The sequence below is a fragment of the Odontesthes bonariensis genome, chromosome 2 (assembly GCF_027942865.1).
Source record: "Odontesthes bonariensis isolate fOdoBon6 chromosome 2, fOdoBon6.hap1, whole genome shotgun sequence".
Taxonomy (NCBI): Eukaryota; Metazoa; Chordata; class Actinopteri; order Atheriniformes; family Atherinopsidae; genus Odontesthes; species Odontesthes bonariensis.
Window position 1 is genome coordinate 9,957,258 of NC_134507.1, and position 120,645 is coordinate 10,077,902.

Consider the following 120,645-nt stretch of genomic DNA (forward strand, 5'->3'; position numbering starts at 1 on the left):
CTTCTGTTTCTCCTCGTTACATCAGATTTTATTTCAACAACAAATACAGCTTTGGCACTCACACTTTATTTTCAAGGTTTTTTCGGGGCTCACAAAAGCTTCTTCTGTCCGACGAAGGTGAGTAAATAAAGAGAAAAAGGTTAAGGACCCATCTGTTGCATAAAGGGATTATATGCCTTTTCTGTTGGATTTTGAAAAAATATCTCTGTCCAGGAGCTTCGGGCACTTTATTTCTTGGATTTTCTAAGATTTCCATGCATTTAACAGAGAGTGAAGGCCGCGTACAAAATAATTGGAAATGGTCAGAATTGCTCTGGCAGCTCAGACCGAGAAAAAAGCAAAAAAAAAACAACAACCAAAGCTTAGGAGAAGATAATAGGAAGTTATTTTTCTTTTAAAGAATCATTCAACTGTACCCTGTGAATTCCCACCAATATATCACCATGCAGAGTGAGTGTGCCTCGATCAATCTTGTTTGAGAATAACAACACACTGGACGGCAAAGACGAAGAGCAGAAGAACAACACGCCACTTATGTTGCTGAGACTTTGTGGGAAAACTGTCATCATACACACTTGTGAAGACTGTTTACATGCCCATGCATGGGAAGATTTGTTCAGCTGACCCAATAGCTACTATGCATAGGGCCAAGTCCTGGTCGATTTGCCGAATGGATGCGGAAACCATTCACCCACCTTTAGTGCTGCTGTCAGCATGACAAAAGGCCGAGGCTCAAAACACTCAAGTCAACCCAAAGCCATAAAGCTTTTTAGGGCTATTTACTATGCAGTATGGTGATTCCTGAGATAACATACTGGGTCGTTGGAATGGATTTGTGCTGATTACCTGGGCCTTTGTACCTGTGTGATTGTGTCGGATATTGTGTCTGGCTGTTGTGACTCTTGTTTGCCACAGAGATGCTAATCATCCAGCATGTGCCGGAAGCATGATTAAATGTCACACGGCTCCCCCTGCTTTGGCCCTCTCACTGTGAATAAACCTGAGGAAACATGGCCCTGAAGAGCTCTGCAGAGCAACAGCTCCACCCACTGGTTAGACCACCAATGACTATGTGCTCAGTATAATTGTTCTAAATCGACCCAAACTGAGCTATCACACAGATGAGCCACGATGATGCTTCATCCTGTTCATTCTCATGGGGTACACAGATGACCATGAAAAAAGTTTGACCTTCTTGTTTGGTCATGACTTTCTTGTATCACACAGCAACACCGGTTGAAACAGAATTGTGTGACATAAATTACAAAATAACAAATATAAAATCACAAATCCAAACTTCCCTCATGTAGCATGTGCAGCTGTGAAATAAAGTGATAAATTCTGTGGAAAACTGCATTCAACGTAAACCAAATTTAGTATTTTGTTTATTTTCATCATGTGAAATTACAGGAATTTCCCCCTGCACCATATAATAGTGAACATACTGTATGGGCCTCTACTTATAAAATATGTTTACTGCTTTCAACAAGTTTAGAAATGATTTAGTAATTTAATAATAATAATAATAATTCCAACCAAACAAACTTCACATGATTTTGAGCTGACAGGTATTTTTGATCCTCTAAAATATAATCTTTCACACTTCTCGCTTTAGTTAACTGGAGCTTGGCATCAAGGTTACAGCGTGTGAGATTAAAGATATGCAGAATCAAGGTTAAAACTGCCAGTTGCTTTATTTTTGTACGGTATATTTTATGACACGTAGAAAAAATAAATAAATTACAGTTCATTGCAAATACAGTTCATTGATGAAAAGTATTAAAATGTGTGAGCAAATATATCAATTCTCCTGCAATAGTATTAAGCAAAGGCAGACGGAGGTTACAGAACAAACAAATAAAAGCAGAAATGCCAGCGTCTATAGCAGTCTTTATAAAAGGTGTAAACTTCATCTCTCGCTATAAAAACATTGTATAAAAACTTTCCTATACCTGATCAGGTTTTTACATGGTTAGTGTCTAAAAGAAACCATGAAAATGCATGATCTAGAAAAAAATAAAATGAAATAGTTATTTTAGGTTTTCAGCAGGATATTCAACATTGTGACATAAAATTATTTTTGCCATATGACTGATATTCAGACACTCTGGCTCCCATAACATTTGATTTCTTGGGTGATGAGTCTGTGAGTGTACTCGTCCAACTTCGTCTTGACCTCACTTGCTTCGGGTCGGTCTTCTGGCTTTGCACTCAGCATTGATCTTATGATGGAGTACTAGAGAATGAAAACAACAAACAACAGCAAATAAATTCATTACACTGCAATATTTAGGAACTCAACCAAACAGAAATGTTTCTGGAGCTGGACTAAATACTTTAAATCCTCAGGGTTCAATATCCACAAAAGGGGGGAGTCGTGTTGAGGGTAAACCAGTGACATACTGGATCAATGCTGGGAAAACGTTATGTACCTCTTCCATGAATCTGTGTGAAAATCCTTGGGGAAGCTTCTGTTGTCTGACGCTGCTCCAAAGCTGAGATTTGTGCAGTGATAAAATTAATGAATAATTAGATAAATTAATAAATGAGAGAACATTGAACTGGGGTTGGTACACCTGACATAATATTCAGCAATTGTGCTACATTGAACTTATCATTTTATTACTGAGAACACAATACTTCACACGTTGTGGGTAAACTCACCTTGCCTCTTTCAAAATAAGTGGAGAGTTTCCAGACAAGCTCGAAGTAGATCAGCCCCAAAGGAAAGATATCAACCTTTCTGTTGTACAACTTCTCACTTTTCTGATATGAGCGAAACAGAATTAACATGCAACATGAGTCAGCTGTATGTCATAACACTAAATAACACAACATTTAACTGTGACACTGTCCTCCTGAGTCACGCTCTGAAACTATTCAAGTCGTTCAAAATTCAGACAAAACCCCAAAACTTGTGGTGATACGCAGGAATAAACCAGAAATAATTCTGATAAATGATATCATTTATATCAAGAGCGCTTTATAACACAGATATAATAGTGTAATGATAAAAGTACAGCCTTTTGTAGAGCAACAAAGCTTTTTTTTTTTTAAATAAAATTTTGCCACAGAGAAAATATTATGGTCAGTGAGCTGGTTTACCATCAGGGTCAGCACCATCACTGCATTAGCAGTCTGCTCTACGAGTCAGTTCATTCTTTTTTTTGGACAGTCAAAGGGAAGATTGACGAGTCCACACTCAGAAAATCACGCCATCACAAGAGACAGCTGTGGAGACACGGCAAAACTCATTTAAGGCCATAGGGTTTGTGACCTGTGCTCACCTGCTCTGGGGCCATGTAATTTTCAGTTCCCTTGGACAAAGTTCTCTCCATCCGATCATCAACATCAGCAGGAGTCTCGACTGTGACCAGGCCAAAGTCTCCAATCTTCACATTCCCATCCTGTCCGAACATGATGTTGCTGGGCTAACCAGATGAAACACCAAATGTGGCTTAATGAATTATGCAGTAATAGATAATGAGCTTATTTGGAGTTATATTAGCCTGGTATATTCAGACAAATGAGCAGGAACTTAATTTTGGTTTATGAAGGCCATCGTCAACAGACATGAACCAATAATCAATACATTTCTACCAGATATGCTGAAAATGACCAGATCCTATTCAGAAACTATTCTTGATAATGACAAGACATTTGACAAGTAAATAACTGCATGACCTCATGCACATACAGTGTGTCATAGCGAAGCCAAGTGTTTATACAAGGGAAAATGTCATAAAATCGTACATAAAATGATGTTCTCTGTGTAGTTACAAGGGATAAAGTGTGTTGCAGTTGCATTTTCAGACAAAACACAATGAATGCAGATAATTTGTTGCCTTTGGGACTTCAGTCTGCCCCTTTATTGCTCTGGATCTGCAATCATCTTCTCTTAACAAAGGGAGCTCCTCAAAATAATGAACAATTGTGCTCCTTGGTTGCGCATGCACCTCTGCGATGACATTGTACAGAAACAGAAACCCACACACACACACACACACATACAGAATGTGGTGTTACTGGATAACTGATTGATCCGTTTGATGGACAAATAATGACTAACCAACTCTCCAACAGCATTCTGACTGTAAACTTCTACCATCATTATAACACAGGACTTTTCAGAATCAGCAACAATATTAAACTATGGAGTCTTCATCCCATGTAGATCATGTTTCTTGGGCCACAGCGTAACCTTACTAATGCCTGCACACAGGTCGTGACTCTGACTCACCTTCAGGTCTCTGTGGATGAACTTCTTGGAGTGAATGTGCTCAACAGCACTGACCATTTGCTGCATGAAAGTCAGGCTTTTTCTTCGTCTCTTGGTGTCTCCAACAGTTTTCTTGTCATTCATCTTGTCTATCCACTCACGGAGAGTGTCGGTGTCGCATAAGGCCATCTGAATATGAAGGTATGTCGTAGATGAATCAATGGAGGACCTGGAAGGCAAATTGGTAAAATTTTGTTTAAAAAAAAAAAAAAAAAAGAAGAAAAGAAATGAGAAAAAAGACAAAGACACTTAAAACTTTAATGTGTCCACTGCTACTACTTACTTTAGGTACAATAGGATTAATTGGAGACATATTCACAGGAATGGAAAACTTGTGATATCAATAAACTGAGTAAAATCACTCGATTCTTTGCTTGAAAAATATTTTTTTTTCCGTTTCAATGCTTTACCCTTTATTTTCCCTGCATGTCTGCAAACAGGTGGTTAGACACGAGTGGTCGCTCTGTCATTTTTCACAAGAATACAGCCACAGATAATTCCTCAGAAACCCAATTTTCACATTGCCAACAAATGCATCAGGTCTGACGCTGGTCTGTGGTCAGGTCAGAGCTTTCCACATGACTTAGTCCATCTTCAACACTTCTCTCAGACTAAGCCCCTCCAACCCAACTGTAAGTATAAGTGATCGGTGCCATCAGCAACTTCACAGATTCACAGTGATTACATTGCGCAGCATAGACAGATCCACAGCTCTCCACACGATCGTGATCTAATCTCTGTTTGTGACTCTGTGATGTGTTGTGCTTCCTATGATCAGCTGGGCAGTTCATTGCTTAATCATCCAGCTTTACAGGCTTGTGAACAGTCAAAGGGAGGGTTGACGAGTTTGGCCAACTATCTTTAGCTCTAAATGGTATCAAGCACATGTTAGTCTAATTTCCACGATACAATGTCACTGCATGACAGTGTTTCCACACTGATGTAGTCTTGCTCCGTTTCTCCTGGAATTGCGGATAGCTTCTACTTAGACTTGGTGCAAGTATAATCCTTCTGGAAGGTCGTCCTTCAGTTTTGCTTTGCAAGCTCGATTAAAATGGGGTTGCATGTCCTGGGATGCTCATACAAAAAGTACCTACCACCCTGGAATTTGAAAATCGGAAAACAAAACTGCCACTAGTAAGAGCGTCGATTTAGAGAGATTTGATTCTGTTGCGCTTAGCAAGAGAATTGAAGGGAAAGGAGTTGCTGAGTGAGCCGTCTGTGAGGAGCTACAGCACATGAAAGTGCAAAAGACGGGGTCAGGGGACACGGCAGGATGAAACTTACAGCAGAGAGAGTTCAATCGTGGGGGCAAAGTTATATTTCAAAACCAGGTGTGCAAAACAGAACAACTTATCAGGAGCTACTTGTATCAGAGAGAAACATTAACGAAAAGAGAGAGGTTTGCCCGCACGTCAGGGGTTAAGTCGGACCAAAAAATCTTCTCGCGTGCAACCCCGTTGCAGATTGGCCATGTAGCATGACACACAAGGACTTTAAAACTCTCGATCACAAAGAAAAGATGTTGTGAAGTATGAACAATACAAAGATCCGCCAAGAGTCAAAAACAATGTAATCTGAACACATGGGGGTCTCTTTGGTCCCTTTTCCCCCTTCAGCCAACGAGAATGGGCCAAGTTTGTATAACATGTTCACAAACAAGCAGTGACTCCTTCATCACCGACCTTAAATAAATAGATTGGACTTACGGCGAAGTGCTGCAGCTATTGTCTGAACTCTCCGACTGGGGTCCCGATTCTCCAATCCAACAAGAAAAGAATCGAACAATGTGGTAGTGGTCCAGGTTTGACAATGCTTCCACCTCTCGCAGAGCTTCTCTGAGCAAAAGGAAAAATACTTCAAATATTTAAACAATTCATTTTGCTTTACACCTGGAATTATTAGTCTATGATTGGCATGTTTACACGATGGAGTTTTACTGAAAAATGTGACTTACTTTTTATATGGAACGATCTTTATTGCATAATACATGTCCAGCAGTTTATGCCTTGCCTTAAAAACTCGTCCATAGGCTCCTTTCCCAAGATAATCCAAGTCGTCAAATTCTGACTTGTAGCTGTTGCAAGAAATGTGAAGAAATTCACAACAACATACACAAACTAAACACCACGGGAAATAGCAGAGGTGTAATGAAACGCTGAACCACAAAAGAAAAACAAAAAAGGATTACGAAATAAGAAATCCTGCAATTCAGCGGAACACAGTTCTCCATTTTTCGGTATGACCTCTCCAACACTTAGTGCTTCACTACACAAATATATCAAATAGCTTTACACACTTTATCGATGAAAATGAGCATCAGTTGATAATGGACATGATCATGAGCTGCAGCCCAAGAGCAACGGGTCCCATCTACGCATTTTTGTTTCATCAAGTAGTGACCTGTCACCCTAAAACCAGGGTTCAAACAGATGCCAATGATTAAGGCTACTACAGGATAACATTTCATGTTTTGAAATCTCCACACCAGAGGGTTTGTGATTGGACTGATGGCATCTCACTGGGATTAATTCCTTCAGAAGACGCTGTATCCTAAATGAAAAAAAGAGGTAAGACTTAGATTTATAAATAGAAAACAAACATAGTGGGAAAGATAAATGAGTTAAATAGCAGGGACAAACAATGGAGAAAAAGCTGCCGAGCAATTTTAAATATTTCAGAAACATGTACATGTACAACATATCAATAGCCTTACTTACCTTCAGGTTTTTCACTCTGAAGTCATGACACTTTACTCTTTTTTTTAAAATTGTATTGTACCTCTTCAAAGAATGAGGTTCGACTAAGTCTCGAGTCAGCTCAGGCTTAAAGGTGAATGCCTTGCAGGGCCTTGACTCAGTGGAGCAGCCACAGTCAGTGATTAAAGCGGAATAACAAACCTGAACATTGGGACGGTTTGATGAACCGATCTTTGCCACAGTCTTTGATTTAGCACGACAGAAACTCCTGAGACAACGCAAAGACAAACATTAGGAAAACATTTTGACCAAACTCGAACCCGACGGTCAGTCAGTGTCTTACTGTGTGTTTTGTGGTAGGGACAGTCTCGCTAAGCCATCCTCAGACACAGCTGACTCAGATGACACCTGAAACAGAGATTTGTTAACTTCTGCATCATGTAACCTTCACTTTATTACTGTTATTTTGATAATAATAAGGAATGATAATAAGTAGCCTACAGTTCTGCAGAGAAAACAATTAACCAGCCTCTTAAAGGTTCAAAAGTATCGAGTAGGCCAACATGAAAACCTTATTTTACCAACTTACCTCTCTGATTTTTTGGTTATATTTCAGCTTCCTCCTTACTTTCTTCTTGTTTTTCCCAGGGGTAGTCATGTCCTCCTCGTCAAAAATCACAAAGCTGGGGCATCTAAAATCACATCAGTTTTATTCGATACATTTAAACAGGTGAACACACGGATTACAGATTATCAAGCAGTGCGTGGACTTACGGAGCAGATGACACCACAGAGCTCTGCTGATCAAACGTAGCTGTGGTTCGACTGTTCTGACACAGAGGCGCGGCAGGATTTTTTGCAGCATTTTCTCTCTGACAGAAAAAAAAAGAAAGTAAAAGATTGTTTTTGCATTTTACACCATTGTTCCGGTTTATTCAGCCAGATGATGCATCCACGAAACCTGCTGCTGGATCCATGAAACATGACACTTTGTATGCCACAGTCACATCTGCACATATCCATTTTAAGAGTCTTACTTTTGTTTCCTGATTTTCTTTGTCATTTATGCTTCTCAGGGCTTCTTTGGCAGCATTTTGCTTGGCTTTCTTTGCACTGGAGCCCACACCGTTGGGAAAGCCTCGACCACCGAGCACAGCCCTCATGATGAATCTAAGGAAGAATGACAAAACCTTGACATTAAAGATGTAGAGTGGTAACAAATGATGAACTTGTGTTTTGTTTGCTTTTTACTTAAAGCCAGCAAGTGCCAGACAGACAGATATACTTTATTAATCCAGAGGGAAATTCAAAGTATTCAGCAGCTACATAGATGCCCGTTAAATAGCAAATTACAGTTAAATAACAGTTACAACGTATTTTATTACATCGGGCAATTCGATGCAAAAACTTGATCCCATTATCTGGCATGGCCTACTGCGCGTGTGATCCGATCCTGGTATTGTTTATTATGCTGCGGTGTAATAAATTTTTTTTTTTTTTTTTTTTTTAAAGCCCGTATAAGGGCGCCCTTATAAGGGCGCCCTTATACACCCTTGTAAAAAAAAGCCCGTATTCGTGCCCGTATACTGCGCGTGTGATCCGATCCTGGTATTGTGTATTATGCTGCGGTGTACTAAAATGTTTTTTTTTTAAAGCCCGTATAATGCACCACGTTTTGTTTCTAAAGAAAAGAAAGTAATGCCAAATTCCACGGTGTAGCAAACTATCATTCGGCACTTTCTACTTACCTGTTCTCCTCAGGGTCTTTGGAGATTTCCTCAAATTTCAGCACCGCACCGGTTTCATGTGCGTGCTGTTTGAGTCTGTGAAGATACTTATTTCGGACCATCTCGATTCGCTAAAAAAACAACTAGAGCCTGCACAAGTGGTCATTGGACTGCATTCTTTCTGCAGTTTTCGAGTCTTCCTGACCCCTCAAAGTGCTTTACACGGCAAACCTCTTTCTTCCATCAGGGACTTGCACAGTGAGAAATTTTTTTTTGAATTTCGCTTACATTTCTTTTCTTTGCTCCAACTTTCTCTTTCGGCTATATTCCACACTGCCACCTGCTGGAGGGCGGAGTTAATTGCTACAGCATAAAATCAACTAAACCTAAAAACCTGCACAGATCATGTATTGAACAGTGAGTTCTGCGCTTCGTATCCGCCTGAAAAGCATGGAACTTGTGTTTTCCATCGAGACGCAGGTTTTTGTTTTTTTTTTTGGGGGGGGGGGCTGAATGAAATTTCTTTGATAATCTTCCAATTTAACGCAATTCTTCAGGACCACTTCTCTTTAATTCCATTAAATTCCTATTCTGAGACCTGAATAACATCTTGCATTCTAATAGGGAGTGAATAAAAGAACAAACTTTATACAAGTAGAGTGGCCAGTCATCTGACTCATTATCTAAAATCCAGAGGGTTTAGGCACACACTGAGCCATCAGTGAACATCCACCAACCACAAGTTCAGTTATTTAAAACAATTTTTATTTTGCTTTACATCACTTTCGAAAAAGTTTTTCCACATCTTTTCATGTTTGCAGCACAAATGGAAAACAATTCTTGGTCCTTTTCCCACAGTTACATATGTATCAGATTTATACTGCACTTAAATGAAGAACATTTGAATAACAGTCTCATGGCTGTAGCCTTCCTCCGGCCAGTGAACGGCCAGTCTATGTCCACGTTTATATTCCATTAATCAGAGTTGCATCTTCTTCAGATCATGGATCCAATTATAGATGTTCTCATTTTAAGGCAAATAAACTTTTTACATTGTAATACATATTCAACACCAATTTTATTTGGCATTGAGCTATGCTGCTGCTCTGCTGTCTACTGTAAACCAAAAGTGTAATTGCTGCTTATTCCTTAAATCATTTCCACAATAGTACGCAGTTGTCTTTCCACAAAGTAAAAACTGTAAATTAATGACCCCTTTACCTTGGACAACCATCATTTCATTTTTTTCAGTAAAGGCTGTCATATCATTCCGATAAGTTGCTGCACGTCGGTGAATAAGGCGCGCAGGAGGCATCTGCGGTTTAACGCTCATAAGCACTTAGAATGTCCAAACACTAATTCTTTAACGTACAACCCCACACACTTGCAACACACTCAACATCCCTATAATATCACAGGCCCAGCAGAAGATATCATACAGAGGCAAACAAATAGATCAATTGCTCCAATGGCATTAAAACATTTGCAGAGGATAAAATACCAACTTTTAAAATGCTCTGAAACATGATACAGAAAAAAAAGTAATAATGGAAGCTATTTAATGTAAAAGTTTCTTTTTAAAATCATAACAGTTTGATTTCAAGGTTAAATTTCATGATGTCATGTGCTTGCAGTATTTATGATTTGCAAGTGCAGAATTCCTTCGACAAACGACAGGAACATATTATGTCATTAAGTCACTGAAGCCCTCTCTCGACAGTCAGACAGTTTGGTTTTCAAGGTCCATTCTTTTCTTTGCACACTTTTCCAGCTCGGACTCCAGTACACCTGCCTCAGGTCTGTGTTCTGGCTTCTCAGAGAGCAAAGACTTAACTATCCGGCTCTGAAAAATGAAAATAGAGATCAACTAAATCAAACAAAGTTAAACTCCACATTGCTGAAGGTCCACCTCGAGTTTTTCCTGACACATGCTGTTTGTTTATACATCAGCTGATATAGTAAGAATATAACAAATTACCTCTTGGAGAAAAGTCTTTGAAAACTCTCCAGGAAACTTTGTGCTTCTTGCATCTCTCCAAATCTGGCATCCATGAAGTAATGAAAAGATCAAAGAGCGTTTTAGTTTATGGTCCATTAAACACAGCAAAGAAATAATCTTTATATATATATATATATATATATATAAAAAATGTTTTTAGTCACGTGTGAAAATGAATTTTTTTGTAATTTTGTCCTTTGTAATGACTTAACACAGTTGTGGTAAGTAACCGTTAAAATCTTGATAGTAATAATACACACTGTTGCCTTCTGTCTATGGAACACTCACCTCTGCTCTTTCATGGCCAGTTGAGATTTTCCAGAGGAGTTCGAAGAAGATCAACCCCAAAGCAAACATGTCCACTTTGTGGTCGTATTTCTGACTCATCTGTAATACAAATATGAGCTCAATAAATGGAATCATGTGTGTTTGTTTACTTTTGAAGTTAGAATCATAAAAGTGAGTAATATTAGACCATTAAGGAGAACTAATGGCACAAAAAGAGAGTAGGATGTTGGAGCGTTTCAGGTGAACTCAGTAAAGCTGCATGCTTGGCATAGGCAGCACGAGTAAGTCGACTGCACAAATGCGGTTGTAAAAATGAAAATGCAAAAATACATGCTCATGTCAGTATTTAGTATAACGCTAGTTCCTCTCACTTGTTCAGGAGCCATATAAGATTTGGTTCCTTTCTTGTTTGTTCTCTTCATCAGGTTTCCATCATCATCCTCAGTTGCTGCAGTGACCAGACCAAAGTCTCCAATCTTCACCTCTCCATCCTTCCCAAACATGATGTTGGCAGGCTGACAGTTGAGAAGCAAATGCAGCAGTTCAAACCAATTCAAGTTACTTGATTGATGTACTTTGTGTAAATGACTTTAAACAGATAAACTGTATTTAAGCCGTATTGGGTGGCTCGGTAGCTACTGTGAGAGATGTATATTAAATGATATACAGGACTGATAAGTCTGATGACTTTGCTGACTGTGAAGTTGATAATATTTTGTGTAAATCTGAATTTAACTCAGGTGGGTTTAACTTGTTTATCAAACCTCAATTAAGTACTCTGCCAGAAGCCAGGCTTAAAAAGTAACACAATAACAGAAGGTAGAGGAGCAAAAACCTACATTTTTAGCACTACAGTGGATATTAACCTGAAGACTCACCTTAAGATCCCTGTGAATTAGCTTGTGGGAGTGAATGCACTTGACTCCACTGACTATTTGTTGAGCGATGGGAAGACTTTCGGCTCTTCTCTGGGAGCCTTGCACATCTTCCTTGTTCTTTTCTTTAATCCAGTTTTCAAGTGTTTCAGGCCTACATAATTCCATCTTGATATACAGGTACTGTGGACATGAGTTACCTGTGGACCTACAAAAGAGGAAAAAATGGCTACACGGTGGTTCATCTGTAAGCAGAATACAGTAACATTTCATGAGGAGACTTACTCAGAGGTACTCTGGCTGAAGCTGTCATCTTGGTATTCTGAGTCCTCCATCCAACAATTATAATATCTAACAATGTTCCGGTGTTGGAGTTCTGATAATGCTCTTGCCTCTCGAACAGCTTTTCTGATCAAAGAATCATAGTAAAATCATTCAGTCAATAAGACATTAAAGCTATAATTCTTGTAAGACATCTATAACTGAAATACAACAGTGTGCTCTGGACAGCTCTGCATGCTTGACTTACTTCCTACCCTCCACAATCTTCACAGCATACTCCAACCCCGTCAGTGTTTCTGTTGCTTGGTAAACTCGACCATAGCCTCCTTTGCCAAGACCTCTGATCGTTTCAAATCCTGCTGTAAATCTGCAGACATTCATAAACTGCTTAGGTATGAAGGTAAAAGTAATGCCTAGGACATGCTTTCAGTGTTCTTAATTGCTTTAACATACATTGACTGGTTTGATGCCCCACTCGAATTTTCCATGCCTGTGTTTTGGACGTCATTCTGAGAGAATAAATGAATAAAGTACATAAGCTTTAAATTATAAAAAGTCTAAAGTCAGAAAGAATAACTGTAGTCTTAAAGCCTTGCTGACTATAAAGATAAAACATATATATAAATACTACTGCAAAAGTCTTTTAAAGCAGCACTTCTCCATCAAAGCAAAATAATTTCTAGCAATTTCTCTGGTTCCATTTCAATGAATTCCAACAGAAATGATAAATGTCCTCGTTTCGAGGTGAGAAGAGCACCTTGAGAACTCCTAAAAATTGCACGGGGCTTAAAAAATTACCACAAGATGAAATCTTTCTCAGATGTCTGCGCAATAAATGTCAGTTTATGTCAGCCTCAAACAGATTAGTGGCTGTTGTTCTGCTTGAAAGAAACACAGTGTAATGGTGATCCTTTAACATGTGTCTGCAGAGATGGTGACATTACTAAAGCAGAATGATTCCAGTTAGATCTACAAGATGTTTCATCAGGACCAACAAGGATGCTTTGGTGACTGGGGCAGTTACAGAGAGACTTGTAGTCTTCAAATATTACTCAAGATAACAGACAATTTTTCACTGTTTACCAAAAGCAATTGTTCATTTAACTCTAAGGGAACCAACCTGGGCGTTGGAAGGGTTTGATGAATCAGCAAATACTACTGAGTCACTAGTACCGTTCTGACAGTTTTGTGATGATGACTCACTCAAGTCCCTAAAAAAAAAAAAAAAGAGGACAGATAAGTATGTACAGTTTCCTCAAGACAAAACCAATAATATTGACATAAAGTTGGACCCACCCAGTTCCAACCCTGGTTTTTATGTACACTCATTCACTGTTGGGATGTTGTGTAAAATGGAGATAAAAACAGAACGTAAAGATTTTACATTTTCATTCACCAATATTTCACTAACAATAAAACAGAAAACATATCAAATGTCAAAATCAAGACATTTCACTATTTCATGAAAAATAGCTCATCTCTAATTTGGACAGAAGGAGCAAGCTGGAGTACCCAGAGAGAACCCACACATACACGGGGAGGTCACGCCAACTCCACCATGCAGCCCCATGAAATTCAGTATGAATGAATTAAAATAAGAAAAAGTCTCACTTTCAACATTCAATGTCTTTTCTGTTCTAGTTTGAATAAATGATTTGGTCCATGAGATTTGCAGATCATTGCATTCTGTTTTGATTCACATTTTACACAAAGCCACAACTTTATTGGTGCCAGGGTTGTAGTGTTGTCTCTTATATCTACTATCCTGTTTGTGACCATGAGTCCCTTACTGTGTTGACATGGATGTGGATGGTGCTCCATCTTCAGACACAGTTGACTTGACAGACATCTAAAATGCACACAAAAGATATTTGAAAACAGGTAACACATTCAAATCTCACATTAATTTCACCTCAGAGAAAGCAGAGTTCTACACCTGCTATCATCACTGAATACATGTCTACAACCATGTCCTGCTCTATCCATCTATATTTGATGGTAAAAAGGATCAGAACACATCACATACCTCACTGTCCCAGTCTGACTGATCTTGAAGAGCAGACCAGGCCCGTTTAGCGGCATCTTGTTTGGCTTCTGTTTTGTTCTTCCCCACACCAACAGGATAGTCCTTGTTGTTTATTTTCAAACTGTAGTGAAATCTGCATTCAAAGTGAGATGGAAATGGTTTAGATCTTAACAACATCAATGCCGATGAATGAAAATCAACAGTAAGTAAAATGACTATTTATAAAATTAATAGAAACTATAATAAGTTTTGTACTCACTGGGGTTCATGAGGAGGACCACGTTTGTCCTCTTCAATATATGAATGAATGAGAATTTTCTTCTGACAATAGCTATCGATAAGTCCAATGTAATTTGTCTCCTTATAATCATTGTCCACAGAGTTCACACTAAGGCTGCTAGTCTTGACACTGTTGTAAAGAGGCAACATTTTAAACTGGTGCAGATGCCAAAAATTAAGCAATTTATTTCCATTACGATTCACTCACCAGATATCAGCAACATTTTCATCTAATTTCTCATTTTGTGGACCTGATGCATCCGCAGTCTTGTAAAAAAGACAATTTTGAAATGGTTAACAAAGGGGTTAAGTGGCCTGCTGAGGATGTTTAAATCTGGTGTGTTGTGCGTCACCTCTTACCTCGGTACTATTACTGCCACAAATGATATCATGTACCATATATAATCATATCATATATATGTACATAAGCTTTAAATCATAAAAAGTCTAAAGTCAGAAAGAATAACTGTGGTCTTAAACCCTATAATGATAAAAATATATATAATCACTACTTACATCTGCGGTTTCACCGGCAACTATCTCATGATACACTAGCTTGGCAGCTTCCTCCTTAGCTTCCTTCTTTGTTTTACCTGAGGCAGCTGGATATTCCTTGTCATCAACCACAAATCTACACAATCTATTAATAAAAACAAAAAAGAAACTGAATTAACTTTTTAATTGGTGAATGCATGACTACAAATGAAACTGCGTACAGGGAGGAGACTTACTGCGCTGCGCTGCTTGGTCCCTTCCTGGTTGTCTCCACAGTCCTTATGGACACGCTGTTCTTCTGGCCATGTTCGTTGAGCCAACACGTGTAGTTTTTACTTTTTAGCTGAACTCGGGCAGGAGAAACTTCTGTTCCCTTTTCTGTCTGTCAAGAATGAAAACGCACATGCATTTCAGTCAATACAAAAAATCAAGTGAACGGCAAGTGGATAAAACTGTGGCATAATCTTACAGAGTCAGCTGGTTCCTCCAACAAGCTTTCCAGGGCATTTTTGGCAGCATTCTGTTTGGCTTCTTTCTTGTTATTTCCCACACCATCAGGATAGGCCTTCCCATTCAGGACAGCTCTTACTGTAAACCTGCAAAGTCATTACAAGACATCTTTACTTTACTATGCAGTCACTGTTAGACCATGATGTACTGTGTTACTATCAAACTATATTATTGACTGACGAAATTAAAGAAAATTGACTGAAGCGATTGGAAAAATCTCAAACAAAGTAAATTTTATAATTTGCTCAACTCACGTCTTAATGTGGTCAGGGCCAACAGAAGCAACGTCCTCATATTTCACCACTAGCCGTTCCTTGTGTGCATACTCGTTCAGCTGAACTACGAAGTTGACCGATTCCATCATATATCATTCAAAAGTCCATCTCAAATTAACAGAGAATTGGATAACAAAATGTAGACAACACAATGTCACTGCTTCTCCTCAACACTGCCTCCATGACAGTCATAAGTTTCGTTTTCTCCCGACGTAACCCGACGTGACACAGGCGTGACGACGCCCTCAATGTTGTCTGAAATATCCAATTCTCTTTTGTTCAATAAAGTTATTAAATATCAACAAATGTCTGACATATCAGAACAGGCTCAGCAAACTTGAAACAAAATGTGGTGCTAGGGCAGTTGTGAGGAAAATGTTTGTAAAGAAATGTTCTTTTGGCAAACTGCTATCATGCGTTTGCTCTGTCGTTATTTATGCTACTCTAATAATATATATCATATCGGTATTTAGATGTTACTTACTTTAAACTTTGGTAGCTTCAGTAAAGTATTTGCCTACCGGACAAACGCTACGCGTGTAAGAATTGAATAACTACAAGCCCCAGCAGGTTTGCGTGCCACCCTCGTTACTGAGACTCATGGGAACTGTAGTCGGTGCGGTGGAACCCGAAACATTTCAGGGACGCATCATTCACAATGTATGTGGTGCGTTATGGGCGCAATAGAACGTTTTAAACAAGCAAAAAGACAGCATACAGAGCTAAAATGGCATTAATTTAGCTTTCACTGATAAAGACACACCTATGGTAAGATAGGCGATACCAGAGATGGGGACTCGAGTCATTGTTTTGATGTGACTTGACAACAAATAAAAGACTTGAGACTCGACTCGGACTTGAAAGTTAAAGACTCGGGACTTGACTTGAGACAAGATGACTTGAATTATTTGAATGTTATTCAGTTCATGTTTTCAGTTTGAATATGAAATTAATAAATTAATTTAAAAAACAATATCGATTACCCGGTAGGAGCGCAGGCTGAGAATGGCGTCATGATTGGATCGCTACCCTGTCAATCAGTCATGCCCTCTCTACATACCTTAAGTGTTTATTGGAGAGACCCGCCCTCTCATATCAGATATGCATCAACATGTCAGCGGGAGGGATACCGAGAGTCATCGTCTTCGGCTTTCATAATTTCAACATTGACAGCAAAAGACGGAAGTGTACAGTGCGGCTACTTTTTCCGGCTCCATGCCGAAAATGTCCAGCACCGCAGTACGCTGTACACTCCTCGCCTCATCCCAGATGTGTAATGTGTTCACAGCCCAAGTCTCGAGAACCTGCTTTCTCAAAAAAAAATCCAGGAGTTCATTAGACACCTTGAATTTCTCCCAAGAGCTGCTGTCCCGTGCTGAGCAGCTCCAGAGTTTACCGGCCAGCTCCCAGAACGCCTCGAAGTCCGCCGCGTCCATGTTTGGTCAGATTAAAACACTTAGCTTGGTTCGGCATGAAGACGTTGCGTGAATGTGCAAGGATCTGACCCCGTGCATGGGGAAATCTGGAAACTAAATACTGTGGAGGGTGATTGGTGAGTGCAGCTGATGGGTAAAACACAGGTGAGGGAAGTGAAGCTGATGGCAGGGCAGGAGAAAGACTGAGGTGGCATAGCATGGCAAAAACTAAAAACAAGACCCGAGCCAAAAACTTAACAAAACTAAGACATGAAAAACTAAAACATGGTAAAACTAAGAACTTAAACAGAAACTAAAAACGTGGCAAAAACCCACAGACATGAATCTTTTCTAAGAACAATAAGCTACTAATCTGGTTTTTGTTGTGTGTTTAGAGCTCTGGTGTCTCAAGATGAGACAGATCAAACATACAGATGTTTCTGATGCTCTATACTGTAGTATGTTTTTTCTTTCAAATGATTTTTATGTTTGCCTTTTTTCTTGTTGGGCAAATAAAATACTAAACTAGTGGCAGAAGTGAGGCAGAAGTGACCCTGTTTAGATTGAAAGCCATCAATAAATAATTTTATGAAGTAATTTCTGTTTTGTTTGATTCCATTATGTATTTTACTGATGACCAGTAATTACAATGCAAATCCAAATTATTGTCATATTTTTTAAACAGGTTGGACACATTGGACAATGATGTTTACTGAAAGTTACTTATATCTTGTCTTTTCACTTTATTAAGATCAGATTCTGCGGGTAAAATTGCAATAATAAGGTGACTTGACTTTGACTTGACTTGACCTATTACAGAACCTGACTTGCCCAAGAAAAAATGACTTGGGACTTACTTGAGACTTGCACATGTGTGACTTGGTCCCATCTCTGGCAGATACAGTGGCTCATCATTACCGCACATATCCAGGAGTCTTGTTAGTCTATCACCATCACATCTGATTGTGTAGCAACGCCACAATGCAAGACGTGTGGAAAATGCAAGTAAACTGTCTCAGGAAGCCCAGAACTGGCAAAACCTGACATCCACCGTCGTATAAACACAGTATCCAGCAGATCTCCCAACTTGCAGCCTACATAATATGACGACGCTTAAGTTGGCATCCGATTGGCGAATTTAAGGGATAGGCATAAAGGGCCATTGCACTGCATTTTTTGCATTTTGATCGCCCTAAACTAGATCCTGTATGGAAACTACATTAGTTATACTGCTGAAATCTGGATGGAATTATTCTAAAGAGGTTGTAGATTTGTTAAAACCTTGTTTGGGAATCGTGAAACCTTTGTATGATTTGTGAAAATGCTGAACAGGGCCATTTTACTGCTTTTTTGTATTCTGATCACCCTAAACTAGGTCCTGTATGTAAACTACATTACTTAGACTACTCAAATCTGGATGTAATTATTCTAAAGAGGGTACAGATTCATTAAAACCTTGTTTGGGATTTGTGAAACCTTTTTCTGCTTTGTGAAAATGCAGAACAGGGCCATTATACTGCTTTTACTGAAACTTCCTTATTTATGTTTTTTGGGGGGCTGAATTAAATTTCTTTTGATAATCTTCCAATTTAATCGGATTCTTCAGGACTACTCCCCAATTCATTCCATTAAATTACTATTCTGAGACCTGAATAACATCTCATATGTTCTGCCCTTCAGGCATTTAAGGTAAACATTTATGCATTTATATTGGTATCCTTCCGTTTTAAGTACACTCTTATTTTGACATTTGCTTACTTCGCTAAAACGGAAGTAGGAAACCAAGTAACAAATTGATAGCGGTCATTAGGCCAGAGAAAATGCGTCTTACCTGTTGACTCCCCAGCAGAAGCATCGCTTGAATGTATTTTATCTTTGTTCTAATTTAACTTTTAAGCTTATTGATTTCATGCTGTTTGAGTAATGTTTGTGAATATGTGAAATGTTTGTTTCCTAGTTTCCCTCTCTCGTCTCTCATCACTCATCATATGTACAGATTCAGTACAATGTGAGGAAAATAAAACTGCATACAAAGAACTCAGGATTTCTTCATGTTCATGAATAGAGAGAGTTTAGCTCACTGTTTAGTTGGAGTTGGAACACCTCAGCGAGAACAGTACATCATATATCTATTGCATTCTAAGAGGGAGTGAATGAGGGAACAAACTTCATACAAGTAGAGTGGCCATCTGACTCATTATCTAAAATCCAGAGGGTTTAGGCACACACTGAGCCATCAGTGAATATCCACCAACCACAAGTTCAGTTATTTAAAACAATTTTTATTTTGCTTTACATCACTTTCGAAAAAGTTTTTCCACATCTTTTCATGTTAGCAGCACAAATGGAAAACAATTCTTGGTCCTTTTCCCACAGTTACATATGTATCAGATTTATACTGCACTGAAGAACATTTGAATAACAGTCTCATGGCTGTAGCCTTCCTCCGGCCAGTGAAGGGCCAGTCTATGTCCATGTTTATATTCCATTAATCGGAGTTGCATCTTCTTCAGGTCATGGATCCAAGTATAGATGTTCTCAATTTAAGGCAAATAAACTTTTTACATTGTAATACATATTCAACACCAATTTTATTTGACATTAAGCTATGCTGCTGCTCTGCTGTCTACTGTAAACCAAAAGTGTAATTGCTGCTTGGTTCCCTAAATCATTTCCACAATAGTACGCAGTTGTCTTTCCACAAAGTAAAAACTGTAAATTAATGACCCCTTTACCTTGGACAACCATCATTTCATTTTTTTCAGTAAAGGTTGTCATATCATTCCGATAAGTTGCTGCACGTCGGTGAATAAGGCGCGCAGCAGGCATCTGCGGTTTAACGCTCATAAGCACTTAGAATGTCCAAACACTAATTCTTTAACGTACAACCCCACACACATGCAACACACTCAACATCCCTATAATATCACAGGCCCAGCAGAAGATATCATACAAAGGCAAACAAATAGATCAATTGCTCCTACGGCATTAAAACATTTGCAGAGGATAAAATACCAACTTTTAAAATGCTCTGAAACATGATACAGAAAAAAAAAGTAATAATGGAAGCTAATTAACGTAAAAGTTTCTTTTTAAAATCATGATAAAGTTTGATTTCATGGTTAACTTTCATGATGTCATGTGCTTGCAGTATTTATGATTTGCAGGTGCAGCGTGTTAATTCCTTCAACAAACGACAGGAACATATCATGTCATTAAGTCACTGAAGCCCTCTCTCGACAGTCAGACAGTTTGGTTTTCAAGGTCCATTCTTTTCTTTGCACACTTTTCCAGCTCGGACTCCAGTGCACCTGCCTCAGGTCTGTGTTCTGGCTTCTCAGAGAGCAAAGACTTAACTATCCGGCTCTGAAAAATGAAAATAGAGATCAACTAAATCAAACAAAGTTAAACTCCACATTGCTGAAGGTCCACCTCGAGTTTTTCCTGACACATGCTGTTTGTTTATACATCAGCTGATATAGTAAGAATATAACAAATTACCTCTTGGAGAAAAGTCTGTGAAAACTCTTCAGGAAACTTCTTGCTTCTTGCATCTCTCCAAATCTGGCATCCATGAAGTAATGAACAGATCAAAGAGCGTTTTAGTTTATAATTCAGGGGTTGGTGCCTATCCCAGCTGTCATTGGATGAGAGGCAGGCTACATTATGGACAGGTCCATGGACCAGACGTGATGGACCATGATATTAGCATGGACCATGCACACTCACTCCGAGGGTCAATTTAGAGTCACCAATTAACCTGACATGGAGTACCCAGAGAGCAAAACATGGGGATTTAAACCTGGAACCCTCTTGCTGTGAGGCGACGGTCCTAACCACCACACCACCGTGCAGCCCATGATGGATCTCAGTTGACAAAATCAAAACTTGATTGGAGCTTGGGATTTTTCACATTTTCACATTTTTTTTTCTAACCTCCTATTTTGAATGTTATTGAATTGACAGGGAAATTAGGCTAAATAATCAATAAGTGTGATGAAGTAGTGTGATAGTAATACATTTTTATCAAGTTTTCCATTGATATTGTAATTACTAATAATACACACTGTTGCCTTCTGTCTATGGAACACTCACCGCTGCTCTTTCATGGCCAGTTGAGATTTTCCAGAGGAGTTCGAAGAAGATCAACCCCAAAGCAAACATGTCCACTTTGTGGTCGTATTTCTGACTCATCTGTAATACAAATATGAGCTCAATAAATGGAATCATGTGTGTTTGTTTACTTTTGAAGTTAGAATCATAAAAGTGAGTAATATTAGACCATTAAGGAGAACTAATGGCACAAAAAGAGAGTAGGATGTTGGAGCGTTTCAGGTGAACTCACTAAAGCTGCATGCTTGGCATAGGCAGCACGAGTAAGTCGACTGCACAAATGAAGTTGTAAAAATGCAAAAATACACGCTCATATCAGTATTTAGTATAACGCTAGTTCCTCTCACTTGTTCAGGAGCCATATAAGATATGGTTCCTTTGTTGTTTGTTCTCTTCATCAGGTTTCCATCATCATCCTCAGTTGCTGCAGTGACCAGACCAAAGTCTCCAATCTTCACCTCTCCATCCTTCCCAAACATGATGTTGGCAGGCTGACAGATGAGAAGCAAATGCAGCAGTTCAAACCAATTCAAGTTACTTGATTGATGTACTTTGTGTAAATGACTTTAAACAGATAAACTGTATTTAAGCCGTACTGGGTGGCTCGGTAGCTACTGTGAGAGATGTATATTAAATGATATACAGGACTGATAAGTCTGCTGACTGTGAAGTTGATAATATTTTGTGTAAATCTGAATTTAACTCAGGTGGGTTTAACTTGTTTATCAAACCTCAATTAAGTACTCTGCCAGAAGCCAGGCTTAAAAAGTAACACAATAACAGAAGGTAGAGGAGCAAAAACCTACATTTTTAGCACTACAGTGGATATTAACCTGAAGACTCACCTTAAGATCCCTGTGGATTAGCTTGTGGGAGTGAATGCACTTGACTCCACTGACTATTTGTTGAGCGATGGGAAGACTTTCGGCTCTTCTCTGGGAGCCTTGCACATCATTCTCGTTCCTTCTTTTAATCCAGTTTTTAAGTGTTTTAGGGCTACATAATTCCATCTTAATATACAGGTACTGTGGACATGAGTTACCTGTGGACCTACAAAAGAGGAAAAAATGGTGACACGGTTGTTCATCTGTAAGCAGAATACAGTAACATTTCATGAGGAGACTTACTCAGAGGTACTCTGGCTGAAGCTGTCATCTTGGTATTCTGAGTCCTCCATCCAACAATTATAATATCTAACAATGTTCGGGTGTTGGAGTTCTGATAATGCTCTTGCCTCTCGAACAGCTTTTCTGATCAAAGAATCATAGTAAAATCATTCAGTCAATAAGACATTAAAGCTATAATTCTTGTAAGACATCTATAACTGAAATACAACAGTGTGCTCTGGACAGCTCTGCATACTTGACTTACTTCCTACCCTCCACAATCTTCACAGCATACTCCAACCCCGTCAGTGTTTCTGTTGCTTGGTAAACTCGACCATAGCCTCCTTTGCCAAGACCTCTGATCGTGTCAAATTCTGCTGTAAATCTGCAGACATTCATAAACTGTTTAGGTATGAAGGTAAAAGTAATGCCTAGGACATGCTTTCAGTGTTCTTAATTGCTTTAACATACCTTGACTGGTTTGATGCCCCACTCGAATTTTCCATGCCTGTGTTTTGGACGTCATTCTGAGAGAATAAATGAATAAAGTACATAAGCTTTAAATTATAAAAAGTCTAAAGTCAGAAAGAATAACTGTAGTCTTAAAGCCTTGCTGACAAAAAAGATAAAAAATATATATAAATACTACTGCGAAAGTCTTTTAAAGCAGCACTTCTCCATCAAAGCAAAATAATTTCTAGCAATTTCTCTGGTTCCATTTCAAAGAATTCCAAAAAAAATTGCACGGGGCTTAAAAAATTATCACAAGATGAAATCTTTCTCAGATGTCTGCGCAATAAATGTCAGTTTATGTCAGCCTCAAACAGATTAGTGGCTGTTGTTCTGCTTGAAAGAAACACAGTGTAATGGTGATCCTTTAACATGTGTCTGCAGAGATGGTGACATTACTAAAGCAGAATGATTCCAGTTAGATCTACAAGATGTTTCATCAGGACCAACAAGGATGCTTTGGTGATTGGGGCAGTTACAGAGAGACTTGTAGTCTTCAAATATTACTCAAGATAACAGACAATTTTTGTCCGTTTACCAAAAGCAATTGTTCATTTAACTCTAAGGGAACCAACCTGGGCGTTGGAAGGGTTTGATGAATCAGCAAATACTACGGAGTCACTAGTACCGTTCTGACAGTTTTGTGATGATGACTCACTCAAGTCCCTAAAAAAAAAAAAAAAGGAGGACAGACAAGTATGTACAGTTTCCTCAAGACAAAACTAATAATATTGACATAAAGTTGGACCCACCCAGTTCTAACCCTGGTTTTTATGTACACTCATTCACTGTTGGGATGTTGTGTAAAATGGAGATTAAAAACAGTAAAGATTTTACATTTTCATTCACCAATATTTCACTAACAATAACAGAAAACATATCAAATGTCAAAATCAAGACATTTCACTATTTCATGAAAAATAGCTCATCTCTAATTTGGACAGAAGGAGGAAGCTGGAGTACCCAGAGAGAACCCACACATACACGGGGAGGTCACGCCAACTCCACCATGCAGCCCCATGAAATTCAGTATGAATGAATTAAAATAAGAAAAAGTCTCACTTTCAAACATTCAATGTCTTTTCTGTTCTAGTTTGAATAAATGATTTGGTCCACGAGATTTGCAGATCATTGCATTCTGTTTTGATTCACATTTTACACAAAGCCACAACTTTATTGGTGCCAGGGTTGTAGTGTTGTCTCTTATATCTACTATCCTGTTTGTGACCATGAGTCCCTTACTGTGTTGACATGGATGTGGATGGTGCTCCATCTTCAGACACAGTTGACTTGACAGACATCTAAAATGCACACAAAAGATATTTGAAAACAGGTAACACATTCAAATCTCACATTGATTTCACCTCAGAGAAAGCAGAGTTCTACACCTGCTATCATCACTGAATACATGTCTACAACCATGTCCTGCTCTATCGTCTATATTTGATGGTAAAAAGGATCAGAACACATCACATACCTTACTGTCCCAGTCTGACTGATCATGAAGAGCAGACCAGGCCCGTTTAGCGGCATCTTGTTTGGCTTCTGTTTTGTTCTTCCCCACACCAACAGGATACTCCTTGTTGTTTATTTTCAAACTGTAGTGAAATCTGCATTCAAAGTGAGATGGAAATGGTTTAGATCTTAACAACATCAATACTGATGAACGAAAATCAACAGTAAGTAAAATGACTATTTATAAAATTAATAGAAACTATCATAAGTTTTGTACTCACTCTGGGTTATGAGGAGGACCACGTTTGTCCTTTTCAGTATAAGAATGTCCGAGATTTTTCTTCTGACAATAGTGATTGATAAATCCAATGTAATTTGTCCCCTTATAATCATTGTCCACAGAGTTCACACTAAGGCTGCTAGTCTTGACACTGCTGTAAAGAGGCAACATTTTAAACTGGTGCAGATGCCAAAAATTAAGCAATTTATTTCCATTACGATTCACTCACCAGATATCAGCAACATTTTCATCAAATTTCTCATTTTGTGGACCTGATGCATCCGCAGTCTTGTAAAAAAGACAATTTTGAAATGGTTAACAAAGGGAGTTAAGTGGCCTGCTGAGGATGTTTTAAGTCTGGTGTGTTGTGCGTCACCTCTTACCTCGGTACTATTACTGCCACAAATGATATCATATACCAGCTTGGCTGCTGCCTCCTTAGCGTCCCTCTTTGTTTTCCCAGAGACCTCTTGGTACTCCTTGTCACCCACCACAAACTTACACCAACTAGTTTAATTTAAAAAAAAAAAATGCATTTCATGAATTCACAGCTGTGAGTTCACAGCTATAAATGAAACTGGATCCATGGTGAAGACTTACTAAGTTGCATTGTAGAGTCCAGGTGTAGTTCTCTCCACAGGCTTTATTTCCAACCATTTCCTCTGACCGAATTGATTGAGCCAACAAATGTAGTTGATATCTGTCTGATAAACTGCTGCAGAAGCTTCAGTTGTACTTTCGGCCTGCAACATCATTTAGGATTAGTCCCACCATAGAAATGTATGCAAAAAGCTGGACTTTTTTTCTCTCATAACTTGTAGTTAAAGAAAGAAGAACAATAATATTACCGTGCTCTGATCTTCACCTGTTGACAGACATTTCCAGGCATTTTCTGCTGCATTTTGCTTGGCATCCTTCTTGCTCTTGCCCACACCTATGGGGTAGGCTTTGCCATCTAGGACGACTCTCTGGGAGAATCTGTGGAGGATGGATTTGTCAGAGATTCGTCTTGACATGTTTTACACTACAGACTTTCAGTCTGTGAGAGGAAATATCTGAACTTGTAGCTCATTCTGAGACAGCTCCTGTCAAAATACAGTGAAGTGTTCCCTATAACAATGATCTCATCACAATTCCCCGCAGATCTTTAAATTTTGTATTTAAAGCAGGTTATTCTGGTTATTTAAACTGTTGCATCCTCAGGGTTCATCAGCAGAACTGTGCCTAGAATACAAGTTATGACAAATGACTATTATGGACAAACGCGTTTTTTGATGATTTCTCAACCATCGTAGTTTCCTGGTGTTTGAGGAGTCTAAAGATTTACCAGGCCTCCACCCATGAAATGCATTGATTAGCTGAAAGCCACTTTTCTAAGGCTGTCCTACGGTACAGACCATACATGCCGAGTGTACGTGTTCCCATGTCCATGCACAGGAAATATGCTACTTACTTTTTATTATGATCAGGACCATCACAGCCAAGCTGCACAAATTTCACCAACAGGCCAGATCTTTGTGCATAGTCATATATTTTGGCGACGTAGTACCCACTCGCCATGGTAATGACGCAGCGATTAAAGGTGTGATAAAGAAGTACAAAAATCAAAACCCTGCTCTGTTTATGCCGTGCGTCTTATTTCCACTCCGGTATCTGCGCTTGTCCGGGATCTGTTTCGATTCAGCTGTCTTTTAACTGTCTTTAAGTTTCGATTCTTCTGTATCGTTCACGTATGGGCTGAACTCCCAATTGAAACTGAAACTGGGCACCAAAAAAGGCACAAGTTCCGGTACAGTCATCAATAACTGTGCTGCAGTTTAGTGTTCATACTCATGTATGTGCAGATATCAGTTAATATGCTGCGATGTGCACAGAAACTCTTAGGCACGGTGGGGGCTACTTCTTCTTAAAGGAGCATCTCTTCTATTTGTTAGACAGAGGTGTATTTAACGCTTTCATGTTACACTGGAGACTCTGAGATTATAAAGAAAATAGTCGGAATTACAGTGTATCAAATATCTAACACGTATTCTTTAAGGAAATACTCGGGTCCACTTCCTGAGAGAACATTTTAATATTTCTCAAGAGCTTTTAACCAAGTCCACCTCTTCTGGCTCATCTATCCGTGTTTGGAGGTGTCCGGAATATTATCACCAGGAATAATTTAAATCTTCAACATGGGTATTGCAAATACACCCAAAGTAAATTTTTTTTGTTTTTTTACTCCAGGTTCTTGGCATGTCTTGTGGCACATGAGTCATTTCCAAAGATATTCAAATTACATTCCTGAATCTAGTTTAACAAGGTTTCTTAGACTGCTCGACAAACTTACCTTCAGCAGGCAATAACCTTCTTTAAATACCTGTTGTTTTATACATCATTCTAAGAGTAAAGTGTTGCACTCCTTCCTAAGAGTTGAAGCATCAATCAGGTGGATCTTGAAAGAAATACTCCTGAACACAGGTGTCGTGCGAGTCAGGGACAAAACAATCCAGTAGCTACTGTATTTGGTTAAAAAAAAGATACTTTTTTTTTTTTTTTTTTTTTTACAAAATTCTGAAACATTCCCTTCTTGAGAGATGATAAAGGTCCCCGACTTACTCATGTGGTTGTAGAGACAAAGCAGACAAACGGAGGAGCAATTCAAAGCTAACGGAACTTAAACACAACATTTGTGGACGACAAAAAGAGCACACAGACACAGAAGATGAATTACCATTACCAGTAGTTTCCCAATGTTTTACTCTCCAATTCAACCCCCCTTATTAAAAAAAAAAAGTTTGAAACAGTAAAGTATCCAGTTAATGATCTTATATATGTTGGCTGTTATAACCCAGAACATGATTAAAAGTGAATCGTGTCATTCATTTAACATTTACTGATGACAAAGTAGATTAAGTTATGCGTTTTCTTCCACTGAGTACAGTAACTTACACAGAATAATATCATCGTGATAGTTTGTCGAATCACTTCATTGAAAAAAAAAATAAAAAATGTACAAGACACAGAGTTATCCGTTAAAGTCTTCCAAGGTTCACAGAGAGTGATGTTGATCCATTAAACCATGCATGTCAGGACTTCTCAGTATTTCTCTGCAGTAGTCAGACAGTCTTCATGTCACACTGCATCGTTTTAAGGATCTCCAGTGAATGTTCTAAGTCCGTCTTTAGTTTACTTGCTTCTGGTCGCTCTTGTGGTTTTTCACTCAGCATTGACTGTATCACTTCGCTCTGAAACACACACACACACACACACACACACACACACACACACACACACACACAGTTCAGTGTGGTTACTGATCCTTTGAGGCTTCAGAGATGAACAGTTGTAATTAGTACAAAATGAAAACTGAATGGAATATTTTTTTGACAGAGCTGATGTACCTCTTGTAGATGGTGTTGAGAAAATCCTTGAGGAAACTTCTGTTTTCTGACATCTGCCCAAATCTGGAATGTGTGCAATAAGTTAAAAGCTGTCCAATGGTACTTTTAGATCACAACATGAATGGACGACAAAATGCTTGGTGCAGATGTCGGGATAGATACATTGACATCTGCGTAAGCCTCTGCATTTACATCTCAAGAAAATCTTAAAACAAATCACTGATAAATAATCTATATCGAGATACAATTTCTGTCAGGGAAGTAAATGTCACAGCAAAACTGCAGTTTCTATGATTTCTTCTCATAAGTCTACACCGCAGCATAATTTAGAATTAGGTCTTCGATAATCTCACCTCAGCCTTATCGTCGAAAGTAGGAATGTTCCAAAGGAGTTCAAAACATATCAGCCCCAAAGCGAATATGTCCACTTTATGGCTGTAAAGGGTTTTTTCTCTCTGTCATAAAATAAAACACAGGCATGTAAATTCAGCAGAAACTGAAGAGATTAAAAACTCCACCGAATGCACTGAAATGTGACATTTAACTGGAAATAAAGTCCAGTTGATCTCACCTGCTCAGGAGCCATGTAAGATGGGGTTCCTTTGTACTTGTTTCTCTCCTTCTGGTTCTCAGAATCGTTCTCAATTTCTTCAGTAACAAGACCAAAGTCTCCAATCTTTGCAGCTCCACTCTGGCCAAACATGATGTTGGCAGGCTAAGAAAGAAAGAAGGAGACACGCAGCTTCATGATACATGTAACAAAGCAACTGATGATTTTAACCAACAAGGGCCAGATTTACTAAGCAGGTAAAATCACTGCGTGACAGCAGTTCAGAAACAGAGCCAATTGGAGTGGAAGAGCTACTACCACTGCTCTACACATACAGTGTAGTTACCAATGTGGAGATTAGATTTCAAACAAATGCAGTGACCAGTGGTGCAAACTATCAGATAATCCCAAACAAACGGATCCTGTTGATCGTAAGGTGTGGGTAATACACCAAAGATGATGACAGTGCTCAAGCTACCTGTCACGCTGTTAGAAAAAAAACCATCTGAGTTGCACTGGACTCTGATAAAAAAGAAGATTCATTAGATATCGAGCCTGTGTGACTAATTTTACCACAACTCTTTATTCAAATTCCTTATTTCTTTTTAGAACTTAAAAATGAACCCAACCCTATTTTTTTTTTTAGAAAATATGTAATTTAATTATTTGTTTTTATCTTTCACCTGTTGCGATTGAATTGTATCAATTCATTGTTTCAAAGTAAATGGGACTGCTAAGATAGTGACTTTTTTTCCCCTTATATAATAATAATATTAAATAAAAATGTTAGGGCCATGGGCAGCAAATGAAAGTGAGTGATCTTCACTATGCGTTTTAAATAAAGTGCTACATTAATATATTTATCATTAAGTCATTAAAGTCTAAACGTTTTAACAACAATAAGAAAAAAAAAAAAGAAAAAAACACTTGATTCACAGCAGCCATCACTGTGTGGGAAAAAGTTAAAGACATGCTTTTTTTATAAAAAATGGGAAATAATAGCATACCAGCATTAAATGCATGCCGTAAATCTTCCTAAAGCACATTGTGTGATTCGCTGAAATACTCTCCTCCTTGAAAGTTCCTCTCTGAATGGTAACTTTAACAAATACATTATTCAAGACCAGGAGCAAAAATCACTGTTCTCGACAGAGTTGGCGTCAGGCAGGTCAGAGCCCGTCTCTCACCTTCAGGTCTCTGTGGATCAGCCTCTTGGAGTGAATGTACTCAACACCACCGACTATTTGCAAGGCAATGGCTAAACTTTCCTTCCTTCTCTTGGAGTCTCGCAGAGATTTCTTTGGATTCAGAACATTTTTCTCATCGATCCATACTCTCAGTGTTTTGATGTCACATAACTCCATCTGAATGTAGAGGTACTTTGCTGATGAATCACTGGAGAACCTGAATAGCATTGTTGTGAGGGAAAACAAACAAAATGGTGAATAATCATGGTCTCTAGTAAACACGAAGACTACACAATGGGAAGGACTTACTGTGAGGCACTGCTACTGTCAGTTGAACTGTCCCACTGGTATCCTGAGTCTTCCATCCAACATGAGTGGTATCGAACAATGTTACAGTGATTGAGGTCTGACAACACCTTCACCTCTTGTAGAGCATTTCTAATCCGTAGGAAATCAAGATAACGGCTCAGTTAATAAAAAGTTCAAACTATTTTGCATTGAATCTAGAATGCTCAAATACATAAAAAAAAACAAAAAAAACCCTGCAATGCTTAAACAAAAAATAAACTGAATGTAATACTTGACATCGTCTTTGCAGCGTACAATCTTCACGGCGTAATATTTTTCCTCCAGTTTGTGCCTTGCCTTGAAAACATAACCAAAGGATCCTTTATCCAGGCGTTCTATGGAATCATAGTCTAATGTAAACCTGGCGAAATAAAAACAAATGTTACTCGGCCAAAAAGCTGAAAAATATGAACATTTCTCTCTAATTATTCAGTTCCTTGCAAAAAGTATTCACCCCCTTTTGTTTTTTCCTATTTTGTTGTATTAAAACACAGAGTTTATTCAACAAATAGTCCAAAGTGGAATGATACAAAAAAAATGAGTTCAAACCTAAAAACTGTTTTCACCACCTTTGCTATGAAAAATCCCACCAATAAGATCCGAACCAAGCAGAAGTCCCATAACCTGCTGTTTAAGGTCCACTCATGAGCAATCCAAGCGCCACAACATCTGTAATATGATGTCAGCATTAGCACACCTGTTCTGAGTAGTCGTACAAAGATCTGCAAAGAATGTGGAGATGGAACCATCTCTATACAGAGCTACTTAGCGACTCTCTGTGAAATGACTCCATGATGGTGAACCATCACGGAGGAATGACCAGAGAAGAGTTAGAGAACAGGCTTGGAGTTCACCAAACAGCATGCGGCACACTCCTAAAATAAAAATGCAAACTTTTTGCCCATCGTGCAACACGCTGTTGCAGTGTGAACCCAAAGCTTCCATTATGCACGAATACCACTCCTCCAGTGAAGCATGGTGCTGGCAGCATCATGCTGTGAGGAAGCTTCTCATCAGCAGGGACTCGAAAACTGAATGAAAGACATATGGCACTAAAAAAACAACACATTCTAATTACCAACTCATCACTCTTTGGGGTTGTGGGCTGCACTAAAAGCAGGGAAATTCTTTAGATACAGATTGACAGATATTAGACTGGGACAGATGTTAAGCAGGACAGCAAAGCCTAAGCTAAGTAGCCACTTAAGCTACAATGGAGTTGAAAAGGTAACATTTTGATGTCTTAGAATGGCCAAGTCAAAGCTCAAAACTCAACCCAATTAACCCATTGGCGCCTAAAGCACCTGCAAAAAAGGCTGCTCAATGCCTAAGCCAGTTTTTAGAAAAGGTCCCCAATGCCTGAGGGTTTTTTGAACTAAAAACAATTCATTGAAAACACCTAAGAAAAATTTAAAAAAATTTTCGCTGGCTGGATTGTATTACTTTTTTTTTTATCAATGTTGGACATTTGGTTCATGTAGTTTTGCTTTATGATTCAGGATAATACCCAATGCTGCTATTTATTATACTAATATTACTATACTGTTACTATACTATAACTAAATCATAATCATAATATCAGCAATAATAATGAATGATAAAAAACCCTGCAATATATCTTGCATTGTGCAGTTATACTGTATACTTCAGTGACACGACTTCTAAAACATCATAGTTGTCATACTGCAGTAATTCGCACCGGGCTCTCTTTTTTTGACATAAGGGCAACGCCACTCAAATAAGAATGAGAAGTCGTCAGAATGCAGCGCAAGAATAAATAATTACATCATGTCGAAACGATCTCGTGCCATCACTCGGGCTACATTTGTCTGATACAGCCACTTGCTCTGCCTCCAGTAATCCCGGCGAGTTGGTAGTTTGATTATTCCAAAAGTTAGGCAGAGACCGATGAAAGACTTCATCTCCTGCTTTGACACGGGGCTCCACATCGAGTTGGATGGTGTGTGGCCGCGCCAACTCCACATCACTTCCATCGCTGTCACAGTATGTCTCGTTAACCGCAGCCATTGTAGCCGAGCTGTCAAATTAGCTACAAACGCACTATTGCAGAACAGGCTAATCGAAAACACTCACCTCATGTGTATTTGAACCAATTATTGTGCATTACATGCTGCATGCGTCTTGAAAATAATGATAAATGAACAATGTTGCGCTCCGCAACAACCGGCGCAAGGGGCAATGTTGCGCTAAGCAACATCCGGCGTCAATGGGTTAAAAATAAGTGGCATGATTTGAAGATTGAAATACAGCAGAGTGAGCAGAAAAATCTTGAGAATCTATTATGAACTCGATGTGCCAAGTCAATAAAGAGGCCCCACAGAAGCTTTGCAGCTACAACTACAACAACTGGGGGTTCTACAAATAAAAGGGTAGTCTCCATCGAGCAGTACAAAACACAAAACACATATAAAATCCCATCAGTGATGCAGTAAAACAGGAAAAACAACAGGGGGAGAGACCATTTGCAAGGCACTGTATATATATATATATATATATATATATATATATATATATATATATATAAATAAATAAACAAATTACAGAACATGTATTCCAATATCTAACATCTTAAATTTCCATACCTTGACATCATTGGCTGGGTTGGTGTCTTCTCAGTTTGAGTATTTCCTTTACTCTTGACTTTGAAATTTATTAAATCCTTAATAAAAAAAAAAAAAGTCATGATAAAGATGTTAACATATTCAAACGAGAGTCAAAGAAAAACACTGGCATGATTAATATCTCATTACTTTACCTCTTTACTTCTATCAAGGGCATTTTGGAAATTTGCAGCAATTCTAATAAGAAACAATATATATTCAGCATTTCTGTAACATCTCATGAAATTATCTACATCGTTATCTTTAAGGAAGAGGACTCACCTTATCTTGGGCTTTACGTTAGCACTTTGAGCCTTTGTAATGGGAGGTAGAGAAACAACAGTTCTATCACGCATACAGCCATTTAAACCCATCAAATATGGAAAATGACACCAAACATACCGGATGCTTGGGATGCTTTGATGAAGGAGTGAAAACAGCCGGCGTACTAGTGCTTGTTGTGCTGCTTGATTTGACATGACCAGAGTCCCTTGAAAAACAAAATGAGACACATTGCTGGCAGCGTAATCAACATTAACTCAAACACGTGTTCTACTGCTCTGTCCGCGCCTTACTGTGTACTTGTTGATGTGGACTGCTTGGCTTGGGCACCATCGTCACACACCTGGAATCACAAAGGGTGTCGGGATGCTGTTACAACTGAAAGCTGGTTGCAACGTTAGCAAAAATAACGAGCAATTCAAGTGATATGAATTCAATAAACCTATTTTTACGTCTCATGTTACGAAACCACAGATGTTTGCAACAACTTTTCCTGGGCAAATCTTTTCCCTTATAACCAGTTTAGCTTCCTAGCAGAGGTCTAGGGCTCAGTTTGAAGGAGAACTTGGAAAATAGAAATGTACATTGGAGCTTTGTTTGGAGGGGGAAACAATTCAAATGTATGATAGAAATATGTCAATATAAAAATCTTGCTGCATACCTAATGTTTTGGGTTCAATGATGCCCTCTCACAGATATCACTCGATCAACAACCGACTCATCATGCATATACATGCGTAGAAATACCTGAAACTTTTGAATACCTTGCTGTCCCAGTCTGGCCGCTCTTTAAGTGCAGACCAAGCCAACTGAGCCGCATTCTGTTTGGCTTCCTTGATGCTCTTACCCTCACCCACGGGGTATTCCTTGTTGTTGATCACTAATTTGTAGAAAAATCTGCATTCGTCAGGCAGGGAGGAACGAATTATAGATCAGTGTGTTGCAAAAACTGAGTTTTCACATAGTGGGTATTCAGGTTATAGAAGTTCAGTAAGACTCACGTAGGGGTATGTGAAAGGCCACATCTCCTATCTTCAACAAATGAACATAATTGCCTTTTTCTCTGACAGTATTGATTGACAATTCCAACAAAATTTGTTTCTGCAGACCTGCTGTCCTCAATCTTTATGCTCAAGCTCTTTGTCTGATCACTGCAATGAAAAAGTCCAAATATATACTGATTAAGACCTTTTATTGCCAAAAGCGAAAAGCAAATGACAGTTTAGACAATGTTTCACAGCCACGGAGAATTGAAATCAAACAAAGTGTTGCCACTGTTTGGGCTTACCAGATGTCTAACAGAATTTCATCCAGTTCCTCCTTCTGTAGACTTGATGTGCCACTGTCTCCCCCATCTTCAGTCTTGAAATCAAACATGTTTTATTTTTTTAACAAGCATTTCCTTTTCCTCCAAGAATCTCTGAATTTCTAGACTTCAGTAAATTGGTGCGAATCACTACTTACATTTGTTTCACCGCCAAATATCTCATGATACACTAGCTTGGCAGCTTCCTCCTTAGCTTCCTTCTTTGTTTTACCTGAGGCAGCTGGATATTCCTTGTCACCAACCACAAATCTACACCATCTATTAATAAAAACAAAAAAGAAACTGAATTAACTTTTTAATTGGTGAATGCATGACTACAAATGAAACTGCGTACAGGGAGGAGACTTACTGCGCTACGCTGCTTGGTCCCAGCCTGGTTGTCTCCACAGTCCTTATGGACACCCTGTTCTTCTGGCCATGTTCATTGAGCCAACACGTGTAGTTGATACTTTTTAGCTGAACTCGGGCAGGAGAAACTTCTGTTCCCTTTTCTGTCTGTCAAGAATGAAAACGCACATGCATTTCAGTCAATACAAAAAATCAAGTGCACGCAAGTGGATAAAACTGTGGCATAATCTTACAGAGTCAGCTGGTTCCTCCAACAAGCTTTCCAGGGCATTTTTGGCAGCATTCTGTTTGGCTTCTTTCTTGTTCTTTCCCACACCATCAGGATAGGCCTTCCCATTCAGGACAGCTCTTACTGTAAACCTGCAAAGTCATTACAAGACATATTTACTTTACTATGCAGTCACTGTTAGACCATGAAGTACTCACTAGAACCAGGAAATACGACCATATTAGTCCAGTGCTCAGGTCTCTGCGCTGGCTTCCTGTCGCTCAGAGAATAGACTTTAAAACAGCTCTGCTTGTGTACAAGTCTCTTCATGGTCAAGCGCCAAAGTACATCTCTGACATGTTAGAGCCATATGAACCAACTGGGACTCTGAGAACCTCAGGGAGGGGTCTCCTGCTGGTGCCCAGAGTCAGGACTAAACAAGGTGAGGCTGCGTTTCAGTTTTGTGCTCCTAACATCTGGAACAGTCTTCCAGAAGATGTGAGACAGGCCTCAGCTCTGACAATGTTTAAATCCAGGCTGAAAACAGTTCTATTTAGCTGTGCATATGACACCTGAAAGTATTTTATCTGCACTCTTCACTTTTAAATTAATTAATTAATGATTATTTTTAATGTTCTTTTTTAAAATTTTTATCATTATTGTTATTATTATTATTATTATTTTATTTCTTTTAAATGATTTTATTGCCTTCTTGTGTAGCTGTGAAGCACTTTGAATTGCCCTGTGTTTGAATTGTGCTCTACAAATAAAATTGCCTTGCCTACTGTGTTACTATCATAGATTGTTGACTGACGAAATTAGCGATTGGAAAACTGTCAATCAAACATAGCACCCCCATGGAATGACATTACTACAGTGAAAACTTCAGTCTTGCAGTCTTTTGGTATATCTACAGCGGATAAGGAGACAAATGAGACGCGCTCGATTAAAACCTGCGTCTATTTTCATTCAATACGACATGCACCGCTTGATATTACATTCTGATGCAACACAAACTACACTGTGAAAGCAGCAGGCAACCTGACAGCGGCGCCGAGACCGAAACTGCAGGCAAACACGTAGTTTGGCACACAGTCGTGAGTTGGAATGAGGCAGCGTCAGAGGTCCAGGCTAAAAAGCACAAGCCCATCTAATAGAGGCTTCGTCCTATCGTGGGTCTTCAAATTAGATACATTTACCATTTGTTCAACTCACGTCTTAATGTGGTCAGGGCCAACAGAAGCAACGTCCTCATATTTCACCACTAGCCGTTCCTTGTGTGCATACTCGTTCAGCTGAGCTACGAAGTTGACCGATTCCATCATATACCATTCAAAAGTCCATCTCAAATTAACAGAGAATTGGATAACAAAATGTAGACAACACAATATAACTGCTTCTCCCCAACACTGCCTCCATGACAGTCATAAGTTTCGTTTTCTCCCGACGTAACCCGACGTGACACAGGCGTGACGACGCCCTCAATGTTGTCTGAAATATCCAATTCTCTTTTGTTCAATAAAGTGATTAAATATCAACAAATGTCTTAAGTATCAGAACAGGCTCAGCAAACTTGAAACAAAATGTGGTGCTGGGGCAGTTGTGAGGAAAATGTTTGTAAAGAAATGTTCTTTTGGCAAGCTGCTATCATGCGTTTGCTCTGTCGTTATTTATGCCACACTAATAATATATATCATATTTGTATTTAGATGTTACTTACTTTAAACTTTGGTAGTTTCAGTAAAGTATTTGCCTACCGGACAAACGCTACGCGTATAAGAATTGAATAACTACAAGCCCCAGCAGGTTTGCGTGACGCCCTCGTTACTGAGACTCATGGGAAATGTAGTCGGTGCGGTGGAACCCGAAACATTTCAAGGACGCATCATTCACAATGTATGTGGTGCGTTATGGGCGCAATAGAACGTTTTAAACAAGCAAAAAGACAGCATACAGAGCTAAAATGGCATTAATTTAGCTTTCACTGATAAAGACACACCTATGGTAAGATAGCAGATACAGTGGCTCATCATTACCGCACATATCCAGGAGTCTATAGTCTCTCACCATCACATCTGATTGTGTAGCAACGCCACAATGCAAGAAGTGTGGAAAATGCAAGTAAACTGTCTCAGGAAGCCCAGAACTGGCAAAACTTGACGTCCACCGTCGTATAAAAGCAGTATCCAGCAGATCTCCCAACTTACAGAAGCCTATATAATATGGAGAATAGAGCTGATTAAGTAGCGCCTGCAGCGCCTCAGATCCACGATCTGGACCATCAAATGTTCTATACCCGTTTAATCCAGCTCAGGATCGCGGGGACCTGGAGCCTGTCCCAGCTGTCATTGGGCAAGAGGCGTGGTACACAGAGACAAACGAGACAAACAACCATGCAGGCTCACACTCACTCCTAGAGACAATTTAGTCACCAATTAACCTGACATGCATGTTTTTGGTGCGAGGAAGCCGAAGTACCAAGAGAGAGTCCACACATACACGGGGAGAACACGCAAATTCCACACAGAAAGGCTCCAGCTGGGATTCAAACTGGGAACCCTCTCTCTGTGAGGCGACAGTGCTAACCACCCCACCACCGTGCATTTGGACATGACTCTAAAAATTGCTACACAAAAGAAAAAACAAGAATTGTTTAACTGTCCTAAAAAATCCCGACTAAGCACTTAAAGGAAAAAGAACAAGAGAAAGTAAACACCAAAAACATTAACATTAACTTACCGAAAAAAAAACAAAATAATGAAGACAAAAAGCACGACTTCTTAAAACATTTAATGAAAACATGGGTATGTACTGTAACTGCTTTAGAAACATAAGCATTTTAAAACATAAATAATGAAATTCTTACCAATTTCCTGAAATCTCTACATTGCTAAACCAAAAAAGGGCTACCACCAAAAACACAGTGACATTACTTAGCAATGGACAGCAGGTTGAAACAGGATGTAAATTGAACCTTACTCCAGTTGTAATCACTTTATTGTCTGGTCTCCCTACTATATTCTGCGGAGCCTGATTCACCCTGCAAAATGATCTCTCTTGTGCTGTCCTATGCAGATAATGTTTCCAGACAAAAACATTTGCCATTAGCCTCTTCATCCGATACGACTCCTCATTGTTTTCTGTCAAGATCAGTCGTGGTCTGCTGCTGTGTCCCCCGGACAGTTGGAGCACAAATCCTCTTCATCTACAAAAAATTAATATATGCATGAGCAAAGAACAATAAAACAACTATGAAACTATATGCATGTTGTCATCGCTCTTACCATTATAGGCAGTCCCGCACCATATGCAGTAAAAATGGATTCCTCTCAAATAAGATGTTAAAATTTGCAGTTTATCAAAGGACTGTAAGAGAGAAGTACATATCAAATACACTTATTTACTGTATTAGATTATTCACCTTGTAAGTCTACAAGATCCCTCTATTGTAGCATATTCCTGTATGAACTGTGTCCAACAGTATATTTCGACATTGGCTACCAGTCCTCACACCAAAATGACTACATAAAACTTAAGTCAATTAAGACTTCTTATTATATTGTGAATTACACAGCCTAAAACAAATACTAACTGTAAGTTCTACAATATCCTCTTCTTCTTCTTCTTCTTCATCATCTTCGTCATGAAGATCATCGTCCTCATCATCAGGTTTAGCTTTAGGCCAGTACCAGGCTTCTCTGGGGATGGTTATGCCCTGAAACAAGAAGACACCTCAGCTGTAGGAGGCACACACACGTAGACCTCTATTGACTGCTTCTTTACAGATGTGGGGTTTAAGGTTTAAAATGTATTCAGAATTTGTGTCTGCTTTAACAAGTGGTGATATTCCTGACATAGCATTGTGATGGTGACAGATGAGTTCATGCTATCTTCTAACCTTCTGACTGTCAAGCTGCTCACAAGACCGCTGACTCCTGCTTAGGTCTCCTTCAATCTTTCGCTCCTCTCTCTCTGTTCTTACTCTTGACCTGAAATGAAAAAGATCATACACATGGACATCTGTTTTATGGTGAGGGCATATCCTACACAGAGGTTCTGTGTATCTCAATGGCAGCAAAAAAAATTCACCTAAAATCCTCCAGGTACTTGGTCTCATTCTGTTGTTTGGCCCGTACTTTCTGCCGATAATGCTCAAGTTCCTCCTCAGCTTTTCTTTTCTTCAACCCCTCCAGTCCAATGCCCCCTCTGTCTAATGAATTACATACAGAAAAAAAACACATAAACATTGTCATCCATTGTTTGCACTCAACGCGTCATTGTCAAAAGATTATTTATAGCCTACCTGTTTTGATATTCAGTGGGATTGGATCAACCCTCCCTGCTCCTGAAGGTACCAGAGATTAGATTTACTATTCACTTCAGTGCAAAACGGATTAAAAATAAAATTCAGAGAGGAAACTTACCCCCCTTCCCGAGGCCTTGACCAGCTTTATAACCCATTTTCTGAAGAAGTGCAAAGCCCTTGTTCTCGTTGCTAATGGAGCTCTGCAATGCTGCTTCTCGGCTCTCCTTCTCCTGCTCCTTGTAGGTCTTCTGACGGTTCTTGATGTTCGTTTCCCTTTGCCGAGCTTCCTTTTTAAGAGCTTCCTTTTCCCTCCTCACCATGTTGACACCTGGTTTCACGTCTTGACTAGCAGACGCAAAAATATTACGATTAAAAAAAAAGTATAGTTATTCTCAAACAAACAAACAGAAATTTATATTTTTACAGCCAACTTTTTAATGAACATCGCCAAATTAGCTCCGTCTTGGCTACCAAAGCCGCTTGGTTTTGGATACAAATAAAGCCACAGCATGCTTACATTTTAGTAAGAAATGCATCAGACATATAGTCCTCCTCCTCGTCAGACATTATGGACAAAGAAAAGGGGGGGAATGTAGTAATAAAGAGGTAAACAGTTTAACCAATTTTCCGTTGTGAATTCTTATTTGCTTCTCCGATGTTTGGTTCGTTCGTGGACAAATTCCGACTCGGCACAATGACCAGTATTAGTCTAAAGTTCCGTTGTGTTTGATACACACTTCTGGTGGCAATATTTACGAAAAACTGCTTGGAAATAACTGTGACAATAGATACACATAATGAGACTAAAGAATTATTTTTTTGCGCGAAAATCTATTAGTTGTGTTAATTATTCAAATGGTTTCACATCGGAAATCTTTCATTGCGACACTGCCGATACTCGTCGTCGTTCATCTTGGGTCATCGAAACACAGGTAATATGAGTAAATTGGTCCGGTTAAATCCTTATATCAGCAAGATATTTTCTGTTGGGGTGTTTATTTAACAGCTGAAAGTTGTGCAATAGTACAATAAATAGCTAAAACCAAGTCTGTATGAGAGTGTAGCCAGAGTTTAGCTTGTTCCTCGTAGGAACTAGCTAAACAGCTGGAGGCTGGCGGCCGCTGTCAAGACGAAACAAGAAAGTGTTAACGCTACTCAGCTTTGACATTTTAGCTTGTTGAACTTAATACGACACATAAGCACGCATATGTCTACATTTCAAGTACGGTAAATGACCACAGGGTCATAATGCCTAAGCTGCTCTTATAAGCAATCTAGGTGATGGCCGGTTTGATTTGATGGAAGGGCGATTGTAGGATAAGAGGCAAATAATGACAAAGTACAACCTTTACTTTAACATTGCAGACACGAGGGTGTACAGCAGTGTGATCAGAGAACCTCGCCATGGAGCTGGCTCACAGTCTGCTGCTCAACGAAGATGCTTTGGCTCAGATCACTGAAGCAAAGAGGCCTGTCTTCATCTTTGAATGGCTGCGCTTTCTGGATAAAGTGCTTGTAGCAGCAAATAAGGTGACTCATATTCAAACTTCAGTATTGCTTTGTAGAGTAGTTGCCTTTCGATGGAAATTATGACTTAATGTTTGTGCTTGAATGGCAGGTGGATGTGAAGGAGAAACAGAAGAAGCTGGTGGAACAGCTGACAGGACTGATCAGCAGCGCCCCTGGACCGCCAACCAGAAAACTTTTAGCCAAAAACCTTGCTACTCTCTACAGCATTGGTGACACCTTCACCGTTTTCCAGACTTTGGATAAATGCAATGACATCATTAAAAGCAAGGACGACACAGCTGCGTACTTACCAACAAAACTGTAAGTTCCCGTTTAATCACAGCTGTGTATTTTTTCAGGATAATTACACGGTAATGCTACACATATTATATTCTGTTTGAGCTTTGTACACTTTTACAAGTTGTAAACCGTTCAGCATTGCCTTTAAAATTTAAGGCACATGCAGTAGGTCCACCTTCAAGGGTATTAGCAGTTAAGCCAAACATTAATCTGCGGAATGACATTTTAATGTTTAAAAGGGAGGATTAACTTTACATGAGCAGATATTATGCTGTGTTTCTTGGCTGCATAAATGTCTTGGTTGCTGTTCAGCAGGGTGTAATCCTAAATCCATTCCTGCAGGTTTCTGTGCAGAATCAGATAGGATGTGGGGAACATAGAGATGTCATAGACCCCCATGTGGCCCACTGAGCCACTGCAATACTACTGCCGTGTTTTAGAACACATTATGTGGTGTTATGAGCTGTGAAAGTAAACTTTGGATGATGCCTGTGTCACCAGTTATCAGACGAATGCCACCTTGAATTATTCCAAGAGCACACTGATGAATGTCAGAAATAACATAGTCATGGACGTTCAGTATAGTGATATAACCCATTGTGTAGTTTTTTTATTTGAATCCTTTTGAATTTTCATGATGATTGCGCAGCATAAATTCATGTTAATTTTCACACTTTTTTTTCCAGTGCTGCTGTGGCATGTGTTGGAGCCTTTTACGAGAAGATGGGCAGGATGCTGGGAAGCTCCTTTCCAGACACCATTAATAATCTCCTGAAGGCTTTGAAGAGTGCGGAGGTATGACTTTTAAGAGAGTGAAATTGGAATATTGTATGATACAATTTCAGTGCGCTGAATCTAATAGTATTCTGGACTTAAGCAACATGGATAGTCAAAAAGGCTAATTTTGTGACATCTATTTTAAAACAATATTCCCAACACAATGTAGTCCCAAGGCAGAGGAGAGATCCTTCTCAGCCTGCAGAAGGTGCTGAGTGGATTGGGTGGAGCTGCAGCTTCATGTCACAGAGATATCTACAAGAACGCCCGCTCTCTACTCACAGACAGGTCCATGGCCGTACGCTGTGCAGTAGCTAAGGTTGGTCTCAGAATAACACTTAGATGAGGGCATAAACTGTTTAACAAATGTATGATGAGCAGGTTTAGTAAATTTATTAATGTCTGTTGTTATGCAGTTTCTCCTCCTGTCATAGAAATAAAGTGGCCTGATGATTTCTTGTGATCCCAGCTTAGACAGCAAGTTGATTTTTTCCGTTTCCATGTTGGAGCAAAATCCCTTATTTGTTTTTGCTGTCATGAAAGATTATTTCCTCTTTAGAAAACGTGACAACAGGTTCACATTATAAGCTTCAAGCTGTGTTTACTGTGTGCTGCAACGGAGCGTGATGAAGTATTTAATAAAAGCACTACATTTTTTTGTTGGTTCTGCCCAATTAGTGCCTGCTGGAGCTGCAGAATGAGGCCGTTTTCATGTGGACCACAGAACTGGAGAACGTCGCCACTTTGTGTTTCAAAGCCTTGGAAGGGTCTAACTATGGTGTTCGAGTAGCAGTGGCCAAACTGCTCGGGACGGTCATGGCCACCGCCCTGATGCCCAAACAAGCAGCTGGTAAGGGAATTAGCTGGCTTAATGTGCAGTTCATGGTTGGCTGTTTTCAAGTTAAACAGACCGGCTGATTTCAAACCTTTTCTCCTCACAGTGATGCGTCAGAATGTGAAGCGGGCTACCCTTGAGGAGGTGCTGGAGCTGATGGCCACAGGCTTCCTACGGGGTGGATCTGGCTTCCTAAAGAGTGGGGGCGAGATGTTGAAGGGTGGAGGCTCTGTCAGCAGGGAGGTGCGAGTGGGAGTCACACAGGTGAGACATCGTCTCTGATGGTTGAAAAAAAAGCAAAAAAAAAAGCAAAAAACACCCAAAAAACAGATGTTTTCTGATTGCTCAAACTCATGCACAATCCTGCTCCTTTCTCCTCAGGCGTATGTTGTGTTTGTGACAACTCTTGGTGGTCAGTGGCTGGAGCGCAACTTCGCTACATTCTTGTCCCACGTTTTGGACCTAGTGTCTCACCCACGGGCCACACAGACACATGTTGAGGCCGTGTACTCGCGCCGCTGTGTCTCCTTCATGCTGCGCGCCACCCTGGGTGGCTTACTTGGGGAAAAAGCGCAAATTGCTGCCGGGAAAGAAATCTGCCAAGCCATCAGCAAGCAAATGAGGGCTGTGGGTAAGGAGGATGGGGGGGAAATATCACGGTTCAGAGCATTACAGAGTAAGTACTCATCCATCATCATCATATTTAATTTACTCTTCATTCTGTTTCTAAAATTCTTGCATGCTTTGTGCTTGTATTGTGTGCAGAGTTGGGCTTTTTTTGTCTTTTCTTGAGTGTGGTAATGGCTTGCTCTGCTTTGGCTTTTTCTCTTTGCTTCTTTTGGATCACTCTTATTTTTCTTTTCATCAGTTTTTTAAGCAAAAGCAGCATCGTTCTGTCAGTAAAATCATCCATCGACAACTCAGCTTATGAATGACTCATTCTTGCATTGTTGCATAGCCGCCTTGGATTTGAACTCACACTCTGTTATTGCCTTCCTATCCCTGAGGAGCGGATAACATTTTCTGACTTTTGACATCTGGCTTACATCAGCAAAAAAAACCAAAAAAAACAGCATGTGCCTCTAAATCCACAGACACATTACAAGAGGAAGTCATTTTCACCACAGCACCACAAGATTGTATTTGCGAGTTTACATTTCTCTTTTTTTTCTTTGTTGTTGGCTTCACATCATCACATCGTAAAGTCACATTTGTCTCATTCGAAAAGGGATGATTCTTACTCTGATTTGCTTTGCAACCTTTTATCTCATGTATACTATGTCAAAAACATGATTGTATTCTTCTCGATGTTGGGCTCAAATTCGAAAGACATGTTGAATGTTTGTGTCACACAAACCGTGATCTGGGGCCCTTCATTGTACACGCTGTACTTTCTGCTGTGGCTTTTCAAACCAGCTGGATCTCTGAGACTTCTTGAAATGAAATTTTGACAAATATTTGTTGCCAGACTAACTGGAAAAATGATATCTGGAGTCCCGGTGGAGGTTGTACCTCCCGCTGTAAATTTCTTTTTATTCTATAGGCTATTTAGTTTCCAGTTTATGAAACTGAAGGACTGCCACAGTTCAAGAAGCAGCTTTACATCTATTCTTTAAGTAATCTGATTGACTTTTTCTTCCACGTGTTCTCTCTTGACTATTTTCTTCGTAGAGCTCAGAGGATTTCAGTTCTTGATTAATGAGAATCAAACATGCTCATCTGTATTTCTTTGATTTCTCTTTTGTGAAATCTATCTCCCCCTGCATTAAACTCGTTTCCAATGAAAAAAAAACCCTCTGAGCTCTTAAGTTTTGGTACACACAGTAAGCCTGAGAGGTTTTTGGACACTGACGCTAGATTTATCAGAAGCCCAAATGTGATCGGATAATTGCCTCACAAGCCTTTTCGTAGAAAGTTTAAAGGTTTGAAGTTTAAATCCACAGCATTCGTTCAAACGAGCTCGTAGTGAAAGAGAAGCAGGCCACCGTTGGACTGCAAAAAACAAAACAAAAAAAACCCAACTAATTCTTCATAGAGATGGCAGGAGACAAATGAACACAGTGCTGAGCTTAGCAACACAAAGAGCCTGCACGTCCACTGAAGGCAACAGTGGTTGCTATTTGGAGGATCCCTTCTTTGGTTTGGGAAAAAAAAAAAAAAAAAAGAAAGATTAATCCTTTACATGTTCATCCAACCAAATGAGGAACACTGGGATGAAAGTACGCTTGCACCACCTTTCAACAACAGAAGGCAGAAAAACATCTTACAAAGCCAGAGCAGTTGTGGAACAAGATTATATGAGCTCATGAAACTAAGATCAGCTTGAACTGGAATGATGGGAAGTGGAAAGTGTGTGTATCCCCCATACACAATTCTGTGGGATAAACTTGGTTCAGTAAACATCAAGCAAAACCTCACAAATGAGGAAACCTGTTATTTGGTGAGTTTTTGGTGACCCACACTGTAAGGAATCTAGGAGAGACATTCACCAGAGGGCTTGTATCTTTAAGAGCAAGGGTTTATGGGATATGCCGGTTCCGTATTCTATTCAGTTTACATGTTGCCTAGTAACCGTGCAAGTTACAGTTGTTGGATTATTATTGTTTTGTGGAGAGTAAATGGACTGGACTCACCTCCGTCTCTTGTCTCATCATTATTATTTACGTCTCCACAAGAGTCCTTTTCATTGCCTGAAAATGATTCTGCGAAAAACCAAAAAAGAAAAAAAGACTGATGAAAAAGAACGTTATACTTTTAGCGAGATACATTTTTCTAAAGAGGTTTCTTCTCATGAAATCGCTTTAATTCTTAAACCCTCTAATTAGGATGTTAAGCCCATATTCATTCAATAATTCCAACTTCAATGTTCCTCCATATAACTAGACTAAAAGGAACTCTGCCAGTGTCCAAATACTTCTGAGCCTAGTTGTGTGACAGTGTGTTGTATTTTAAAGTAAGAGACTCTGCCGTTGCAGATTGTTACAGATTAATGTGTGACAGCACTGCATGGCCTCTTTTGGTCAGTTATCGTATTGATTACAGAATGCAATAATCCCAGATGACCATTGTTCTGAAGTTTAAAAAAAAAATGTCATCCATCAGTGCTGCACACATCCTGAATCAGTTACTCGGTACTTCATGTTACTGTGTCTTTAATGCATTTTCATCATAATGTTTAGTTGTGATCTCAAATTAAGACTTGAATTGTTTATACCAACAAGTCTCTGCTCCTTTTTCTCTTTATGCCATGTTTTTCCAGAGGCCGTTGTAAATGACATCAGTGGTGAGAACAAGGCCGGGGCAGCTGATGTTTCTGCCAGTCAGCACGTTATGGTGTGCGCCCTGAAAGAGCTGGGCAGTTTGGTTCAGAGCTTGAGTGCCACAGCTTCACCACTCATCCAGGAGCCTTCTATTGGTGAGACGCACTAAATATGAAACTGGACTTTGGTCATTTAACATTGGCTGAAGTCAAAACGGCCTTCAAAAAGAACAATGTAACATCGTACACCCACTTCTGTTTGATGTTGGCTGGAATTATTGAATTGAATGAAAAAATGGCACCAAATGCTCCATAATTTCAGGACTTCTTGAAACCGTGACCTCAGTGCTGCTGCACCCAAGCATGGCAGCGCGTTTGGCTGCCGCGTGGTGCCTGCGCTGTGTTGCTGTGGCTCTGCCCTATCAACTGTCTCCGCTGCTGGACCGCTGTGCAGAGAGAATCAACAACCTGAAGAGCTCACCTGAGGCTGTGAGCGGCTACAGCTTTGCAATGGCAGCTCTGCTCGGAGGTGTACACCAGTGTCCACTGGGTATCCCTCACTCTAAGGGCAAGGTACATAGCCTCAGAAAGAGCTGTATTTTTGTGTTTTAGGTCAGTCTACATATGTCAGTCTTCGCTGACTTCCAGTACAGCATCATTAAATAGATTATTTAAAGAATGAATGGTCTGTGTTCCCTGTAGTTGGTGGTCAGTATAGCTGAAGATCTCCTGCGTACAGCTGCTCAGAATAGTCGGCTGTCCCTGCAGCGCACGCAGGCTGGGTGGCTGCTGCTGGGGGCCCTCATGACTTTAGGTGAGTCTCCCCAATGGGACAATTGTGGAATTTGCCAACAATTCCATCTCACAGCAGCATTGTTAGCACTTATTGTGTTTCTGTGTTCCCAGGTTCCTCACTCGTGCGCTACCACCTCCCCAAAATGCTGCTGCTGTGGAGGAACGTGTTCCCTCGCTCCCAAAAGGAGCTGGAGGCAGAAAAGGCCAGAGGAGACTCCTTCACCTGGCAGGTCACCCTGGAGGGCCGAGCTGGAGCTCTGTGCGGTAAAGAACCCTGTGCTTTGTGAATCTGCACATGATCCAAGGTGTCAGGATGCACAGTTCTGACAAATACTGTTCCTTCTTTTCTGTAGCCATGCGAAGCTTTGTGGCTCACTGTCCTGAGCTTCTGACAGAAGACGTAATCCGCAGACTGATGACTCCCATCGAATGTGCCATGACCATGATGTCTCAGTGAGTGCGATGCTTTCAATTTTAATTATCTTTTGTTGATTTAAGACAGAATGGGATTTCATCTCTGTGTGATGATTATTTCTTGCTTTTCTGGGGGTTTTTTTGTTACTACATCTGCTGATTGTGATATGTTGTCCTTTTCTCAGTGTCCCTGCCATTATTAAGGTCCATGGTGCCCACCTGAAAGCAAGTGCAGCAATGGTGAGGCTCAGGTTGTACGACATCCTGGCTCTCTTGCCTCCCAAGACTTACGAAGGTAACAAATGGATTAGTTTTCACAAAGGTTAAACATAATTTATTTAATATAAGATGTTTTAAATTCCGTAATCTTTCTCTTTAGGCAGTTTCAACGCCCTCCTGAGGGAGCTGGTGGCAGAGTTTACTTTGACTGACAACTCTGCCAACACCACCACCTCTCTGCTGCGCTCTCTGTGTCACTATGATGACAGTGTGCTCATGGGCTCCTGGCTGCAAGAAACTGACCACAAGTCCATTGAGGATCAAGTGAGTTAGATTAAACTGTTAGATTAAACTGTTATATGAAATGTCGATGTTTTGTGTTGGATTGTTTCTGTACAAAAGATATTCTGACAGAGGTCCTCACTGTCTTCTTGCCAAAGTTTAACCACTATTTCCATTTACTTTCTTGGGCAATTCACAATATTCCATCTGCATTATTGGTGTTAATGTCATTGTAACATTGTTCCTAAATAGCTGCAGCCTAACAGCGCGTCTGGCAGCGGAGCTCTGGAACACGATCCCTCTTCCATCTACCTGCGCGTCCCTGTTGGCGAGGCCATTCCAGGGCCTCTCCCTTTGGGTGTGTCAGTTATCGATGCTTCAGTGGCGCTGTTTGGTGTGGTTTTCCCTCATGTCTCATTTAAGCACAGGTGAGCAGTTTCAGCAGTTTTGCCGCAAAAGAGGTTCTTAAAGCTGCCGTCGGCAACTTTTTTTTAGTCATATTAGCTTGAACTGTCATGGGATTCTGAAAGGAGAATATTAAATAGGCTGTTTAGGAAAAATCCCGAATTCTGTAGCTCCCTCTGAAGCCTGTAATCGTGCTTGCAAAAATCGAGCGCTCCCGGCTGTTTTTAACCAATCACGTTAGGTTTATTATTTATCTATTATCTGAGCAGAACACGTCTTCCATGCTGAGCGTGAGTCTGCCCCCAGCTTGTGTGCGCGCACACTGGTGTGAACTCACGTCCACAGAGGGGGAGGGACCTGAAAGTTGTATCAGTTCGAATTTTCCGACTTTAGACTCGGAATTTTGAAAACCTGCCGACGGCAGCTTTAACACTTTTCGTGGAAATGATTGTTCTCTGTTGTCTGTGTTATATTCACTGTGGCACTTTGTGTATGATTCAGGCTGCAGATGCTCGACCACTTTGCAGAGTGCATAAAGCAGGCTAAAGGTGTTCGACAGCAGGCAGTCCAGCTGAACATCTTTACTGCAGTGCTTAGCGCCCTCAAGGTAGCATAACAGATGACATAGCCTCTTGGGACAAGAATCATTATGAGTGTACACACAGTGAGAAACAATTTTTTTTTTCCTTCTTGAAGGGTTTGGCTGAGAATAAAAGCACTCTGGGCCCGGAGGAGGTGCGTAAGTCGGCCCTGGCCCTGGTGATGGGGGCTTTGGACAATCCCAATCCTATCCTGCGCTGCGCTGCTGGAGAGGCCCTGGGCAGGATGGCTCAGGTTGTCGGAGAGGCTACCTTCATTGCCAGAATGGCACAGACCAGCTTTGACAAGTAATTGAATTATATATGTGTTTGTGTTTTTCTATTTTTGTCTTGCTTTTTGTTTTAATTTGTCAAAAACATCAGAATATCGACACAGAATTAGTCAATTTAGATCTTTTATTTGAAGTCAGAGATGTGTTCAGGAAAATAAAACATTTTGTTCTTGACTTTAATCATCTGATCTGTCCTTTTTCTTTTAAAGACTGAAGTCAGCCCGTGATGTAGTCTCAAGAACCGGCCATTCATTGGCTCTTGGCTGTCTGCATCGATATGTAGGAGGAATCGGCTCTGGCCAGCACTTAAAGACCAGTGTCAGCATCCTTTTGGCTCTTGCCCAGGACGGGTCCTCTCATGAGGTCCAGGTACAGTAAATGACCCAGCAGAAATGGATTTTTAGTTTTTTCCTATGGATTTATTTTGCTTTCAAAACCAATTGTTTTTCATCTCTTTTTTTTTATTTTTTATGTTTTTTATACCAGACATGGGCTCTCCACTCTTTGGCTCTGATTGTGGATTCTAGTGGTCCCATGTACAGAGGCTACGTGGAGCCCACGCTGTCCCTGGTTCTCACCCTGCTCCTCACCGTGCCACCTTCTCATACAGAGGTTCACCAGTGTCTGGGGCGCTGCCTTGGAGCCCTCATCACCACTGTGGGACCAGAATTACAAGGTAACTGTGGCAAAAGCCTTCTCACGACAAATCTTCTTGTGTAACTCCGACTCTCTTATCTAAATTACATTTCTTTTAAGGCATATAATATAGCATTTCTTAGCCAGCAGGTGGCAGTGAGAAAGATTATAACCCTCTACAAGGTCAATAGTGTAATTCAAGTTTTCAAGTGCTTTGACTTTTCCGAAACACTTTTCCTTGAACCGGAGGTAAAACATGAGAACAAGAAAAGAGTTCTTCAAGACTTTGAAAAGACAGTTGCGCTGCAGAGAGAATTTGAAAACATTAGAACTGGTCAGAGATCTGGTTCTGCTGGTTCTGCTGTGGTAAAACTACAACTGCTCCAAAGATAGACTTTAAAAAGAGCAGTAGACACCATGCTTCGTGTCTTCTTACCGTGTTGCTTTTAAGAGACATGATAGAAATTTGAACAACCGTGTGAAAATATTGTGCAGTTTCCCAGGTTGGCATCTTAATAAAATATTAAATAAAGACAAGAAAAAGGCACCTAAGTAAATAATGTTATTGTCATAAAAATGTTTTTTCACATTCTCACATTTATTTAGAATTCCTGTTATTTTAACTCATCGTAACTGGAGGACCTTTAAGAAGAAAAATATAGATGGTGGTTGTAAAGGAGGCGCTGACGTGCCTCTCTAGGCTTTAGAGAATTCATCTAGTTCTTATCATGGCTGCTGCTTAAATCATTCCAAGTCATTTCATTCAATTAACCAGACTGTTCCACCAGAGCTCAGATGTTGACTGTTGGCATAAATGTGTTTATTGGTCAGTTATTTCAAACTGCAGCTTCTGCCATCTGCATGTGACCAAAATTCAAAATTCCAACATGTGAAACTGCCATTTGTGAGCTTGCAAGCTGCTCGACATGCAAAAAATAGCTTGTTTTGATGAATGTTTGGATTGTTGAAGGTTTGGTTCTCAATAACAGGTTGTAAAGCTCTACAAAGAATACATTAACAACGTTTGTTGTCTAACATAATCTGTCACTGCAAGCTGGGTTTGGTACTTTCCTAGATGATTGTATGGGTTTCTGTCACAAAAAAAAAGGCTGAAAAATCGTCTGAGTGATATCAGATTTGCAGATCACTGACACATTTGGGAGACATATATTACATCATCTTGCTGCTAAAATAGGCTGTTTATGTCCATCTTTCTAATCAGTGTGATTGGGTTTGCTAGGAAATGGAGCCACTATTTCCACCATCCGCTCCTCCTGCCTGGTTGGTTGTGCCATCATGCAGGACCACTCTGACTCCCTTGTGCAGGCAGCTGCCATCTCGTGTTTGCAGCAGCTGCATATGTTCGCTCCCCGACATGTCAACCTGTCCAGCCTGGTGCCCTGTCTCTGTGTAAGACATGAGTTTCAAACTCCTAGTTTGGTAGTCGTAGTTTGTGTTAATCTAAGTCATGATTTCTCACTGTACTGTGGGATTCCTGCAGGTGCACCTGTGCAGCTCTCACCTGCTGCTGCGTCGGGCTGCTGTGGCCTGTCTGAGACAGCTCGCCCAGAGAGAAGCTGCAGAGGTCTGCGAGTATGCCATGAGCCTAGCAAAGAGAGCAGGAGACGGCAAAAACAACACTAAAATCAGTGAGAACAAATAAACCTCATAAACCTGTTCACGGCAACAGATCATAAACAGATTTATGAGAACAAATCATAAAGCATCCTCTTTGTTTAATTCACCTCAGTGAGACACTGTTCCTCTTGCTGTGTTGATTTGGCGTATGGTTCAGATCTGAACATCACAGAGACCGGTCTGGAAGGCGTTCTGTTTGGTATGCTGGATCGGGAGACAGACAGGAAGCTGTGTTCTGACATCCATGACACGCTGGGCCACATGCTGTCATCCCTTGCTGTGGAGAAGCTTTCTCACTGGCTGAAACTCTGCAAGGATGTCCTTGCAGCAACTACAGGCAAGTCTACAAAACAACAAAACAATAAAAAGGTTCTCCTTTAGAGCTTTGTGTCATGAATGTGTCCATCTCCTCTTTCAGATGTAGGGGGCACCGTTGTATTAAAGGTGGAAAAAGATGAGGAAGACTCTGAGAAAAAAGACGAGATAGATGATGACACCATGTTCACGGGCCTGGGAGATGATGACAAGTCCAAGCCGTCGGTGGCGCCGCGCTGGGTGACGCGCGTGTTTGCCGCAGACTGCTTGTGCCGCATCATCCTCTTATGCGAGAATGCAGACAAAGCGCACTTCGATCTGGCAGCTGCACGCTCTGCAAAGGCCAAAAACCCTAAAGGTACCATTCACCATGCTGCCAAGTTGGACTAACTCGGAATCTGCTCAAAGATGTGTGATTGATTTATAACCTCCTGATCTTTGGTCCGTCTAGTTAAATTTTAGTTTATCTTCCGACTTAGTTCACGCTGTAAATCATCTTGCAGCCCCTAGACAGTTCTAGAGTCATCTGGAAAAAAAAGCTGATGCATGAGCTTTTTTGTGTAAAGATGGAACAAAGCAAGAGATGAGTAAGCAGAAGTTTAGTTTTTTTCCCACTGTGACTGATAGAGGAGCCTGTATTTATATAAGCCTCTCTGAAATAACTAAGTATACTACGGGCTACATAGTCTTAGGATAGTGTGATTTTGCAGCTCTTAAAACGGCAAAGTCAAATTTATTGACTGGGATTGATTGGATGATTCATGTGCATGTTGATGTATCCAACTAATCCCTTGAAATATAAATTTTCAGATAAAGCTCAGTCACTTCAGTCACACTAAAATTCTGAAAACTGGATTGTTGTATGTAGTCCTCAACAAGAGATGTTGAAAGCGTAGACATTTTGGAAGAGGCAAAAGCTTTGACACTTTTCATTATCATCGCTGCTCACTTTGGTCATATTCCCTATAAAGTTTAGAGACATTTCTCACACATATGTCCTTGTTTTTCATCCCATCACTGTCCACTCAGGAGATCTGTTGGTGCTCCATTTGTCTGACCTCATCCGTATGGCCTTCATGGCAGCCACAGACCACAGTAACCAGCTCAGGATGGCTGGTCTGCAGGCTCTGGAAGACATTATTAAAAAGTTTGCATCCGTACCAGAGCCTGAGTTCCCAGGACATGTTATACTGGAACAATACCAGGCCAATGTGAGTTAACTACTCATTAAATTGCATCATGCTGCAAAAGTCCCAAATCAGTAAATTGCCAAAAAAAAAACAGACTGAAACATAGAACTTTGTGAAAATTGTGTGCACTTAGGTCGGAGCTGCCCTGAGACCTGCATTTTCACCTGATACACCATCTGACATAACAGCGAAAGCATGCCAGGTAAGACACTCTGCCAACAGCCCTCACACACAGTACATTTATTTAGTTTTATTACCTTACATGTCTCTATAACACCGTGAAAGAAGACCCAGGGGATATGATGACCCACTGCAAAGTGAGTCAGTATCCCCTTGAAGTCAACGGCATCTAATATTCTGGCTTAATGATTCAGTTGACTGATCTTTGAGGAATGAAGGTCAAATAAACAGGCCTTAAAGCGCTTTTATGGGGGAAAAAAAGCTGCTCTTTCTTTGACCATTGTGCCTGTGACTTGGAGACAGTTAATTCAGAACGAAATGGAAAACAAATTACATATTACTTAACATGAGCCTGTGGAACTGGCCTAGAGAGAAAATGAACTGATAATTTGAATAAGCAAACAGCTGTGTCTCACTTAGCCAATTCGAATCGTGGCGCATTTCTAACGCTATAAAACAGACTGCGCTTAATCCCATGACACTCAAATAGCAGTTCCCACCAAAGGAATGTGATCTCGTAAATGAGTGCTCCCACTTTTACAGCCCTTGCAAGTCAGGCTTATGTATTATAAGTATATGTATTATATGTGTAACTGGTGTTTGACACCCCCGCCCCTTTAAATGGCAAGGTTGTCAAGCTTGACTACTCTGATATGTTATATTTCTTTAGTTGTGAGTGACGTGAAAAAAATTATGCCGTGCCTTAGTTTGATCATTTATTACTTTGAACCCTGCGTGTCCACAGGTGTGTAGTACGTGGATTGGTAGCGGCGTAGTCAGTGACCTGAATGACCTGCGGCGAGTCCACAACCTGCTCGTGTCATCGCTGGACAAGGTGCAGGCTGGGAAGAGCTCGTCCAGTCAGCTGTACAGTGAGAGTGCCACCACCATGGAGAAGCTGGCTGTGCTGAAGGCTTGGGCTGAGGTGAGAATGAAGATAATCCGAGCAATGCCGCTTCTGTCTTAAAGCTAATTGTGCACATGAAAAAACCTGATCGTGCACACTGGCTTTTTTGCTCAGGTGTATGTGGTGGCAATGAAGATCAAGAAGGAGGCGGAGTCAAAGCCTGCCAAACCAGTTAGCAATGGAGATGATGATGATGATGATGATGAGGAGGACCTGGGAGCTGATGTGCTTCCTCCTGACAGTCTCATCACCTTGGTGCAGCCAGAGCTGCCATCGCTCAGCCGCCTCTGGCTGGCCATGCTGCGAGACTATGCGCTACTCACTCTGCCTGCCGAGTTTTCCAGTCAGCTGCCACCTGATGGTACACGACAGATTCTCTTTTCTCAGCTGAAAAGTACAATGTAGAAATGTTTCATTGTATATGAGACTTTCTACTTTTCCCTGTTTTATTTGAGGTTGGGATTCTGTATCTTCCAATGTATGGTCATAATGTAATGCTTCTAAAATAATTTTACACTGTAACTTATTGTGTTATAGTTTTGTTTAAGAAATTCAACAAAAAAAAAAGAGTGCAGCTAAATAAGCATTCAGATTACATACTTGAGCTGACTGGGGGTGTAATAAATGATCTATTTACAAAACATTATTTCATAAAAAGCCAATTTTAATTGAGTGAAGATGTTTGCTCTAAACACTTTCTCACTGATGTGCATCTGTGTTCAGGTGGAGCGTTCTATACCCCAGAGACGATAGATACAGCAAGGCTCCACTACCGCAGCTCTTGGGCTCCTGTCCTGCATGCAGTGGCCCTCTGGCTGCACAGCACCGGGTTTGGTGCAGGTGAAGATCAAGAGGAGGTCTCTTCAGCTTCATCCAAGCCTGCTAGCCTTACGCAGGGAGGCTCCTCTACAACACAGACCTTTGAAGAGTTGGTCAAAGACAGGATGCATCTAATGTTGGGTAAAGACACTTGCAGTCCTCATCTGTGTTGTGAAGCAAAGACAAATGGGTCTGATGAAAAGAAAGAGAAAAAGGATCACCTTTTATCTGTTTTTTTCTCACTCTGTCTCTCAGGTGTCAGTATAGAGTTTCTTTGCTTCCCCCGACCAGAGGAACCCATCGAACATGTGCTGTCTTGCCTGCAGGCCCTATACACTCTACTAGAATCTCCTTGTGCTAAGACGCACATTGCAGAAGATCAGGTAACGGTGGAAGTTTTTTTGTATCACAGTAGTAAATGTGAATAGGTCAAAATGACTATTAAAGTACATGTTGATATGATATTTACATCAAAAGAATTTGAAATGAAATACACACAAAGACATGAAATAATATGCTATATTTATCATCTGCATAGTTAGATCCATCATTTGTATTTGTTTCGTAGATTTTAGAAACAGTTTTCTGAACAAATTAGATGGGCTGTTAAAATTGAAACTGAATCTTAACATTTAACAGAAATGGACTGTTATTCTGTGAAAATGGATCTATTTTCTATTCTAAGAAACCTCCTGTGTGTGGACCTGTAGGCACTGAAGCAGAACAGATGACCACTACACTGTAGAAGAAAAACTGATTCTATTTCTAAATATCAATGTCTGAATTCCTCGTGTTTCACGGTGGCGTTCCTGTCGCTGTTTATTTCCCTGTCATAGCTGCTGGCAGTGGAGCTCCTGAATGTGCTCCACAGGCTGCTGTTGACCCGGGATCCCCCTGCAGTCCAGCTCCAAGTCTCTGCTGTTGTACAGGAGACCATCAGGGCTGCACAGGAACATCTGCAGCAAGAGCGAACCAAGAAAGGTCAGGAACACTAAGCCACTTGTCAGTACTGTTGTTTACTGTTTGGCTTCATCCGTACGCAGACTGTACATCAGTATCGTGTTTCATTTTCACAGTATTGTTGTCTGAGTTTTTTTTGTCTTGTGGTGGCTTTAGTGATTTAGGTCACTTTTTGTTTTGCTTAGGCAAAGAGGATGAAGGCGAAAAAGACTTTCAGGCCAGCCTGGGGGAAGGGGGAGACACAGGGGAGCTCATCCCGGGAAAATCTCTAGTGTACGCCGCTATGGAGCTGCTTGTGTTCATCCTGGTCCGCCATCTACCACAGCTTAATTCACGGGTGAAGGAGTCACCCAGCCACGCACGTCTCAAGCCTCAGAGACTACCTGAAGAAAGCGCACGCCTGGTGGCAAACACAGTTTCTATCCTGGCAGAGCTGCCCTCGCTCTGTTCTCCTGCTGGTGAGGCCTGAGCCAAACAGAAACATTTGCACTCCATGGAAAATATGAAGGCAGTCCACAAACAGTACAGAAACAAAGATGTACAATGACAGCATATGTTGACTTTTGGGACAAATAGCCTGCTTTGCCTGCTTTGTTCAGGTCTGTGTGTAGTTAAACTCCCTGACAAGACTACTCAAGAATGGCATCTTAAACAGTTTCATATTATCTACAAGATAGATTACATCTAAATGAGAATATTTTTAGCTTTGTGAAATGAGAGCCGGTTTGTCACAATTTCTTTTTGCCTTTACAGGAGGCACGACTATCCTACCTACTGTGTTGTTCCTAATCACCGGGGTCCTGAGGGAAACTGCACTTAAGACGGCTGACAACTCCGTGCCTGTTCCTGTAGCGGCTGCCCTGCAGGGCATCAAGACCATCATCACCTCACCAATGGCCCGCGAAGAGAGCATTCAGACGCAGTGGACTGGCCTTGTGAGGAGCAGCTTGGCATCTGTTCTTGAGTATTCACAGCCAGGTAAACAAACACTCACACGCACATGGGATCTCTGCGCTTTCTTTGGCGGATTGAGGAAAACGTTGCGTTGTTATTCATTAAAAGTTTTGTTTGCGTGTTTTTGTAGATGAGTCCAGACCTGACATGGATGAGGTCTGTATGTTGACAGCAATCACGCTCTTCCTTCTATCAGCCAGCAATGAACTTGTAGGAGTTGTCGTCCTGCAGAAAGGCTGCATGGACCGCTTCAGAAACGGCCTCAACTCTAGCGATCCCTGGGTAAGCAACTATGTGTACAAACGCAGGTGAAGATACAAATGTTGGACGTCTGACCAAAAGCTGTGTTAGGCTATCCAGACCTTTGAGGCTCTGATAAGTGAGAGATGTCATTTGTTGGTGCCGCAGGTTCAGGCCCGTTGTTACCAGCTGCTGCTGTCAGTGTTTCAACACTCCAGCCGTGCCCTCTCCACTCCTTACATCCACGCCCTGGCTCCACTCATGGTTGAGAAGCTAAAGGCGGTGGAGCGCAGTCGGCCAGGGACTGCCGCAGAGCTGCAGGCTGTGCAGGAGGGCATCAGGGTGCTGGAAAATCTGGTCAGCATGGGTGAAGAGAAAAACCGTAAGTGAGCCTCGGCCTAATGGACCGATAAAGTACCATATTTGTTTCACAAAGGTGTTTAGCTCCATTACAGTAGGTCTCTTAAAGTGTTTAGTTCTGTGCCCCTGGATGTTTGCTGTCAAGAGCATTAAAGCATTAGATGCTAAATTTAGAATCACTGCACTGGTTTACTGTCAATTTTGGTATCGATTTTGACTTCATGTTACATCATACTGTATAGCCTGTGTTTCCTTTTTTGTTTAAAAAAATACTGTCAGTCTATATCCACAAGATGTACTTTGAGGTTGTGTTTTTGCATTTGTGTTTCCTTAATGAGTTTATTTATTGATTCAATAGGGGTGCAGCTGCTGGCTCTTCTTGTACCGACTCTTGTGTCTTACCTTTTGGATGAAAATGCCATATCCTCTGCGCCCCAAGTCTCCAAAAGCCTGCATGATTTTGCCCTTCAGAACTTAATGCGGATTGGCCCCCTGTATCCAGCTGCCTTCAAGATAGTAATTGGTGCGGCACCTGAGCTTAAAACCCGTCTGGAATCGGCTATACGGGCCAACCAGGCCAGCAGCAAAGCCAAAGCTGCAGCCAGGCAAGCTCAGCCAACTGTGCAGGCTGCACCAACCATTAAACTGAAAACTAGCTTCTTCTGAAAGCAACAAAAATGCACTCTCAAAACTTAGTTTTATGTTGTCTTTTTTTTGGTTTGTTTTCTGTCAACAGTGTACTTACATGCCATATCTGTACCCATTACAGGTTATTAAATGTATTTATTTATGCTACATCTCATCTTTGTTTTTTAATAGATAAGCTTTCTTCTTGAAGTCAAAAAGGCAATTATGTAAATATCACGAGAAAGCCTTTGAATGTTCACTTCAAAAAGTTTGATTTATAATCTCAACAAATTTTGATTTGGAGAATGTATCGCATCCAGACTTTATCTCATCTTTCCCATGTCATTCCCTCCCACTCTTCAAAAGCTGATGTTTGCTGTGTCAATCTCTTTGCGTTTTTGCGGCGTCATAAATGCGGCAGTCATGTCTGTATAAATTGCAACTATGTGTGTTTGTTTATTGGCGATAGCACAGTATGTGGCCTTCGGGTCTGCTAATTTGGACAGATAGATTTTTTTTTTTATTCTTTTTTGCTAACTTTGTTTGCTTTTGAATTATGTTTGCAACATTCCTCCCATTAGCTGTTGAACAAAAGTGATGAAATAGTCTTGATTAGTATATTGAGCCACTAATGAGATTGTATTAGAACTAATAAAGAAGTAAATGCATTGTATAACTTGATCTAGGGATAACAGACCAAGAGAAATAGAGAAAAGAAATGCATCATAATTCAATGCATATCATATTATTTTGCTTATAACTAATTTTCCCTGTTTATATGTACTGCTAACAACATCTGACCATCAACTTTGCAGATTTGTTGAAATGTACAAGTTCGCTCATTTTTTTTCAATTTGAATAAAATTTCTCGGACCCCATTACTGTTTCCAGAATTTGATGAATTTCTTATGTTTGGAGTGTAAAATTGATTAGCGAAAAGCAGAATATGCTAAATGATGATAGTCGGAACCTCCGGGCAATCCAGTAAGCGAATCGAGCGTCCCCAGCCAACATGTTGTGGGCGTGGCTTTGTTACTGACGTCATTCGGTGACAGCTAGCTGTCAGAAAGTGAGTTCATTCCCCCAAGCCGAGGAGACGGAGCGCCGTCGATAGATTTTTTTTTTGCCCTTCCGTTGGTATCTAGCACATTGAGTCAACGATACAACGGATCGACATTTCTACCGAGCCCGGCCATGGACGAACAGGCAGGGCCCGGCGTGTTCTTCAACAACAATAACAACTCTGTTTTACCCGGAGGTGGAAAAGGACCGCTGCCCGATGGCGACGCCGGGGAGGCGGCTAGGGCGCAATACAGTATCCCGGGGATCTTGCACTTCCTGCAGCACGAATGGGCCCGTTTCGAAGTAGAAAGAGCACAATGGGAGGTGGAGCGAGCCGAATTGCAGGTGAAAATACAGCATTTTATGTACACGTCTCCTACTAATATCACTACTGGAGCATTACGCCGCTCGTTTGTAGTAAGTCGCGCTAAGTGTCTGTGTTCGATTGTTCTGGTCATCAGGCTGGATTGTTAGCTTTAGCTCGGTAGCTAAGTGAGCTGCAGCGCCCCTCTGACCCAGCTGCACGACGACTTTTTGCGACCTCTTTCCTCTTGGTGAAACCACTAAACTTGCCTCCTACCGTTAGGGGTTGGAGTACAGGCTTTACCCGTACTTATGTTTAAATTGGTCTTAATTTAAACTAAAACATGTAACTATTACATGTGCTAGCATAGTAGTTATCGTGTAGCACACAACGTTGTGTAGCAACAAAACGTTTGCTTCTTACTGCCCGTATTTGTATTGCATTTTATCTCAAACCCTAGAAGAAAAATGTGTGAAGGGAAAAATTAGCAAAAAATTTTTTTAACGTGTTTGATCTTTTGGGAGTTGCCAGTAATAACAAACAACACATATGCAAGAGTAAGGAATCAGTATTGTTTATCAAGCTAGTTGCCATGTCACTGCCACTCCTGAGGACAGAATTGAAAATATTGCGCCTGCTGTAGGAGTGCCCTGGGTTGGTCTTTGTACTAAACAACTTTTTTGAGAGTATGTTACCCTTACCTAGTAGCCAACCAGTTTAGGTATTTAACTTTTTACACAAAGACAGAAACAAATTGAATTTCCTGCCATGAACCAGAATGTCCCTAGAGGAAACCCAAGTTGGCATATTTAATGTTTAGTTTGCTTAAAAACTTGAAGGTTCTGTCTGAATCTTTATATGTAGTTTCAAAACAAATTCTAAAGTGAACTGGCATTGTTGATGGTTGTTTTTGTTAGTTTGTTTTGGTTTTTCAGATTATTCTTTTCTTTTATGTAAGAAATAATGAGATAAGTGGTCAGTTTACATTGGTTCTACTTATATAGGGCAACATAAGGTTTTGTTGTTTGTTTGTTCATTTGTTTTTTCCCCTCATAATTTTGACCCAGTAGTGGGGTTGTAGTTGCAAGATCAAAGACAGGAGCGAAATCACTTTTGACTATAGGCAACTCTATGGCTACATGACCTCAGAAAACAAAGGGAGCAGAGGGAGACACGGCATTGTTTGTGCATTGGTGACGTATGCCTGATCAGTGCAGTAGGGTTTTGACTCAGCCTCATGCAGCACTTTCAGTATGACGGGTGTACACGGCTTCCTGTCTGGTGCCATGAAACAAGCTTATCAGCGAAGAAGCTGCAGCAGCTGCGGCAAAGCACTGGGAGGTTGCTGAATGCCCTATTGGGTGGTTTGTTTGTGGCGGCAAAATGGTATGCGCTCAGTTTGAGTTCTTGTTTTTGTTGCTCTAAACCTTAAACCTGAGGCCGATTTCTGTATTGCATATCATTCGACGCTTTACAACTTCCGGCTTACTCACAATTACACTCTGATCACTCTAACAGAGGATGTATCTACTCAGACATCTAGAGGACCAGGAGCCACAAAACCAGGGCAAGAAGGATCAATCAAATACTGTAAAGCTTACACAGGATCTATAACCTTGTGCTGTCCTTGAGATGTGCCTTCATATACATTAGTATTACACAGAGGATGTTGGTGAATTAACTTTTAGTGAAAGGACTATAGTGAGGAAGAAAAGATGTCCTGCCATTTGGATGACCTGAAATTGACTTTGATAAATAACAAAAGGCTCCAGTGGACACAATACTGCAATAGAAGATGCTATTCAACACCAACAGTATGCTGTTTTTTTATTTTAGTTCATGCTTTGCAACAACCCACTCACAATTTTATGCATCATGTCCATATATGCTGTTTTTTTGTGTGTGTGTGTGTTATAAAATCAAGTCCTAAGGATTTCTTTATTTTATTGCTGGTTACAGTCGTCATCAAAATGGAGACAGGCGAAGTTGTGTCTGTGTCTGTCTGCCTGGGAGGAAGGCAACTTCCAGTACTTGCAGGAATGTTGTCCGTCCAGCCTGTTAGGTCATGCTCAAGGCCACTCCTCTTTACTGGAGCAGCACAGAAACTGTACATGGCCAGCTTACGCTGTTGCTGCGCTCATTTGTGGGTAATGCATAGGCTGCTGTCGTTCACTATCAGATTCCAGTCGAGTGGTCATTGATCATCAGTTGATGGACTCGATCAAAGTGATGTGCAGATTCCAGTTGAAGGTTTCAGCTCTTGTTTGTCTACACTATATTATCTTGGGAATAAAAGCCATGGGGCAGCAGAGAAGTACTTTTTCTTATTCTTTTAATCCGTAAACAAAGATGGCGAGAAAATTTTAAATTTTTTTTAAAGTTTCATCAGACAAAAAAAAAAACGGCAAACGTTGACACGAGATTCTCAAGTATGCTTGTAAGAATTGCTTTGCTCGGAAAGATATGAATAAGTTCTTGATTGTCAAGATAATTAGATTGTAGCGATAGTAATCAAGTGTCATGAATAGCTGATAAATATTCCGCTTCTCTATCATTTGATTAATCTGCCGACTGCCTCGGCTTTCCTTTGATTGTTAAAATGGTTGTAGATTTCCTTCCAGATAGATGCCTGAACAATGATTTTCCTAATTGTATGAGCACACACGATAACCATATTTGCTGTAAATCTGGACGGCATGTGTGCTGATTGTTTTGACTTTGCAAACATTTGGCATGTAATAAAGTATCTTATCTAACAAATCTGACTCGTAGTGTCATATAGATGTAATTGACATCGTCCTGCTGTACTGATTAGTGCAGATCTTTTACAGGCCCGATGACTGAGGTTGTATCAGATAACAAGCCAGTGCTCCACTGTGCTTCATCAGCGCTCCAGTTATGGGGAAATCCCTGCTCCATAGGGGTATCTCCTTGCCAGAGGTATCTGTCAGGAGCGATAATCTGACACCGAGAGAAGGTTGAAGGTGACTTGGGGTGTAAGGTGGCTTTATGTGGGTGAAGACTGACACATGGGTCCGCTTATCTGTGCTGGATAGAAGTGCATTTCTAAAGTAAAAAGAGAGCAATGGTTGTATCTGCTGTGTCGTTTGATTCTTTCTTGCCATGGGCACTGCAGCAAGCTGTGGAAAGGCCTAGAATTATCCTATCTTAGTTAGATTACTTATTGCTGAGATCTTTTGTTTACTAATGGCAAAGCTTGAAACATATTTCGCTCAATGGTGTGGCAGTAGGGACTGAAACATTCGCAAATACGCACATTCACATTCCATGTCATTGGCATTGAGAAATTTAGAAATGGGAGTCACCGTCATTCCTCAGTTGATACCACTTCCACCCCCATGCCGCAGTTATTTTTGCCGTCTTAGCGTGCGCCTCGCAGAGGGAAAGTATAAAAAAAGCACATGCTTCTTTACCAAAAATATTGTAGTGTGAGGACTGCTTTCTCAGTTTCCTTGTTCTCAGAAACTTCATCTCAAATATTCCCACAGATGATGGTAAGCATGTTAAAACAGTTTGTGGGGTTTTTTTTTGTTAGAGAGCCTTAAGGAACCCGTGTTTATCAACTAAAGCCTCGTCCTCTGAGCTTTGCTCTACTGTCCCTGTTTGGACTTGCACCAGAGCCTGTCTCGGTGCTGTCGAGCAGCCTCGCAGTCGGCTTGTTAATTCCTCTCTCCTTCCTCCATTCACACTTACAGCCTTCATCTGGCTACGTGGGTGTGCGGGACAGCTGCCTAGTTCTGTCACAAAGTCGCCTCCCTCCTCCGGTTTTACAGTAAATCTGAAGTGGCCAGTCAACCAGAGTTGTAAATTAATGCTCACATTAGATCAAATTGCCGTCGTTTTGCCGTGATTTAAGCTGCTTTGTTGTTTTCAAACTTTTTGGTGGAACACTGTTTTCCTAGTCTTCAAAAATACTTAATGGGGTCTTTAGATTTCTCCTCATACTTTTATTTGGCTTTTATCTACCGACAGAATTTAACTACATTTTTCAGCTTGGCTCTCTGTTAATACAGCATTTTTTTGGGTTTCATTTACCTCGACATGTAAATCGATAACTCATTAAACATTGTCCAAAAAGCATCATTTCACAGTGAACATTTTACACGTATGCAGAGGTCGGGAGAGTAATACAGTTTAACTCAGAGTTTCTGCTCCTCTACAGAAGCGTGTGTGTGTGCATTTTTTTGGATTTGTATGTAGAAGTGACATGGAAAGGTACTTCTCACATGCCTTAAATACCAGCGCGCTGTTGAAAATCGAGACTTCACTGGCTTCAGCTGCTTCATTTCTTTCTCTCAGAGATGGAGCACTTTACCAGCACTGTCTCAGACCGACCATTTGCAGACTTTGTACCATCACTCTTCATCCTTGTTGTGTAATTTTACACCAGTGTCAAGTCTTTTTCGCTCCGTGCTTTTCTACTCCGCAGACGCTGCTGTTTAAACATGGTTCTGAGAGAACCACACCTTAAAGCCATGCAACCTATTGGCCTGAGAAAATGCTGATGTTCAGAAATGTAGCTGCATGTAACCATGCATCCCTTCAGGGTTATGTAATCTTAATGCAGTGGCATGGTATTGAGCATCCTTGTCCTACAGAAGGCTGACTTTGTGCCTTTGCTGCAGCCCGTGTTAGGTAGCACTGTTGTGTCAACTTGAAATGAGCTTTGTGACGGTGAAGTGTAAAATGACCCTCAAGTGGAACTTGTGATGAGATCAAAACAAATCTTTCTGTATATCTAAAACTGAGGAGGGGGGGGCTGTATTTTAGGCACACTCTGGCTGTATTTTCTTGTTTTTTTTGGACATGTACATGAAGTGAAAGGGATGGTTTATTCCAAGTAACTGAGTAGAAATCAAAATAAGCCTGCCCCACGGAGAAATCCGTAAGTGTGCAGGCTCTTCGTTTCAAGGAGTGATCACAGGTCCTTTGTATTTCCCTCTATAACCAGCTGTTTTTATGGCACCAGAGGAGAAACGTTATGTACTGGATAAAACTAAGCACTTAGTTTTATTGCAATATCTGACAGTCAGAATGATGGAAGTAAGTGCACATGCGGTACTGTGAGTGCAGCATTTTTTAAGTTGATTTGTTAAGCGTTTGAAGGTCCAAACTGCATGTGCCATCGCCTGAGACGCCGGCCACTAAAAGACTGAAGGTCCTTTTTGGAAGGTTAAAAGGACGATCCAACTTGCGTCATTTTTTATGCATCTGTCTTAGGAAATAATTACTTCCTTGCAAAAATGGGTAGATGTCACAATGTTTTATTCTATGAGGTGGTAAAAAGTCATCTACCATCAGAAATATTGCCTCAAAACAATGCTGTCACTGATGTAAGTTAAGATATATTAGACCCGGTGTGAGGAGTGTTGCAAATCAGTGACTCAAATTGATATGGGATTTTATGATTTCTGTATCATTGTGGCTCTGAACTGTATTTCTCTCATATTTTATTAGCTGTAATTAAAAAGAATACCTAAGGCGTCTTCGACACAACACAAAATGCTTACACATTTGTGCTTTTATTGATTTGTTTAACTGAAAGAGACTTTAAAAAAAAGTTAGTCTTAACACGACAAGTTGTTGTCATATCAAATTACAGGATTTGTCAATGAGATTCTTAAAAATAAACCACATGTGGGATGGGGGGATTCTACACAACTCTAATAAAAGATGTTTTTTTAGTGACGGTGGATTAAGAAGTAAGACAATAAAGGAAAACCATATCCACACATTTCATTTCTCCCCCTTGCAAAGTTACTTACTTTTCAGACCAGAAGATACAGAAGAAAGTAATGCATAGAAAGTGCTTCTGTTGTTTTGCAACTTTTCCTCTTTTGCTACTAGTGTGATGGCATGTGTGGAATGTACTTGGATAGTTATCAAGCCAGCCATCATGCTTCTCATTGGTTTGCGGTAACTGTAAGAGTAAACCCTGTGTTCTTTGAAAGGAGGTTGTTTGCATTGTAAATGTGGGATTTACGCCAACCCCTTCTGTCTTTCTGGAGCTCGGTCTGCGGTCAAAGGCCAGCATGTTTGACCGTTTTGTTTCTGTGTGAGCCCTGCGGTTGCATACGGATGGACTGAATTTCTTGCACAAATGCGGTGAGCTCGGTCTTCCTGCAGAGACAAACTGGGTTTTCACAGCGGGAACTGTCCAGATTAAATGGCCACATTGTGTTGTGTTGATGTCTCTGGCGGTGACGCAGAACAAGTCTGAAAGCCAGCATGTCTGGCATTCGGAAATTTCATACTTTGAGACATTCTCCAATTAGAAATAGGCTGAAAATTAACTTAGGAGGTTAGAATTCCGTCATCTGTTATTCATGAGCTTAGAATAAATGTGCAAGATATTCTATGTTCACTCAGTTTATCCGTTTCATTTGTTAATAGCATATCAATGCGAGCTGCTATCAGTCTTTTAATATATATTTAGTTTTACGTGACTGACTTCCAAATAAGGATTTAACCGTGTGCCAAAGCAAAAAGCACTGTGACAGTCTTTCCTATCGCAGCATAGAAGTTGGTGGCTGGTGTTTGTTTTCCTCCCTTGCATTAAGCCTATCTCCTCTGCCTCCTTTTCCTGTCTCTGAAAAGCCCAGCAAACGAGATGGATGCCCCATTCTACATGTCCCTCCCTCAGACAGGACTAAGGAGCCCTTATCCAGCAGCGCAATAATGCAGTCAGTGTGAGGCCGGGAATTAAATGCTTCCTGTGTCTCTTTATGGCCAGCGTTGACTCATTGCATTCCTCCCAAGGTTAATGTTTGATAGAGGAGACATGGCGAGCCAGAGATTCACAGAGCAGCACTCTTCTTTATCTCTGGCACGCCAGGACGCCAGGGGTGCCTGAGCCAGCGCATCTTGTGGACGGGGAAGTGAATGGTCACTCACTATCTCAAAAACAGCAGATGCGCAGTTTCATCTACAGTGAAAAGTTCTTCCTAATTTCAGTCCGTTCTTGACATATGAAGTGTTTTGAGTTTGACCAAAATAACAAACTCTCAGGTGGAGCCAGACCAATGTGTTGCTGGCCGATATTATGCATGATGCTGGCCTATCACAGATGTATACGTGTCGGTGTTTATTTTGGCCAGTATAGTTTTTTTTTTCTTTTTATGTTATCAGATGTCTGCAGCACTTTCAGCGCAGTGCTCATCACATCCAAGCAAGTCAAGTGATCTCTTTGTGACATTTCTTCTTAAGTGATAAACAACGACCCCATCATTTTCCTATTAAAAATAAGTATAACATATGCTGTTCATGTAGGGTATTTGTATAGTGAATACAGTACGTCAGGGAATTTAAGGGAGTGAACACTTCCCTATTCTACCGTTTTTAGCCTTCGACCTAAACAGTGTTTTTTTTTTTACATTTATGCGTGTGCTCTGCTGGACATCGATCGAAATTTCATAGAAAGTAACTCTGCATTTGGCCTAATGAGGTTATTAGGAGGCCCCGTACTTGTGCTACAGTTTAATTGCCCAGAAGCTCTCGTCTCCACTGATATTTGGCCTGGAGCCTTTTTAGCCAGACTGAGTTATTTTCAGAGCCGTGCTGGCTCGTTCCAATCCAAACACTGATAATTTTCCATGTGCAGTATTTTCCTAATGCTTTGTTTGTGTCCCTTCTTGCGCCTCGTCTCCCACCCTCCACAGATGGAACAATAGAGTGGCACCTGGTTAACTCAATTGAAGCAGTCACCTTGCGCTCCTTTCCCCCCCCCCATCCTGTCCTATCTGCAAACCTCATTGAGAATCCACCCAAAATGACAAATCAATATTTCTCATTGGTTAAATGAATGCTTGACTCACACTTCTGTGACTTCTGGGACTTTGCTGGCATTTATCTCCTCATTATTTGCCCTCCTCCGTGTTGTCGTTACATTTTCTGGAACAAAACTGGATTAAGTATGTTCGAAAGCCAGAGTCAGACTAAACATTTTGAAAGTTCTTGTAAATCCCAACTACTTTAGTATAGATCCAGCCGGGAAAAGATTGATGAAGGAACAGCAGACTGTAAAGATTTGCTGAGTGGAGTGATAGAAGTGCTCTGCTGATCCACCGTTCTTAAGCATCAGTTGCTGGCATCTGTGCAGACTCTTGGCGTGTGACTGATGCCAGCTGAACACTGTACTGTTTACAGTCAAACTGAGCACCATCTCTAAATCCTAATTGCACTGGTGCGTTGTTATGAGTTCCTGTGCAGAGAACGATGCTAAGAAAATGCCTAAATTAATACGAGGCAGATTGAAGCGCTGTCATGACTCATTGTTGAAGGCAGCAGCACTGATACTTGTTATCCATTTGGAGCTGTGATTCGGCCCACTCAAACTCGCACCGTCCTCTGGGTTTAGAGTGAAATGCCGGGAATCGAGTCGGTATTTATTCCCTTCAGGGGGGTTAACCTGTGGTTTTTAGGAAAACCTTACATTCTGTTTTTGTCGTTATACGCGAGTAGTTTGGCTCATTGTGCTGCTCTAATCCTGGTTTACAACAGATCCTGTTTGACATTCGTAGCAACAAAGTGATTTTGATGAAGCGTTAAAGAGGAAGCCCCTACTTCTTTCACAGACTTTCACAGTTTCTGTTGTTTTTTTTCCGTTGTAGCCTTTATTATATTAAGTAGTTTAGCAGAATATATATGATTGTCATACAAATAAAAGCCATTAAGGATTAAATTGCCTGCTCTTTATCTTTTTTGCCACTCTCATAAAATTGCACCTGGCAGATATGCCATGTCCACAGCAGAAGAGAGGCGCTTCAGCCAGCTGTTTTCAAACAGGTGAATGAGGACAATCATGACGACTGTCCAACGATGAGCCCCATTGTCTCAAATAATTGCACTTGATTGATTCTTAATAGGGAGACCTAATGATTACAGTGTCTGATTCTGCTATTTTGTGTATTGTATGCTTTGCTCCATTTGATTAATCCGCTGCAGCTTGTTTAAGGTGTGTGTGTGTGTGTGTGTGTGTGTGTGTGTGCTACCCAGCAATGTAATGTAATGCTGACTCAGACGGAGTGCGTCAACAGCTGCTGCATGTTACTGAAGAGAGACAGTGGTGTGCATAGTGAGAGGGACGGTTGGAGCGTGGGGGAGTGAGGAGGTTAGATTAAAATAGAGTAGTACAGATGGTCTTTTTATTTCCCATCATGCCACGCATATTGATTTGACATCATCCTATTTCAGTCTCGACAGAAGTAGATGTTTTCAGATGTTGCCTGAAGGAGGCTGTCTTTGTAGTCATCTTTGTTGGGAGCTAACTAGTATCTAAGATGCCAAAACTCCTGAAATGTTGTGTCTATTTATAAAAGCAACCATTTCAACGTGAGATCTGACAGTCCTATTTTTGTGTTTTCAGGCTCAGATTGCCTTCCTGCAGGGGGAGAGGAAAGGCCAGGAGAACCTTAAGAAGGACCTTGTCAGGAGGATCAAAATGCTGGAGTATGCACTGAAGCAAGAGAGGTGAGTGGCTCACTGCCTGCTGATGCTTCAGCCCACCCACAACACTCGAGTACCTCAGCTAGTCTGCAGCAACTACAGTGTTTCCACATTCCTAAAATAAGTTGCTGCCTCTGAGAAATATGGAAGGGATACCACAACTGTGCAAGTTTCTCACTGGTCAACAAATCAACATCAGCTGTGCCATCACTGAGCTTGAACATTTCGGACTGCAGCAATATTCTATTCATTGATTGATGTGAATCATTTTAAATTTCCAATTTCCTCGTGCGCACTTCATACCAGTCTGATGTCTCAGCTGGTGTCAGCTGAAGCAGAGTGCCAGAAGGAATCCCCTCGAGTCCAGCTGGTGCGATATCTCTGAACAAGCGTCTGTTGGCATTAAGACTGTTTCTGCTGTCGGATGCTGGTAACTCTGCACAGTTCTCAGTTGAAGGACAGGACGGGACAGGACGGGACAGGACGGGACAGGAAAGGAATCCTATCTCCACCCAAGGCAGGGCTATTGTCCCTACTGTCTTTCAGGAGAATTGCATTGTTCCTGTTCTCACCATCCTGTCACCTTACTACAAAAGGTCCCTTTGACAAAGGGGGTGATACCATTGAGCATCTCCCGTCCTCTGTAACACATGGCTGCACCTTGGAACAGAGATGCAGTATGTTGGAGGTTTTAATACGTCTGTATTAATGTTAAGCACATCGTTCGTAGGGAGTGAAAGCTGCAGCTTATTGCAGAACTGGAGAAACAGTCCTTTCCGGTCGGTTTGCTTTAATGCTGTCTTTGTGTGGCCAGGCAAACCTCTCACTCCATCAGCAACCACACAGGATGTATATAACGTCTCTGTGGCTAAGAGTAGAAGACTCTGATTGTATTAGACAAACATGAGCTGAGATCATGCGGAATCCTTTGAATGCAAAACATTGTTGAGGTAATCGCTGCCAGTCAGCAAAGGATAAGCATAAGAAATTGGAAACTGACGTGGGTAACAAAATAAACAACTGGCTTCTTCGTAAGATCTTGAAGCAGGGAGATTAGAGTAATGAAAGACTGAAAACAAGTGAGTCAGCCAAGCCTCAAAATGGCTTTTTGCTTCATCATTGCCCCAGTCTGCACAAAGTTCAATTAAAATGTGCTAACCTCTGTGAGGAACAACATCCTGGGTTTGCTTTACGTGGAGTCCTCCTCTGGGCTGTTTGTAATCGTCACGAGCAACACTTAACCCAGAATTACTACCACTTTCCTTGGTTGCCTAGCAACGGGTCGTGTCTCCGAGGGTATCTGAAAGCAATATCGGAGATGGCTTTCTGAATGTGGGATGTACCCCGTTTAAAATGAATTTGATGTTGATGGGGGTTGCTTTTTCTGCATCATTGGTGTAGAATGGTGGGGGCTGTTTGAGCTCAAAGGGGAGAGAGCGCCACTGTTATTGTCTCTGTTGTGAACGTGTGTGAAGTTACTGAAGAAAAAACAGCTAAAGACTCCCCTTTGCTGTATATTTACTGTTTCTTATACATTTTCTTTGCTTTATTATGAGTTTCCTTCAATGGAATGACACTGTAATGATATGTTTCAGTTGGAATTAGGCTACTTGTTTCATGTCTGAGGGATCCGATCATGTCCTATACATTAGATTATCATCCGATTAATCTGTCAGTCAGCAGGAAATTCATCATTTAGTGTTATTTTATGGGGAAGGATCAATGTTCCCTCTAAGCTGCGCGCCTGCGCAATCGCGCACTGCTCGCACATTCTCAGCGCACAAGAAAATCTATGTAGCGCATAAAATGAAATTCACCATTAACGTATTAATTAATATCTAATACTAGACCTAATTTAATCTAATTAATTAGACCAATAATGTGTTTTTCTGTACCATTTTTCAATGTTACGCAGTGAGTGACAGGTGTTCAGCCAATGATACGATACGGTTTACCTACGATATGCAGCCAATCAGAGCATTGATAGTGCTTTCATATGTGCCCTGCCCACACGCGCCGTGCAGGTTAGCTAGCTAACAACAGCCCCTTGTCATGGCGAATTGAACGGGCAGCGCCAGCGACACATCCACTCACCAAGCCAAAGTAAAAAAGAAATGCGGTTCTTATAGAACGGAATGGCTGTCTGAGTATGTGCAAACAGAAGAACAAGCGGTGAAACTGGGTGAAATGTTTTCTTTTTTGAGTGAGAAAGGTCTACTCTGCAAAACATGCAGGCTGCAAGCATGACTCTCACATATAACATAGGGCTGTCGCAATAACCGTAAAAATGAAATATCGCGATATGATGACGCCCACCGCGCTTCATGATGGGTCACCGCGATCACCGCACGTATTTTCGATAGCGTCCGTGCAGGTTTCAATCTACATGCGCACGGTCCTATTAGCAACATTAAACGTTCGTTTTGCAAAGCTTTGAAACTTACCGAGTGGTCACTGTTGTTCATAGATGTTCCACAAAAAAAAATTGAGCAAAATATGCTTTCCAGCAGAAGTTTGACGATCGTTTTGACGAACTACTTTTTCATCACCGCACCTGACCTGATCTCGCCACAACTTAACACACTTTAGAAAGAGAAAATGGAAGCCGCACTAGTATCGAAAGCAAATGTTACTTCGCCCCTTTGGGAGCATTTCGGCTTTCAACCAAATGAAAAGGGTGAACCAGCCAATTTAAACGAGGCGATTTGTAAAATCTGCCGAAAAACGGTTCAAGTAAAACGAGGGAAAACAAATTATTTAAAGGCTCACCTAGCAAGCTATCATCCGGCTATTGCGGCACGGTTGCCGCCGCCTCCTGCCACACAGAGTCGCGGAGCAGCTCATGTTGGGGCGAGCAGTGACAGACATAAACGCCTAACAGGTGCTGTTACACGGTATCTGGTTGAGGAGATGGTGCCGTTTGCTACTGTGGTATAATTTTGTGTGTGTGTGAAATAGTGCCTGGTACATCTCACTTTGTATACTTAATTTAAAAAACAAAAAACAAAACAGGCACTTGTTTTTTTAGTTCATTTCATATTTTATTTGCATTTAAAAGTTCAACTTCAGTCTTCTCCTGAATTCTGTTTTTAAGTTCAATCCGTAGGAGAAACAACTTGCATCTCGCATCTGTGCCGTTACCGCCCTTTGTTCTGCTTTCAATAAAATAAAGTGTTATAAAGTTGCCATGTCTTTTTATAACCTTTTTTAAATGTGTAAGTGCTATGTTTCAGAGGAAATATTGCAATGAGTTTAGTAATTTAGTAATTAACAAACGAATTTGCTACATAGATAGATAAAAAATAAAAAAAAGATGGCGCAATAATATCGCATATCGCAATATTGAGCCGCCCTGACTCACCACAGGGGGAATTCCTCAACCGCGACAGCCCTAATATAACATATAACATACTACACATCTCATGAAAAACAAGATTTATGTGTTTTTCATTTTAAGTGGGCCAAATCACTCATATTAAAAGTAAACTAATGAAAATTACTGCTGTGATTTGATTCTTTTAATAAGCCATGTAACTTGCTATGATCCAAGGTTTTCAACAAGTGTGAAACTGGTGTGTGGCCACAGCGTGCACATCTGATGTTGCTCACAGTGGTCCTCAGTGTGCTCAGGGAGCTTGTGTGTATGCCCAGACACATGAAAAATTAGAGGGAACATTGGGAAGGATGTGTTTCCTTGCTTCTCAGGTGTAAATATTTGTTGGCTTCTTATTCTTACGACTCTTTGATTTATTTTATTTTTTATTATTTAGTGACCAGAGGAAACAGACATTTTTATTACAGGGGAATAATTTAAATCATTTTCACAATTTTTTAACAAGCTGATATTGTTGTGAGATGTGGAGATTGTTTTCAAATCTTGTGATATTATTCAAAATGAGTCTTTATAATAAACTGCTTCTCTGTTTTTTTTTCTTGTTTTTTTTCTGTCAACCTTGTTTATTTATCTGTCTGCCACCTCTTTTTTTTGCTTTCAGAGCAAAGTTCCACAAGTTGAAATATGGGACGGAGTTAAATCAAGGTGACATGAAGCCTCCGAGCTACGACTCTGGTAAGTCTGCAGAGACTCAAACCGCTTACTTCACCCAACTCGCACTAAATCACTGAAAAGGCTGAGCTCACATACCTAAAGAGACAGGACTGTTGCGCATATGAGGCCTGCCTTCATGTTGATTCTTGTTTTCATGTTTGCCTTGATACATTTCTTCACAGTGTCCTTTTCTGAGTTGTGAAACAACAATATTTGCTGCAGATAAAACGTAATAACATTCCTGACAGATTTGAAAAGCTTTCTTCATCTAAATGAGTCTTTCTTGTCATGGTATGTAGCTATCAAAGACATCTCTTTGGGGTTTTTTAACCTTTCATCTCAAGTGTGAATATTTCCATCTTTTCCATCTCCTCAAGTGAATTTGATTTAGTTTTTGTAACACTGGAAAAAATCCCTATATGAACCTTTTAAAGAGATGCCCCAAAAATCCAAAGATCTGCATTTTTAAAATAACCTTATTCATTTTGTGTATGGAAGCTGTTTTCAGTGTGCTCTGTAGATTATTCACAATAATGGGATCATTGGCTGTGGAAAGGGTTATTATTGAATTTTGAATTTTGTAATGTGAGCTGAAACAGTGGATCAAACGATAATTTGATTAATCAGCAGAAAAACGAGTGCACTGGTTTTCTTTCCACACTCAAGGGAGTCTATATACAGTCTGTAAGTTCTTACTAGCCAGCGTTGATGAGATGTCCGTGAGAACCTAAAAAGATGGTGATTCAAGTGCGTTGTTTTCCATGTGTCTCTCTAGCAGCAGCACAGCGCCTCTTTCTCGTTGTATTACTGTAGTTTAGTGTCTTGTGTTTGAGTCCTCTTCGATCATTAAGTCGGATTGAGATATTTCCTCTTCTCTGTCCTCATTGTTATTCATGAGGGTTGTTCAAAGCAAGAAGCCCTTGAAGTGTTGATGAATTAGGGGAAGTGAAGGGGAGAGGTGTTGGGTGAAGGGGATGGAGGAGAGGGAGGGAAGAGGCGGGAGGTGTTGCTGGCATGGTGGTGCACCTGTCTGCTTGTCAACCCTCTGAATTAAGCATGACCCACTTTTTGAGGGATCCTCATCTCTCTGCCCTGTCAAATAAACTCTTTCACCCAATCCAAATCTAATTAACACGTTTCTCTACACGGCGCTAAATTCTCAGCTAGCTTGCAGTGGAAAGATAGAAAAGATATTAAATATTGGAGTGAGCTTTCAGTGCAATCTGTGTTTGTTTGTTGACAGAAACGGTCACAAGAGCATACGGCGTTCTGGATGCTGCAGGCATCGACACATCATTGCTCTTTCTAGTGTGTAATGTGACACAGGTGGAGCAGAGATTAACCATTTGTAGGTGTCAGAATGCATGATTAGATAGCGAATGTGTTCTGGCATCAGGCTGTTACTCATTATTTTAGTTTTGAATCTTTTAAAGGCCTCTGCTGCTATTGTAAAATCTTTGACTGTATTTGACAGTTGCTTTCAGTAAGTCAACAAAGAACGTGTCTACTTTCCACGGTGCTGTGATAGAGGAATGTTCTGCTTGTGTTTACACAGCGGACATAATGTCTGAGGGTGTGCTGTTTGTGGAGCCCTGATTTGTGTCCTTCTCTTCTCCTCCAGATGAGGCCAATGAGAACGAGACCTCTGGATCGCTTAACAATCAGCTGTCCTGGAAACAAGGCCGGCAACTCCTCAGACAGTGAGTGCTCATGCTTTTGTCCCCCAGGTCAGAAAACTGTCTTCAACCCAGAAACCTACTAAGTCCACTAGCATTACCGGGATTGAAATGCCACAGTGCCGACAGGCCTCGAGTTACATTGCAACTGCAACTGCATTGTCACTTTGTCAGACTGACAGCTTTTGACATAGACTACAGGGCGAGCAGTGCTGTGGGACTGAAAAACTATGGGAGAGTGCACCCTCACATGGGCAGCCACCGTAATGATCTACTCTGGTTTTTCTTTTTCTTTTTTTTTTTTTTGCATTCTTGCTTTCACTTGTTCTTTGTTTTCCTCTCTCTTTCCTATCTTCTCTCCCTCTCCAATGTACCCAAAGGGCTCAGGAGTGTGGTTATCATATTGTCCTCCTCTCCTGTCAGTTTGTGTAAATAAACTGGGCTCCATCCCTGACATCATCAGGCAGCCTAACACCTCATCTGCCCCAACATGCCGGCGGATGAAGCAGCCAATTTATTCAGGAGTCTGTGTCAAAGGATGGATCAATAATGTGCCACAACACCCCTCCCTCTCTGTTAGTCGCTGTTTAAAATTGCTAAATCTTCTTCACCCCTTCAGGATTGGTATAATATTTGATAGCTGGCTCATCCTGCCACAGCACAGTGGATGGTGTTAACTAGAACACTGCCAGAGGATGTGACCCAATATTAGCAAGTACTCATCTATGATCATATTGAATTCTAGATAATAAATGTTAGTAAATGCAGAAATCAGAGCTTTGAATCTTTGCTTGTCTCACAATTCAATTAGATTACTATTCGCATGCATCTTAATTTTCATTTATAATTACCAGGCTATGCCAGTAGATGGAACTCCTTTTGAGATGAAATACACAATCTGCCTTTTTATTCATTCTTCTTATGTTTATTTATTTATTTATTTTTACAATCTTTTTGTAAATACTGGATTTCCAATGAATTACTGCATTCATGCAATCTCCCTTTGGGGTGAATAAAGTACCTGACTCAATCGCAGTGTCTTGCATCTTTAAATTACCGCACGTAGCTACATTTTTGTAAGGTAATTAAAGGCAGTCAGATTGGTCTGAATTCCCATTTTGTTTTGTTTTTTCAAACGTTGACAAATTTCTTAATATAAAAGCTGCATCTTTTCAGTGCCAGTGTCCAACCTCAGTTATGTTCATACTGAGTGTTACATGCATGCAGGCTTTGATTTGGCTGTAGGGCATATGCAGAGCTGTCTTCTTCTGCTCACATAGCAGCTCCAAGATTTTCAAAAGCTTTTCAAGAGTCGAGGTTCTCTATAGCCGAATATTTACATAGATAATTATTTCTGAAGGGCTGCCACAGACTTGGTGATTCTTCCCCCTCTTGGAGATGGAGCACAATGTTCAACTGCCTCATTAATTCATAACTGAGTCGTTGTACTGGCTGTGTTCAGTGATGTAGGTGTGTGGTCAGGCGATAACAGCTTATGTAACAGCTCATATGAATGATACATTTTTATGTGGCAGCTTTTACACACATTCTATTTAATTCATGCGTTCCAGGTTCATCTAAGTGATGTCGATGATGTCCGTTTTGCTGCTCAGCTGCGTCTTTCTCTGCTTAATCACCCTAAACATTCAGTAACGTGAGCACAACATCAGAGCTTTGCGTTTTCTCTTCTGCCGCTGCTTTACTGCAGTTGAATGTAACGTGACAACAAATGCAAAATCACTGTTTATTACTCATATTCTGTCATTTTTCTGTTTGCTTTAAATCTTGATCACTTTCTGACGCACTCGTATCCGAGATGCATCGAAACATCAAAAGATTTCCATTTTATCCTTCAGTTCTTCAAGGCTGGAAGGTGTGTCCAATTGTCAGCCGGAAATCCTATATCAAAGACGAAACCGTTAAATAATATTTTATATTTCCACAAAATTCTAATGCTTTGAGATGGGCAGTATTTACACACCACTCGAAAAGCTGGATTTAGCAGTGAGGCAGAAAGGTATTCACTTATGTCTATCAGTGATGAGGAACAGAAAGAGGTTGGGCAGAAGTGGAGGGGATCTATCTGCAAAGGGGTGCTGCTGTAGGTCTAAGCTGTGATGGTGGGTGCAGAGGATAAAGAGAATTCAAGAATGCAGTTCATTGAACAGTCAACCAAGTGTAGTGAGCAGAACAACGTGCTGTAAATCAGTAGCAAGCACGGGACCACCTTATTTGTGATCTATGTTAAAGTTGCTTTATCTTGTTGCAGGTACTTGCAGGAGGTGGGCTACACAGACACCATCTTAGATGTAAAGTCCCAAAGAGTCCGAGCTCTGCTAGGACTTGCTGGTGATGGCGGTGGGAAGACGGGTGAACGGATGAGAACTGAGCCTTTGGTCAATGGGACTGACTCAACAACAAAGGGCACGGGAACCAGGGGGTGAGTATACACCACTTATTCTATCTATGTGACCATAGCAACAGTTTAATTTCAGTTTCATCGTATGTCATACTGGGCAAAATTTATCCAGTAATCTCAAGGTTACAGTTTGTAAAACAGGCTTGCTTTTACCTTCCAATTTATTGTTCTTCAGATATCAAGATTTCCTTTAAAGATACAAATAAACATAGGAGCAAAGTCAGTCATTTTAAGCTCAGATGGTTTTTATTTCATGTTTTTAGTTGGTTTAAAGGGCAACAGAGACACTTATTGTACTTGTGTTGTGTTGCAACGGTGATGCTGCAAATAAGTGGCGCTAAAGTAGGCTATAACTCTCATAAATGCTACAACATGCTGACGTGTTGGTGAAAACAAAAGCCTACACAATGTAAAGAGGTAAAAATTGTAATTACACTTACACATAGTTGATTTAACTGTTTGTGATGATGCGATCATCATTGTTCCCCTACAGGAAAGCTGAGCTCTCTGACACTAGCGCTGTTCTGGAGGCCTTCAAATTCATTGAGAATGCAGCAGCTGAGTTCAGTGATGAAGATGATGACGAGGACAGCGAGGGGAAAGACAGAACTCATGTAGAGTCCAGGACTGTAAGAAGCCACTCTGCCCTCTGTGCTCACACAGTTAAGTTCAAGTCATTGCTGTACAAAGAAAAATAACTGCCCTCATTTTCCTCCCTGCAGATCATGAGAAAGAAGCCCGCATCGTCATCATCGCCAGCTAATATGGACACCAGTGAGGACTCTTACACAGAGGAAGCTCTTAAGGACTTTGACTTCCTGTCCAGCCTCGAAGAGATGGACACCTCATCAGAGTTTCGAGGCACCGGGGACGGCACAGACTGGGGTGAGTCACGCATCATCACGAACAGAACATGAAGTGCAGAGCTGGGAATGAATACACACGAGTACATTTCAGCCACCACAGAAACGGAACCTACACTGTTTATTGTTGCTTTCCTGATGATAAGCTGAAGAAAAGATCGCTTATTACTTAACGCAGTAATCTTGAAATTTTCTAATGTTCACTCATAGTTTGGCGACTGTTCATGAAATACTTGTCATTCATATATCATGCTGTGGTCATAAATCATGATGTTGAGTGTCTGTTTAACCCATAGTTTGTGATCTCTTCCACTGTGTGTTCCCATAGCCAGCCTGTGACCACAATGTGTCTTCCACACGTGCGTCGTAGATCAACCTGAATTTATTTATTTATTTATTTATTTTTAGTCTCACTGATCTTTAGACTGAATCCAGAAAAAATGGGTTTGATGCCAAGCTGAGGTGGTTTCTTTGAATTTGAGTTTTGAGTGAATTTCTTAGTTTTGAGTGTTTGACTCGTGCTTAGAATAGCTCTATGATTTTAAAGATTACATAAGTAATACTTAGGCTGTTGTCAAAATCAAAGAATTCTCCACTTGGCATTATTTTCCCTCCCACTGCTCTCATTTTTGTCAGTAGAAAAGCAATCTTAAAGGCATTCAGGAGAGGCCTGTGAGTGATGCTCCTAGTTATTTAGCATTCCTGTCGGGGTAGTGGCCTTAGGATAAACGGTAGTTATGCTTATCTTAAACCTGCTACTCTCCTGGACGTTTTTAAACCTCCAGGAGAGTAAGAGCGCGAGAGAGAGGTGTCAACAGCTTACCCACTCTGCCAGGCCACTGGTACCTCGACCAGGGCAGTTCCTCAACAGCCTCTCGGTCTGGTTTTGTTCCCCCTGTGTAGAGAAGGACGAGCAAGGTCCCATTTCTGAGGCCTGGGACGTGGACCCGGGCCTGATAACCAAACTCAAGGAGCAGTACAAAAAGGAGCGCAAGGGGAAAAAGGGGGTGAAGAGTAAGTCCTGTTAGGCATTGCTGCTTTCCTCCCTCTCCTCTCTTTGTAGCGCCTGACTTTCCTGAGTTCAGCCAAAAAGCCTTAAATCAGAAACAGAACATCTTCATTGTTTTCTCATCTTCTTCTCTAGCTGCTCCTTGTTACGTCTCTCCCTGTCCTCTTTACATTTCATACTGAAGTCTCTTCAGTCTTCTCGTGAGTGCTTGCACCAACAGAAGCTGTCTTCATTTATTTATCCCAAACTGTGACGCTTGTTGCATGTCTGTCCCACTTACGTGTTTTTATTCCTTTATATCCATGTCCACATCATCATCTTGTCCTTACTGTTAACTGTCAGAGATTAATTTGACTGTGATGATAAAGCCATCTGTGCCCCATCTGGGATAGCAATAGTTTCCACAGTCATCTGTTTCTGTGTCTTCTCCAGTCATGATAGCATAATGATCGCCATCTTTATCCTCATCTGTCAGCCACGTTGATGCTACAGAAACAAAACAGCGCCTGGTGTAAATTGATGGCAAATAAGAGCTCTTTCATTGACTCGGAGAAGTGACTCAACTGAATACTCCTGCTTTCTGAATGACGGCCCACTTCAGTCTCATTCAGCAGCTCAGAGCTCTCAGATTTTACATCGATTACACCACATTTTTCTCTTTACTTTCTCCTCTTCTGTGGTTTAGCAGAACGCTTTTTTTCTTCTTTTTTCCACCCTCTGTTCGTGCTTTATCACTTTGGTGGGTTTGTGGAGGGATCGGAGAGGTTTATGTTTCTGGCAGAGAGTTGGATTGAAAGATAGAAATCTTCACTTGTGTCATGTAAATACAAGAAACACAACGGTTTGCCCCTGTCTGACCAAAGCTAAAAAAATCCTCCCGCGTGCGTCTCTGAAGCCTTCTAATCAGCCTCTTCCATTTCACTGTTAAAACCTGTTGATTGACTTCATGCTTAAACTGAGTCATCGAGCCCTTTCCTCATTTCTTGCCAACAGGCAGCTTTCTGAGGCTTTGTATTATGTTACTAATTGTTACCTGACAAACTGTTTCTCGACCAGCACCAGTAAACCTTCTAAAGTCCCCGCTGGGTTCTTGGCCACTGCTCACTGAGTTTTCCGATGATAGATAGAACTTTCCCTCTGTTTTACTGTCGGTCTGTTAAGCCAAGCCAAGCTAACAGGCTGCTGGCCACACTGGATTCATGTAACTCTCTGTCAGAGACGTATGAAAATGTCATTTTGGAATGATTTTGCTGGTGTTAAAATTGGCTTCAGTTAGTATTTGAGACTTGGCTGAGACTTCACAAATTCCACCTTAAATGACTCTCTCCACATAGCCCACTCTCAAAGTTAAATGTGCCTCATCATATTTCCTGCCATTTCTTTTAACAAGGATTGCCGCTGGCCTCTCTTAATTTTCTCTCTCATAATGTGTATTTATTGATTTCTTTTCATTCCCTTTCAGTGCTGTTTCCCTCCATATTCATCTATGCTCTCTCTTTCAGCCTGTGTGCACTGTTTTCTAAACAAAAATTTGAATAGTTTTTTTCTTTTCTTTTCCGCTCCATCTCTCGCTGTACATCCGTTTTGTTAACTGTTCATATGACGTGTTGACAGGGCCGAACCGGTCCAAGCTGCAGAACATGCTGGCTAACCTGAGGGATGCAGAGGACTTGTCTCACATGCAGCCTCCATCCACCCCCCAGTCCCGGCCCAACGTGGCCCGCTTCAGTGAACAAGAGGGAAACCGAACAGATGAAGGTGCTTCAGAAAAAAACCTTTCATCAGTGAAGTTTTAATTCTTTGATTGAATTCCCTTTATCCTCTGTTACTTGTGATGACTTGTGTTTCTATCTGTTTGTTCTCTCTCCAGTTGAAGCGCTTACTTTCCCACCCACCTCAGGGAAGGCGTTCATTATGGGCTCAGATGAGGCCATGGAGAGCGAGCTGGGCCTGGGGGAGCTGGCCGGGCTCACTGTGGCCAACGAGGCCGACAGTCTGGCATACGACGTGAGTGGGAAGAGACGGAATGCGTTTTCAGAGCTATAGGAAACTATTCCTGTTCTAGTTACCACCAGAAACTTAGGAGAGGCATCCATCTCACTTTCCTCCACTAATCTGAGATTAGTTTCTGAAGTCACTATTTGTACAGACTGTGTCAGTAAGGAGGAGAGATTATATCGGCTGTTTTCTAACTTTGATGATTTTTACAACCGTAGAATACAGCAGCATGTCACATGGCTGTGATAACAGGCTTTTTACACAAAAATGTGGGTTATAGATGTATTGTCAAAATTTACAATATAATTAAGAGGTCAGGAGAAGTCTTTTTTTGTTTCATCCAACTGTTCCCTCTTTTTTTGCACTGGTTGTATTCATTTTTACTGTCCGTTACATCTGCTAATAGAGTCTTATCAAAGCAACATTCATGCTGTACAAATCCCAAATAACCGAGCAATCTGTGAAAAGGCTTTAATTGCAGCTTAGTTCTGGACTGCAGATTACATTTTCTGAAGCCGTTTAACAGTGCCGATTGGATGTTAAGTTCAGATTTTCTCCTCAGATTGGCAACAATAAGGATGCCATGAGAAAAACATGGAACCCCAAGTTCACTCTGCGGAGTCATTTCGATGGGATTCGCGCTCTGACCTTCCACCCCGTGGAGCCAGTACTCATCACTGCCTCAGAGGACCACACGCTTAAGATGTGGAACCTGCAAAAGACCGCTCCTGCCAAAAAGTAAGGAGGACCTCCCTCAAGATGAGCACTGTCACCTTGTTATTTTTACACTGGCTCTATTAGAAACACTGGGAAATCAGTGCGTTGTTTACCCTTTGCACCTATAGCATTATTCAAGAGACAAAAATACGAGTTACATCCTTTTTTGAGTGTAGTTTGTCTTTTTCTTGCACCATTCTCATATGATTCATTTGCCGAAAACTGCCCCCATGTGACAAAGACTCAATGTCACACACTATGTCATGTCACAACTCCACAGCCCACACACAGCGGAAGGAATGCTGTGCATTTATTAATAGACACAGGATTTCAAAGGCCAGTGAACTGTGACTAAGACAATACAAGGAGGTGGTGAAGCATGTTCAGCTGATGGGGCAACTGCAATAAGTTCACTGACATCACTGCTGTTTGCTTTGGTGTTGCATTAACTGCCGCTTTGTCTGCAGGAGTACATCTTTAGATGTGGAACCCATCTACACTTTCAGGGCTCACAGGTAAATCCACTGCGCATGAATCGAAGCTTTTTGTCCGTTTTTGTTGTTGTTTGATTTAAAAACCCGACGTGTGATAATTCATTAGTGTTTCAATCATAGGGGAGCTGTACTGAGTGTGGTGATGAGCAGTACAGGGGATCAGTGTTTCAGCGGAGGGGTTGACGGGACCATCCAATGCTGGAACACCCCGAACCCCAACATCGACCCCTACGACTCCTACGGTAGACGCAGTTTTTTGTTTTGACTGAATCAGAGTGAAGTCTTCAAGTGAAGTCGTGGTATCTGACTCGGGTTGTCCTGTGATCTCTGTGACAGACCCGTCCGTGCTGCGTGGAGCGCTCAGTGGACACACTGACTCAGTGTGGGGTTTGGTGTACAGCAGCGCCCACCAGCGCCTCCTCTCCTGCTCTGCAGATGGGACTGTGAGACTGTGGGATGCCAACACCACCTCCCCCGCCCTGGCTGTGTTCAACGAAAACAAAAGTGCTGACTTGATTCATGTGTCTCAGTCTTGCCTTTTATCATTTTCTTTTGCTTTAGAAAGTTAAAATGTTCTTTTCTGTGTTTGTTTCTGCACCAGAGCTGGGAATTCCCTCCTCAGTAGATCTGGTGTGCAGTGAACCAGCTCATCTGGTCACATCCTTCACAAATGGGCAGATTGGCCTTTTCAACATGGAGACCAGTCAACTGGTCCTCAATCTGGAATCCAATTTGGAGCCAGGTAGGTTTGGAGGTGTGGGTCACTATCAGCCGCTGGATAGGGCTGAAAGTTCTACTGTTGTCCATGAAGTATTTGGTTGCCCTCGAAAAGCAACTGATGCAGCATTAAGACCACATAGAAATCTTTACTGATGTGCAGGGTAATGATAACAACATGTGTTTATGTACACAAGCTGGTCAATTCGGTTACTGTGTTGAAATGGAGACAAATTCAGATGCTGTCCATTAAAAGCTCTCTACTTACATCTGGTGGTGGCAAGAGGAAGAACACAAAATGTTGGAAATCATGCTGAAAAACAGCTGTCCTCAGTAACACCTGTTCAGGGTGCTTTGGTTATAGTGACAGTGGTTTCACAGTAGGGCTGGGTGGTATATTGACTTTAATTCAAATGAGGCAACTTGGCTTCTTTGTTTGTTTACTTTTTTCAAAGGAAGCTCAACGTATCGCCTCGTAAAAACTGAAAAAATATCAGTTAGAAGGATTTGATGGTGCTTTAAGGAACACGTAAATTCTGAAATCTGCGTCACTTTGTCTTTATGGTTGTCTTTAAATGTAAATTGAAATGGTTACGACTGTAAAATGTCTTTCATTTGAATTTTTCTTTGTTTAAGTTTAATATTTATCATTTTATCTTTTCTTTTACCCATAATTTCTGACTTTTCCAACTGAAGCTCCTTTGGTGTAGAATGGTGATAGATTATGTACATGATGATGTGTGTCTTGTTATTTATCTGTAGTAAATAACAAGATACACATAATCTATCTTTACTTTGTGTAAAAACACTTTTTTGCCTTATCGCCCAGCCCTGTTTCACATTCGAAGGTGAATCTCAAACAGTTTACACCCGAATGAATAAGAAAAACGTTTAAAACCATTATATGTACCTATGAAATATTTACATTTAAATGATTATCATCCTGTGAAAATCTTACACCACTTTAATCCTCGAGGTCACAACACAACATGTAGGAAATTATAACTTAATGATAAACCTAAACAAATGGAAATCTGCTTTTATGATCCATCAGGTTTTATGAAGCCATTAAATCAGATTTTTCAAGTTTCTCTCTGGATGACTGTCGCTTCAGATATGCTTCAATCTCACTGTTGCTGTGTGAAGTCTAATGTGCTCTTCTGTCCTTTAACCAGGCACTCCGTGTCAGATCAACAAGGTCCTCAGCCACCCCACTCTTCCCATCACCATCACTGCACAGGAGGACCGACACATCAAGTTCTTTGACAACACCAGTGGGAAGCTCATTCACTCCATGGTGGCCCACCTGGATGCTGTCACCAGCTTAGCTGTGGACCCGAATGGACTTTACCTCATGTCAGGCAGTGAGTACCTTTCAGCCACTTTCTTCTTGTGTTGTCTAACTCAACGTATTTCTTTTAGGTAACAGTAAATTAAACAGTATGTAATGCCATACCTGTCGTGCTCTCCCCAGGTCACGACTGCTCTATCCGTCTGTGGAACCTGGAGAGTAAAACCTGCATCCAGGAATTCACAGCTCACAGAAAGAAGTTTGAGGAATCAATCCATGATGTGGCATTTCATCCATCTAAATGTTACATCGCCAGCGCCGGAGCAGATGCTCTGGCAAAGGTGTTTGTATGACGCGGAGCTGCGTGTCCCCCCACAGCCCTGCTCTCTGACTCAGTTTCCCATGATCAGGGACCAATAGAGACCCAGCAGGGGAAGGACCGTCAGGAAGGGGTCCAGTCCCACCTCACACAGCCCTCTGGTCTCCTGTTGGACTTGCAGACTATGTAGCCGATAGCCTCAAACAGGCTGTGACTCTCCATAGAGAGGGTTGGCAGGGAGGCCAGTCAGAGGGAGAACTGCTCTCTGGTCCCCCACCCACCATCCAGGCAGGCCTGGGTGCGACCGGCCACAGTGCCCCTGCAGACAGACTTAAATTTAACCTCCACAGAAAGGAGGCTCAGGACAAGTATTAGTGTGGAGTGGAGAAATGAGGTTTTAAGCCCCCTCTTCCTCTGCCCCTGTGTCTTCACGCTCATCCCAGATCCCTCAGGCCCTCGACCTTCCCTCTCAGACAAACCAGGTCCAGCCCTTCACTCCAAGTCAGGTTTTGCGTTGTTTCAGAAACGTTGGGTATTGAAGGCTCGCTGGAGCTGTCACAGAAGCCTCTCTCTTCCTCTTCTCTGCTTCCCAGACCGACTCCACTTGCTGGCCTGCCTTTATTTCCCTTTTTAAAACCCATATTGACAAATGTGCCTTTGCTTTAAAAAGGTCTTGAAAATGTTATTTTAACAAGCTTATTTTGGGGAACAGGGAGGGAGGGGATGGCGGAGAATTTCAAGCTGGTTGTCACAATGTTGTTGATTTTAACATTGGATGTAAAATTACAAATGCTTATAATAAACAAAATATATATTCAGTCTTAAAATTTACTGTGCAGTGTGAGTTTGAGTGTCCTTTTTGATAAGTGTGGTTGGGGAATCAGTTTTGTGCATTTTAGGGCAAAGCTGGCAGAGTGATACAGACCATTAAATATATTGCCTGTTTGTTAGATTCAAGTAACTGTACACTTCAGAAGTAAGATAACAAACATATGTGTCCAAAGTAAACCATCTTGGTTATATGATTACAGCTCAGACTTGGTTCTAGATGTCAATTTTAGGAGTAACTAACCGATTTTGGCCAGTTTGCTCTTGTATGAATTGATGGCGTGTACTGTATGTAGTATTCCCGAGCTGTGTGGACAGGCTTTACTACAATGTGATGTATCATGTCCTGATATTTACAGTAGTCCAGTGTTTAGCAGGAGATTAGTGCAGTACTTTAGGACTATTTGAAATAATGAGTTAACCATCCAACACTGAGGGAAGAAAAATGTCCTGCGATTCCAGTTTACTGTAAACTGAGGTTTGAAAAAGACCAAAAAAAAAAAAGGAATGAAAAAAAAAAAAGTCAATCACGGTGTTGTACGTGGAGAGTACAGCTTCAGATGAGCCATTTTCTCAGTCACTGGTTTGTATATGAAAGTATGTTCAAAATAAAACCTGCTGTAAAATGTAAATTGGCTCTGATGTTGGTCATTTTACAGATGTGAAAAGCCGAAAAATGAAAGGGTCGTCTGCGGATGAGATTCTATGTCCCCCATACTACTGCAATGAACCACTAAGTGTTCTGGAACTCAAACCTTGTTTTTCTTTAGTCCACATTTCACACATTATGGCGAATTATGAACCCCCCCCCCCCAAAAAAAAAGCAGAATCTGTCGTTGCTATTGTATTTTCACAAATTAGATGTACAGGCTTTCATCTGAGTTACTGTGATACTGAAGGAGATTCCTTAAAAAGCTCTAGGATGACAGTGAGCATCGTTGTCCCTATTATTTCTTTGCACGTTTAAAACCTGTGATAATAACATCCTCCTCAGACCAACTCTAAAAGTCTGTGTTTTGTGTCTGTGACTGAAGTACAAAGTAAGGACCTTCATTTGATCCCCAAAAATTCCAGGCACAAATCGGCTGTTTTATGCCATCTTCATTTTCTTTATTTTATTAAAAACTCCAAAAATTATCTGAACATAATAAGCAAAAAGGCTTTTAATAGGTATATGTACAAACAGGCCATAAGAGGAATAAAATCATAAATACTCTTTCAACAACACTGAGTCATGCCTGCAGCGTTAGAAGCAGCCACTTTTAGAGGACAGAGTAATGAGATAACTTGCTTTATCCCTGAAAAGCACTTTCTTGATCTGCTGTCACTCCATACCAAGTCCACATCCTTGTTCCATGCCTTTCACACTCACCCCTTGGTTGCACGTAAGAATCGTATCAAAAGCAATATTAGCACCACAGTCTTAGAGAGGAACTTCAACAATGACCCTACTGTCAAATCCCCCTTTAAAGAGGATCCAAACTCACCAGCTATGAGACAGTGTACCCTCTTTTTCTGAAAACTGCACCGAAGCACCATGTTATTAAGTTTAAAAATGTATGTTAAGGTGTAAGAGAAAGTGCAAGGTATGCTTTAAACCAGCATTTCTCTTCAGAAACCATATCCCAGTAAGGCAGCTTTATGTGCATTACTGTTTCGGTATCACCTATTTCTAAGGTACGAAACTGTAGCCTAATTGAGGTCCGTAGATCATTTACTAATGCTTTAAGAAACAACTTGTGTGTTGCAGGTGGTAAAAGTTCTCAAAGTCATTTAAATTGATCAAATCCTCAGTCAAACATGGGAAACTTGTTAATGAATGTGTTTCAGCCCAGATGTTGAGCAGAGGTTCAAGCAGTCCTAACAAAAAAAAGCTTAAGCAACTAAATCAGTCTCACGTTAATAGAGGATCAATGCCATCTAGAGGGTTATCCCACAACCTGGCAACCCACATTTCAACTGAATATTAATAACTCCTCTGTAACGCTTGTAAATTATTTGCTAACAAACTTAAACTTGTAATGGTTGACTTATTGGTAGCATTAGTTTAACAGATTGGGACTATAATGTTCTGTGACAACAACAGCTGGCCTCACGCTACAGATGTGCTGTCAGCTTAGAGGTGTGCACTCATATGCTTAACCATTAATACCATCTGTGTATTTGGGACAAAATTCTGATAGATTTTAAAATTAGTTTTGTCCAAACCTAAAATCCTCCCCTAATTTCCGACCCCTCCCTCTACAAATATGTGGCACTGCAGCCAATCCAGTGCCACCATCTGGGCAACAGAGTGAGTAAATTTACATTCAGGGTTCTGTTAATACAGCCCAGACCCAACACCTCCCCTCCACACGGCCGTCCTCAGTTTCTGGGCTGAGAGTTGAACTCCTGGCAGATGTTGTGGATGATCTTGGGCACAAATTTGTAGAGGTTGTCGAACTCGTCCACGAAGAAGGAGTGCTCCTTGTCAGGGTCTGTGGCGATGTACTCCAGTTCATCTTGGGCAGCCCAAGCGATGCCGATGGAGTATGCAATCACACCTGGATCACAGGGGGGGGGGGCAGCAGATTACACACACATGCCTGACACGGGTTTGTCACATCAAACACACACTCTGACACTTCAATGTGGACTGACACAGACCAGAGAGATAATTATGCTACTGTTGTTTTGCCAAAGCCCTTAAAAGCTTTGTTAGAATATTTCTTAAGAGCTAAACTGTTCTAAAATCATTATTATTATGCAATTTCTAGTTTTATTCAGTGGAGATTTGAAAACATTTTATTGACTTTCGGGCAAAATCGTTGCATGACTTCAGCTAAACTGACAAAAATCTTTTCTTTCTGTTATAACCGATCTCTAACCTTGGCGGTGGACAGCCAGTGAGGGCGCCCTGACGTCATCATATGAGCGCCCATCTGTGATAACAATCATAATCTTGCGTTTGTTGGGTTTGGATTTGCTGAAAAGCTGCTCTGCTGCGTAGGTGATGGCTGCGCCGGTGCTGGTTCCACCACTCCAGTAGTTGATGCGTTTGATGGCATTCAGCAACTCGGCCTTGTTGTTGTACTGTCCAAAGGCGAACTCCAGCCTCTGCTCATAGGTGTACTGCACAGCTCCCACCCGCGTATCCGTGTCGGAAATCTCAAACTCCCTTGTGACATTGGCCACAAATTGCAGCACTGTGCGGAAGTTGCTCGTTCCCACGCTGCTGGAGCCGTCGATGACAAACGCAATGTCGTTGGCATTGATGCAAGTCTTGCTACACACCAGGCGGTCTGTGTCACACACTCGCTTCACTAGGGGCTGCACGGCCTTCCTCAGAGCAAACCAGCTGTTCACAGGAAGGGAGAAGAAGCCATTTGTCCGACACACAGCCTGTGGGAGGAAACGACATGCTGTGATTCAGACTGTTTTGATCTGTGTCACTAAGCACTCACATATCTCTGTGGCAATAGTCCACCTTGTCAACAAAGCTGGCCTCAACTAGGTTTTGTTTCTCATTGTCATCAGGGCCTTCGATGGTGACAAAGAAGATGTTGATGCCAGACTCGCGTGCGAGTCGAGACGCCTCCTCCACCTTGTCCGTGGGCCAGCCGTCCACAAGCACCACGGCAACATTTGGAGCTGCTCCTCGGTTTCCATTGGCATCACTGAAGTACTGCTTGTTGATGAAGGAGAGGGCTTTTCCTGCCAGGACACCAGGGGGCAACAGGGAGACGGTTAAATGATGGATGCTACATCCTCTTTTTGTACAAGTCTGTGGTTGAAATGAGAAAATACATTTTTGGACAGGCTGAGGGAGGAAGAAACCCTATGCCTGATAAAAACTTAACAGGCCAGCCTGTATATTTTGTACACAAAGACACCTCTATAAACTGCTCTAGCAGTATTTCATCACAAAACATAGCGATATCCCATCACTTTGCCTATCATTGTCTTGCTGGTGGTCTTAACAATGGCTCGAGAGGCTCTGTTGGGGACTGTTGCGGCTTTTCCAACCACTCACACTGCTGTATGATTAAAAAGCACTTCTGAGCCTCAATTTGTGGCAAACAACACTATTTGTATCGGCATGCAAAATTTAGCAGGTCCTAAAGACGCATGTGGCAGTGACACACCAACCAAAGCAGAAAAACAACAGTTGCTCCCTGAAAGCTCACCCCCATGAGCTGGTAAAAGCAAAAGGTTTTCGGTCAGCACAGTGGAAAAACATGGCTTACTAGAAGCAGGACTGTAATTTAGCAAACAGTGTCTTGCAGCGGATTTAGATTTAATTCTACCCTTGCATGTGAAAATGTGCCTGGCTTGTAAAGCATGCAATTATTGCACCCCTTTCACTTTCACACTTGCGTTTCTAGGCATTCGCTGTAGCTGGCAGCTGGTCACTCACCCACATTGGAGAGGCCTCCCTTCTGCACAATCTTATCAATGGCTGACTTCACCTCTCTTGAGTTGGAGTAGGTCCTCAGACTGAGCTCCGTCACAGGGTCATCGCTTCAGGCAAAACAACAAACAGTCACATGACATTTGTTCTCTCAAACTGGCACATAATAACTAAACAGAAAGAAAGAGGTTACCCATATTGGATGATGCCCATCATGGGTCCAGTGACACCCACATTGATGACCTGAGCCACCTCAGCCAGGAAGTCCTTCTGGATCTTAAAACGCCGTTTTCCAATACTCCAGCTCCCATCCATCAAGAAGGCAAGGTCTACCTTACAATCTGCAAAGAAAATACACATCATAAGGTCCATGCACTGCTGTGCAGTGCTCAAAAGTTTGTTACCACTGTGGAATTGTCTGTGTTTCTGTATAATTATTACATTGATCATAATCCTATTTTTCTTAAAAGCCCTAAAAGTAGATATAACCCATGTAAATGATAAATAACTATTAGACTTGGTAATTAATTTGGTGAAACAGGACAACAATCCAATATAATATGTATTTGCATGTGGCGAGAAGTATGTGAACACTTACTGTCAGTATCTAGTACAACTCTCTCGCTTTTGGTAACTGTTTCTGGTCGTTTTAGACCATTTCCTCCATAAAGAGCAGCTTCAATTCTGACATGGTGGTGGATTTCTTCACACAAACTGTTCGCTTCAGGTCATTCCACAACATTTCTGTGTCAGGACTCTGACTTACCATTGAAAAACATTACCTTTATTTTTCTTTAATAATTCTCTGTCTCGAGATTCAGTTCAAAGACAGCCAAAATCATGACACTACCACCACCGAGTCCCACAGATGGGATAAGGTTCTTATGGTGAAATGCAGTGTTTTCCTTTCTCAAAACATAACCCTTCTAATTTAAACCAAAAAGACCTATTTGCCATCTGTCCACAAAGCATTTTAAAAACATCCCTCATGTTTGTCTACATTATCTCAAACAGGCAGCGAGGTTCTTTTTTGAGAGCAGCAGCCCTGCTGTATGCACCATGTTGTTCGGTACTCTTCTGATGGAGGGCTAACATGAGCCAATATGAGAGAGACCTTTAGCTCCTCAGGACTAATGGCTCCCAACAGGCTCCCAACTTGCAGCTGATTGTCATCATAGTGACTGAAAACACTAGACTAATTCCCCTTTCAAAATGACAGTTAATCCTACAGATGCACCATTCACAGACATACTGTATTTTTCTATTCATTACATTGAGTTTTCTCCTATTTAAGGACGTGTGTGGAAAATCTGATGTTTTAGGGAAAAGGGGTTCTTTAAATTTTCAAGGAAAAGTCAGAACTTAAAGTTTTAGTGTATTAAGGAAAATAGGTGTAAAACAAGAGGTTTTCAAAGAGGGTCTCAGAACAGTTTCAGGTGAGGCTGAGTGCATCTCGTCTGTCATCTGTCAAATTTTACGCTAGAGAAGTAAAGCACAGTTTGTAACACATGGGACCGCCAGGGTCGAAAGGATTCAAAAAAACTTCTTTGCATTTGTTACATGTGGAAGGAATTCCATTAAATATGCATTAATTCTCAAGTATGCGCACTTAAATACATATTGTTTGATGAAATAAAAAATATTCTACAGGATAGCTTTTAGGTACACCTCAGATTCTGATGCAAGAACTATTGAATTAATACAATCCAGCAGTACTAGTTTCAAAGATGGTGCAAATTCTTCCAAAATGCACTTACTTGGGTCTCCCTGTGACACTATCTCAGGTGCTCTGGGTACAGGGTCTTGCTCTCTCACACTGAAACCTGGAAAACAATAATTACAATTCAGTTCAAATCTACTTTAAGGTATTTAACTGTGACAAGTAAAAGTCAGCTGATTCATTGTGTCCTTTCATGATCTTCACAATAATGTGCTTTCTTAAAATGATAGAAAACTTGATCCTAACCTATTTAGGACCACCATTTTAAAGACAATGCACTTCTCCTTTACCTTAACCTACAACTTCAACCCTCTTACAACAGAGAGAGCAAATGTCTACTTTTGCAGAATCAATTTGAGTTTGTTCAGCTCAACTGCAGCTGTCCACTTTTTAGTGATCCCAAATGTTGTGACAAACATTATGCCTCAAGCAACCGTGCCATTTGACTTTCACCCAAACTCCCTTCAATTACAGGCTGAGCAGAAACCCAGTCTTTTTCTTGGATAGACTCGATTTGGATTGTACTTACAGTCAGAGCTGAGGATTTATTGGCAAAGTGACTCTTTTGGGGGACAGAATGAGAACCGGCACAAGCAGTCTTACCAGATTCATAGAGATTGGCTTCTGGCTTCCGGACATCCACCGGCTCCACTGCACAGATGATATTGTACAAGCTCAGTGTTAACATATTTGTACCACAAAGCAGCAAGTCCCACTTTCACAATACCAACAGCAAGAGGGTTCATTTGACATGAATAGCCCTGACAGCATCTTCTTTTTTAGGGTCTACTCTGAATTAGAAAACTAAAGCAGAAAGCACAAGCGCTTAGCAGCATCTCACAACTTAGTGAATCGCGGAGCAAATTAATGTTTTTTTGTAGATGCTATATGATATGAGGCCTTCTTGGATTGTAGCCATGGTAACTGCTGCTCACCTTTAGTATGGGTTGTATCCATTCTCTGGCTGCCATCTGAGTCAGTGGATCGGGGGTCTAAAAACAAAGGCATTATCAATGAGGACAAACTGTGACATGAGAAATACAAACACACCATGGCATTGCAGCCCATCTCCTCTCTGGTTCCATGCTTCATTTGATTGGAAGTGGGGGGACCTAATGATACATGGGATCAGACTTTAGATTTGTAAGCTCAGCTGTGTCTCTAAAGAGATGGAGGAGTGGCTTGTAATCTGAAAATGAGGGCTTTTGCTGATCTTTTGTGTCCTGCAGTGGGTTGTGTTCTTTAGTGTTAAGGCCAGGACTGAAAGTAAATCATATATGGACTGCTTTTTAAAGCACTTAATGAAGTAGTTTAGCATTTTGGTTGATTTGTTTTCATGCCCAGCCAGATAGAAACTGACCCCACATTATTGACTGTGTGTGAAACATAGAGACACAGCAAACCTAACAGTACCAACTAATTCATGTGAACATTAAGTTAACGCATCAGAGAGTAGGAGTGTGGTCATGTCCCAGAAGCTGTGTGCTACTGTGTCACAGAGAGACAACAAGCAAGTTTTACACGAATGCAGTCCCAACCCATTCACATCAAACAGTACAAACTGAAGACTTGTTAGTGCCCAATAAATAGAAATTCAAGAACACTTACGGTACGGTCCAAAGTTATAAAACCAGCGCTCAAAATCTGAGATATCAGGCCTGTGATCCCGAGCTAGAGGAGGATGTTATGAAACCCATTAGTGTGGACGAAACTTCAGAGGGAAAAGCACACATTTTCATGGTTGCGATTGGTTGCACATCCTTCCCGACCAATTGCAGACCAGTGAAAACAATGGCTATTTTTCACAATTATCACCTGACAGTATATCACTCTGACATGCACCATAATCCTGCCCCGTGCTCCTCGTCCACACTTCAAAGAAGAACTCATATGTCAGGCAGATAAACCCAGTGTCCTGGGACACATTGCATTTACTCACACTTGAAGTTTATTGAACACATCCTTGGTCAACAGATACCAAACTGTATCAGTCGCTTGAGCATGCTGTGTTTCCACATGCAACATGAATGGACATGAGGTGTAGTCATGTGTTCAGTAAAGGAGGGGGGGGGGGGCATTGTGCTCCAAACTGTCCTGTTGGGCTGTTTTAGAAGAAGGTGGGCTAACTTACCTGTATATTCAGGTGTGTCTGTCTCACTCCATGCATATCCTGTGTCTGGACCTGCATAACTAACATCTGAATGTACAGCAGAGAAGGTGGATGCATCAGCAACTATCAGAGTTCCAGTCATAAAGTTTTAACCACTGTATAGATATTCCCGTGAGTCTGTTTGGCAAGTTACAATATTTGGCGATGCATTCGTGAATTCCAAATGACAGTTGAATAGGAAATGATTTTAGAGCATGCTGCCTGTCTTACCTTAGCTTTTGTGAGCACTAATCAAAACATTATCATTTAAACGTCCAAATCAGGATTGAACAGTGCTGTGATAAGTACCTGCTGGTCGTCGGGCTCCAGGGAACCAATCAGAACGAGGAAAAGAAGGGGGCGGCCAATCCCTTCTGGGAAAAGCTGTGCAGGGGAAGATTAGAAAGCTGCATTCAGGATAAGCACAGAGGAGGGGCGTACTTGTGACCTCCACTTAACTGACCACGTTATTAGTGGGGTATGCACAAGGTGTTCAGTCAGACACTAAACATACAGTCATACAGTCAGAGACTGAGTGACCGAGGGTTGTTTAAGTGAAATTTAGCCTTTTCCTTTCGACCTTCAGGGTAGAAAGACAAAAGAAGCCTAAAGAGCTGAGAAAATGCATTTCCCATTTTCCCATTGTCTTCTGACTGCTTCTCAAGCAAATGCAAAGTTTCAACTTCAAAACTGTCATAAGAAAATAGAAAAAAGAATGAAAAAGAAAAACATAGATGATGGACAGTTGTGATTGAACACTCGCAGCTGAAACAGCTGAGCACAACCACAATAGTGCGTCCCCTCTGTCTGAGCTAACTGAACCGTGACAACACACTTCAGTTAACCTCTCTCTGTGGTGGATGGGTAGCTTAAACAAACACACAGCCCCAGCTCTGAGGTTCCCATCCAGCGACAGGTAGTGAGCTGGGCCTTTTGTTTACTAGGATGGGCTCAAAAGGGCCAATCCAGCTGACCACTGAAGCGTGGGAGTGTAATTCTAAAGTTGGTGTCGAACCAGGGACAGTATAGATAGTAGGGCACAGAGATTAGGCTAATCTGCTGCTGGTCAAAGGCCCAGTAGTGCACAGCAGACAGTAGTGTTGTTTTTTCTGTTAAAACAGGTGCTTTAGAGGGATTGAGTTCAACTCTTTCAATCATAGCCACTTGAGTTATCACTGAGGCCAGGAGGTCAGAGTAAGATCAGGGATAATGAGCTTCATCTCGCAGCACAGCTCACCTTGCAATACAGCTACAGCATTGCCAATATATGTCTGAGTACGTGTTTGTAATGTGTAATTTTGCTGAAAGCCACAAGCCAAAGCAGATGGTGAAATAACGTCATCTCAACACTTTTTTACAGAGGTTTTTCATGCACCGTTTTGACTGTCAGGTAGACACGTCTCACAGCCTAATGTCAGGTTAAACTGGATCATAACTTAAAGCAATAAACTGAAACATCTGTTTGCGGGATCCAGGTGACAAAGTGACAGGGAGAAAATCCTTCAACTCGTAAATCAGAGTCTGAAACGCCAATGTTGGCAAGCATCCTCCCTGCAAGGGAGTCCTTGACAAAAGACACAGAATCCCTGCAGGCTCCAGGGCCCTTCTCACCTTCACCTCTGAACTCTGACTTCCATTTTGAAGAATTAGCTCAAGGGGATCAATACATTTTTTAAAAATCACACTGTTGTCCACCAATAGAAATACTTTCAGCTCCTCTCAGCATCTCGGCAGCTAAAGGACGGTCGAATGAACGATTCACTAGTTCTAATCAGTTCACCATGCGTTTTAGAAATCAAATCCTACCACCAGCCATCATTTAAACAGATATAGGCCTGTCTAATTTGAGGGGATCCATGGTTTTGCATTCCACAGAAGAAAAACAGAATCGCATTCCTCTGTGACCTCGCCCGTTTTGAGGAGCTTTTTATTCTTGACAAGCGAAGACAGTGGACCCAGATCCTGCTGTGCTGTGGACTGTGCCATGCATCTCTGTTGGAGCACCACTGGACCACTACTGCTGCTTTCATCTCTCTAACTCTTTCTGCACAGATTTTTCAAGGGACGGGACAGAACCAGACCACATGGGATCTGTCATAAGATCTTATGACTGTACTGACAGAGCAGGTGTCTTATCGTGGCCTTATTTAAAAGTGAGAGCTATCTGAGACATCACATCAACCTTGATCTTTGAAGTCTATTGTCATATTCAGTTTTCTGCAGTGAAATTTGAGTATCTGCCTGTATCTTCGCACAGCCTTTATAGAGGGCTGGCCATGCCTTGAACTGTAGCTCCCCACAGCGGGTAAACATTAGTGCTGCTTTATAAAACATTCTAACTGAGGCTTTATGGCTCTTGTTATCCTCCTGTTTGATCGGAACTGTCTACGTCAGTGTGGTTAAATGCTCCTGGTCTGCAGACACTTACCAGGGTTGGGCTGGCTCATGGTTTGAGTCCGGTCTGGTGTGGCAGGCTGAACCCTGTTGAAGGCTGTTTGTAGAGATGAGAAACAGGCAGACAGAAAAGGAGAGGAACAGAAGGAAGAAGAGGGGGGCAGAAGAGAGCTTCAGTTCTGGGCCTCCATCCACAAATGCAGCCCAGCTGTTTCGCTTTGAGCAAAGTTAAAGGCATTTTCTCCACAGCATGATATCAAAAACAACAGATATATGCTGGGCGTGTTTACAGGCCTTAACTCTGCTTAATTTGGCCCTTTTCATCTCGTAAAATGAAAATATGACCGAGAGGATGTTCCTAATGACAGAAAACAGCAGTTATCTCAAGAGGAATGTTAGCTGAGATGCTTGATGGAGCAGATTAGTGGTGACCCCAGGGTGAAGATCACAGGGGCTTATGGGTGTGAACACTGGGGTCTCCTGGATTCTCATTTCAATAGACATCTGTCCCCGAAAGCTGCCCTTGACCCACATTCCTTGTCAGCCCCACCATGCCTACCTGTTAGTTACTGTGTGTGAGAGTGCTGATGATGAGGCTGACCTGGGCCGACAGGAGAGGATGGCTGCCTCCTGATGGCTGACCCTGCCTCTGGTCTGCGCATACCTGGAACCAAGATTTTGGAGAAAGACATATTACAAGATGATACAAAATCCCATAGTTTATCCACACTGACAAATAAAGAAATATGCACATTTAAGTTATCTATGAAATGTTAAATGTGTAATATTTCAGATGATAGCCAGGACAGTTCCTTTAGGTACTGAAGAGCATCTGTAAAACAATACTATAAATCAGATCTGTATAACAAATAATCAAGATAAAGAATTTGGAGATTCTCCTTTAAGAAACAGATTTGTTGACTGCAGTCCAGCAGTTGCAGCCACTGAGAATAAAAATGCAATAAAGACTTATTGCTATTGCTGTTTTTAAACATTTATTCATCCAAGACAGTTTTACTAAGAGCAAGGTTGTTTTTTTCACAAGTGCCCTATAATTACAGTAGCACTGAAGTAGAAAATATTGTCCTAAAAAATTCCTTGGATTCTGAGATTCTCAATTTTACTGCCCATCTGAGCAGTGTGGCTTTGGAAATGCAATCCACCGCTTTGGTACATCCTGGATGTCAACCAGTTGTGTGAAGCAACTGAATGAATCTGTGTATGTATTGCACTTTGGTACTTTTCTAAGTTACTTGGACTTTACTTGCGTATTTACATTTCACAATACCACCTCAACCCACTATATCTGCAGGTAGTTACTCTACAGCACATTAGGAATCATAAAACTATCACTATAAAGAATACAATTGCTGCAGGGTAAATTAATCCTCCTGAGAGTATGTAAAATAAGTCAAATCAGTTTTATATCAGTCAGCTTCAATCTGTTGTCTTGCAGTTATCTCACATCGTAGAAAGTGATGGCATGTTCTTTACTTGGATCAGCAATTGTGCATGAAATGTATCCCACCAGCTACTTCTCATTTATATAATATCTTAGCAACTCACTTCTCTCATGGTTTTACAGATCCAACATGGTTTTAAGCTAACACTTCTCTGACAGGCCAAATCAGGCTGCTGATAATAAAATGAGTAAAACAGCTTGAAAGTGGAAATTCCAAATCGGGCAAAACATTTCATCACTTTTTCCAGTTATCTAAAAAAAAAATTGTAGGAGTCATCGTTCTTGAAAGTTTGGATCTTAAATCATTTCAGTCATTCCCTGACTTTATCTCAAAGCAGATTTTCTCCTGTTATTGAATATGATTTATACTTTTGCGGTGCCCTGAGGGTGTATTTTGGTGATTTTTCATCAAGCACCAGCAGCAGCTGAAGTTTGAAGTCATCTTCTGTGTCCTGTATCTTTTTATGAATACTTACTATAGCTAATAAACTTACGTACAAAAATTGTCTAAAACTGAGTTAAGAACTGATCTAACACAAGTCAACGTAGACAGTAGGGCAATACTGTATTAACTTTATCCATTACTTGTTGGTCTGTTTTACATTACTGTTGAGCTACTGGTTCAAGCTATCCCAGTTACATAGGTGATATCCACCTGTAGTTGGGAAAATTGATGCATTTGGGCTGTACTGATGAAACGTTACCTGTAAAACTCCAACATGTGCATTTTCTCTGTAAAATTACATCATATTCATAAAAAAAAAAAACATTATTTCTAATGAATTCTGTGAATGTGGATGAAGCTTTTTTTCATCAAATGATTAAGTGTTGTTTTTAGTTGGAAGACGACAGAACCGAACATGGCCTATGTGAAAAAAGAAAAAAGTCAAAGAAAGTTAAAGTAGCCCCGCACATACAGGACAGAGGTGCCATGCAGAGTTCATTTACATCAGTGTAAAGCAAAGAAGTAAGGAAAAGGACAAAGACAGATTAAGAAAATAAATTGTTTATTGATTTACCTGCACTGGCACGTTGTGGGAATCTATTTGGATAGGAGCCTCCTCTGAATACTTTGAAGAAATGCCTTTGTTTAGTTACACTTAGTCTACAGTATGTCTCGCAAAAACTTTCAAAGAGCCGTAGAATGAAGGAGAATAATGACATACCTTGGCTGGGACTCTTTCCTTGGCCATTCTGTGACTGTCCTACACCAATAAAACAATTTGGGCAAATTTACAGAAAAAATCGGAAAAGCAAAACCTAAATAAGTTTGAAGTAAGTATAAACCAACAGACTCAATCATGACTCTCCCGTTTGAAGTTTTTAAAATAAAACGAGCCAACTGGATAGATTTTCTTTTACTTTTTGATCATGAAAATTGTGCCACTGACGGTGACAAATTTGCTTTGGAAACAGCACCATTGATACTTTTAACATGAAATACATGAGGAATCTCGATACACACCATCCTCAGACAAGTGATATTAAGCAAATACCACATGCTTGGCGCAAACACATATTCCTAAATGCTCAAGCATCGAGAAACAGCACCGCAGGCTCTCACATAGCCCCAAAACGCAAAGGAAAATTAGTCTGTTTTGCTTCACTTACTTGAACTTGTGGCAGCCATGTGGGTAAGGTACGGATGACTGCTGCCTAGATAGAAGAAAGACAAATGGGGTGCCAATATAGAGAGAGGATAGATAGTGTTACAGAAAATGAAAGGAAGAGAAACGCTTGGGAGGTTGCCTGGCACAGTGCCCGTCTCATTTGCACACATACCTGAAGATACTGTGGCACTGCCTACTCTTTGTAGCTGCATTTCTATTTAAAACGGTGCAGACTCACAGTGATTACCACCCTGATCGTGCTTTCATTTAATCAGTGATGAGAGGTCTGCTGATCCACTGTTAAGTCAGTCAAGCAACCGAACAGCGCTCTGTATTAAGTTCATCACAGACCGGCTGTAATTTCTCATAATTATAGTTGTAACTACTTGTGATTACCAGCTGCAATCATTCATCTTCATTGCTCAGTTTCACATAAAAGAAAGCTTGTTCTGGCAAATAGCATTTCTAATTACAAGCTGCTGATATTGTTAGCTAGATGTCAACTCGGTAGCAATCTGGCTGCAGATGATATAACTTTTTGTATAGATTCAACTGTGTGTGTTCACCTGCATCCCGGATTTTATGGACTGCAGCTCGGGCCTTGGTAGTAGGAGGCGGTGGTGGAGGTGTAGTGGTAGTGGTGGTGGTAGTGGGGGCCTGTGTGGTGGTAGTCGTCGGCTCAGGAGTGGTGGTGGTGGCTTCAGGTGTCGGCATTGCAGGCAGTGCCGTGGTGACTGCAGGGGATTTGGCCTCCTTTTGACCTGAAAGGATATGAAAGGTTAAGTCAGTCAGTCATGTAAGAGGATGGATGGGGAGGAAGAGCGTCTACAGTAACCTCAGTGTTGTAATGCATTCTTGTCATTCTTAAGCACACTACAGCTATCCAACTCCTCGTTCAAGCCGAGCGAAGTTCAACATGCCAGAGTCAAGCGCATGGATGCTCATCCAGTAACCTTTTGTCCCTAGAAGGCACTGAACTAGTGATGTGTAGCTCAAAGAGATCTTGATGGGTCGATAAAAAATTTGCTAAAACCCGTTGGAAAGTGAAAGTCTTAGATGACTGGTTTATATAATACTCTTTTCAAACATTCTTTCCATTACTACATGCCTATATGTATAGCTCAGGTTTCATATTAACAACATTTCATATAAAAAAGTACAAAATTAAAGTCAAAACAATGCTTTAAGTGTGATATAAAGGCTGCTGAAATAACATGTGGGATTTTATTTTTTTCCAGGTTTGGAAGATGCATATATCATTTTCAGTTACAAATACCTAAACCAGTGCTTTTAGAAACCTGCCACTGTAAAACCCTGAATATCTGTCTGTCCAGACAATGACAAACTAAATGTAATGAATCAAAATGGATTCACATTCAAAATGCATGGTTTGAGCATAAAAAATAACCCTCCTCTTACTTGTTTTCACATAGGTTGGTCTTGAAGGAACGTAGTCCAGAGTAGATGGGTAAATGACTCCTTTCTTGGGCTTCCCCACTGAAACACAACAGAGCCAGCCTTTGGTGTGAGAGCTGAATTCAAAGAATTGTGTTTAGCATGGTTTACTTCATCGTCGATACCTGACACAACAAACGACTCCCTCCATTTGGGCAGGGACAGCGAGCGCACCCCATTGGAATTGCTGCCTTTGTAGATGTTCTGCCCGGCCATCTTCCTTACGATCACCTTTCCTCCTGAGTTTGTGATGACACCACTGTGGAGACAACATATTCATCAGATCTAACTGTAAAAAGTTTTGCTTAGGATGTTTCAGGTGAGATTACTGCACAATCATCTCTCCTCTGTTAACCTGTGGATGGCTGCGTTGCAGATGCTGGAGATGGAGGCGAACACGCCTGTCCCATAGACCTGCTGCCTGGTTTCCTTGCACTGTGCAGGACATTTGACTATGAACTCTGGGAGACTGATTTTTCCTGCTCTGACATCACAGTCTATATCTGGAACAACTGTGGACAGAAGAAGAAGTAGTGGAAGAATTATAGATGGATTAAAAAAAAGTTAGCACCTTCAGTGGTGGCATTATATTCAAGTTGAATAGATTGTTATTTGCTCTTAAGAAAGATAAAAAAAAACAAAAAAAACTATTAGGTTATGAGGTTATTTAAGAAAAACAAAAGCTCCAAAGTAGGAACTGAAATTTCTAGGAAGATGTTCTGCGACCCTTCATTTTTTATTCAACTGGAGGAGTTGTGTTCCTCTACCTTTCTCTTTAATTCTCTTTTTCTCTTAAGAAAAAAATCTCCACCGACTCTTTAATGTACCTGGCTAGAAATAAGCACTGGCGTGTGCTGTTGGATTAATTTAGTGAGTAGTTCTACTCCAAAATACTATTGAATTTCAAGTCAGATGCATACTTGACTTGCTCCTTGTTTTCACTTTTCTCTTAAGTAGTCTTTCAGATCATCCATATGATCTATGGCATCATATGGGTGACCACAGGATGACCACTGTGGCTCTGAATGGCACATTCTCCACCTATATCTAATCACTGGGGCTATTGTGTTGGTCACTGATCTTCCTCGTTTTCTATATTTGTTTATCCTCACATTTAGAAATGTTTAATTCCTCTGGTATTTTGTTTCCAAGTGGACCCATTGAGCAGATATAGAAATAAACCAAACCGTAGCTCCAAAACAGAGCACGTCCAGAAGAGAAAGCGTAGTGCTCACACATAATTTAATGATTATGTTTAAGGATTTAGAATCATTGGAATTCACCAGTGCATTTTGTTTCAGTGATGGCAGGTTTTCTGATTTGTATATCAGGAATTATATATGGAGTCACGTCAGTTGTTTTTGCTTAGGAACCCATATTTTTTGATAATTTTTCTAAAGGATTTTTACTTGACTTGTCCACTTGGAAAAAAATACTCTCAAGTGGTCATACAATCTTGATATGTTTAAATTATGACACAGGGTGTCGTACTCACTTCTGCTATATATTGACAACCTTTTTTACAGCAGTACATTCAGAGCTGACACACACAGATGGGAAAAATACTGCAATGTCAAATGAATCCCAAGGTTTTAATTGGGGTGAGAGAATTAAACGGCAATGCAGACAATTACACTGGGACTGATGGAGATTACAGGGTTGCTTACTTTGCTTTGGTTTCTTGTTCTTTGATCCATTAGGCTTGGCCCGGCATGCACACAACAAGAGGAGCGCTGCGGGTGAGGCAGAGAGAGTTTCACATAATAGCAGACAAAGTAACATAATCATCCACTTGTATACTATACACCCAAAGCCTCAGTGATAGTGCTCTTTGATGGTGTGAATGTACAGCAAACTGATTCTGACGGAAATATGCAACACTGTAAAGAATCATGCATTTAAAACCAGAGTTTTGGTATACTTTATACCAGGATACCTCCAACAGACAGACTGCTTTTCTCACCAAGGATGATGACAGTAACTGATACTCGGATCATGATGGGTGGTGCCTTGGTTTCACTGCTCAGCCAGGTGTCCTTGTACAACAAATGAACAACCTACAACCTTACAGAGAAAGGACAAGGAGCAGATTTTCATTATTACCATGCAAGCCTGTGTGTTCAGGAACTACAGCTAAATGATTTATCTTGTGTTCATCGAGTCACCGTGGCCAGTTAAAACTTTTTTAATATCAAGTTGTGTTGTGTCATACTTCAAGTCAGTCAGATCAGATAAAGACGGCATTGGAGCCACTCTGCACCTGGTCTCGAAAGCAAAACTGTATATAGAAGTCATGCCACTAATATCCATGGAGCTGGACTTATTAGATAGCACACAGACAAAATTTGATGGGTATGGAAAGGGAATTTGTTTAAGTTTCTTTGTTTGAGGTAAACTGCCACATCAAGCTGGATCGTATCTAAAATAAAGTCTGTTTACAGACACTGGGAGAATCTCTCCTAGTGTCTGTAATTCAGATTCAGAAGTTGTACACATGTAAAAACATAAATCATAATTGAAGCCTATGTTAACATGATAAGAAGCGGCTGAGGCTTCCCTCCAGACATTGTAATGTAACATTTTTATGTAATCGCAACACTGACATTGATGACAAAAGCAAAGTCTGAACTACAACGTGGCCAGAGAAAGTTTATTACACAGCGTTGAATACATACGGCAAATTAGAGCCACTGCCATCCCTGCAGCGTGAAAGACGAATGCTGTACCACCCAGGAGGACAACTTCTGTCTGTCATTGCTACTATGCACAGTAGATTAGTAGTAAGATTAAATCTTATCATGTGCAAACCTGTGATCATATGTGTCTTTTGAAGCTGGGTTTAATAAGCTGCAATTCAGACTGATATGTACCCTGAATGAGCAATGTTAGACAAGTACTACTACTTGGAAGTATTCGCAGTGACTGTCTTTACCTTCATACAGTCATACAGTTGCTCTAAAGCCCAGTTACGTCTAACTGCTCCAAATGGCAGTAAGTTGATTTTTTTCATGTGGCATTCCTGTGTAAAAAGAAATCGCCAACAGCACACCTTCTGTGGGTCGAGGTTTAAAAAGTATGGTACCAATTACTCTTACGCTTTATTGATTTTCTCACACTAATTGGCTTCAATTGCTGGTGCCCACAGTTATTTATAACTTACCCACATTTTAAAGAGAAACGTCTATGTGTTTCCTTACTTTCTACCATATTTATGATATCACAGCTTTGGATCTTTATATTAAAAGTGCAATATATATCTTGAATTGAATTGTATTAATACACATATTATCATGTATTGAAGTAAATACATGAAAGACAACACTCAGGTTTGCTGCTGCTCTGACCCCTCACTTTTTCATTTTGCAGCAAAAAGGTATTGGTTCTTCACATGTTTCTTTATAGCGCCATCGGCTCCAGACATAGAATATCTACAGTAAATACTGGTAGGCTTCCAGAAACTGGCCAATTCTTTTAAATATAATGTAATTGTTGGATTGTGCTATATAAATAAATGTGCCTTGCCTTGAGCCTGCAATTCCTTAGCTTATATTAAGCTAATTCTAACATCAAGACTGAAAACAGAAGGATACAGCTAGCCTTCCCTGTGTGCAACCAAACCCTCCGAGTTGCCCCTCTACACTTCACTGAGCAACACCTCATGTACCATCCAGACAAAACCCAGAGCACTGAAAAGTCTGCTGGACTATTTCTCTGCTTGGATCGTGTGACTTCCTGTATTCCCTGCAGGTTACCAGGCAACCTACAGGTGATAATGAGACAAACTATTTCCCACTAGCTTGTCATTTAGGAAGTTTCTGGTTTCTTATCTCTGTAACTTTAAGGTGAATATAAACCCCAAACATGTCATATAATGTTAAGAAATAGTTTAGCTACTTGTCAGTGGCAGGATTTTCCCCAGTGCTGCATTTGTGAATAGTGACATGGTTTTTCCACTGTGCTGTGCTTTGACAGGTAGGTAGATGACTACTGCACAGTAAAGACTACAATTTGTCTTTGCAGGGGAAGGAGGCTGAGACAGGGAACAAGCTGGAACAGATATGCACATCTACAGTAGAGGAGAAAGGAGTACAGAAACCTGACCCGTACCTGAGAGATCAGCTGTGTTACAGGAAACATTGAGCTTCATGCTTCCTAACTGCACAGACACATCAAGTACTCCAATGCTACAAATCAAACTTCATTTTGTTGACTTTATTCCTCTGAGGGAAAGAATGACATCACAGTAGAAGAGAATGAAATGATAAAAGGAAGGACAATAATTGGAGACGTCTTGATTTGAGTTCTCAGAGTGAGCTTCCTCAGAGCAGTGACATACAGAGCAAATTATGTCCTTTGACAAACACAGCAGGGAGTTTCCTGCAAAGTGGATAATATGTCCTGCAGGAACTCGCAGAGACACAATCTCGCACACATACACACACACACACTAAACAAAAGGATGAAGAATAAACAGATATGATAAACTTACACACACTCAGATAGCTTTGGAGAATGTTTGTCAGACTTTTTCCTTTCCACAACAATAAATCCTAAACACACTGGGACACATATTGTTGGATGAGTTGGATTTATCTTTAATTTACCTACTTTAAACTTTCGATACACGAATGAGCTGTTCCAGCAGCATAGCTTAAGCTTAGCTCTGAGATCATTTCACCAATATTCTTATTTAGCTGAGCAACTACAACATCTAATTTCAGCTGGGTGGAGACACAAACCATCAAAATGAAAACAACTGTGGGAGAAAATGTTCGAGGAAACCAAAGTGATTTCTACGGCCAGATTTTATGCATCAGCCTCGGTTACTTTAGTAGAAAGCAAACCCGCTCAGACAGGTCACATAGTTTGAGGAATTAAAGTGCATTTCAGCATGAGAAATGACTGTCACGCTAATGTGGATTACATGCACCGCACAACCTTAAACTTCCCCCATTGGGGGATGACTAAAGTATTTTTTTATTTCCATTTTCTATTTCTTTCTAAATAAGCTTGCACAAGGCCAAGCTTTTTGTGTGAGCTGTTGCAGCCATTGGAATTTACATTTTCAGCTTCAGGCAAATCTCTCTTTTATTTTTAGTGAATGAGCACAAGAAATCTGATAATGTGGGAAGAATGGCACACCTGGCAGGAGTCTAAGGTATACAGTTGCTGCAATGTAAACAGGATGTACAGAGGCTATGTGTGAGTATCTCAAAGACCAGCTCACAATAGATTCTCAAAACATGGGCAGACCACACACACCTGCAAATGGACCACCAGATTCTTACAAGTGCTTGAAAGTGCTTATTCATAATCATGAAAAACACTGTGTGTCATCCCTACAATTGTTTGTTTCTGCCACTAAAGTTTGAACTTCAGAGACATGCAGCTTAACACTTAATACAAGGACTGTATTTCAAACCTCCACCAGCCACATTCCTAGTCTGGGGTGACCAATAGAAATGCATCATGGGTAAGAACTAAAGGAGATTGGGGCTTTTTTCAGTATCATGACCAGCTGAGAATTTAGTTTCTCTGTGTTCATGAGGGAAGCATGTTAGAAGTGAGACTTTATTTACATACACACGCACACAGGCACACACAGGCACATTGCCAGGGAGTGTTAAATCCCACCATTCACAGGTGTCAGAACTGTGCTGTAAGCATGTTAGATGTGCCAAGTGCCTCAGCAAAAAGCAGACTAAGGATTTAGGGACCATCAAGCACACACAAAAAATTCCAACATGTCTCTACAGGGTAATTTCTAAAGCTTTTTGCACTGTTGCTTCTGCTAAGACAGTATTTGTTTATCAAGCACAGCACAGGCTGAATTATTTTACTTCTTGGCACTGACTTCAGTTCAAGCCACAGCCTGTAGCTTGCTGCTGGATATATTTATGTATGGACACCACCTGTGCTTAATAAGTGTCCTTCAAGCCGTGCAGAATTGTCAGAAGGAATACACGAGGAAATATCAAACATCATTTACAAAAGTTAAATCAGAGGCTGAAAACCCTCACATCTTAAGCACTGGAGGAATGATTCATTTGAAAATAAAGGGTTGGATAATATTCCAAATGTTAACTTTATCAACCATGGGAGTCACCCTGTGAATAATTACAGTATGCCTTGTTTATATATCGATATATATATATATATATATATATATCATTTTTTACGGGAGTGTTTCAGCCAGAAGAGACGAAACAAACTCACAGTTAAACATTAAAGAGATGGATTTTTTTCCCCCGAGCGAACTGTCAAATCTCAAGATCAATTTGAATTAACACGAGACGTACATTTTAAAACAAATAAATGTGCAAAAACCTTCAGCAATGTTCATCAAACTTCCACGCAGAATCGCTTTTTTTTTATAGCTAAGACGCAATGAATGTTTGCGCAATTACGCAAAATTTGACAAGTTGACCATTTACTCACACTAAGCAAAAGCCTAAACTTAATCCCGCGGTCATATGTAGAGCGGTTTATTATTCCTCTGTTGAAAATCGTTACCCCAAAAGAGAAATGAGAGTGATCTCACCTGAGTAGGTAAAATAATCCCGTATGCGTTAAAAAAGTAATCCCCTCCTTCACTGAAAATACGTTGGAGCAGCAGGCGCGTGTGCGAGCTCCCGTTCCACCTGGAGTTTTACGTCTGATGGATCGCAGTGCTCATTAAAAGTGGAGAACGGGATGGGGCCAGAGTTTCCCCTGCTTGCCCGTCCCACTTCAGGCTCCCAGTTTTTCACCCAGGCAGAAAAAGATTAGCAACCCGAGGCCATCAGGAGAGGACTCAAGGGAGAGGATAGAGGCAACAGAAACTTTTCCCTTGCGAATTTAGCATGCCCTAGGCGTTTATTTGCAAAACACTCACACTCTAGTTGCACATTTTCTGTTTTGTAAGGGAGAAGAAAACAACTGAGCTGATTTTGGTTTTGTGCTTTACTATGCTCAGTCCTCTGACTGAGGAATGAAACAACTAAGAGAAGGGTGTCAGCCCTCACTGGAGCAGTCACTCCTCCACCAAAATAAACCAATCAACACTTGTTTGGGGAACAAAAAGAGTCACATCCACTGTCACTTTGAGGTGCTACTGTACCCCTGGCACCTCTCCTAACACAGACATTCCTGTCAGCCTCTGTTACTCACAGGCTGAGTCAGTTGTTTTATGTAGTTTGGCACACAAGGTGTTGCCATTGAGCGCTATATGGATGGTTGCTTGCCATTTGGATTTAAATGTCTTAAGTGCTGCTGTAAAAGAGCCCATTGTGCATGTGATTATGGTCTTTACAGGAAACACCAGGAACTTTAAGATTAAATCTTCACGATCGGAGTAGATAAATGCCCATTGATGTTACCTAAAAAAAAAAAAAAGATCAGGTGCTGTTTCAGGGTTACTCATTTCTCTTGCCTCCAGTCTGACAGCTTGTCAGCAGACGAAAGCTTTAACTTGCTGAACCAATTGTCTGGAGGTTTCCTGCTGGGTTTTCTGTAAAAATAGAGCCGCTCAGCTTCATGTAAAGAAAACCTTTGGTCCAGTCGGCTTTTAGTTACCTGACACTGGGATGCTTAAATGATAGGAGATGTGAAATGGCATAATTGTGTAGACAGCTAATTGACAGAATGTAATCTGCGTGTGTATGTGAGATCTGATGTCATGAGAACCATCAGAGGCAACAGGGAGGAAATGACAGAATACAGTACCATCGCATGCTCCAACTGAGTCAAGGACAGTTCAGTGTTTCCAGATGTTCCCTCATCTCTTGTCTCGCTGCTTTACTGCCTGTACTTTTCATGAACTGGATACCTTCTGAGAGGATTCAAACAGATCATTGCTCAACACTGTTTTATGTTGCAGTTACCAGTTTGGATTGAATAATATTCTAAAACGTTTTTATCTGAAAGGAAATTGATGGGAAAGCCTGATTGAGCTTCAGAAAATAATTTATTAAGACAGGTTACAGATACAGTTTATGAACATGGGTAAGACCAAAAAATACAAAAATACTCCTAATCTCCCCTTGTACTTCAAGTATTGGTTCAAGTGAAATGGAAACAGTCCTCAGAGTCTGTCACACCAGTACTCCGATTTTTCAATGTGCGATGGCATATCAATGTGGAAGATCTCTGGAGGAGTCTGAGGAGAGCTATTGACCCCTGAGTCGCTGTCAGGATTGGACAGCTTCAGCTTTCCGGCTTCGTGTTTCTCCTCCAGCTTTTGGACAGGAAGCGATGCAGATGGGGGCGGGGTCTCGGCCTTAGGTTTGAGATTTTTAAAGTGTTGCAGACGCACCACTTCCCTGTTCTCTCTTGTGCAAGGCAGTAAGACAGAGATGTCCTTGCGGAATTTGGAGCTCATACCGAAGTATATTATTGGGTTGTAGAAACTGGCAGACTTGGCAAAGAGACGAGTGATGATGCTGGTTGTGCCGGGCATATGGAAGCCCCAGGCTGACCACATAGACAACACTGCATATGGCGACCAGGCCATGATAAAAGCAGTGCAGATTACAATGGAAATCTAGAGAGGGACATGAGGAAACAATTGTCAGGACTGGAGGAATGTGCTCGGAGGTTTATTGCTCATTGAGGGAAGTGTTAAGTAGAGCCTCAACAAGTCTCATTTTACTTATGCAGAAAAATGTTTCAGATATACAAAAGAGCTCAGAAAGAAACTTGATTATTTAATTTTGGCCTACCCGTGTGGCATCTCTCTCCACCTTCCTTTGGCGAGCAGAGAGGAAGCCATCAGCTGACATGGCATTTGTGCCTTTCACTGTGTTGATAATAGAGATGTAGGAGAACAGCATGATCATCACAGGGATGAAAAAGCAAAAGATGAGGATGGAGATGATGTACGACTTGTAAATTGTGGAGTAGTTGGCTTTGGACCAGTCCACTTCACAGGTGCCATAACCTCGATCTAAGAAATGTGACATAAAAAAGTCACTCAGTGTTGATATTTGTGAAATATTATGATATTCTGTTCGTACTGCTGAATAGAAATGACCTGTGTAGCTGCCCCATCCCAGCAGTGGAGCAACAGACCAAAACAATGCTCCAGTCCAAATGAGGATCAGTGATATGGCGATTGTGTTGATGCTGATGCAGTGAGCTACAAAAACACACGGCAAAGAAAAGCGACAGTTATGGAACTGATAGTGGGATTGTTAAATGTTAGGACTTTGGCAAACACAGAACAGAAAAACTGAGAGGCTTTAAATGAGATTCTTGTCTTGCTATGAATGTCAATATTTTCTGCCATTTGTCGAACAATGAGGTCTTTTCTTATATTAACAGCCTTTGCAAACATCTGAGACTGAAAAGGACCTCTGTTGACAAAGTACACATAGTTTTGTATTCAGGGGAAGAAAAAAAAGCAGTTCTGTTTCTAAGCAGTGCTCAAATGTCTTATGTCAATATTCAATGCTACACTTCCAAGTGAGTTACAATGACCAAGGATTGCCAAGATACAGTGCCTCTGTTGCTATTGGCAACTGACTACCAACCCATCTAGCTGGTCTAACTCTCCTTTGATAGCCCTTTGTATTGCTTAACTTTCTTTATCTAGCTCCATATCATTTGTTTGCAGCTGCTGTGCTCTGGCACTTAATAAAGTTGGATATATCCCACACTCACCGCTAATTTTCATGGTTCAACCACTAATGTAAAAAAAAAAAACACACAGGTTTATAAAGACTCTGTTTTATGAACAACCGCAAACACCGTAAAATCAGAGGCAGTTGCTCAACCTAATTTCCATGTAATTAAGACATTCTTCAGCATCAGTTACAGCACCAAAAAAAGAAAATGTCACCTCAAATTGACTTAATAACATGCTAGAGAAATGAAAATGGAGCTGCTGGAGACAAGTGGTGGTTATTTCCACAGCTGAAGTCAGTATTTAGGTTTCATTAGCTGAAAAACACACTTTTCTGTCAGATAAGACCTGCTGGAATGTGAGGGAGGCAGCCACGCTGGTATGAAGCTTTCTTTGTGTTTCCTCACTTCAGTTTGGGAGGTTAGTTCTGACCTTTTTGTGGGTGGCATCCCTTGATGTATCTGGTGACGCTGATAACTGTCAAGGTGTTGATGCTAACAAGGCCGAAAAGCAAGGTGAGGAAGCCGTCTACCTGGAAGAGAGACAGAGGGAGGTGATGGGTGATAGATCAAATTGTATCTTTGAAATTTCTTTAGAGTAATCGCTGAGGCCTCAATACATGAATCTGCTGAGTTTCTTTCACTTTGAATTTCATCAAATAGAGATCATACAGTTGAGGAGCTCCTCTTGCCTTTTGACTAACATTTCCCTGGCTGCAGGTTATCAAACTTACAGGATCAGCAATAGGAAATTAAAATGTGAACTTCCAATAGATTTTATCTTGATGTATTCAGGAAAACACTTAAATGACGGCTGAATCCAGTTGCGAACAAATCTTTTTTGGCTGGCCATTGTTTGAGACTGATTATCTTTTAAATCCAGCCTCTCTTAAGGGGAATTATGTTACTATGTTTCAGTCTGGCTCCAACTGTGCGACACCCTGCACCCTGCAGAGCCACTTCCAGGTGACATAGCTCATTTAAGGTCCCTTACTGATGACATTCTTGATCTTCCTTAGTCCTAATCCTATTACTGTCGGTCATCACTTTTTTTACACTCACATTTACAAGGTTACAAGACTTACCAGCATTAATACAAGTAAGATTTTGATTCAGCGCTGATTTTTGTAAAATTTCTGTTGATATAAGAACTTAGACCCAGATAAATCAACAGGTTGGCATCCTAAAATGTTGTGATTTCATCATCCCAACTCATCTTACTGTGTAGTGTTTCAGCTACATCTCTGTTTTGGTGCAAAAGATGGCATGAGGATGCATTTTGGTTGACAGGACAAGCATCAGTAAATGAATTATGTCAACTCAGAGGGTTTTAGTACACCATGTAAGGTTTCATTAGGCTCAGTCCCACTGACTCATGTCCTGGGGAGAAAAACAGAAGGATCAGACCTAGCTTGAAACTCTTCATGTCCCATCATGCTCCATGCAGTAATCTGTTTTTCACACGCATGTCTTCTTCACCTTTCTGTTTCTCTCCTCCTCGCTTCCTTTCACCTCTTAGTTGCTCCCCTTATTTATCTCTGATGTTACCTGTCTCAGCCAAACTCTCAGGGGAAGGTAAAGTATAAAGCAACTAACTTTTTTTCCAATATGTCTCCTTCACCTGTGATTGAATGCGCAAAAGATGAGATCATACCAGCGGCTGTGGTTCGGCCTAATAGCAGCACAAAGTGACTGAAGGTCCACTCAGACTCTGGAGTTTCAGCTTCTCTGATTGAAAATGTATTTGGTTACAGCAACTTGTTTTTGTATGATTTCTAAGAGAGTTTACTCATTCCTTCACAGATATCACATTTGCTTCCAAAGCTAGCCTTGAGCAAGAAAAACACCCTGGATGAATTCCAAGCTAAAGTATGACAGCTATTTAATATCCAGCTGAGGCTGTGAGAGGAGACAAACATCAAAACGAATAGAGCTTTTCAGAACTGTTACCCAAAAACTAACCTTTTTAATTCAATCATAATAGAGTATCTACAAACTAATAGCCCAAATACAGCAACATAAGAGAACATGATTAAAATGCACAATAGATTTCCACCTGGGAGCTCTGAGTTGTTCAGAGTTCATTTGGTTCTTGACATACTGAGTTTCACCCATTTAAAGGCCTCCACCATTGTAATCTTATTACAGATTTAACCTCCAGCCCACATGGTTACTAGAATAATCCCTTGCACATACTCAGTGACACACATACTCACTTCATTGTACGACGTCTATAGTTTCTTTTAAAGTACTTCATTAAATGAGACTGCCCAAAGAGAGAAAATACATACACATGCGGTTTTTACAACTGTGCACAACACCTCAACACAATTTCAAACTAAAATTGAATAATACTGCATTTTGTATCCCTATTCGGTGGAAAAATGCTACAGTGTGGAGAATAGTTTATATTGAACTCTTTCAAATTAAATGTGGTCTTGGTGTGAATTTTACCTGACAGGTCCAGATCCAGGTGATCAAATACTTATCATCCTTTAAGATATTGAATATTTCCAGGATTCCTCTGGAGTAGCCAAACACTGAAATGCTGGCATCAGAGATGGCAAGGTTCAAAGTGAAGAAATCGGTTGGTTGAAGTAAGGCCCGCTGCCTGTACAGGACAAATATCACTAAACTGTTTCCAAACCACGACAGCCATCCTGCAGAGAGAAACCGACAGTGTGTTTAGCAAGAGTTAGGTAGTGTACATTATTCCCTGTATATTTAGGTTAGTAGACTTTGGTATTGTGTGGTATAGTAAAGGATCAATTGTGGACTAAATTACTAATTCATCATAGAATAGGTTGGAATGTCACAATGTCCACCATGCTACATCTTTGTATGTGCTATAGATTTACTTACAGTGCAGTATACAGAAAGGGCAGCGAAAAATCTTTGGGATTTTATAATTGGTCAAATTTGGAATATATTTAGTGTAAATAAGTGCAGAAACTGTCAGATGATTGTCAGATGGTGTAGCATAGTAACACAACATCACTGTAGAGTCAGCATTATGTGGCAGAGTAAAGGAGAACAGAGTAAATGTGTGACATCTTCATTCTAATATTTCAGTATAGGAATTGAAATGATCTGTATGAAGGAGTTTTTTTTTTGCAGTGCTGACTTATAAAAAGCTGAATGAGTGTGAAACTCACTAGAGATGTTTAATTAATTTGTAATAGTTCTCAAATGCCAAACAAAACAGCAAAATAGGTATTCCCTGTGAATATTTAGCCACAGCTCTTTTTAGTACTGCAGGAAACTAGTCTGTATGATGGCTGACTTACCCAGCACTAACAGGTAGATTCCAATGATGGTTTCACCTTGTTCAGACAGGGGAGGGTCTGTATGCAGAGTGCTGAGGTTATTATTCCTCCATGGAATATTCACCACCCTCAGAGGAAAAGCCTTCAGCGTTATTTCCATGGCTTGAATTGATGCTTCCACATTAATTCTTCCTGTCCTCCACAACAGCTCTGCTCTCTTCTGCTTTCTGGAGACACTGCAGTCTTAAACCAGTACGGGGATGACTGGTCAATTCATTCTAAATCCAGCTTAGACACAGTCACTAATACCTGACTGTTCACTGTTCAAATGACTGCAGGTGTAATCCTATCTATTTCTTAACAACTAAGAAGATAGAGATTTTGGGTAGACATCCTACCCAATAAGGAAATGTTCTGTCAGCTTGTCCATTGATTATGAAGGGTTTCATTTAGTCTGAATCAGGCAGAGTCTTAAGACTAATCTCGGGTCTTCAGCAGATTGCAAACACACAACAGTGCTGAAAATGGATGAAATCCCAGAGCACTTACTCCAAATTTTCTGTTACTTGTTGATGACTAATTTTGTTGCTGTGGTCTGTCAAGTTATCCACCAAGGACATGTCCAACTTTCAGTGTGTTACTAATATTTTGTTACATATTGAGCATATCAGAAAGTTCCAGTGACATCAGTCACTCCTAAAGTCACTCCTCTTCTTTATTTAAAGACATGTTCATCATTACTTTATTGCTGTCCACCAGAATAGAGCAGAAATCAGTATGAAGGTGTAAATGATGATAATCTTTTATGGTCTTTCATACTTCTATGACATCATCTGTAAGCTTATACTATCTGTGATGTCAAAAACAATTCTAGATAATGCTATTTCTCTGTAAACTTGTTACTCTATCCTGTTTCAGTGAACATATCTTTTTATCTTAACAAGTTTTTATCCATATATTATCCATATGTTTTACTGGGGGCTTAAAAACGTCCCGAGTCCAGACTGACGTCATTTGGATGAGAGTCCTTATATCAAAGTATGGCGTTTTATTGTGTTGCAAGTGCAGCAAAGAAAAAAGGCACGATTCAAGATTGCACAGCCCTAGTTTTACTAGGCAGAGTAATATGAAGGCATTTCCAACAGCCTGTCACGCAGCTGATAGTGTTCATGTTGAACATGTTGTACAGTATGTGGTCTGGCAACAATTTACATTGTGACAATTGAAAAACTCTTTTTATTTGAAGCAGAACCCCTTCAAAAGTTTCTATGAATTTTCCAGACAGGTTTTACTTTCACAAAACACTTCCATTTATAAAAAGGGCATAGAGGTGATCAGGTTAGTCCTAAAACTGTGACTGCATTTTGACATATCATATAAGATATAATCATATAAGCAGATTAATAATAATGGGCGCTTTGCCAAATTCAGTGTGTTCTGATGTCAGTGTTAGAGCATCTGGCACTTCAAGGGTGTGTCTAACAATATGACTTATTGTAATACAATGTGAAACAATCCCTTTGTGGCTTGTTGGGGGTTTTTACAAACAGATTCTGGTCCAGTGTTATTGATTAAAATGTTTTAAAAGTTACAATTGCACCACATCTCCCCTCCTCCACTCTTTACAGTTAGGTTCTCTGTGGCGGCGCACCTACCCAAGGGGTAACCTGAACCACCGCCCATAGCATGCATTTAGCTCACAGTGTGCACCTTGTTTTTCTCCTCTGGCTGCCCCAGAGCAGCTCTGCTGGCCCTCAGGATGTGGAGGCAAGCGTGCTGCGTGTACTGCCAGATGCCTTGCTGCTTCCGAGTCCCCCTCATCAAATCCTTTCTTTGAGTCAGGAGAGAAGGACAGACAGAGCTGTGCAGAGAGTGAAACTCTGACCCAAACTGTGACCCATCCAGCAGCAAACACTGAACCCAGTCTTTGCTCACTCACGCCTCCAACCAAAAGACGCCACATGATACAGCTTTAGCCTCAGTTATTACCAAGAAGGCAGCCCACAGCAACGCAGAGGTGTTGTGAAGCTGCTGTGGTATAGACTCTGGTTAAAGCAGATAATGTGATAATGATCGGGGAGGCATCGTGCGGCAACCTCACACCTGACAGGGCTTGGTAATACGGTGCAGCACCTAAAGCAGCTAAGATTGGCAACCTCTCACAGTGAAAGTGAGGAGATTAGAATGTATGGCAACAAGCAAGTGGTGCACGCCATGCCGTCAATGTCAAGGACAGCTGCTACTGAGATTACACTACTGCTAAGTGAAGAGGTCAAAGGCTAAGGAAAACCCTGCATACAGGTGCGAAGTACAACAAAACATCTGTTAACAGCTGACATGAGACAAGTGTGTGAAGGCAGGATATTCTACAGGTGTGCAAACATTTGTGCTCTGTTTTCGAAAAACTGCCCACTTAAACATATTTACATATAAGGCTTACAGAGTTAAGCACAAAGCAGTGGCTCAACTGTTAACAGGTCAAGATAAGCCTAACTCCTGCTTGCATGCTTTGGCACGTGTGCAAGTGCACATGTGTAGCTGGGCAATCACAGCACAGTCACAGTGTGCCACTGTATCATTAGGCTCATGATGATTACTCAAGTAAAGCCTGGGACGTGAGGGTAAAACTCACAATTTTCCAAATGGAAAATCACAGACATACTATTGTGAAAGTGTGCGTTAAAGTCTACAAGTCTGTCTGAGGGTAACAAAGTCTCTCTTCACAGAGGACATAGACCAAGTCAAAATACCATTGCAGGATTTGCAAAAAAAGAAAAAAAAGGTCCACACACTTTTCTCTCTCTGTCACTAATCGAGAGACACAGGGACTGCTTGTATGAAGGGTCCACACAGTATTGAGTTAAATGGCCTGTCTGTCATTTGGGAAGTCAGTCTGCATGATATTTGAAGCTATACATTTTAGTAGTCACAACTACTTAAAGATTTTAACAAACATAATCCAGAGCTCCAGCAGAGGGGATGAGTAACAAAGGAGGTGTGTCAGAATTTTATAAAGGATATTGCTACTGAAATAGCTAGTTGACGTGTGACAGTGCTTCTAAGCAAGTGAGTTCTACAAAGATACACAGTTCAGATGAGATCATGTTAAAAAAATGTTAAACAAATTCTTTATGTCGTGCTGAATATCAGAAAACAGAAGAGAAGTATTCATCTTTAGTTGCCAGAGGATAACTTTTGATGCTATTGCAAAACACGCAAAGTTTATACAGCCACTGTCAAATGTCTGATTTCATTTGGATGTAAAACAGATATAACTATTTGTCCGTTAGGTAGACAAAGACTCATGCTGCAGCTCTCTCGAAGCAAAGGCAGACCTCAGTTCATGGAGTGACTTTACTACAGGCACAATGACCAGACTGTTTTTCTCTTTCCACTACATCAAAACAACTTTGAGGCTCAGCTTAGCTTGCTGTTTAAATCATAATAAGTGCATGGTTTTAAAATGCTTTAGATCTGCCATCCAGTTGAGCATCATGAAAAAGCAGACAATAAAAGAACCTGTGGTATTATTGGTCTTATCTGGAGCTGTTATATTCAGAGGAAAAGGCTGCACTGTAGTTTGAAACAGCTTGAAATAAACTTCATAATAAGCCCTACTGGTAAAGAATAGATGAATGGTTTTGTATGTATTCGGAAGCAAGTGAACACAGGCTCTGTGTGGAGACGAAGAGCAATGTGGATTGGTTTTGTGGCTCAAGATCTTTGGCTACGAACCACATGCAAACATTTATTTGGGCACTCTGTACTGTTTGCAGTTTCTCCTCCGGAGGCTGTTGGTTTTGAGCAGGTAACTTATATAAGCATATCACATTCAGGGGACAGTACACACCTTTACCCATGGGCACTGCCTACTGCTGTCATGCAGGGATACTTTACCAAAATAGGGTTTTAAAAATGTATATGCCTTTGGGATATGGACAAAGTTGGACAGATAAATCATACAGTCTTTTCTTAATGATTGTGAAAGGATTAGCTGCAATACGATAAAAAGAGTAGGGACACTGAAACGCTAAAATAGTTTCAGTTCGGACCTGTTGGGATTGAAGGGATTAGTGAGTTTGCACATCTGATGTACTACAGCTGCAAATCTGTATGGGCATCTTGTGGGGAAGCCAAGCTATCTATCATCCTGATGTGCTGCGACACCTGGCTGACTCTGTCAGGGGAGAAAATGAGTAAATAAGATGAAAAAATCACCGAGGATTAAAGTCTCATCAGACAAGTTTTTCTAATCTCCTTAAAAAAGTGTGACTCTGTTAGCAACATTGTTTGTTCTCGGCTGTCTAGAAACCTCATCAGGAACGATGAGTTGACCCGTGTGAGACAGCAGGTAAGTGGGATATACCATTATCCTCTCCTTCAGCAAAAACTTGTTAAACCTAAAATATAACAGTCTTACTATAGCAGATGACCCATGACACATGCCTGTTTGGGCTTAATTAAGAAGGATCATGACAACTCTCCCGCTGACCTGTTGACTGGTGAGTGAAAGTGGCTCCCCAAAGGCCCCATTTCAGCTTCTGGGTTTTAATTATTGAATTTCAATCCTGAATGTTTAGATGGATGAGCTACACTGAACATTTGAAGGCCATAGGAATGCAAATACTTTTTACTAAATTAAACACGTCCATTAATTAGGTCACCCATCTAAATATTTATTTATGCCCCATGCCTTTTGACATTAAGCCAACAGTTAGACTTTTCACATTTAGGGTCACAGAGTGGTGAAGCATGCCAAAGCATTTAAAAAAAACAACACACAGAAAAATATTTTGTTTCATCTACACAGAATAAATAGTTAGGAATATAAACTCGGGAAGTGAGCCTTCTGCTAAGATATAATCATTAAACAATTAATAAACAACCTGCTACAATGAGCTTTAGAGGGGCTGCTATTCATGAGCTTTAGAGTCAAGCTTGTAATGGGAAATCTTTTAATAGGCTAGATGAAATCACTTGATTTTAAAGGGGCTCAGGAGACTTAGGTGACCCTCTAAATGAATTAACTGATACGAGTGATCAACATTTGTGTCGCCTGACATCTGACCTCATTCCTTTCCAGCAGTGAGTATATATCTCAACGTCCATGCTGATACATGTGCAGAGATTTTAACCCCTCCATACATCACGTAGCAACATCAGAGGCTAATCATCTCCACTGAAACACTAAATAACCTTTCTTAAATGTCTGCCCCGAAGGCCTTGAGACATCTTATCTTAAGGCCATTTCAGAAGACAGAGGGAATCTTTGCCTAAATTCTTGACCTATAACCTGCTGTCCCCTACAAGAGGAGGAATTTCCCTCACAAGGCCAGATCCTTCCTTCTTTCCACTTTTCATGCTTGGGTAAAGATGAGCTGCTGTCAACTTTTATTTCAATGTACAGTGCTACAATTATCATTGTTAAGTTCTGACACAAAGCAAAAAAATCAAACAACTCCTTCAGGAAATAAGAAGCAAATTCCACATGCAAGCCATGCATGGCCTCATGGAAAACACGATACCCTTTGCCCTCTGAATATTGATTACACATTGCTCAACTGATCCCTGTGGATAAACAAGGTCATTGTAGGGACAGCATTGTATCTGGAGAGCAGCATGGAAATCACATTCAAATTAACTCATAGATTAAAATATAATTATCAACAGGCTTATTTGGCAGTCATAAATTACATGCAATTAGAATAACATAATCAGACTGCACAAAAGAAGTCACCAAAAACTTAAGTACACAACAAAGAAAACCTGAGACATTCATGCTATTACATTTCACTGAGTGTAATTTGTTTTGTCCAGTTCTACTTTTCAAATGTCCTGGTGCATAAGGAATAGCAATAATTATCAGATGGCCAGTTTTGTTAATCGTGACCTAGTTTTGTTTTCCAAAAAAATATTTATGGCTAATGAAACGATATCTATAACTCCTTGATTATACTCCAGGCTTTTCTCTCTCTGGACATTTGGACAATGCCAGCTTATTGCTGCCTCCTAAAAAAAAAAAGGATGATCTGCCTCTGGCATTTATGACTCATCGGCGCAGACTGGGCTTTTTGGCAGTGACAGGCACAAACACAAATCATTTAAGATGGAAAACGACAAGAGGTGGTAATGCCATGCACACAATGAGATAAATAATTTGATTTGTGAACAATAAAGTATGTAAACCTATTCTGGTAGACCCTCTCAACTAAAATCTGAACCTGTAATGGAACATAAAATGGATCATTAAAAGAAAAAAAAAGAATCTGCAAGTTATCTCAAATTATTTGTATTTTTCTTGTCCAAAGAATCGACAAAATTGCTTTGTAATTTCTAATCAGTTACTGACTACATTTAGGAGTAATGTAATCTGACCCTGGTGATCAGCATTGGATTCACAGATGCATGACCACATGCCTGCCCAGTATATGTAAAAATAGAGTGTCACACAGTTAGTAGAGTATTTAACAGGATTTGGTGCAGCATTAGACTTGAAACAAGTTGGCATGCAAACATGTATCCCTTCCTACTGTTCAAGTGAAATTACTTTTCATTCCTAAAAGTATTTAGTACAATTATCAACTTCTTTCTATGGATGTCCAGAAATATTTACAGACTTTTCAATGATAGGTGATAAATGTGAGTTATGTATTGAGATTGACATCTACATAGTTTATAGTTTTCCTAAACATCTTCCTAAAAATCCTCATTCCAACTCAGTTCCATATGTGAAGATCTGAGGCGTGTTCTTCCTTTGAAGGAAGAACTTTCCTGACCACCTGGACAACATACTAGACAGACAGTACATATAGTGACTCACTTAAGTGTTTCATCACCCAGCTGTAGAACACCTGGCAAGGCCTAGCCTTTCTCTCACAGTAACAGCCCAGTGGAATTCTTCTGTATGTTGAGTTTGTGCATTTGACAGAATAGCTGAGTCAAGAAGGAGAAGTACATGTCCTAATCGAACCTGTTACATTCACATGCACTGCAAAGCTATTTTCTTTGTATAATCTGTTTGAAATATCCACTGATAGATCTTATCCACTGATAGAGGACACAGGCAGTTTTCATCAAAGCGAAAGTTAACACCACAGGAAATATGAGCACTCATAAATCTGTGGTGAAAGGAGAGTGAGCAAGTACATGAGAAATCTGCTCATCTGCTGAGAATTGCAGTGGCACATGTCCAGTAAATAACATTTGCTGCATCATGTCAGCCCATTTATCAATGTGATCACAGACAGCAACTTCATATTTTCCTCAGCATTGTGCAAAAAAGTGGTTGCAGGACATAGACGAGTAGAGATTTGGTACAAACAGATGCCAACAAGCTACAGCAGGTTCTTAAAGACATTGAAAGCTTGTTTTATCATTTTGAAAAAAAAATAGCTTGTTCAGCCAGCCAAATGTCATGGATCAACATAATGATTCAGTTGGAGTCGAATCTTTGGCTCCATTGGTTAATGTATGTCCTCTAGTCATTGCCTTTTAGCTCACCTTTAGGCCTCCACCAACTCCTGAGGGAAAAATCAGGTACATTAACTGCTGCTAAATGCCCCATTTAGTTCACGAGCTATGTGATAATTACGTCTGCCGTTTGGTGTGCAACAGTTGTTTAGGCGCACTAAAGTAGTGAGAGTACACCTAGTGAAAAAAGAGAAATAAATGTTATGGGCCAGACAGCTAAACACAGACTTTAAAAATGCTGTTAGATTCAG

General features: G+C 40.8%; 9 protein-coding genes across 14 annotated transcripts; 2 read left to right on the plus strand and 7 right to left on the minus strand.

The window, feature by feature from the left end:
* Nucleotides 1–1,795: 1,795 nt before the first annotated feature.
* Nucleotides 1,796–15,945, minus strand: LOC142398784 (uncharacterized). The gene is made up of 24 exons (XM_075482958.1): nucleotides 15,714–15,945; nucleotides 15,419–15,545; nucleotides 15,186–15,331; nucleotides 14,971–15,094; nucleotides 14,663–14,721; nucleotides 14,435–14,584; nucleotides 14,176–14,308; nucleotides 13,940–13,998; nucleotides 13,270–13,360; nucleotides 12,603–12,658; nucleotides 12,397–12,516; nucleotides 12,153–12,275; nucleotides 11,871–12,075; nucleotides 11,364–11,507; nucleotides 10,993–11,091; nucleotides 10,684–10,746; nucleotides 10,432–10,548; nucleotides 6,237–6,445; nucleotides 5,989–6,117; nucleotides 4,241–4,448; nucleotides 3,288–3,431; nucleotides 2,665–2,766; nucleotides 2,433–2,495; nucleotides 1,796–2,236 (listed from the first exon to the last, which is right to left on the minus strand). Exons 1-24 carry the CDS (start codon nucleotides 15,821–15,823, stop codon nucleotides 2,099–2,101), a joined length of 2,919 nt encoding a protein of 972 aa, XP_075339073.1. The 5' UTR covers nucleotides 15,824–15,945; the 3' UTR covers nucleotides 1,796–2,098.
* LOC142390785 (uncharacterized) lies at nucleotides 6,400–8,955 on the minus strand. Its single transcript, XM_075476511.1, has 7 exons — nucleotides 8,727–8,955; nucleotides 8,016–8,148; nucleotides 7,753–7,850; nucleotides 7,568–7,670; nucleotides 7,322–7,386; nucleotides 7,180–7,246; nucleotides 6,400–6,832 (listed from the first exon to the last, which is right to left on the minus strand). The coding sequence occupies exons 1-7, from the start codon at nucleotides 8,825–8,827 to the stop codon at nucleotides 6,746–6,748; spliced, it is 654 nt and encodes a 217-aa protein (XP_075332626.1). The 5' UTR covers nucleotides 8,828–8,955; the 3' UTR covers nucleotides 6,400–6,745.
* Nucleotides 15,946–19,415: 3,470 nt separating the features above from the next.
* LOC142390780 (interferon-induced, double-stranded RNA-activated protein kinase-like) lies at nucleotides 19,416–26,463 on the minus strand. Its single transcript, XM_075476497.1, has 17 exons — nucleotides 26,067–26,463; nucleotides 25,462–25,591; nucleotides 25,214–25,356; nucleotides 24,997–25,120; nucleotides 24,843–24,901; nucleotides 24,615–24,764; nucleotides 24,356–24,488; nucleotides 24,121–24,179; nucleotides 23,454–23,544; nucleotides 22,840–22,895; nucleotides 22,634–22,753; nucleotides 22,390–22,512; nucleotides 22,108–22,312; nucleotides 21,610–21,753; nucleotides 21,245–21,343; nucleotides 20,651–20,713; nucleotides 19,416–20,515 (listed from the first exon to the last, which is right to left on the minus strand). The coding sequence occupies exons 1-17, from the start codon at nucleotides 26,171–26,173 to the stop codon at nucleotides 20,393–20,395; spliced, it is 1,929 nt and encodes a 642-aa protein (XP_075332612.1). The 5' UTR covers nucleotides 26,174–26,463; the 3' UTR covers nucleotides 19,416–20,392.
* Nucleotides 26,464–27,079: 616 nt separating this feature from the next.
* Nucleotides 27,080–36,338, minus strand: LOC142390791 (interferon-induced, double-stranded RNA-activated protein kinase-like). Its single transcript, XM_075476525.1, has 19 exons — nucleotides 36,086–36,338; nucleotides 34,896–35,022; nucleotides 34,664–34,809; nucleotides 34,452–34,572; nucleotides 34,276–34,349; nucleotides 33,989–34,138; nucleotides 33,752–33,884; nucleotides 33,281–33,330; nucleotides 33,108–33,195; nucleotides 32,988–33,019; nucleotides 32,861–32,903; nucleotides 32,688–32,764; nucleotides 30,317–30,445; nucleotides 30,046–30,174; nucleotides 29,737–29,953; nucleotides 28,571–28,714; nucleotides 28,353–28,454; nucleotides 28,000–28,062; nucleotides 27,080–27,843 (listed from the first exon to the last, which is right to left on the minus strand). The coding sequence occupies exons 1-19, from the start codon at nucleotides 36,193–36,195 to the stop codon at nucleotides 27,715–27,717; spliced, it is 2,064 nt and encodes a 687-aa protein (XP_075332640.1). The 5' UTR covers nucleotides 36,196–36,338; the 3' UTR covers nucleotides 27,080–27,714.
* A 1,304-nt stretch (nucleotides 36,339–37,642) lies between these two features.
* On the minus strand, nucleotides 37,643–39,858 carry gpatch11 (G patch domain containing 11). Its single transcript, XM_075483859.1, has 8 exons — nucleotides 39,694–39,858; nucleotides 39,295–39,521; nucleotides 39,174–39,215; nucleotides 38,960–39,080; nucleotides 38,769–38,859; nucleotides 38,463–38,585; nucleotides 38,155–38,236; nucleotides 37,643–38,075 (listed from the first exon to the last, which is right to left on the minus strand). The coding sequence occupies exons 1-8, from the start codon at nucleotides 39,741–39,743 to the stop codon at nucleotides 38,020–38,022; spliced, it is 792 nt and encodes a 263-aa protein (XP_075339974.1). The 5' UTR covers nucleotides 39,744–39,858; the 3' UTR covers nucleotides 37,643–38,019.
* A 189-nt stretch (nucleotides 39,859–40,047) lies between these two features.
* heatr5b (HEAT repeat containing 5B) lies at nucleotides 40,048–58,546 on the plus strand. Of its 2 annotated transcripts, none has more exons than XM_075476540.1 (36): nucleotides 40,048–40,108; nucleotides 40,542–40,706; nucleotides 40,795–41,006; nucleotides 41,672–41,780; nucleotides 41,932–42,081; nucleotides 42,441–42,612; nucleotides 42,704–42,861; nucleotides 42,979–43,273; nucleotides 45,857–46,012; nucleotides 46,179–46,429; nucleotides 46,559–46,670; nucleotides 46,763–46,915; nucleotides 47,005–47,104; nucleotides 47,251–47,360; nucleotides 47,445–47,608; nucleotides 47,819–47,994; nucleotides 48,473–48,578; nucleotides 48,668–48,858; nucleotides 49,052–49,211; nucleotides 49,329–49,518; nucleotides 50,719–50,888; nucleotides 50,980–51,127; nucleotides 51,274–51,453; nucleotides 51,535–51,789; nucleotides 52,461–52,642; nucleotides 52,755–52,823; nucleotides 53,547–53,726; nucleotides 53,823–54,069; nucleotides 54,432–54,668; nucleotides 54,783–54,910; nucleotides 55,364–55,508; nucleotides 55,673–55,945; nucleotides 56,241–56,465; nucleotides 56,572–56,723; nucleotides 56,850–57,063; nucleotides 57,400–58,546. In XM_075476540.1, exons 2-36 carry the CDS (start codon nucleotides 40,581–40,583, stop codon nucleotides 57,705–57,707), a joined length of 6,204 nt encoding a protein of 2,067 aa, XP_075332655.1. In that variant the 5' UTR covers nucleotides 40,048–40,108; nucleotides 40,542–40,580; the 3' UTR covers nucleotides 57,708–58,546. The 2 variants fall into 2 exon arrangements, with proteins under 2 accessions (XP_075332655.1, XP_075332664.1); XM_075476549.1 differs by having other exon boundaries at nucleotides 42,979–43,228.
* A 184-nt stretch (nucleotides 58,547–58,730) lies between these two features.
* On the plus strand, nucleotides 58,731–85,512 carry LOC142390803 (striatin-like). 2 transcript variants are annotated; one of them, XM_075476572.1, is made up of 17 exons: nucleotides 58,747–59,075; nucleotides 68,420–68,523; nucleotides 72,495–72,568; nucleotides 74,169–74,247; nucleotides 76,493–76,663; nucleotides 77,136–77,271; nucleotides 77,365–77,527; nucleotides 78,409–78,519; nucleotides 80,129–80,272; nucleotides 80,385–80,521; nucleotides 81,075–81,250; nucleotides 81,697–81,744; nucleotides 81,844–81,965; nucleotides 82,060–82,227; nucleotides 82,325–82,465; nucleotides 83,616–83,804; nucleotides 83,915–85,511. In XM_075476572.1, exons 1-17 carry the CDS (start codon nucleotides 58,863–58,865, stop codon nucleotides 84,082–84,084), a joined length of 2,346 nt encoding a protein of 781 aa, XP_075332687.1. In that variant the 5' UTR covers nucleotides 58,747–58,862; the 3' UTR covers nucleotides 84,085–85,511. The 2 variants fall into 2 exon arrangements, with proteins under 2 accessions (XP_075332678.1, XP_075332687.1); XM_075476563.1 differs by lacking the exon at nucleotides 78,409–78,519 and having other exon boundaries at nucleotides 58,731–59,075; nucleotides 83,915–85,512.
* Nucleotides 85,513–85,977: 465 nt separating this feature from the next.
* On the minus strand, nucleotides 85,978–106,791 carry vit (vitrin). 4 transcript variants are annotated; one of them, XM_075476594.1, is made up of 23 exons: nucleotides 106,600–106,791; nucleotides 102,022–102,115; nucleotides 101,726–101,791; nucleotides 100,414–100,570; nucleotides 100,184–100,317; nucleotides 100,023–100,100; nucleotides 99,170–99,364; nucleotides 98,605–98,649; nucleotides 98,160–98,198; nucleotides 98,013–98,063; nucleotides 96,133–96,195; nucleotides 95,566–95,628; nucleotides 93,447–93,521; nucleotides 93,120–93,185; nucleotides 92,597–92,659; nucleotides 91,924–91,980; nucleotides 91,592–91,639; nucleotides 91,026–91,091; nucleotides 89,462–89,609; nucleotides 89,275–89,378; nucleotides 88,345–88,571; nucleotides 87,746–88,259; nucleotides 85,978–87,421 (listed from the first exon to the last, which is right to left on the minus strand). In XM_075476594.1, exons 2-23 carry the CDS (start codon nucleotides 102,053–102,055, stop codon nucleotides 87,243–87,245), a joined length of 2,472 nt encoding a protein of 823 aa, XP_075332709.1. In that variant the 5' UTR covers nucleotides 102,056–102,115; nucleotides 106,600–106,791; the 3' UTR covers nucleotides 85,978–87,242. The 4 variants fall into 4 exon arrangements, with proteins under 4 accessions (XP_075332709.1, XP_075332700.1, XP_075332717.1 ...); XM_075476585.1 differs by having other exon boundaries at nucleotides 102,022–102,122; XM_075476602.1 differs by lacking the exon at nucleotides 92,597–92,659 and having other exon boundaries at nucleotides 102,022–102,122.
* Nucleotides 106,792–108,120: 1,329 nt separating this feature from the next.
* On the minus strand, nucleotides 108,121–113,084 carry LOC142399283 (opsin-5-like). The gene is made up of 6 exons (XM_075483871.1): nucleotides 112,946–113,084; nucleotides 112,113–112,318; nucleotides 110,092–110,191; nucleotides 109,069–109,173; nucleotides 108,758–108,981; nucleotides 108,121–108,579 (listed from the first exon to the last, which is right to left on the minus strand). The coding sequence occupies exons 1-6, from the start codon at nucleotides 113,082–113,084 to the stop codon at nucleotides 108,121–108,123; spliced, it is 1,233 nt and encodes a 410-aa protein (XP_075339986.1).
* Between the last annotated feature and the right edge of the window lie 7,561 nt (nucleotides 113,085–120,645).

Excerpts from the sequence above, each read along its gene's own strand:
- LOC142390785 (XM_075476511.1), bottom strand. The coding sequence starts at position 8,827 with ATGGTCCGAAATAAGTATCTTCACAGACTCAAACAGCACGCACATGAA. Across the intron at positions 7,671-7,752 it reads TCTGTGGTGTCATCTGCTCC|ATGCCCCAGCTTTGTGATTT; the intron begins GTAAGTCCACGC and ends ATGTGATTTTAG. Across the intron at positions 7,247-7,321 it reads TCCCTACCACAAAACACACA|GAGTTTCTGTCGTGCTAAAT; the intron begins GTAAGACACTGA and ends GCGTTGTCTCAG.
- LOC142398784 (XM_075482958.1), bottom strand. The coding sequence starts at position 15,823 with ATGATGGAATCGGTCAACTTCGTAGTTCAGCTGAACGAGTATGCACAC. Across the intron at positions 13,999-14,175 it reads AGTCAGACTGGGACAGTGAG|ATGTCTGTCAAGTCAACTGT; the intron begins GTATGTGATGTG and ends TGTGCATTTTAG. Across the intron at positions 2,496-2,664 it reads CTTATTTTGAAAGAGGCAAG|CTTTGGAGCAGCGTCAGACA; the intron begins GTGAGTTTACCC and ends CACAAATCTCAG.
- LOC142390780 (XM_075476497.1), bottom strand. The coding sequence starts at position 26,173 with ATGGCGAGTGGGTACTACGTCGCCAAAATATATGACTATGCACAAAGA. Across the intron at positions 25,592-26,066 it reads GGTCCTGATCATAATAAAAA|ATTCTCCCAGAGAGTCGTCC; the intron begins GTAAGTAGCATA and ends CATCCTCCACAG. Across the intron at positions 21,754-22,107 it reads TAATCCACAGGGATCTTAAG|CCTGCCAACATCATGTTTGG; the intron begins GTGAGTCTTCAG and ends CTCATCTGTCAG.
- LOC142390791 (XM_075476525.1), bottom strand. The coding sequence starts at position 36,195 with ATGATGGAATCGGTCAACTTCGTAGCTCAGCTGAACGAGTATGCACAC. Across the intron at positions 34,810-34,895 it reads TGGAGGAACCAGCTGACTCT|ACAGAAAAGGGAACAGAAGT; the intron begins GTAAGATTATGC and ends CATTCTTGACAG. Across the intron at positions 28,455-28,570 it reads CTTACATGGCTCCTGAGCAG|AGAGAAAAAACCCTTTACAG; the intron begins GTGAGATCAACT and ends ATTTTATGACAG.
- gpatch11 (XM_075483859.1), bottom strand. The coding sequence starts at position 39,743 with ATGTCTGACGAGGAGGAGGACTATATGTCTGATGCATTTCTTACTAAA. Across the intron at positions 38,860-38,959 it reads AAGTACCTGGAGGATTTTAG|GTCAAGAGTAAGAACAGAGA; the intron begins GTGAATTTTTTT and ends TTTTCATTTCAG. Across the intron at positions 38,076-38,154 it reads GTGCGGGACTGCCTATAATG|ATGAAGAGGATTTGTGCTCC; the intron begins GTAAGAGCGATG and ends AATTTTTTGTAG.
- heatr5b (XM_075476540.1), top strand. The coding sequence starts at position 40,581 with ATGGAGCTGGCTCACAGTCTGCTGCTCAACGAAGATGCTTTGGCTCAG. Across the intron at positions 42,862-42,978 it reads TGCGAGTGGGAGTCACACAG|GCGTATGTTGTGTTTGTGAC; the intron begins GTGAGACATCGT and ends CTTTCTCCTCAG. Across the intron at positions 55,946-56,240 it reads CTCGCTCTGTTCTCCTGCTG|GAGGCACGACTATCCTACCT; the intron begins GTGAGGCCTGAG and ends TTGCCTTTACAG.
- LOC142390803 (XM_075476572.1), top strand. The coding sequence starts at position 58,863 with ATGGACGAACAGGCAGGGCCCGGCGTGTTCTTCAACAACAATAACAAC. Across the intron at positions 59,076-68,419 it reads TGGAGCGAGCCGAATTGCAG|GCTCAGATTGCCTTCCTGCA; the intron begins GTGAAAATACAG and ends TTGTGTTTTCAG. Across the intron at positions 83,805-83,914 it reads ACTTTACCTCATGTCAGGCA|GTCACGACTGCTCTATCCGT; the intron begins GTGAGTACCTTT and ends TGCTCTCCCCAG.
- vit (XM_075476594.1), bottom strand. The coding sequence starts at position 102,055 with ATGATCCGAGTATCAGTTACTGTCATCATCCTTG. Across the intron at positions 92,660-93,119 it reads AGACACACCTGAATATACAG|CTCGGGATCACAGGCCTGAT; the intron begins GTAAGTTAGCCC and ends ATCCTCCTCTAG. Across the intron at positions 89,379-89,461 it reads ATGGGCATCATCCAATATGG|CGATGACCCTGTGACGGAGC; the intron begins GTAACCTCTTTC and ends TTTTGCCTGAAG.
- LOC142399283 (XM_075483871.1), bottom strand. The coding sequence starts at position 113,084 with ATGGAAATAACGCTGAAGGCTTTTCCTCTGAGGGTGGTGAATATTCCA. Across the intron at positions 112,319-112,945 it reads AATCTACCTGTTAGTGCTGG|GATGGCTGTCGTGGTTTGGA; the intron begins GTAAGTCAGCCA and ends TTCTCTCTGCAG. Across the intron at positions 108,982-109,068 it reads GGGATGGGGCAGCTACACAG|ATCGAGGTTATGGCACCTGT; the intron begins GTCATTTCTATT and ends CACATTTCTTAG.